The sequence below is a fragment of the Carcharodon carcharias genome, chromosome 1 (genome assembly GCF_017639515.1).
Source record: "Carcharodon carcharias isolate sCarCar2 chromosome 1, sCarCar2.pri, whole genome shotgun sequence".
Classification (NCBI taxonomy): domain Eukaryota; kingdom Metazoa; phylum Chordata; class Chondrichthyes; order Lamniformes; family Lamnidae; genus Carcharodon; species Carcharodon carcharias.
Window position 1 is genome coordinate 42,460,748 of NC_054467.1, and position 144,179 is coordinate 42,604,926.

The window sequence follows — 144,179 nt, forward strand, 5'->3', positions numbered from 1 at the left end:
AATAAATGCTGAACCAGCCAGCGAAGCCCACGTCCCGTGAATGAATTAAAAAGACCCTTATACTATACTGCACCCCCCCCACCAAAGATTTTATCCAATGTATTTACAAGGCATTGCTGTTGACCCAACATATTTATATTACTTCTATTACCCCCCTCCCCGCCAAGTCTCTGAGTTTACAGGTGGTCTTCAGGCTTTACAATTCTTCCAGATCTTGTCTTTAACAGTTGGAGGAGTGGTAGACTCTATTGTACTGGGTAAACATAATGAATAGGAGGTTGTTTTGGATGTGGTCATTCTGGTAAAATAAAAGCAAAATACTGTGGATTCTGGAAATCTGAACCAAAAACAGAAAATGCTGGTAATGAGTTTTACCAGCATTTTCTGTTTTTGTTGTCATTCTAGTGTTTGGTTGTCATCTTCAAATTTTTCTCCAATGTATAGTGGGAGGATCACCTTGAGGGATGAGGAGGAGGCTCTCCTGTTTCCCCCAACCATACCTTCTGGAGTATTGACATGACCTTGGCTGTCCATCAGACAATAATACCCTGTCAAGGTCCTTAATCCAGAGTCTGTCATCCTTGTGTAAATGTGGCACGTGTCTGGTGCAATACCTTTTTTTGTAAGCAGAAGCCTTTTTCTGCCTGTCGGACTGCTCTCTGTCAGTAATCTTTGGCTGCCGACCCTTGTATTAGTTGCTTTGGCAGGATTGCGACTTGTGTGCAGAGCTTTGTGCCTATCAGGAGTTCAGATGCGGCTATGCTGCATTGTAGTGGGACAGACATGTAGTAACAGTGCCATTGGGAAGTCATCGTTGGTCCTCAGGAGGGCTTTTATGATGCAGACCCTTCTTTCAGGCTCCCCATTTGACTCTTGGGGAGCTGGTATGGTGCTGGAAGCCTTAAGTGATGTCAAATTGGGTGAAGTATTTGTTTGCAAATTGTGGACTGTTATCCAACACTATCTGGTCCTGGATGCCATGGCTCATGAACATCTCTTTCAAAGCTCTCACCAACGCCTCTGTGGTTTGAATACAATTACTGCACCTCAATCCATTGGGAGAAGTAGTCCACCACCATGAGGAAGGATCTGCCATTGAAGCTGAATAAATCGATGCCCAACCTCTCCCACAGCCTGGTTGGGAATTGTGTGGGGATAAGGGGCTCCCTTTGGTCCTGCTTGTGTGGTACACACACCTGGCATTTCGTTATCGTGTTCTCAATTCCTCTTGAAATGCTTGGCTGTCACAATGCAGATTGGGCCCGTACAAGGGCCCTGCATTTGGTAATGCCTAAGCGTCCCTAGTGCATGTTTTGTAGTGTCTTCGGCCAAAGGGAGGCTGAAATGACCAGCTGCTCATTGTATTCCAGCAGATCGTCGCTAACAGTAAAGTGCTTCTGTTGTTCAAATCAAGTCTTCATGATACTACCGCTCGGTCTCTGCTGTAGCTTCTGTTATTGACAGTAACAGCAGATGCGGCACACTCATCTCACATTTGGCCCTGGCTGATTTGGAGTTTTCCTGTGGTAGCCGACAGCATCTCCTCACCAATTGAATGTATAATTGGAGTTCCTCGACCAGGTTAGCATCATGTTTTGTTGGAAGGTCCAACAAGGAGAGCGTGTTCACTGTTATATTTTTTTCTCTGAATGTATGACGTCTCGTATGCAAACCTCATGAGGCATAGAAGGAATCTGTGGATTTTGGGGGGCATCTTTGCCAGCTCCTCCTTATCTAGCAGTGGCTTATGGTCCAGTTCAATAGTGACCTTTAGGCCAATAATGTATTCCACAAACTTCTCATATGCCTACATGACCGTGAGAGCTTCTTTATCGATGATGGCATATCTTGTCTCTGTATCTGACAATCACCTGGATGATTAATACACTGGCCAACATCCATTCAGTTGTTACCGAAACAACACTACACTGAGGCCTGTGGAAAAAGCATCCGCTGTTATGGTGATGGGCAGGGATGGGTCATAGTGGGCCAGGATGTCGGTTGAGAGTAGCATGGCTTTGATGCAACCAAATGCTTACTCTTGCTACGTGTCCTAGCACCATGCATGGTCTTTCTTGAGAAGGTGCCACAGGTTTCTGTGACCTGTCCCAGATTGGGTAAAAATTTCGCCAACTGGTTCACCATACCCAGGAATCTCTGGAGGTCCGGAATAGAGGATGGGGTTGTGAACACACTGATAGTTTTTGTTTTCTGTGGGTCCGTTGTAATGCCTTTGTTGCTGACAATGTGTCCTAAGAACCGAATAGAGGTCTTGGAGAACTCGCATTTCTCATCGTCAGCTCTGCTTCCTGCAAGCATTCTGGACCACCTTGTGTTATATTCTTCCATGTCGTGCCAAGGACCAAAATGTTGTCCATATGGCAGATGACACCTTCTAGGGCTTGCAAAACGGCCAACATCGTGCATTGAAAGATTTCCGGTCTGGAGGTGATTCCGAACAGTAAAAGTTGAGGCAGAATCTGCCAAAGTCCGTGATCAATGTAGTCAGCAATCGGGACTTTATGTCAAGTGGAAGTTGCCAAAAGCCCCTGGTAGCGTTGAGCTTTGAAAACACTGTACTTTTAGTGTGTTTGATCAGACTGTCCTCCACGGAGGGCATTGGGTGTACTTCTCTTGCTGTGTCATTATTGAGCTGTGTCAAGTGGACTCAAATACAGGTGGACCCGTTAGGTTTTTGAACTGCCATGTATTCCTTTACATCACCCTGTGGGAGGTATTGTACCCAGTCCCACACTGACCCTTTCTATGCCAGACCCTTGTGCTACACGCTACAATGCAGACCACCAACGAAAAGCTTAAAAAACTGACAAATGCTGAAACGAAGCAAGATCCGTGGGGTCACTTTTAAGGAAAAGGTCTGTTGATTAAACATGGATTCTAGTTCTCTCATGAAGTAAGGCTTATCAGAAGCTAGGGGTATCAGATACTGCTTTCCTTGATGCCTTCCTTGTACAGTTAACCATTTTGAAATAAAATCTTCAACACTTTCGAATATGGGGCAATATAGACTTTATATACCACTCAATCCTCATAATCATTCTATGCATCCTGCAGGAAATAACATTTATTCATAGAAATTTATTGTACATAAGGCTATCTTGTCTCTCTGCACCTCCTGGTGGTCAGTTTTAAGAATATCTTGTATCAGTATAACACACCGACCACAAGAGTCCGAAGTTTACAGATTGAAGTGATGCACATGGGTTGATTTACAATGTGGACTAATTCGTAACATGTTAAGAAAAAAAATCATGTTGTAAAGAATGGAATGTTGCAAACTGTTTATGTTTGAAACTATTTTATTTAGCCTTAACAAAGCAAACATTAACAAGTTACTAGAAGAAACAAACTCCTCCAATTACTATACCATCCCCCCTCCCTCTGAGGTAGGACAATAAGAGGGCATAATTATTTTGGACAGTCATTACAAATCTGATAAACTTAAACAAGTACTATTTGCACATCTTAAAGGCTCACAAAAATGGTATTTTTGAATCTAACTTTTGCTTACACAGGCTGCTTATGTTAGACTTTAAGCACTTTTGAGTAAATTCACTGTGACTAAAACAGAGTCTTACAATAATAAAGCTGCTCAAATGTGAGAAATATCTTTGCTTAACAGAAGTTCTACATAAATATTAAAGATTTACATTTTTAATTTCTGCTCACATCACCCCATCCTAATGTTGTTTCTTCATTCCATTTCTCTTTAATATTTATTATTTTAACCCTGACTTGGTGTGACCATTCATTCATCTAAACACAATAGGATTCTGCAGCTCACTGCTGAGTTTAGTAACCCAGTTGCAACTCTGCTTTATTATATGTCAAGGATTGACCTGGCTGTTATCGATGTGACCACATGGTTACACATTTGACTTTCAACTGATTTTAAAAAACCCTTTATGTTCAGTCAATGATACTACTTTCTGGAAGCTGCTCCCATTTATGAACTGGATAGATTCCCAAGAAGAAGAAAACACCTAAAGAAAGGGATTTGGGGTGGGTGGGAGAAGCAAAATGGGAATAGACTTAATTTGAAATAAAAATCGAGCAATAATAGGAAACAGAAAATAGGCAATAAAGGAAAACAGGGCAAGTGCATGTAGTATATATTTTAATATTCTACTTTTAGTCTTAGCTTTAAAGTGTGAGCTGCAAAAAAAGCAACTCGTCCATAATCAGATTTCTTGGAGGAAATGGGAATGTGTGTGAAGAAAAGTAAAATTGGCTTCCAGCTATCGTGTAAAATATGAGGACAGACACAGTCACACAGCACACAATAATCAGGTCCAACTCTGACAAGATATTTCAACTTTAAAACATTCAAGCACGAGCTCTGATAAGCTACTCTGTCAGCAGCAGTATTTGGCACCAAAATACTTTAGCCATGGAGCACTTCAAGTCACAATACAGTATTTTTCTTGTGCACTTTTGCAATGCTGCTGTGCTTATTTTCAGAACTCTATGATGCTTAAATGGGTGCAATGTGAGTGCTGGATTTTGAGTTACTCTCCTTCACAATTCAAGTGTCTTGCTTCCTCTTCCTAGGACTCAGTTCTCTACCAAACAAAAACATGCATTTATTGTTAACCCACCCTCCTTACAAATCCCTAGGACTTTCCAGCCCTGCCCACTGGTGGAATCGTCCAGCCCCACTGAAGTCAACAGGCTTTTGGCTGGCTCGCCACCAAAAATCCTGGCCCCTGTGTGGGCATTTGAGGGTCCATAACAGATGGTTTTAGTCTGAAGCCGATGCCAATATTGCTCTGGACTGCCAAGAAGAGAAGTTCTTTTTGATTTTTCTGATCTTCAACTGATGTTAAACATCAGAGTAAGAGGCTGGAGTGGAATTTCAATTGTTTCTGTTTCTCACCTGGAAACTAGGTAACTGACAATTGAAAATCAGGGCAACTCCTTAACCCGCCTACTGCTGCCCAAGGCCTGCCTGTTGCAATTTGTATGTAGGCTTGTAAATTGGCAAACAGTCCACCTACCTGAAACAGATGGAAGGTTGCTTAAAACCTGGAATACATTTCTTGGATACAAATGAGTGGCCTGCCTCTCTCTCTCTCTTGCCTGTCAGTTGACTCAGTGTGGTACTAACTGATTTCCCACCCTCCCAGATCTAGCAAAGTCCAAAAGTGTGATCATCCGCCTCAGTTTTCACACTTTGCTTCAGCATGGACCATAGTTGAGATCAGGGGCTCAATGCAGAATTCAGACTCTGTACCTATCTTTTGTGCAAGAAACATTTTAATAATACTCAACTTGCAGGTGTTTCTTTTAAAGGAGAAAATCAGGAGCAGTATTACAAGGCTGACTTGTATTTTCTGGCAGCCCAGAGCAATAATAGGAATGGTTTAGATTCAAAGCTGCCTGTCCTCTCAGCTGTAGAGAAATGTGGCTTGTAGAGGGATTTTAGAGGGATGAAACGATAGGTAAGATGGCTGTGATCAAGTGAGGGAACAAAAACTGCACTTTCCAGCCTACCCATAACATAAGTACATGCAACTACTATATTAAGGTCACAAATATGATTTCTGTGAGCCTTGCTTTCAGTACATCATTACTAACCTTGGAAACTAACCAAAGAACAAAAGTGGGGCCTGAATATTCTTTGGATACATCTCATTATATTCTAAACATTACACTTTAATTGTTCACAACATAGTGGGTCAAATCTGACCCACCACATTGGTGTAAGGAAGTCCACATCAACCAGCTCAATTGTCCTTCTTTATTCCTGAAGATATCTCAATAACATATGTTGGTTACAGTAGTTTCAACAACCTAATAAATCATGAATTAACATTCTCATATAATCATTTCTGGAACCATTATCTCCCATAGGGGCTGGGGATGCAGATAAGATACATTGGCAAAAGGAAAAAATAAAATGAAAGTGAAAGGCCATTCTAAATTGAATCTATCAGTAGGACTTGTATTAGTATTTGCTGTTCTCTACAATGAGTATCGCATCTTGAATGTACCACTATGAGAGGTACCTGGTGGAAGCTAGGCACAGGAGAAGCATGGCCAATTGCCTATTCAGTTTCTGGTGTACTCAGTCACCGGTTAAATAAATTTAATCATGTGTTTACCTTTGAAGGATACCATATTCGTGTTTCTGAGGTCAAAATAGTTGTGCACATCACCTCTACTTGCTACATCATGGAAAAATAAGCTTCATGTCAAACTCTATGACTTAACAATCAAATATTCTATTTCAAAGCACATATACATTTTCAGCCACATTCATAAGTGCAGAACTGTGTCTTCAGTGCAAACAATGCAATTGCTTTAATGGAGGCAAGGCAAGCAAATATTCAGAAGTTTCAGTTGTCAGTTAATGAAAGTATACTGTATAGTACCCTACTACTCCAATACTGCACCAATGAACTAAATGATTTTATGTAAGAACAGTCTATTTCACAATTAACTAATAGCTAGAATATTGGCCAACATCATCTAGCATAGTTATTTTTCTGCCATATTACCTTTACAGCAAACATCAATAACGTGCTATTCATCATCACATAGCCAGTGAGCAATAACTCCTAAAAGGGGCCTGTTTCTTAAGAATGCCTTTGGATCTAAAGAAATTTATTTAGTTACAAATATTTCTATGTTGGAACAGATACTCTGGAGTGAATTAAAACAAAAGTGATATTCTAAATTTTAATCTGCTCTTTGCCTAATATTCCAGCAAACAATCCGTGACAGTATACAGCAGCCTTCTGATGTGAAGAGAGGAACAGTGCATTAATGAGTTTACAATCAAGATTTTCCCTCAGCATTTCTCCTCATTGCATGTGGAACACTTCTGCATTTGGATTCTTGACCAACCAGGTACCAAAACCATGATGTACCAGAGATGATTTCAGCAATGCTTTGGCTTCTTGATATGATTTTGCCATCATCTGGAAGGAATGAAAAATTGAAGGAGATAAAAAGAATCTGAATGCTGGAAATCTGAAGTAAAAACAGAAAGTGCTAAAAAGGCACAGCAAGTCAATCAACATCTGATAGGGGAAAAAACACATCATCAGAATTAAACATCAGATGAAAGGTCATATCAAAATATTAACTTGGCTTTTCCTTTTACACACTGATTGTCCTGCTGTGTGTTCCCAACATTTTTAATGAAAAATTCGCAAATGCCTTGCAGCAGCAGTGCTTTTTCAAACAAATAAACATTTAAAAACAGTTAATTAAAATCACTAATCTGTTTCTTTGAAGTATGTTGAATATCCAACATAATGACAATCAGTAAAGGCGCGCGAGGAGACAAGTGACTACGCTGAGTGAGACGGAGGCTGAGTGAGTAGCGAACTAGGTTCACGTGGGAATTCAGTGCATGGGGGAGAGGGGTATGGGATACATACTAATTAACATAGAATAATTCCTGAGTAATAAAATTAACTAAATAACATAAGTAACAACACAGGGCAGGTGTTACGTTGCAGCTGTGGAATGTGGGGTTTTGGATGCCGAGGCAATCCAGAACAAACATCTACAGAAAGTGTAAGCAGCTAGAGGAATTCTGGATCAGGATTACTGGCCTGGAAGCCGAAATATAGACACTGCGCAACATAAGGGGGGGGGGGAGAAATATCTAGGCACACTGTTCCTGAAGATGGTCATGCCTTTTAGAATAGGACTGTCTGTTTTGGTCAGCAGTGAGGGACAGGAGGATGTGACCATGAGTGAAGCAGGTAACGGGACCGAGCAGACAGTAGCGGAGGAGCCTCAGACTTTGCAAGTGTCAAACAGATTTGAGGTGCTCACAACCTGTCTGGACGAAAGTGAGGTCTGCAAGGTAGGTGAGCAGGCTAGGCATGGCACCATGGTATAGAAAGCCATTCAAGTGGGGAAGCAAACAGGAATGTAGTGGTAGTAGGGGGCAGTATAGTGAGGGGTATTGATACTCATCTCTGCAGCAAAGAACAAAATTACAGAAGGCTGTGTTGCCTGCCTGGTGCTAGGGTTCGGGGCATCTGCTCAGGGCTGGAGGGGAACTTGCAGTGGGAGGGGGAGGATCCAATCATCGCAGTCCATGTAGCTACCAATGACATGGGCAAGACAAGGAAGGAGGTTCTACATAGTCAGTATGAGGAACTAGGCACCAAATTAAGAAGCAGAACCTCAAAAGTACTATTACCTGAGCACATGCAAATTGGCATAGGGCAAATAAGATTCGAGAAATGAATACATGGCTCAAAGGCTGGTGTGGGAGAAGTGGGTTTTGGCTTGTGGGGTACTGGCACCGGTACTGGGGAAAGTGGGGGCTGGACTGCTGGGATGGTCTACACCTGAACCATGCTGGGGCGAGTGTTCATGTGAATTGCATAACTAGGGAAGTAGAGAGGGCTTTAAACTAAACAAGTGGATGAGGGATCAAGTTTGGGTAGATGTGACAAACCAAGGGGTAGATTTCACACAGGAGACCATAATTGTAAAATGGGAAATGAGAAGGGACAGAGATAAAATGTAAGAATACACCAATAGTCAAGATTAGATGTTACAAAAATAGACAAAACTAAAGGCTCTGTATCTGAGTGCACGTAGCATTCATAACAAAGTAAATAAATTGATGGCACACATTGAAGTAATTAAATATGATCTGATAGCCATTACGGATACATAGCTGCAAAATGACAAGGATTGGGTCCTGAATATTGAAGGGAATATTACATTCAAGAATAGGTAAAAGTGGAGGAGTAGCACTGTTGATCAAGCATGGCAATGCTGCAATAGTTGGAGATGATCTTGGTTTAGGAGATCAGGATATAAAATTGGTTTGGATGGAGATGAGGAATAGAAGTAGTCACTAGTGGGACTGGTCTACAGGCCCTCTAACAGTAACCACAATTTAGGACAAAGTATACAAGAAGAAATACTGGGTGCTTGTGAAAAAGGGACAGCAATAATCAAGGGTGATTCTAATCTACATATAAACTGGAAAAATCAGATTTACAGTAGTAGCCTGGATGAGGAGTTCATATAATATTTTCAAAGTTGTTTTTTTTTTAGAGCAGCACATTCTGGAAGCAACCACAGAGTAGGCTATTTTGGACTTGCTATTGTGCAATGTGACAGGATTAATGGCCTCAGAATGAAGGCACCCTCCTAGTTAGCAGCGACCACAATAACGATTGAATTTTACATCCAGTTTGAAAGGGAGAAGAATAGGCCTAAGGCTACTATTCTAAACTTAAATAAGGGCAACTATGTGGGCATGAAAGCTAGCTGAAATGAACAGGATGCCTAGCTGGAGGATAGATCCATAGAGAAGCAGTGGCAGACATTTAAGGGGATATTTCAAAATATCCCTATCAAGAAAAATTCTAGAGTGGATCCACCATCTGTGGTTAACTAAAGTAGTCAAGGAAAGCATATAAGGAAACTTAAGGAAAAAGCATATAAATGCCCAAAGATGAGTGGCAGGTCACATGATTGGTCAGACTATACAGGACAGCAGAGAATTACTAAAAGGTTAATCAGGAGCAAGGAAGAGTATGAGAGGAAGCTAAATTAGAAATGTAAAAGCGGATAATAGGGGTTTTTACAGGCATTCAAAAAGGAAAAATGTAAAGCAAGGGTTGGCCCTCTAGAGAGTGGCAATGGGGAGTTAATCGTAGGCGATAAGGAAATGGCGGATGAAATGAACAAATATTTTGCTTCTGTCTTCACTATAGAGGATACAAAAAACATTCCAGGAATAGCTGTAAATCAGGAGATGGAAGGGTGAAATTATAATCACTAGCGATGTGGTATCGAGCAAACTGATGGAGCTGTGGGCTGACAAGTCTCCGGGTCCCGATGGACTTCATCCTAAGGTCTTAAAAGAGGTGACTAATGAGGTAGCAGATGTGTTGGTGTTAATTTTCCAAAATTCGCTAGGTTCTGGACAGGTTCCACCAGACTGGAAGGTAGCAGCTATAGCCTTTCTATTCAAGAAGGGGGCAGTAAACAGGAAACTACAGGCTGTCATTGGGAAGGTGTTAGAATTGATCATTGAGGTTATAGCTGGGCAGTTAGAGAAACTCAGGGTAATTGGGAAAAGTCAGCATGGTTTTGTGAAATGAAATTATATTTACCCAATTTATTGGAGTTCTTTGAAGGAGTAACATGCATTGTGGTTAAAGGGGAGCCTTCAGACGTGCTGTACTTGGATTTCCGCACAGCATTTGATAAGGTGCCACATCAAAGGTTATTGTGGAAAAGCTCGTGGTGCAGGGGGTAACATATTAGCATGGATAAAAGATTGGCTGGCTGGCAAAAACAGAGGCCAGAATCTTTGGGTCAGCGTGCAAGGACGGGTCCACTTGCTGACGCATAAAATGACGTGCGATGACATCGGGCATGTGTCCCGGTGTCACAGCGCGTCATTCCAATTTTCAGTCTGGCGGGCATGCATCAGAGTCCGCTGCGCTCCCATTGAACTGTGAAAGGCCTATTAAGGCCATTCAAATATCAGTTAAAATACTTAACCTTAAGGTTGGCAGGCTGGCGAAGAGCCCAGGCGGCCTTCGCATTTATCCTTTATGGTCGCTGCTAACTAGGGGGGGGGGGTGCCTTCATTCTGAGGTCATTAATCCTGTCACATTGCACAATAGCAAGTCCAATATAGCCTGCTCTGTGGTTGGTTCTAGAATGTGCTGCTCTAGAAAAAAACTATCTTGAAAGCATTATATGAGAGTATACAAAAATGGGTCTTTTTCTTATTGGCAGGATGTGATGAGTGGAGTCCTGTAAGGGCCTGTGCTGGGGCCTCAACTTCTTACAATTTATATCAATGACTTAGAAGTGTTTATAAATTGAATAAAACTTATTATTAAAGTTCATTGGCATGTCCCAGCTCATGTGACACTGTTGCACAAGGGGACTTCTTAAAATTTTTTTTCTTTATTAAAATTTTTGACAATCAAACTAATCTTCCTGAGGCAGCTCTGTGCCTCAGGAAGATTTCTGCGCGCATGCGCGAAAGAACACAGGCCCCGACTCAGCCTACTCCCCCCACCTGCACAGGGAGCGCACAGCGCTTCCAGGTGTGCGCCATGCTGGGTGGGCCTTAATTGGCTCGCCCACCCAAAATGGCGGCGCGCAGCCCATCTCTGCCCGCTCCCGCTCAGCCCTCCTAACGGGGAGAAAATTCTCCCCAGAGAGAATGCAAAAATGGGTCATTTTCTTATTGGCAGGATGTGACGAGTGGAGTCCCGTAAGGGTCTGTGCTGAGGCCTCAACTTCTTACAATTTATATCAATGACTTAGATGAGACAAGTGAAGGCATGGTAGCTAAATTTGCAGATGACACAAAGATAGATAGGAAAGTATGCTGTGAAGAGGACATAAGGAGTTGCAGACAAATATAGTTAGGCTGAGTGAGTGGGCAAAAATCCAGCAGATGGAGTATAATATCAGAAAATGTGAAGTTGTTCACTTTGGCAGGAGGAATAATAAAGCAGAATATTACTTAAACGGAGAATGGCTGCAGAATTCAGAGGTGTAGAGGGATCTAGATGTTCTAGTACGAGTCACAAAACGTTAGTATGCAGGTGCAGCAAGTAATTAAGGCGGCTAATGAAATCCTAAGCTTGAACATAGTAAGGATGTTACGCTTCAGTTACACGGGGCACTGGTAAGACCACATCTCAAGTATTATGCGCAGTTTTGGTCTCCTTATTTAAGGAAGAATATAAATACATTGAAGGCTGTTCAGAGGAGGTTTACTAGATCGATACATGGAATGAGCAGGTTGTCTTATGAGGTAAGGTTAGATAGACTGGGCTCGTTTCCACTGGAGTTTAGAAGAGTGAGGGGTGACTTAATTGAAGTATATAAGATTCTGAACAGTATTGACAAGGTGGATGTGGAAAGGATGTTTCCTCTTGTGGGCGAGTCCAGAACCAGGGGGCATGGTTTTAAAATTAGGGGTTGCCCTTTTAGAACACAGATGAGGAGAAATTTTTTCTCTCAGAGAGTTGTGTGGCTTTGAAACTCTCAGCCTCAGAAGGCAGTGGAGAAAGCGTCACTGAAAGTTTTTAAGGTGGAGGTAGATAGATTCTTGTTAGGCAAGGGAATCAAAGATTATTGGGGGTAGATGGGAATGTGGAATTCGAAGCACAAACAGATCAGCTGTGATCTTAATGAATGGCTGTGCAGGCTTGAGGGGCCGAATGGCCTACTTCTGCTCCTGTTTCGTATCTTTGTAAGATGCACAGCAAACTAATCTACAATGACATCCAAATGAATAAACACTCACAAAAATTGGGACCTGCAAAAAACACTTTTGATCATCACAAATGACTTGCTCTGCAATAGATACAAACTGCATCTTGAAACCAGAGACATGGAAACCAAGCAAAAACCTTTGATGCACCAAGTGTGCCATTAAGTACAAGATAGTAGCGGATGAAAAAACAATTTTTTTGCAATGGAGATCTCGTTAGCCAACCTGAAAAGCAGCAGAGAAACTGCTCCATCTCCGGAACTGAACACACAAAAACTGGGGACTGTTGGTCATGGGCCTTGAAATTGCACCAAGGCAAGGTGACGTGGAAATAGGTGGTCTTAGTCATGGCACGAATAGGAGGTCGGAAGCTCATCTTGGGATCAAATGTGACACCAAGGTTGCAAACAGACTGTTACAGAGAGAGGGATAGAATCTAGTGGTAACCTGAAACAATCTAACAGAATGACATTTTTCTGAACAAACATAGCTAGTGTAAATTTGACTGTGAGATGTGTCCGTAACCAGAAGGTAACTTTACCTTTGCTGCATGATATGTTGGAACTGTAGACAAATCTTCTCTATTTGCTTCTTTTGCAACAAGATAGAAGCGACTCAGCATGGCAGCCTTGCATAAGCGACTGGTCATGGAGTTGCCACTTTTAAATGGTGAGCTTAAAAACAACAACAAATGCCACTTTCAAAAGGACAATAAAATAGTAAAACCAGCAACTAAACACTGCTTCTAAGTTTAATATTCAAAATGAGTTTTTTCAGTGGATAAAACTGAATTAATCATATTCATATAAGTTCATCTCAGTGGAAATCTTCATATTAGGGCCCAAACTCGTGCGGAGAGGGCTGAACTGGATTTTTAACTTCATTCTTCAGAATGCACTGCCAGTGGCTGGAAATGATGGTGTGCATCTGGAACCTCCTAAACATTGTACCCAATGGTCTATTTCCTTAATCAGAAACAAAAGGATAGTGAAAGAAACAAAGCAAATGACGAAGAGGAAAATAGGGTAAATTAGAGTCAAATTGGAGACAGAAAGAGAAATAGAGGGAAAGATTGAAGGCAAAAAAAAAGACAGAAGGAAAAATAAGAAAAAAAAGAAAAAGAACAAGCAGAAGGTGACACAACGACATTGCAACCCAGACTTTTAAAGGGATTTTTTTGTAATGGTCTTGCATAATGAGTCAATGGCGGAGAAGGTCTATGAAAATGATTACCTTCTGACATTAACAGGAATGTGGATTGTAAGACTGACATAAGAATACAGGCAAGGCAGATAAATTTCACTACCTACTGGAGCGAGACTCCACAGCTTAACTTGTTCCCTTTCTGGCCTCGAAAGTGGGAAATCTAAAGAGAAAAATTCGGACAATAGAGCCATATAGCAATTTGGGTAAAGACAAGCAGAGTGGGATAGCAAGGAACAAATTAATGATAACTGTGCACCAGCAAATAAGGTCCATGAAAAGAAGAGGTTAAAAGACAAGATTATAGGTTCTTTATTTGAATGCACAAAGCATTCATAACAAGATAGATGAACTAGAGATAAATAGAGACAAATAGAGATAAATGGATTTGATACAATTGCCATTACAGAGACATGGTTGGGCAATAAATATTCCAAGGCATATATTTCAAAAAAGAAATGCAGAATGAAAAAGGAACAGCAGACCTGATAATAAAGGTTGATATAGGGACAGCAGTATGCAAGAATTCTGGTTCAAAAGATCAGGAAGTAGAATCAAAATGGGTGCAGATTAGGAATAATAAGGGTCAGAAAATGCTGGTGGACATTGGTCATAAGCACCCCCCCAACAGTAGCTTTTTCTTTCTTAGTGATCTGTCGAACAGTATAATAGGAGTTTGTAACAAAGTCAATGCAATAATCAAGGGGGACTTTAAGTTTCATATAGATTGGACGAGTCAAATTGACAAAGCTAGTCTGGAACGCCTTCTACAAATTCATCTTTGCAACAGCTTCCTAGGATAATACATTGTGGAACAAACTAGGAACAAGAGCTATTTTAGATCTAGTATTTATTAGGATATGAAATAGTTAATAGTCAACAAGTCATTAAGTTAGTAATCAGAGGTTAATTGGTTAAGACATCACTGGGTGCACATAAAGGGGAAAACAGGTGATGATCTGGGGATGAAGTCTTATGCGAGCTGGAACAAAGCTCTGTCTGGAAGTAGTAAAGACTTGGTTTCTTTTTTCTTAGCAACTAGCCATTGGATTTTCACAATATTGTGTAATGAGGCAGGCTTAAGTACTAATCTCATTGTAAATGATCCTCCAGAGAAAAACTGATGATAACACAATTGAATTCCATCCTGTTTGTGAGAGCAACATACTCAAATCTTAATCTTAAAATAAAATACATACATTTGAGGGAAGAGCTGATTGAGATTGATTGGGTAGGCTGAAAGGTATGGCAGTAACTAATCAGAGAAAACAAAAGTGTTTCAATATTTTTAACAAAAATGTTTATTTAAAAAATAAAAACTCAGCAAGCAAGGTCTATCTGTGGATTACTATGGAAGTTAAGGATAGTATTAAATTGAAAGAAAGGGCTTGAAATATTGTGAAGAATAATAGTAAGCCTGAAAATTGAGAGAATTTCAGAAAATAGCTAAGGGAGATCAAAAAGTTGATGAAAAGGGGAAAAATAAAACAAGAGTAAGCTAGCCAGAAATATAAAAATGGATTGGACGAGCTTTTACAAGTACACAAAGAGAATAGCTAAAATAAAAGTTGGTCCTTTAAAGGTAGGGACAAGAGAAATTACCACAGAGAATGAAGAAATAGCAGAACATTGAACAAATATTTTGTCTGTCTTCATAGGTAGAGGACCCAAAGTAAGTTGCCAAGACGATAGCCAAGGAGCTAATAAGAGTGAGTAAATTAAATTGTCAACAGAGCAACTGAAACTAAAAGCCAACAAACTGCCAGCACTGGATGGGCTACATCCTAGGGTCCTAAAAGAGGCAGCTGCAGAGATAGTGGATATCCTGGTTTTGATTTTCCAAAATTCCATAGATTTTACAACAGTCCTAGCAAATTGGAAGCTAATAAATGCAATATTGCTATTCAAGAAAGAAGGGAAAGAGAAACCTAGGACATCAGTCGTCAGAAAAATGTTGAAATCTATTATTAAGGAAATCTTAATTAACAATGCACTTAGAAAATTACAGTATGATCAGACAGTCAATATGATTTTATAAAAGGGAAACCATGTTTGACAAATGTATTAGTGTTTTGGAGGATGTAACTAGTCAGTTAGATAAAGGAGAGCCAATAGATGTAGCATACTTGGATTTCTAAAAGACATGTGGATAAGGTGTCAAATAACAGGTTATGCACAAGATTAGGTTCATGAAGTTGAGGGTCATATATGAGGTTAAAGGACAGGAAGCAGACTGTAGGGATAAACAGGACATTTTCAAGTTGGAAGGCTGGAATGCTGCAAGGATCAGTGCTAGGGTCTCCATTTACAATCTATATTAATGATTTAGACGAAGAGACTGAGAATAACTTGTCTAAATTTGTTGATACAAAAGCTAGGTGGAAATGTAAATTGTGAGGGAAATGTAAATTGTGAGGGGGACACAAAGAGGCAAAGAGATAATAGGCAGGTTAAGTGAGCGGTCAACAAGGTGGCAGATGGAGTATGATGTGCAGAAGTGCAAGGTTATTCACTTTGGTAGTCATAGCAAAGCAGAATATTTTTTAAAAGGCATGAAACTTCTAAAGGTTAGTATTCAGGGAGTCTTGGGTGTACTTGTACAAGGAACACAGAGTTTGCATGAAGATATGGCAAGCAATTAGGAAGGAAAATGGCATGATGGTGTTTATTGCAAGAAGGCAGGAACACAAGAGCAAGGAAGTCTTGTTACAATTCTTTAGGGCTTTGGTGAGACTAAACCTGGAGGACAGTACAGAGTTTCAGTTTCCAAAAGGATATACTTGCTGGAGAGGTGGATTGCACAGGTTCGTTATATTGGTTCCTGGGATGACAATGGTTCCTGGAGTGACAAGGTTGTCCTATGATGAGAGACTGAGTAAGTTTGGCCTAAATCTTTTAGTGGAGAAGAATGAGAGGTGATCTCATTGAAACATACAAGATTCTGAAAGGTTTTGACATAGTAGGCAATGAGAGTTTATTTCCCTGGCTGGGGAATTGAGAACATGGTGACACAGTTTCAAGATAAAAGGGCGATCATTTAGGATTCAAAAAAAGAATTTCTTCACTTAAGTGGTTTGTAAATTTAGGAAATTCTCTATCCCAGACCATTGTGAATACTTCATTGTTGAGTATATTCAAGGCTGGGATAGACAGATTTTTCTCCTTCTTATGTTTCAATTGTCACTAAGATTGAGCTAACCTCATCTATAAAACCCACCTCCTGCTCTCTTGACCCTATTCCCACTAAAGTGGCCGCCCAGCTTCCCCGCCTGGTCCCAATACTAGCTGATGTTGTTAAGTTCTCTCTTTAGATACTGTCCCTCTCCTTTAAATCTGCCCACCGTCGTACCTCTCCTCAAAAAAAAATCCTTGATCCCACCATCCTTGCAAATTATTACTCCATCGCCAACATCCCTTTTCTCTTCGAAGTCCTTGAATGTGTTGTCACCTCCCAAATCAGTGCTCATCTTTCCTGGAACTTCAAATTTGAATCCCTCTAATTAGGTTCAAGCTGAAGCCATGGTACTGAATAAGTTCTTATTAAAGTCACAAATGGCTTCCTATGTGACTGTGATAAACATAAACTATTCCTTCTAGTCTGAGCTGTAGTCTTTGATGTAGCTGACCATATCATCCCCCGCCAAAACCTCTCCACTGTCGTCCAGCTGGATGGGACTGCTCTCACCTGGTTTCATTCTTATCTAAGTGTACCAGGGGAATCACTTCCAATGGCTTCTACTCATGTTCTTGTTACCTCTGACGTCCTCCAAGGATCAATCCTTGGTCCCTTCCTATTTTACATCTAAATGCTGCACCTGTATGCCTCATCTGAAAGCACATTATTTTTTGAAATGTATATTTTGACAAGTCCTAGCTTTACCTCACCACAACCTGCCTCGATTCCTCCACTGTTGTTTAAATTATCAGACTGCTTTTTCTGGCATAAGTAGTGGATGAACAGATAATTTCTGCCAATTAATTATTGGGAAGACAAAGGCCATCATCTTCCACCCCCATTCCAAACTCTTTTCCCTAGCTACTGATTCCATCCATCTCTCTGGCAACAGTCTAAGATTAAAGCCGACTGTTTGCAACATTGGTGCCATACTTGACCCTGAAATGAACTTCTGATCATCTATTTGTGTCATCACTAAGACTGCTTATTTCCACCTCGGTAACATCACCCAACCTCTGCTCATCTGCTGCTGAAACAATCATCCATGCTGTTGTCACCTTTAGGCTTGACTATTCAAAAATAACCTTGGCTGGCCTCTCACATTCTTCTCTCTGTAAAACTTGCCATCATCTAAAACTGTTTCCTGCATTCTTATGTGCACCAAGGCCCATTTACCCATCATCCTTGTGCTCGCTGATCACCAGTCAATCCTCACCATGATTTTGAAATTCACGTCCTCATTTTCAACTGTATCCATGGTCTCACTTCTCCCCATCTCTGTAGTTTCCTCCAGCCCCACAACCCTCTGAAGTAGCTGCTCTCATCTAATTCTTGCCTCTTGAGTATCCCCAATTTTAATTGCTCTACAATTGGTGGTTGTACCTTCAGTTGCTTAGGCCCTAAGATCTGGAATTCCCTCCTTAAACCTCTCCATCTCTAACCCTCTTTACTACTTTAAGAGGCTTCTTAAAACCTACTTCTTTGACCAAGCTTTTGGCCATCTGCCATAATATCAACAGAAAACATTGGAAAAACTCAGCAGGTCTGACAGTATCTGTGGAGAGAGAAACAGAGTAAATGGTACGAGAAATGTGATTAAATTTATACTGTTTAAGGCGGATGGAACAGGAAAAGCTGGATCACCTGACTCAGGTCCAGCTTCACTTGCTCCACCCCCCCTTAAACAGTATAAATTTCATCACGTTTCTACTTCTCTTTAACTCTAAAGAAGGGTCATATGGACTCAAAACGTTAACTCTGTTTCTTGCTCCACAGATGCTGTCAGACCTGCTGAGTTGTTCCAGCATTTTCTGGTTTTATTTCAGATTTCCAGTAGCTGCAGTATTTTACTTTTATATTATTTTGCCCTAATATTACCTATAAGGCTTGGTGTGATGCGTCTTAGGACACTGTATTTATTGTCCTAACAATCGATTCCTGACTTACCATGAGCAGTAACTGTAGGCATTTGGTAGTAAAAAGAAATATATATTCCTTCGGTTATCAAAATTTATTAAACAAATCTTTGTGCCAAACTTTTCAGGTAACAGAACATGCCTTCTAATTATCCAAAAACACATTTCACAGCAATTAGTTGCCAATTGACTTCAATGATTAGGCCTTATGGTCAACATATCCACTTAGTTTTTTTTTGGAATACACAGTCCCTTTAAATTTTTTGTGCCGCCCTGCACGGCAGTAACCCAAAGGGGCCAACTTGTGTGCAGCTTGCACAGTAAGTTTCGGGTTGTTGCGCGGCCGAGAGAGAACACTGCTCATGACTTCCAGGAACATTCTAGGATTAGACAGATTCACCACAGAATAAACCATTGTATACTGTATATTATAACATTCTTATTCTTATAAAACATTCTTCAATCAACTGTGAGCAACAGGGAAGGCCAGCCTAGCAAGTAAGCACTGATAAGAGCTCAGAAAGCTGTGCTTTGAAAAGCAAACCAAGATTTTTTAAGCACAGCACAGTCTTTTACACATAACGAAGTAGAGCTCCTTGTTCAACTGAAAGCCTACCAAGTTGATTTGTGGTATCACTAATGTTGAGTAGCTCAAGGCTCCACTAAAAGCAGTCACAGGACAGAGCCTGTGGAGAATCTGGTCAGTTTTGGCCATTGTTCTTTATTTTTTGCCTTGGGGGTTTGGGGATGGGAAAAGTCACCACTGCTCACCACTCAGCCTTTAGGTTAAAACAGATAACATCAAAGCCCAATATGCATCTGTAAAGGGGACAGTGATTACAGGCGAGTTTTCTTGCGACCGGCAATTTAAAATTACAGTGCATGGCTCACAGTGGGAATTGGTTGGCTAAATCCTCCACTCCAATTTAACTCCCAGGATTTCCATCAAGTTGGAGGGGTGGAAGGGATTAAAATGCCCTATTTCTCACTGGAACCTGTAAACTCAAAGATGTCTGGTTCTGTAATATTTGTCCTCAAACTCGGATAAAACGACAGAGAAATATCAGGATAACTCCTGCAGGCAATTTCTTCTGTATATTCAGACAGACATATATCCTCTGCATACGTAAAAGAACTGAAGTCCATTCAGAACTACACAAGCTGGATTTTCCCCTTTGAAGTGGGAGTCATGATTCGGGAGACTTCATGATCTCATCTCCTGCCAAGCAGTGCACGCCCACACTATTTTCATGATGGGGTTGGGGCTGCTGCCTCTGAAGCAGGCCCAAGGCAGGAACAGAGGCGGGCAGATGGCAAGGCAGGCAGGTTAGAAGGGCTGCCTCAGTTCCCTGGGACATTGGCCCAGTTCTGCATGAGTGTTAGGCACACTAGCTCTCACCCCCATGCTCCCTCCATTATGCCCCCATGCCCCTCATATTCCCATGCCCCCTCCATACTCCCCATATCCACTTGCACAGTATCCACTAGTGACAGAGCTCATGAGCCCTATAATAATATTAGGAAGTCTTTGAGATGCTCATGATACTGTCAAAATAAACAAATACCCATTCAACTATCTTTCCAAAAAAACCGTAATCCTTTTAAGAGCTCATAAAATTGTCAAACATACAGCTAATCAGATTCCACTTAAAAAAATCTTAATCCTCTTAAGTGGTCATAAAGCTGTCAAGGTAAATAAAACCATTCAAAAACATAATCCTTAGGAAAAGCAAAACAAAGCTCACAAGCTCCTTGGCAACACCTGCTGTGCTGTGCTGTTTGGGATTTGGAGATCAGCCAAACATCCATAATCATATTCTATTGCAGAACTATGTCAGAGCTTAACCTCCAGAGCTGAATACATTAAAAACTTTGAAGTAGTGGAGCAGATGTCGTCTCTTCCACTGCTTCAAAGATTGGACAGATGGTTTAGCTGTCAAAGAAGTCAACCATCTGTTCCAGTGCTTCAAGGGCTCAACAGATGGCTGGGCTATCAATCAATGTAAAGATTAAAGGCCAAGTGCAACTGATACATTAAAATCTGAATCTCAATACTGTTGAATGCAGAAGAGCACTTCATCCATGGAGAAAGTACTCTAATGCGTATGAACATTTTCACACTTAATAGTCATTTACTTTTTAAGAACAAAGCCCCATCAACTGCTGCTTGAAAACATAGTTAAATTACCATACAGCATCTAATTATGGCAGGCAATGCTGGCAACACCTTTTAAACTTACCTGTCAAGAGGTTCCCAGCTCCACACCAGACTTTCTCCATGTTTCATGACCCCTCTGACCTGATTCACACATGCTTCAGGAACCCACCTGCCTCACTGAAAATCTCAAACTCAATGAAATACAAAGTTTGTTAAAGCATCATGTTGCAACCTGCCATATTTCCCCCACTGGTAAAAATGACAAATGCAGAAATGAGGTCACAATTTCAGATTTCTGGCCTCTTTTCCTGCTTTAATTTGCATCTGACTGAAGCAGGTTGGTCCTGTGGCAGGATGGGAAAATCCAGCCCCATGTGTCTCTATTTCTGTGTCTCTGTTTTGGTGCCATTTCATGCTCTTGTCTGGACCTGGGAAAATTGATCAATTTTGCTTCCAATTTCCACCCCTCTATCACCTTCACATGGTCTATCTCCGACACTTCCCTTCCCTTCCTTGACCTCTCTCTCTCCATTTCTGGTGATAGACTGTATGCCAATATTCATTACAAGCCCAAGGACTCCCACAACTACCTCAACTACCAGCTTCTCACACCCTGCTTCCTGTAAGGATACCATCCCATTCTCTCAATTCTTTTGCCTCTGACACATCTATTCCGATGATGCCACTTTCTAAAATGGCACTTCTGACAGGTCTTCCTTATCTGAGGTTTCCCACCCACTGTGGTTGACAGGGCCCTCAATTGTATCTGACCCATCTCCCATGCCTCTGCCCTCACACCTTTCCCTCCCTTCCAGAACCATGATAGGATCCTCACGTAGGCTCCTTGTCCTCACTTTTCACGCCACCAGCCTCCACATTCAAAGGATCATCCTCCGCCATTTCCACCAACTCCTGCATGATGCCACCACCGGCCAGCATTTCAATGGGACCTATTCCCTCTGGGACACCCTGGTCCACTCTTCCATCACCCCCGACACTTTATACCCTTCCCACAGCACCTTCCCATGCAATCACAAAAGGTGTAACATCTGCCCCTTTACCTCCTCCCTCCTCAACGTCATAGGGCCCAAATGTTCCTTTCAGGTGAAGCAGCGCTTCAATTCCACCTCCTTCGATTTGGTTTACTGCATTCACTGCTCCCAATGCGGTCTCCTCTACACTGGAGACACCAAACTGGGTGACTGCTTTGCGGAATACCTTCGGCCTGTCCGCAAGCATGATCCAGACCTTCCTAAAGCTTAGCATTTCAACACACCATCCTGCTCTCATGCCCACATGTCTGTCCTTGGCCTGCTGCAATGTTCCACTGAAGCCCAACGCAAACTGGAGGAACAGCATTTCATCTTCCGATTAGGCACTTTACAACCTTCTGGACTTAACATTGAGTTCAACAACTTCAGGCCATGAACTCTCTCCTCTTTCTTCACCCCTTTTTAAAATTTATTTTTATTTTTTATCCACCTATTTTCATTTTCATTCATTGTTTTATCCCTTTTTTCCATAACCACCTCCCCATCCCACCCCCAATAGGGCCATCTGTTATTTGTTCTATGTTGTTCTTTCACAGAGTGCTTACTCTTGTTCTGCTATTAGCACATTCTATTTTCTCACCTTTATTTGTCTATTAACACCTCCTTCAGCCCTTATCACTACCATTAATACTCCCTTTGTCTTTTTGTCCATGACACCTATCGCTGGCCTTCTTTCCAGTTTCACCTACTCCACCCCCTTTAAACAGTACAAATGTCATCACATTTCTACCTCTCTTTAGTTCTGAAGAGGGTCATACAGGCTCGAAATGTTAACTCTGTTTCTCGCTCCACAGATGCTGTCAGACCTGCTGAGTTTTTCCAGCTTCTGGTTTTAGTTCAGATTTCCAGCATCTGCAGTATTTTGCTTTAGTCTCTATTTCTATTTTGGTCAGGTGGCCCTTCCCAGTACTGTGTATGCAGAGTAGTCTTCTAAATTGCATCTTTGGTTATAAGATCTTGAACGCTCAGACAATAGTGACATAACATCTAAATAAAAAACTTCAAGCAACATATGTCAGAAAGAGAAATTGAGAAGTAGGCAATGCAGGAGCTCTGTGGGGATGGGACCTTAAATGCTAAGACAATAGTGACATAACATCTAAATAAAAAACCTCAAGCAACATATGTCAGATAGAGAAACTGAGAAATAGACAATGCAGGAGCGCTGTGGGAATGGGGCAAGAGGGAAACGGATGAAAACTTTCAGAGTAAAGACAGCCATATTTACAGCAGGCACATAATACTTTTGCTTTGTGACGCCACATCACACTACACACAAATACTAGTATAATAAAACGAGGTAGAAACAGACAAAGATTCAAAATATGTATATTCTCAGGTCACTTTCCAGCGCTACCATCTTGAGCTATTAGATGAAAACAATAGTGCCTGGCAGAAGCATATAAATTATATGCCTCGCATGCTACTTAGACAGCAATCAGTCAAATACCTAGAACAAAAAATGCCAGGACAAGTGCTTGATATGTAAAATGAAAACAAAGCGAAACATCATAAATTGAGTGTAAAAAACTCAACTTGATACAAGAACAGAAAAGTGAGAAATGAAACAAAACAAAAACAGAAACAGAAATACCTGGAAAAACTCAGCAGGTCTGGCAGCATCGGCAGAGGAGAGCACAGTTGACGTTTCGAGTCCTCATGACCCTTCAACCGAACTAAGTAAAAATAGAAAAGGGTGAAATATAAGCTGGTTTAAGTGGTGGGGGGGTGGTTTGTTGGGATAAGCAGCCAGTAATAGGTGGAGATAACCAAAAGATGTCACAGACAAAATAACAAACAAGTGTTGAAGGTGGTGATATTATCTAAAGGAATGTGCTAATTGAGAGTAGAAAGCAGGAATGACAAGGTACAGATAGCTCTAGTGGGGGTGGGGGAATACTAAAAGGGCTAAAAGGTAGAGATAAACAATGGGTAGAAATACATTTAAAAATAATGGAAATAGGTGGGAAAAGAAAAATCTATATAAATTATTGGAAAAAACAAAAAGGAGGGGGAAGAAACGGAAAGGGGGCGGGGATGGAGGAAAGTGTTCAAGATCTAAAATTGTTGAACTCAATATTCAGTCCGGAAGGCTGTAAAGTGCCTATTCGGAAGATGAGGTGTTGTTCCTCCAGTTTGCATTGAGCTTCACTGGAAAAATGCAGCAAGCCAAGGTAATGCTTGCGGACACACCGAAGGTGTTCTGCAAAGCGGTCACCAGTCTGTGTTTGGTCTCTCCAATGCAGAGGAAACTGCATTGGGAGCAATGAATGCAGCAGACTAAGTTGAGGGAAGTGCAAGTGAAAAGCTGCTTCACTTGAAAGGAGTGTTTGAGCCCTTGGACGGTGAGGAGAGAAAAAGTGAAGGGACAGGTGTTGCATCTTCTGCGGTTGCATGGGAAGGTGCCATGGGAGGGGGTTGAGGTGTAGGGGGTGATGGAGGAGTGGATCAGGCTGTCACGGAGGGAACAATCCCTATGGAATGCTGCCGGGGGGATGTGAAGGGAAGATGTGTTTGGTGATGGAGTTGGCAGAAATGGCGGAGGATGACCCTTTGAATGCGGAGGCTGGTGGGGTGGTAAGTGAGGACAAGGGGGACCCTATCATGTTTCTGGGAGGGAGGAGAAGGAGTGAGGGCGGATGCGCGTGAGATGGGCCAGACACGGTTGAGGGCCCTGTCAACTACCATGGGTGGAAAACCTTGGTTATGGAAGGAGGAGAGGACAGGTCAGAGGAACTGTTTTTGAAAGTGGCATCATCAGAACAGATGCGATGGAGACGAAGGATCTGAGAGAATGGGATGGAGTCCTTACAGGAAGCTGGGTGTGAGGAGCTGTAGTCGAGGTAGTTGTCGGAGTCAGTAGGCTTGTAATGGATATTGGTGGACAGTCTATCACCAGAAATTGAGACAGAGAGGTCAAGGAAAGGAGGGGAAGTGTCAGAGATGGACCATGTGAAAATGATGGAGGGGTGGAGATTGGAAGCAAAGTTAATAAATTTTTCCAGATAACCCATAAAGAGATAGGCATAGCTGGGGCCCATGCGGGTACCCATAGCCACACCTTTTATTTGGAGGAAGTGAGAGGAGTTGAAGGAGAAATTGTTCAGTGTGAGAACAAGTTCAGCCAGACGGAGGAGAGCAGTGGTGGATGGGGATTGTTTGGGCCGCTGTTCGAGGAAGAAGCGGAGAGCCGCCAGACCATCCCGGTGGGGGAATTGGATGTCCGTGGTGAAGAGGAGGCAGTTGGGGCCAGGGAACTGGAAATTGTTGATGTGATGTAAGGTGTCAGAGGATATGAATTCTCTTCGAAATTGGGAGGCAATACAAAAAGATGATGCCGACAACAGCTGAAAAAAACCAAGGGTAGCCCATATTGAAGTAGTTCAATAGTGTGGTAATCATTTGAGCTTGGCATAAAGATCTTAAAGGGGCTTGTAGGTGATCTTTCCCCCAGTGTGGATGGCAATTTGTTACCTGCAGCTTAAATGTACTTGGAACAGTTCACACTTATGGAAGCCGACTTGCCTTTTAACATGAAACCATGATAATACATTGATAGCAAACTTGTAACTATAATAATCCTCCAAGACCTTCTGCTCCGACAGGAAATATAATTAACACAGAATTTGGTACTTGAGTAGTGTGACTAGAAGTCTGGGAGAACCTTTAGTGCTAATTGGTGCTGAAAAAGGAGCAGCATCGATTAAAAACAAGAGCGTATAAGTGTAAACACTTGGAGCCGAATGACAGAAATTTGTGGGAGATTGGGGTTCTGCTATCAGTATGAGTTAATGAGAAATAGGATTTTAAGAAGTAGAGAGGCACTGACATGGTATTCATCAGAAGTTACAGTTTATCAGCATTGTTAATTAATAACCTCCCTGTCGCTTGCCATTTTAACACTCCACCCTGCTCTCTTGCCCACATGTCTGTCCTTGGCTTGCTGCATTGTTCCAGTGAAGCCCAACGCAAACTGGAGGAACAACATCTCATCTTCCGACTAGGCACTTTACAGCCTTCTGGACTGAATATTGAATTCAACAACTTTAGGTCTTGAGCTCCCTCCTCCATCCCCACCCACTTTCTGTTTCCCCTCCTTTTGTTTTTTCCAATAAATTACATAGATTTTTCTTTTCCCACCTATTTCCATTATTTTTAAATATTTTATGCTCCCCCCACCCCCACTAGAGCTATACCTTGAGTGCCCTACCATCCATTCTTAGTTAGCACATTCGTTTAGATAATATCACCAACTTTAACACCTATTTGTTCTTTTGTTCTGTTGTTTGTGACATCTTTTGATGATCTGCTTCTATCACTGCTTGTTTGTCCCTACAACCACACCAACCCCCTCCACTTCTCTCTCTCTCTCCCCCCAACCCAAACCACCACCACCCCCCCCCCACCCCACCCCCACCCCACACACACACCTTAAACCAGCTTACATTTCACCCCTTTCTTGGACTCACTCAAGTTCTGTCGAAGGGTCATGAGGACTCGAAACATCAACTCTTCTTCTCCACCGATGCTGCCAGACCTGCTGAGTTTTTCCAGGTAATTCTGTTTTTGTTTTGTTAATTAATAATGCCAACTAATGAAAAAGAGCAAATTATGCGAGCTATATATCCAATATGAGAGAACAGCATATATGACTTAATGAGAGCAGCTTAGGCTAGTCAAAGTAGCAAGTACTCAGATTCTGACAGCAGCACTTCTTTGAAGCAAAAACCATTGCACCAGAAGATAATCTAAACTGAGATATAAGCAATTTACTCAAATAATGCAGCAATAGCAGTATTTTACCTTACAGCAATCCTTCCAGTTGCACCATTCACCACTTCTACCAAACAATCTGACTGAGACCAGTTCAGACTGAAGGCTTTATGAACAGAATTTGGTTGGCAGGGATATGCAGTTTCTGTAAGGCATATTTGCGGTTTGTTGACAATGTAGAAATTTGGGAGCTTTGAAGTCAATGAGTCATCTACACGTTGTTTAATTGCAACTTCCACCCCTCGTGTGTCTATGCAGTTTGCATCACCTGGAAGGTCAAAATAAATACGATTTTACAAGCATTTGAACTGATAGATTTCATCCTTAATTCAGTTTTTAAAAGTAAATTATAGGCATACACAGTACAGATAAGAGTTAACACAAACTGAAAGGGAAATCCTAGGAAGACTTTGAACAGTCTCTTAGGCACAACAGCATAGGAAAATAGCAGCAGGAGTAGGCCATTCCGCCCCTTGAGCCTACTCTGCCATCTAACTAGATCATGGCTGATCTTCTACCTCAATTTCATCTTACTGCACTTATCCCCGTATCCCTTGATGTCATTGGTATCCAGAAATCTACTGACTTCTGCTTTGAACATGCTCAATGACTGAGTCTCTACAACCTCTGGGGTAGAGAATTCCAAAGATTCACCACCCTCAGTGAAGAAATTCCTCCTCATTTTGGTCCTAAATTTCTTACCTCTTATTCTGAGACTGTGTACTCTGGCTGTAGAACCCACCCCCAAAACCTGGGAAAACATCCTTCCTGCATCTACCCTGTCAAGCCCTGTAAGCATCTTGTACACTTTAATGAGGTCAACTCTCATTCTTCTAAACCCCAGAGAATACAGGCACAGTCTCCTCAATCTCTCCTCGTGGGATAATCCCGCCATCTCAGGGATTAGTCTGGTGGACCTCCATTGCACACTCTCTATGGCCATTGTATCCTTCTTTAAGCAAGGAGAGCAAAACTGCACACAATACTCCAGGTGTGGTTGCCCCAAGGCTCTATACAATTGCAGCAAGGCTTCCTTACTCCTGTACTCAAATTCCCTTGCAATAATGATCAACCTACCATTTACCCTCCTAATTGCTTGTTGCACCTGTATGTTAGATTTCAGCCACTTATGAACAAGAACACCCAGGTCCCTTTGGACATCAACACTTCCCAATCTCTCCCCGTTTAAGAAATATTCTGCATTTGTATTTTCTACCAATGGATAACATCACATTTTTCACATTATATTCCATCTGCCATATTCCTGCTCACTCACTTGGCCTAAGTCCCCTTGAAGCCTTTATGCATCCTCCTCACAACTTACATTCTCACCAAGTTTTGGGTCACCAGCAAATGTGGAAATATTACATTTGGTCTCCACATCCAAAACATTGATATAGATTGTTAATGGCTAGGGCCCAAACAATGAACAACATGGCTTTCCCATTTAACTGTCCAGCAGCTAGAATGGATTTAGGACAGCACAGCAGGCGGGGGCGGGAGTCTGGAACTTTCTTCTGCTTTGGAGACATCAGAGATCCAACAGCATCATCAATAGGAGTCACAAAAATGTTGTAAACAAGCAATAGACAACTTCCTTTTAAAAAGATCAAGCAGATACGTTTCTAGAATTTAATACGCAGCAGGGAATCTGCTAATCATTTTACTTCACAAGCATTTTAATCACTGTAGCCAGCTTGCACCTTGCCAATTGTAGACTGCAAATCTAGTCAAATCTGAATCTATTGATTAAAAATATTCTATAGTTTCATTATTAATTTTTAGGCAAAGTTGTTTTCCAAGGCAATTTAACAACTCTTCCACAAAACCAATTCAGAAGTAAACATTATGGTATGATGTAAGTATACTGAACAGCTGGCACCAGGTGGGAAAACTTATGTAAGAGGAGGAGGAGGATTATTTGTGTTTCTCTTGATTGGCCCCACAAAAGTCAGTCCCTCAGGTTTTCTTTCCAACATTTAGGAGTGACTGAAGGAATGCCAGTCAGGTTCTGCATCCAGTACCAAAGAGCTGAGTGAGCACTAACATGCTTTACCCACTGGTATGGGAAAATTGCATTGATGTCCTATAACTGGAATAGAGCCATGATTTATAAACTTACTAAGGGTGCAACCTGTTTAGAGCAAGACCACTGGCCACCCATTTTGAGGGCAGTTTGAAAACCAAGTTATACAGGCTTTGGACAGCAAGTAGGTAGTAACTTTTTAAATGTTAGTCTGCCTACCATCTCACTGTTCAGGTCTCAGTCCATTCAAGATGCAAAGAATAATTACTTAATTCAGTTTTGGGAAATAAAATGGGGCAAATAATTAATGCACATACGGGAAGTACTGATCACAACAACATTGTCAGATTCAGTGTTAAAAATGGGTGCTGTATTGGGAAAATATAAAATTCAGTGACCTGAATCTTCTGAGGAGTGGCAGTCACCATTGGATTGCCACGCCACACCTACTTTTCTCCGCCATGCCAGAGCTCTGCATTTCTGGGCAGAACTTCCAATCTTGGCTTCTCCAGAATGCAGAGTGTACCTGAAATGGACCTGCTTCTTTGTAGTGCTGGATCATCAGGAGAAGACAAGCCAAGCCACCTTTTTACAGCACTTGCTAGCCTATTCTGGTAAGCAAAGAGTTTAACTGTCCCAAAGTTTGTTGGAAAAGCTACGAAGAGAAGGTAAGTGGGCATGGTGAGGGGGGGTTGGCTGGATAAGGTAAATGTAGAACTCCAGTGTGGCAGAGAAAAGTAGAAGTGGAGTGGCAATCCAATGCCAATTGTTGCACCTCAGAATATTCAGTAAGTGGGTTGGGTGTGTGGGTTGGGGTGTCAAGGACAGGGGGGAGTTGAGGGGCCAGGGGATCAGGGTGGAGAGTCCGGCGGAGGGGGCGTCAGTTGTAACGTTACCCAGGAGTTAGACTTGGATGTTTCTGTCTTACATTTCCTGGATAATTATCTAGATAACTAAGTTGGAACTGCCTGGAGACTTCAACTCTGCTTCTGAGAGGTCCCGTAGCACATCTGGGAGGATACGTCTATCCAGAGACCAGGGGCAGAATTTTATGAGTCAGCGAGTGGGAGCGGGGCACGTTTGCCGACGCGTAAAATGATGCACGGTGACATTGGGGGGAACTCCCGACGTCACTGCACCCGATTTAAATTTTCAGGAAGGCGGGAGCGCAGCAAAATCAGCTGCACGCCCGCCAACCTGTCAATTCCCATTTGAGGCCATTGACAGTGTCAATTAAGTAATTAAAGGACCTGCCTGTCCAACCTTAAGGTTGGTGGGCAGGCCAGGAGCCCCAGCGGGAACTAGAAAAAACATGAAATCTCATCCACGGGCGGGATTTAAACAGGCTTTAAAAAATTTTAATAAAGATTTTGTAAAAATTATGGACATGTCTCAACTCATTGTCACATGAGGGGACATGTAAGGGAAATTTTATTTTTCTATTTTTATCTTTTTTACATACGATCTCCCTGAGGCTGCACTTAGCCTCAGGGAAATGAGTGCTTTCTTTCGTGTGCACGCGCGAAAGAGCGCACTCTCGATTTTGAGAATCCCCCACCCCCCCCCACAGGAAATACATAGCACTTCTGTGCAGACGTCATGCTGGGCGGCCACGTAAAATGGCGCCATCCCTCCAATCGGGGGCGCCGATTGGAAGTGCGCCCGTACACGCCCGCCCATCAACATCCCCCCCAACGGCAGGAAAATTCAGCCTCAGAAGATCTGAGCCAGTGAAATATAAGGGGCGATATCATAGAATAAATTTAGGATTAACAATATTAAAAATCATGGGAAGTATAGGGGTGAGGAATATGAGGAGGTGATGAGGGAAATTATGAAACAAAGAGATTATATAAAAAGAAATAGGAAGGTTTCTGTAAGCAATTTACAATTAAAAGAATGGTCAGAGGGAGAGAGGCCACTCAGGGACTGAGTGGAGGTTGGGTCAGACAGATTTTTGATCTACAAGGAAGTAAGGGTTATGGATGGGTGGGGAAAGGCTGGAAAGTGGAGGTAAGTCAACAATCAGATCAGCCATGATATTATTGAATGGCGGAGAAGGCTTGAGAGGCCAAATGGAGTACTCTGCTTCTATTTCTAATGTTCTTATGACTACAACTATGAAGGATGGAGGTTGAAAGGGATATTAATTAAAACTTTGTCCATATTTTACAAATGATAATAGAAGTGAGAACAGAAGAAGATCAATAAAATAAATAATCAAGATCAATAAAAGTAACTGGAGAAATGAAATTGGATTTGAAAACATTTGCAAAATTCAAGGTGAATGAGGCCCTGATGGCCCAGAGTCTGAGGAGACAACAGAAGATCTGACCATAATTTTCTGTAATCTTCCTTAAACTGTACCACTGGAGAGGAGAACAAGCAATGCATGCAAGGGAGAAAAGGTCAAATCATGTAACTATAAACCAATTAATCGAACATCGATTATAGGCAAATTTGTAGAAAGCTTATGCAAGGTAAAATGTGAGCTTTTTGTAAAGCAAGAGTTTATCAAGGACAGCTAGAATGGATTTGTTAAAGGAATGTCATGGTTGAACATGCCAACACAATCAGAAAATTTACTGGAAGCACTAAAGTAAGAAAGAGCTTTAACAAAAAAATGAAGAGGACCATACAAGTCTTCAGGATGACACAGATTGCTTGGCACAATGGGCAAATAAGTTTCAGGTGCAATTTATTAAGTGTGAAATCAGTTATTTTTCAGGATTAAACGAAGTATGGAAGTAGACACTTAATGGAAAGACATTGAAGGTTATGAATGAACAGAAATACCTGGAGTTTCAAATACATAAGCCACGATATTAATGTAAAAATGGGTTCTGGGCAGGGGAATGCATATGTGAAACCCAGAAGTAGATAGAGCGGTTGGATTCTGTGATTTCAGCTTGTTGAAGGCAATAAATCTTGACTTCAGGGTTTCGTATTGTCAAGCTGTGCAGCAAGCATGATGTGATAAAAAGTTCATTATTTAAAGGGCTAATGCAGAAACGCCAAGCTGGAGAAGCCAGGTGGTGCTTAAGAGGAAGAACGAAGAACAAGGGCAGCACCAAACTTTAATGATTCTTCCCCAGAGTTAATGTTGGATGTAGTCAGAAGGAAGAGGAACGTACTTTTTCCCAGCAATGGAAGAAAGAAACACAAAAGCATGGTTGGAGATGAGCAGTAGTGCAAGAAACGATTTAATCACCTAACCAGGTCAGGGAAAGTGAATACAGTTGCTGTTTCACTAATATCAGGTAGTGCAAACCAACCCTCTAACGTTTCTTTGTAACGCAGGCCCTTTAGATGTTTTTATGCAGTTGCACCCTTGTGCATGGTTTGCGGGGAAAATTTCACGTTGCTGTGCATCTGCTCAGCTTAGAGGGAACAAGAATGTAAACTCCACCCCCACCACTCTGCCTTGTTAAGCACTCTCCATCACATCATTCCTCACACCCCATTTAAGTTTCAGCAGCATCATCATCACTTTTTCTATGTACTTCCTCACCTCCCCATGTATCCATCCACTTTTGCCAATTATCCCAACCCTTATGCAATGTAACGCTTGTGGATAAACCACTCTCTCAGAATGCACTGCATCCAATAGTTGGCTTTCTTTCTCTCGCATGTCTGATTTTGCACCCCTTATTAAAGGAAGTGCAAAACACAGGAGACGGAATAGGCTGGAAGTGGCCCTCCACAAATAGTGCAATTCAGAAGCAGAGGGTTTGAGCCCATAACACAGAAACAGACTATTTGGCTTAACTGGTCTGTACCAGCATTTATATTCCCCATGACTCTCCCCACCTCTCTTAATCTGATCCTATCAACTTAGCCTTCTATTCTTTTCTCCCTATGATTATTTAGCTTGGATTTATTAGAAACTGTCTTATATATATGACCCCTAGTTTTGGTCTCCACTACATTCTCTTCAGGGTGGCCTATCAAAGCTGTGTATTATCTTAAAGATCTCTATGTGGAGAGATTGGGAACATCAAATGGCTATTGACAGAATTAAGAAATACAGCTGTACAAACTGAGCCTTCATTGAGGATGAGCAATCTGAAGTTTAAAGACATCATGAACTACATCTGAAATTTGCCTCCTTTTCACTTGAGAATTTAGAGTCTGGGAAACCCATGCTGGAAGTGTTGAATCTGAAGGATAGTTAATTTCAAAAGCCTTTCTTTTGCCTTTAACAATGAGGTTAAATGGTATGTTGACTGTTGACCAGCCTGTGCTAATGTTTGTGCCAACTCCAGCAAGCTGGTCATTTGCACACAGCTAAATGTACCAGCCTTAAGCCCAAAGTGTGCAGATTGGAGCCTGGTTGCAACTTTTCTCTGCTATTTTTAATACGCACCTGATCCTACCCCACCCGTTTCTAAGTGTTAAATTCCCACTAATTTCTAAAATACGAGTGCAGTTAGTTGACATTAAAAATAAAAAGTTCAGGGGTGTTTGATAAATTGGGGTGCGGAGGAGTAAAGAATGAATGATGAATTCATACAAAACTCTAGTTAGGCTACATTTAGTGTACTGTGTGTTGTTTTGGACATAATAGAAATGGTACTAAAGATACAAACCGCAAACAGGGCAGGTTCACTAGGATAATGTCAGGGATGGGAAACTGTAGTTATGAGGACAGACCAGATACTGAGACTATTCACTGGACACTCAGGAGATTCAAGATAGTTTTTTTTTTAAATCATGAAGAGTTTTGATATAGTGAATCACTAGATATTATTTCCTTTAGTTGGGGAGTCCTAAGTTGACAAAGGCTACAAATTATGTGCTTCTGTTTGCAATAATGCTTCCACTGTAAATTCTATTGGTTCAAGTTCTGTTCCAGTTAGGGAAGCTCCAATTCTGCACACAAACATAAGCTTTCGTTAGCAGATACTATTACTCAGGACGTACCTACTGGGCCAGGTGGATGTGCCAAAGAGCAGCAGTATAGTTAGACATGCTCTGAGATACAATGATAACAAAAGGTGATAAAACAGATAATAAGAGCTACAAAAAAGGAATATGAAAGGAAGCTTTCAAAATATATCAAAATCATCACAGCGGCCTGCACACACATGCAAGGCCTGGAAAACATACAGACTTGAGCTGTTAAGTGGCAAGTGACACTCGCCCACATAAGTTGTAGGCAATCTCCATCTCCAACAAGAGAGAATCTAACCATCTCCCTGGCGTTCAATGGCATTACTATTACTGAATTCCTCACTGTAAATATCCTGTGGGTCACCACTGTGCAGAAACAGAACCAGCCACATAAATACTGTGACTACAAGAATAAGTCAGGGGCTGGGAATTCGGTGGTGAGTAACTCACTCCGACTCCCCAAAGCCTGTCTACCATCTACAAGGCACAAGTAATGAGTGTAACGGAATACTCTCCACTTGCCGAGATGACTGCAGCTTCAAAAACACTCGAGAAACTTGACACCATTTAAGATGAAGCAACCACTTCATTAGCACCCAATGCACCACCTTAAACATTCACTCCCTCCACCACTGGTACACAGTGGTACGTCCTTCTCTAACAGCACTGTGGGTGTAATTACAGCAAATGGACTTCTGCAGTTCAAGGCAGTGGCTCACCATCATCTCTTCAGGGGCAATTAGGGATGGACAACAAATGCTTGCCAGTGACGCTCACATCCCAAGAATGAACTTTAAAAAACATTATTCTACATGCATATACACATACATTAGGAAGAGGTAGCCAGTAGCAATACGGGCCCCCTGAAAAGTGCTAAATTTGATATCGTAAATGAAAACAAGGAAATAACAAACTGAATAATTATTTTGCACCAGTATTTACAGTAGAGGAAGAGGACAGCATGCTGGACATCCCAAGGAAACTAATACTGAATTGGACAAGGTGAATGACCATAATTAATGCAAGCATGAGCAATAATGAGAATATAATGACAATAAAGAATGACCAGGACTGATGGTTTTCATCCCAGGGTTTAAGAGGAGAACATTGCAGATGTCCTATGGTCTTCCGAAATTCTCAATTTAGGATCCATTTCTTTAGATTGGAATTTGCATGTCACTGCAATTTAAGGTTAGAGAAAAAGCCCTGGCATTGCACACCAGTTGGCTGAAGATCTGTTGTTTGGAGATTGCTTGTCTATAATTAAGGACAGAGTGACTGACAATATTGAAAATTTTCAAGTGATCAGAGAGAGCCTGCATAGATTTGAAATTGGCCATGTCTGACAAACCTCTAAAAGAATTTTTTGAATTCAAGTAGTGGACTGGAAAACGTCTATGGAAGTTATTTATATGGACTTTCAGAAGGTACTGGATAAAGTTCATCATAAGAGGCTATTAGCTAAAGTTGAAGCCTATGAAATTGAAGGTAAACTACTGATCTGGCTAGGAAATTGGCAGAGCTGCAGGAGACAAGATGTGACTTGTAGCATCCCACAGGGCTTGGTGCTGGATCATCATATTCAATAACAACGTAAATGATGGGACAGAGGACAGAGTTTCCTGATGCAACTCAGATGAGTGGCACAGTAGACAGAAGCATAAAATTACAAAGAGATATTAATGGATTAAGTGAATGGGCAAAACTAGCAAATGGATTTCAATGTAGGCAATCAATATGAGGTCATCCACTTTGGACCTAAAAAAATAGATCAGAGTACTTTCTAAATGGTGAAAAGCTAGAAACATTTGAAGCCCAAAGGAGGTGGAGGTCTGCATGTGAGAAACACCTGACCTACCTACCTAATCCCATTTACCAGCACTTGGCCCATAGCCTTGAATGTTATGACATGCCAAGTGCTCATCCAGGTACTTTTTAAAAGGATGAGGCAACCCGCCTCCACCACGCTCCCAAGGAAGCGCATTCCAGACTGTCACCACCCTCTGGGTAAAAACAGTTTTCCTCACATCCCCCCTAAACCTCCTGCTCCTCACCTTGAACTGATCTCCCTTTGTGACTGAGCCTTCAAATAAGGGGAACAGCTGCTCCCTATCCACCCTGTCCATGCCCCTCATAATCTTGTACACCTCGATCAGGTCATCCCTCACTCTTCTCTGCTCCAACAAAAACAACCCAAATCTATCCAACCTCTCTTCATAACTTAAATGTTTCATCCCAGGAAACATTCTGGTGAATCTCCTCTGCACCCTCTCCAGTGCAATCACATCCTTCCTATAATGTGGCAACCATAACTGCACACAGTGCTCCAGCTGTGGCCTCACCAAGGTTCTATACAACTCCAACAGGACCTTCCTACTTTTGTAATCTACGCCTTGATTGATAAAGGCAAGTGTCCCATATGCCTTTTTCACCACCCCACTAACATGGCCCTCCGCCTTCAGAGATCTATGGACACACATGCCAGGGTCCCTTTGTTCCTCAGAACTTCCTAGTGTCATACTTCCTTGTCAAATTACTCCTTCCGAAGTGTATCACCTTACACTTTTCAGGGTTAAATTCCATCTGCCACTTATCTGCCCATTTGACCATCCCGTCTATGTCTTCCTGTAGCCCAAGACACTTAACCTCACTGTTAACCACCCGGTCAATCTTTGTGTCATTCGCAAACTTACTAATACTACCCCCCACATAGTCATCTATGTCATTAATATAGATTACAAATAATAGGAGACCCAGCACAGATCCCTGTGATACACCACTGGACACTGGCTTCCAGTCACTAAAGCATCCTTCTGTCATCATCCTCTGTCTCCTCCAACTAAACCAATTTTGAATCCACCTTATCAAATTACCCTGTATCCCATGTGCCTTTATAAGTCTCCCATGTGGGACCTTGTCAAAGGCTTTGCTGAAATCCACATAAACTACATCAACTGCATTACCCTCATCTATACACCTGGTCACCTCCTCAAAAAATTCAATCAAATTTGTTAGGCATGAACTCCCTCTGACAAAGCCATGCTGACTATTCCTGATCAAATCTTGCCTCTTCAAGTGGAGATAGGTTCTCTCCTTCAGAACTTTCTCCAATAGTTTCCCTACCACTGACGAGAGACTCACTGGTCTGTAGTTCCCTGGCTTATCTCTACAACACATCTTAACTAGCGGAACCACATTAGCTGTTCTCCAGTCCTCTGGCACCTCCCACGCGGCCATAGAGGAATTAAATATTTGGGTCAGAGCCCGTGATCTCCTCCCTTGCCTCCCTCAGCACCCTGGGACATAAATCATCCAGACCTGGAGATTTGTCCACTTTTAAGCCTGCCAACACCTCCAATACCTTGTCACTCCCTATATCAATTTGCTCAAGAGCCTCACAGTCTCTCTCCCTGAGTTCGATACCTTCATCCTCATTCTCTTGGGTGAAGACGGGTGAGAAGTATTTGTTCAACACTCTACCGATGTCCTCTAGCCCCACCCAGACTTGTAAACTACTTTTTGGAAAATAGGTGGGATGCCCACTGTTTCAAAAGACAAAATATAGCATCCTGACAGATTGATAAGCACAAGCTTATTTAGAATGTTTAGAGTTATTTACAGTCAAAAACATATGAGGTAAAACATAAGATGTTGAAATACCAACAGTCCTGACCATTGTCACGAAACTATCATATTTTTCATAATATTATTGTAGGCTTATGAGTGTGAATGTAGATGGTTCTGTCTGTATGACTGATTTAATTAGACTAGAGGTACTTAGACCAAAGGATTGATATTATCAAATGAGTTAGGTGTAAAGCAGAATTTTGAAATGGAGCTGAATAAACTAGGATGAGGATTCTACAGATAGGGTGAGAAGGAAATTTGCATTTTTAAATAACTGAAGGGGTTGTATGATTTTCAAAGGAATGTTGTAATGTTTACAACTGGCAAGGTAATTGAGACAAAGCCATGCGTTTATTTTTTCCCCTGAAAGTGACTGTAATTATGACATGAAAGGTTTTTATATTATGGGAAAACTAGATTTCCAAAGACATGTCGAACATAGGATTTTGCACATTAAAGAGAGAGAAAAACATATAAAAAGGAGGATGGAAGGTTATGTAGGGGTGTGGTGGTGTAAAATCTTGAAAGTTACACTGGGTGAAACAACCTTGGAAAAAAGCCTCTAGACATCCTGAAGCAGGAGTGCTACTCCAGTAACTAAAGTGGTGTTAAAAAGCCTTTGGAATTCCACTGTCAAGTGGGTGTTGTGGTAACCTTGCTGAATTGCCTATTTGAATTTAAAGTTTATTTTGGATTGTTACCTTAAAAGGGAAGTGTAGTTGGGAGTCAGGTTAAGTAAGAATTTTGGGGCTGGTATCAAGTAACGGTAATCTTATGTATGTGTTTGAATTCTTTTCTTAATAAATGTTTTAATCTAATTTTTAAAATCATTAAAGGTGTTAGTGGACTCATTACTTCTGAATTTAGTGCACATATCTTCTCATAATAAATACAAATTGCAAAACCGTTGTAATAACGTGGCCAAGTTTCCCTTATGGATTTGGTCTGCCTGGCACATACCACCTGCTACATCATAACACCATTCAAAATCTTGGTTGCTTTTCTTCAACAAACCCTTGGTAATATGATCTCTGATGGTTCATTTATGCGGCTTTGTTTCTCAAATTTTGAATTTCAGGCTCCTTGTCAACTATTTCATCCAACCTTTACAAAACACCAACATGATTTCTACGTTAGAAGGTTGTCCTCTCTTTGATGCAAATAAAAACCCTTAGGATTGGTTCTCATCATGGCAAGTAATACATTAAGAGTTCAGCAAACAAAGTTGTTCCAGGTGTTGTTTCAAGGTATACCTGAAGCAACTTCTGCCCGATTCCAGCAAGATGTGGAAATGACATGAGCTGGAGTGGAACAAGCTTGACAGGAGTCGCCTTTGGTGACCCATGGGAATGAAAAATAAATTACTTATGTTTAAGAAATTTAAAAAGGATCACAAAATACTAAGCACCTTTTGACAAGCTGCAAAATTTCTAATAAGTTCAAAATATTAAAACATATTAATAAATGCTTTAATAATGAAGGTTAAATGCAGTGCACTTTAGCAGAATACCAATTTTCTAGGCATTGAAATATCACACTTACCGATAAGAATGCTGTTGATGTAGATGGGTTCAATGAAGTGACTAAGCAGAGCTCCCTGAACTCCAAGCACTTCCCAACGAGTAAGCTTATCACTGCCGGACATGCTACACACTCTAGTACCAGTTACTTCAGGACTGCAATGACTAATTGCGTACACCTTTCCATCCAAAATAACATGAAGTTCCATCTCTTTGTTAGTATGAAAGGTAGATATTGAGTGAGGAGCCAGATGCCTGTGTAAGGAAAGTTGCATATTTCTCTTACAAATTTAAAAAATGCAAATAGTTGAAAAACACAGCAGGCCAGTTAGCAACTGTAAAGAAAATGGACAAGTTAACGTTTTGAGTTTAATCTTTCACCAAAACAAAAATAAAGCAGATCCCTTATTGGGATTGAAGGAGAACAAACAACAATTACTCAAATCATAGAGGAACTTAATGATTTCAATACCTGCAATTGGCTAAATGGAAAAGCAGGAAACTATTAGATGATATAAGTTTGCCTTAATTTACATCACGACTTAACATGTTCCTGAGTCTCCAAGGTACATTAGTGGGCAAGTCTCCCCATCAGCCATGAGAAGTTAGGAAGTCAACCCTGACATATTAATCTGTTTTCTCTTTGCACATGCTGACAATTTTGCTATGTATTTACATCAATGTTAGGTTTCACTTGCAACAATTTATTTTGGGCGGAAAAATAAAGATAATTTTTAATCTGTATTTCTTGGAGCTTTATTTTTAAGAAAGTTTACTGAAATGTCATTTTGAAATAAGAAGTCATATGATGCATATATCCAAAATGACTGCCAAGACTCAGTGAGCTATTAGCTCTAGCGATACTTGTGTTACATATTCTACTTGGGTACAGTATCAGTGGCCACACTTGAAAAATGACCTTGTACTCTAATGCGCCAATGTGCCAGAGCAATAATCATCTATTAATCAAAGGAACTGTGCAGTTGGGGTTCAAGCAGCAAGCCTAATAAGTGAGCTTAGAAAGGTTAGGTGCCCACATCTCTTCCCCAGGACAGTGGAATTGGAGTTTTCTGGCTCTTTCATCATTGGCAGCCAAAAGAACACAATCTTCAACAAGTCTCTTTCTTACAAGTCCCTTCTTTAGATGATGTAGCCAGGGTTGTGGTACTGCATTATTGAGTGGTGGGAAAAGCCTTGCTTACCCTGATGTATAATTTAATTCATTAAGACCACAGTTATTTAATTCATTCTTAACTGGCCTGCTCCAACTCACAAAGTGCAACTCCATTTGGCAAAAACCTGAAAAGGTACCATTACACTTCAATTCCAATTTCTAGAACATTAGAAAATTACAAAATATCTTACTGACAAGACAAATAATGCTGTACACAGTTGTAATATAAAGTTAAAACAAAACAGCTAGTTGAGCTCAGTCACTTAAGGTAGGGCAACATCTAGCGTTGTGAGGATTAAATATGTAACTATAAGCAGCTTTTAGTGTTATTCCTTAACAACAGGAACTGTGCACACTTTCAAGGAAAGTTGGTAAATGATTATTAAGCTGCCCATAATCAACTGATTAATGCAAGTTTCAGTCAATGGAAAACAGAGTAGTGAACTTTATAAGTTTTTTTTAAAGCTAGATCTAGGAATAGAAGCATACAGCCATAGGCACAGCGAGTGGCTTGTGACACCAATAGCTGCTCACTTAATAATGGAAATCAAGTTTTGGTGCGAGCCGGATGCACGACAGAACAGTAATCAGGAACATATCAAGTGTATTTAGCAAGTTTAACTTGTACATAGATGATTTGTGTATTGAATGGAGTTTGTAATTTGCTGAACAACAATAAAAATACCTGGAAAAACTCAGCAGGTCTGGCAGCATCTGCGGAGAGGAACACAGTTAAAGTTTCGAGTCCGTATGACTCTTCAATAGAACTAAGGAAAAATAGAAAAGAGGTGAAACATAAGCTGGTTTAAGGGGGGTGGGACAAGTAGAGCTGGATAGAGGGCCACTGATAGGTGGAGATAGCCAAAAGATGTCATAGACAAAAGGACAAAGAGGTGTTGAAGGTGGTGATATTGTCTAAGGAATGTGCTAATTAAGGGTAGAAAGCAGAACAAGCAAGGTACAGATAGCCGTGGTGGGGGTGGGGTGAAGGGAAGGGATCGAAATAGGCTAAAAGGTAGAGATAAAACAATGGATGGAACTACATTTAAAAATAATGGAAATAGGTGGGAAAAGAAAAATCTATATAAATTATTGGAAAAAAGGGGGGGGCTCGGAAAGAGGCGGGAATGGAGGAGAGAGCTCATGATCTAAAATTGTTGAACTTAATATTCAGTCCAGAAGGCTGTAAAGTGCCTAGTCGGAAGATGAGGTGCTGTTCCTCCAGTTTGCATTGAGCTTCACTGCAACAATGCAGTAGGCCAAGGACAGACATGTGGGCATGAGAGCAGGGTGGAGTGTTGAAATGGCAAATGACAGGGAGGTCTGGGTCATGCTTACAGACAGACCGAAGATGTTCTGCAAAGCGGTCAGCAGTCTGCGTTTGGTCTCTCCAATGTAGAGGAAACTGCATTGGGAGCAACGAATGCAGCAGACTAAACTGAGGGAAGTGCAAGTGAAATGCTGCTTCACTTGAAAGGTGTGTTTGGGCCCTTGGACGGTGAGGAGACAGGGAATAAAGGGGCAGGTGTTGCACCTTCTGTGGATGCATGGGAAGGTGCCGTGGGAGGGGGTTGAATTGTAGGGGATGATGAAGGAGTGGACCAGGGTGTCCCGGAGGGAACGATCCCTGCGGACTGCCGCCGGGGGGCGGGGGGTGTGTGGTGAAGGGAAGATGTGTTTGGTGGTGGCATCATGCTGGAGTTGGCAGAAATGGCGGAGGATGATCCTTTGAATGTGGAGGCTGGTGGGGTGATAAGTGAGGACAAGGGGGACTCTATCATGGTTCTGGGAAGGAGAGGAAGGCGTGAGGGCGGATGCGCGGGAGATGGGCCAGACACGGTTGAGGGGGTGATGGGCCGGACACAGTTGAGGGCCTTGTCAACCACCGTGGGCGGAAAACCTCGGTTAAGGAAGAAGGAAGACATGTCAGAGGAACTGTTTTTGTAAGAGTCATCATCAGAACAGATGCGATGGAGGCGAAGGAACTGAGAGATTGGGGTGGAGTCCTTACAGGAAGCGGGGTGTGAGGAGCTGTAGTCGAGGTAGCTGTGGGAGTTGGTAGGCTTGTAATGCATATTGGTGGACAGTCTATCACCAGAAATTGAGACAGAGAGGTCAAGAAAGGGAAGGGAAGTGGCAGAGATGGACCATGTGAAAATGATGGAGGGGTGGAAATTGGAAGCAAAATTAATAAATTTTTCCAGGTCCAGACGAGAGCATGAAGCAGCATCGAAGCAATCATTGATGTACCGGAGAAAGAGTTGTGGGAGGGGGCTAGAGTAGGACTGGAACAAGGAATGTTCCACGTACCCCATAAAGAGACAGGCATGGGGCCCATGCGGGTACCCATAGCCACACCTTTTATTTGGAGGAAGTGAGAGGTGTTTAAGGAGAAGTTGTTCAGTGTGAGAACAAGTTCAGCCAGACGGAGGAGAGTAGTGCTGGATGGGTATTGTTTGGGCCTCTGCTCGAGGAAGAAGCGGAGAGCCATCAGACCATCCCGGTGGGGGATGGAGGTGTAGAGAGATTGGACGTCCATTTGCTGTTCAGGTTTGCAATCTTTACATCATGAAATTATCAGCAACCTCAGTGTTAGAAAATTAAGTACAGAGAATGTAAGATATTCAGCATATTATACAGAATTTTCTTTTTAACATATATTCATTGCTTATTTTTAACTGTAACATATCCAAACAGAACTGACTTCTGGTGGTTTTTTTTTAGTGATAACAGCCCTCAAGCAAGTCACTGTTTGGGACTGTATTCTTCAACAAAATATATGAGTGCTATTCCTGTAAAATATGAACTATTTTACAGACATAAATCTACACCATTTCAGGATTAGATTAATTTAAAACATCATTCTGCTTTTTGACTTACAACTGTTTAATCTGTGCAGCTCCTTTTGGCAGTTGATTCAGATAAAGGTGAAAGTTAGTCCGATCCTTAACAGTAAGAACTTTTCTTCCGGATTCAGTGCAAAAAATAGACTGGCTCACCACATCAGGATTTTTGTTGTAGAACATAAGAAGATGCCTGTAAATATACCTAGAAAGTACAGGGGTGCACATGAAATACCTGCTCTCTAATTCACATTATCTTTCACTGATGTAACATTAACTCCAATGTAATAAAATATCTGTGCTTTGCTCTAAATAAGAAAACATGTTAAAATGAATGGATTATCAGGACATACATTAGATGATGTCTTAATAACAAAGTCTTGGAGAGAAATCCAGTGTGTCATGAAGAAAAGTGCAGAATAATAAAGTATTTTGTTATAATAATTTATATCATGTGAATGTGAATATGATTTACTTTCCTAGGTTCTCTTCCTGAGAGGCATATTTCATATTCGTGGAATGAACTAATACTGGGTCACTGGTGTAGGGAGGAAGCAACATAAAGGAAGTTTGTGTCTGACAGAGGTATTCTCCCATGTGACAACCATACTCCTGCACAGTACATAAGGAAGAGCCCTACTTTGGGGTCGAAAAGCAGAACACTCCAGATGCTGGAAATCTGAAATAAGAGCAGAAAATGCAGATATACTTAGCAAGTCAGCCAGCAGCTGTGGAGAGAGGAACAGAGTTAACATTTCAGGTTGATGACCTTTCATCAGAACTGGGAAAAGTTACAGTAAGGGGTGGGTGGGAAGAGGACAAAAGGAAGGTCTATGTCAGTGTGGAAGACAGAAGAGATTGAATAGCAGAAGATTTAGTCCTACGAAACAAAAGGAAATGGTGATGGGACAGGAAGATAAACAAAAACAAGTGCCTAGAGCAGGTGTGCTGCTGTAAACAAAAACAAGAGAAAAACTGAACCATGAAGAAATAAAGAGAAGAAAAACCTGGTTGAGAGGGTGGAGGTAGACAGACAGTTTACAGTCTGAAATTGTTGAACTCAATGTTGAGTCCAGAAGGCTGTAAAGTGCCTAACTGAAAGATGATGTGCTATTCTTCAAGCTTATGTTGAGCTTTTCTGGAACAGTGCAGCAGGCCAAGGTGATGAAATGTTCTTGGACAGCAAGGTGGAGAATTAAAATGACAGGCCAGTGGAATTGCAAGGTCATGCTTGTGCACTGAACAGAGGTGTTCTATAAAGCAGTCACCCAATCTTTGTTTGGTCTCCTCAGAGTAGGGGAATTTCGTCGTGTGTAGGGGTTTAGACTGTTTTAAAAAGGGGATTCTCTAGTCTCCTAAATGTAGGCTGCTCAAGTCCATAGTCTCTCTAACCATGACTGTTTATTTACGGAAAGTGTTTACAGATTTGGGCTTCCACACGATGGAGCTTCTCCTTCTTCCAGATCTCTCTTACCTCTCAATCATATGATCTGACATTTTTACATCAACATCATGTATGCTTTTGATGTGAACCCTTTACTCTACAACACCGCCCCCCCCCCCCCAAAGTCTTTATCCCCCATCGCATTTATATCTTCCTACATCTCCCCCTCAAAGTCTCAGACTTCACAGGGTTAGCCTATGAGGTGTCTTGACCAATTTCCCTGGTCTTCTTTTGAGGTCAAGGATATTCAGTATTCTCCCTTCTGTCAGTGTGAGTGATCTTCTCCTAGGTGGCTGTAGAGATTGTGGTGAAGTCTTTCCCCCTTTCCAGAGTCTGAGTAGTAAACTCAAGTATTGGCTTTCTTTCTAAAGATACTAAGGCACTGGGGTTTCTCCTTATGATACCCTAGTCTGTCTCAACCCTGTACGATTTTGTTTGTAGAGTATTTTCAATGATCGTACCTTATCTCTGTTGATCTTGGAATCGTACTCTCTACCCCGGTTTCAGCACTGTTAACTCACATGCTCTACGTTTGTGATTAAAGTTTAGAACCTGGCTGTTCCTCTGGTCTTCCATGTCCTGTTTCATCCTTTCATGGTTGTTCGTAGTGACGCTGAGTTTAGGTTTTTGCTCTGTTCTCAATTTCTTACCTATTAGTAATTTTGATGATGAGAAACCATTCTGTGGTAGTGAGGACCAATGACTCAGAAGAGCTCAATTAAGGTCTTCTTCTTCTTTCATAAACCCTTAATAGTTTGTTCCCATCTCTCAGCCTCCCAATTTGCTTGGATAGTCAGGTGAACTGGTTACATGAATTAAGCCATATTCGTTTAAGAAATTTCGGAATAGCTCATTTGCAAATTGCAGCTCATGGTCAGACAGTATAATGTCCAGAAGGCCAAACGTTGAATAAATTCTCAAAGGGTTGAATGACTGTTTCTGCTTTGATACTACGCAATTGGTTTACTTCAATCCACCATGAGTATTTATCGACAACAATAAGGTTTTCCCCTTAAATTCAAATAAGTCCATTACCAGGCACTCCCACGGCGCCTTGGTGGAAAGGTAGAAATTAGTAGTGGTTCTTTTTGTTCCTGGTTTGTTATAGCACAAGTATGAAAGTTAAAAATCATTTCTTCTGTAGAGCAAGTAATGCCTGGCCACCAGAATGATAGTTGCGCCCTTGCACGACAACTTACAATTATAGATGACTTTGGTGAAGTTTTTGAAGAATATTAAGCCAAAGTGCTTTCAGTATGACTACTATTTCATTGAAGACTCATAAATCATGAATGACTGAGAGGTGCTTGCACCGTTCAAAGTGGTGTAGTATCGGATTACTGAGGATAGTGTCTGGCCATCCTTCCAGACAATGCTCTCGGATTTGAAGGCACTCTTCACCTTGTTGCTGCGCTTGCTTTATTTCCTGCAATCTTCTTGTAGTAGTTGGTAAGTGCTGAGTGATTAAGGGCATATATGCGTCAACCTCCTCGACAAAGTGTAAACCCTCTTGTTTGGGTCCTTCTGATAATGTTCGTGACAGTATGTCCACTGTTATTTGACATCGTCCTTGCACATATACTGTGATGGAGTCATATTTCAGCAAGCTTAATCTGAACTATTGGATTCTGGGCAGCATTTTCACTATTTCTTTCGTGTTCAGAAGGGCAACTAGTGGTTTATGGCCTGTTTCGACTTTGAAACATAGTTTAAAAATTTTTCACATGCCCAAGTTGCTGCCAAAGCTTCTTTTGTGATCGTGGTATATCTTTGTTCGTTTATGTTAGTGACCTAGAGGCATAGTTGTCTGGTCTATGTTTGCCGTCTCTCTGTGCTGCACTCAGCTACAACACAGGCATCTACCAGCAATGTGAAAAACTGCCCATCTATATCCTGTCCACAAAAAGCAGGGCGAATCTAACCAGTCTAATTACCACCCCATTAGTCAACTCTCCATCATCAGTAAAGTGATGTAAGGGGTTGTATACAGTGCCAGCAAGCGGCACTTAGTCAGCAATAACTGCTCAATGACACTCAGTTTGGGTTCTGCCAGGGCTACTCAGCTCCTGACCTCATGATAATCTTAATCCAAACATGGACCAAAGAACTGAATTCCAGAGGTGAGGTGAGAGTGACTGCCCTTGACATCATTTGACCAAGTGTGGCATTAAGGAGCCCTAACAAAATTGGAGTCAAGAGGAATCGGGGCGGGGAAACTCTCCACTGGTTGGAGTCAAACTTAGCACAAAGGAAGATGGTTTTGGTTAATGGAGATCAATCATCTCAACCCCAGGAGTTCCTCAGGGTAGTGCCCTAGGCCCAACCATCTTCAGCTGCTTCATCAATGACCTTCCCTCCATAAGGTCAAAATTGGGGATGCTGCTGATGATTGCACAATGTTCAGCACCATTCCTCAGATACTGAAAAGCTGTCTAAGTCCATTTGCAGCAAGGCCCAGACAACATTCAGGATTGGGCTGATGTGTGGCATGAATGTTACTTGCCACTTAAGTGTCAGGCAACGATTATCTCCAATGAGAGAAAATCCAACCATCGTCCCCTTGACATTCAATGGCATTACCATCACTAAATCCCCCACTATCAACATCCTGGGGGCTACCATTGACCAGAAACTGAACTGGGACAACCATATAAATACTGTGGTTACAACAGCAGGTCAGGTGCTGGGAATTCTGGAGAGGGTAACTCACCTTCTGACTTTCCAAAGCCTGTCCACCATCTACAAAGCACAAATCAGAAGCATGATGGAATACTCTCCACTTGCCTGGATGATTGCAACTTCAACAACACTCAACAAGCACAACACTATCCAGGACAAAGCAGCCTGCTTGACTGGCACCCCATCCACTCTCTCCACCACTGAGGCACATTAACAGCAGTGTTTACCATCTACAAGATGCACTGCAGCAACTCACCAAGGCTCCTTTGACAGCACCTTATAAACCCACAACCTCTACCACCTAGAATGACAAGGGCATGGGAACACCACCACTTGGAAGTTCCCCTCCAAGCCACACACCATTCTGACTTGGAACTATATTGTCATTCCTTCACTGTTAGAGTCAAAATCCTGGAAACTCCCTGCCTAACAGCACTGTGGGTGTACCTACACCACATGGACTCCAGCGGTTCAAGAAGGCAGCTTCTCAAGGGCAATTAGAGATGGGCAATAAAAATGCTAGCCAGCAATGCCCACATCCTATGAAAGAAAAAAAAGTACTGCCCTCCCACCCTAACATGTAGACAATGCTATGATCAGTAATTCTGGGTCATAACGTACCAAGATTTCGGAAGAGATTAAAAGTTGTTTAATCCTTTCAAAAGCATTTTGATGGTCCACATTCCAGCACCACCATTGACCGTATCTCAAAAGTTTTAACAGGGGCTCGTTAACCTCTGCTAAATTCTGCAGAAACCTGCCTATTTGGTTCGCCATCCCAAGGAATTATTGAAGTTCAGTTATGTTCCTGGGTTGTGGAAATTCTCTGATAACTTATTTTTTTGTGGATCAACTGTGATTCCAGTACTATGTGACCTAGAAACCTGATCATAGGTTTGGTGAACTCAAAATTTTCATTCAGACCTGCATCCTGTAAGGCTCTCAGGACTGCTCTGACCCTGTGGTCATGCTCTTCTCTCATGAATCCATGTATAAGTATGTCGTCCATATGGCATATTACTCCTTCCATGCCTTCTAACTGTAAAGAGGGAAATTTGCTGAGCATCAGCTCACAGGGTGATGTGGTATTCGGTCTTCAATTTCCCAATCCTGTAAACAATTTTGAGGATTCATTTCAGAATCTAGCAGTGTAATCATGAGCAACTTTGTCCACTTTACAAATTAATTTCAGTTTTAGGCAAGTCTTTTTGCTTACTAGAGAGCATTCTTGATTTTGAATGGCAGGTTCGAGGGTTTCTCGATCTTTATATATCAACTGCGCCATGAGTTGGCCTTTCACTTTTAATGTCGTCCCCCCATGATCTTGAAATTTAATAGGTGAAGGTTGCAATGTAATCTATTTTGACCAATTTGACTTAATCTAATCAAATAGAAACCCCTGCTCCCATGTCTAATTTAAACTCTGTGGGTGTCCATCACTTCAAGTTTAGCACCAATAGTTGGTTTCAGCGTCATTTCTCTCTCCTAGGAAGGTTCATTCCTGTTCTTGTGGTTCTTTTCTTGTACATGGATCGGTTTTAAAATTTTCTCTCTCTTTTTACAGATTATCAATGTTTTCCAGCAACAAGCAGTTTTGAAGTGACCTATTTTTCTCGTTTATCCGGTCTGTTCCCGCCACACTGGTGGCATTTCAAAATGGTAATTGGCACATTTTCCCCCATTTTGGTGGGCTTAGGCACGCTTCCCCTTTTATGGCCTACAAATCCTGAACAGTCCCACTCCATCTTCTCCACGAGTCCTCTGCCTCCCCATTTGCCTCGCGATCTGCACTGCCTTCACTGGCGTTAAATCCTCTCGTCTGTAAGAGGTCTGATAATACTTCATCTAGGACCTCTACTACAATTTTGTCATAAGTTAGCTTGTCTTTAAAAATTCCAAAAGCGCAGTTCGCTACCAGCCTATAAAGATCGTTGATGAACAAATCCATGCTTTTGCCTGACCTTTGCTTTCTTCTATTAATTTTAGCCCTCTTGATTATTAAATTCTGACAGACAGGGAAATGAGAGTCGAAAGCTTGCAGGACTTCTTCATAAGAAACTGAAGTCTCATCAACCCCCTGCCTTGCTATCATGTCGTCAGCAATAGATCCTACAGCCGGGAGGCGGCAGGTTAAAAAGCCTGGCTCTGCTCGCAGAGATACCTGGCTAGTTCTGCAGGTCAGTGTGGAGCCCCCCTATATCGTCATCCCATTCCCCCTCCAAACCTCCTGTCACCCTCTTAACCACTATCCCGCCACTTAAGTTCCTCAATTGGCAGTGTGGTAGGAAGGCTATTTGCAAACTTAAATGAAATGGAGACAGGAAGGTGGCAAAGTCCCCAGCTGCCACCTTCCTGCCCGAATAAATGCCCTCCCCACTTCCAAACCTGCCATGGTGCAGGCTATAAAATACCGACCTTCAAGTCTTCACAGTGGACGACACATGTTGCATACCAGAAATAGAGGATAATCGAGGGGCTATAAAGAGTGAGGAAATTAAGGTAATTAATATCAGAGAAAAAATATTGGGGAAACTTAAGGAACTAAAATCCAACAAAACCCCAGGGCCTGATGACCTACATCTTAGGATTCTAGAAGAGATAGTTGCCGAGATAGCATGCTGGCTAGGATTTACCAGAATGCCTTAGATTCAGAAACCGTCCCATTACATTGGAAGTTGGCAGACATAACACTGCTATTCAAGAAAGGAGGGAGAGAGAAAACAAGGAACTACAGGCCAGTTAGCCTGACATCAGTCATTGGGAAAATGCTGGAATCCATCATTAAGGAAGTCTTAACAATGCACTTAGAAACGCATAGCATGACTAGAACAAGACAACATGGTTTTATGAACGAAAAATAGTGTTGACAAATTTTAGTTTTTTTGGTGATGTAAAAAGGGTACATAAAGGAGAACCAGTAGATGTAGTAGGCCTGAATTTCCAAAAAGCATTTGGTAAAATGCCACACTAAAGGTTATAGAGAAGATATGGGCTCATTGAGTTAGGAGTATGGATAGAGCTTTGGCTAACAGGCAGGTAACCAAGGGTAGGCATAAACATGACATTTGCAAGTTGCCAGGCTGTGACAAGGAGCAGTGCTGGAGCTTCAGCTATTTACAATCTGTATTAATGTCTAAGATGAAGAAACAGAGAGGAATGTATCTAAGTCTGCTGACAATACAAAGGTAGGTGGAAATGTAAGCTGTGAAGAAGACAGAGAGGCTCCAAAGAGATATAGACAGATTAAGCAAGTGGGCAATAAGATGGCAGATGGAGTATAAGGTGGACAAGTGAGAGATTATTCACTTTGGTTGTAAAAATAGAAAAGCAAAATAATTTTTGAAAGGAATTAAACTTGTAAATGTTGATATTCAGAGAGACATTGGTGTGCTCGTACAAGGAACTCAAAGTTTGCTTGCAGGTACAGCAAACAATTAGGAAGGCAAATGGCATGTTGGCCTTTATTGCAAAGGTAATGGAATATAAGAATAAAATTGTCTTGCTACAATTGTACAGGGCTTTGGTAAGACCACATCTGTAATAGTGTGTGCCATTTTGGTCGCCATATTTAAAGAAGAATATACTTGCAATGAAGGTGCTACAGTGATGATTCACTAGATTGATCCCTGGGATGATGGGATTGCCCTGTGACGAGAGAATAAACTGGGCCTATATTCTCTGGAGTTTAGAAGAATGAGAGGCGATCTCATTCAAACATACAAGATTTTGAAGGGATTTGATAGGGTAGGTGCTGAGAGATTGTTTCCACTGGTCGGGGAATCTAAAACACGAGGGCACAGTCTCAGGATAAGGGACCACTCATTTAGGACTGAGATAGGAGAAATTGTTTCACTCAAGGGATTATGAATCTTTGGAAATCTCTACCCCAGAGAATTGTGGATGTTCTATTGCTGAATACATTTAAGGCTGGGATGGGCAGACTTTTGGTCTGTCAGGGAATTAAGGGTAAGGGGGGAGCAGATGGAAAAGTGGAGTTGAAGCCTGAGATCAGCCATGATCACATTAGATGGCGGAGCAGATCGACGGGGTGTATGGTCTGCTCTTGCTCATATTTTTTGTATTCTTGGGATTGGATAGGATGGTGGAGTTAATGTAGCAATGGCAGAGCAGGGTCAATGGCCCATATGGTCCACTCCTGCTCCTACTTCTTATGTTATGTTCAATTGTTGACAGTGTATCAAGATGCCATTAGCAGAACAGAAATAAAATATCTTCTTTGTGGGGCTTTCTTTATTTTAAAGGAGTATGTGTTACATATTTAGGTGCTTTCATTGAGCCTTGAAGGGAGTGTGATTAACAGATTTCTTTCACAAATACTTAGTGGCAAAATAAACCAATATCACAAAATGGGGAATACTTAGGAGGTTGGCAGCATCTGTAGAGAAGGAAACACAATTAATATCTCAGGTCAATGACCTTTCATCAGAACTGGGAAAAGTCAGACAGGTAATAGGTTTTCAGCAAGGGGGCGGGGGGGTAGAGGGATTGTTGTGGGGCAAGGACAAAAGGGATCAGCTGGAAGACAGGAGAAATTGAATGACAGAAGAATTAGTCTTACAAGGCCAAAGGGAATGGTGGTGGGATAGGAAAAGAAACAAAAAATATACCTAAAGTAGGTGTGCTGCTGTTAGAAAGCAAAAGAAAACAGGGTGGAGGGGAGGGGTTGGGTGGGTGCTGAAATTGGTGAGTTTAATGTTGAGTCTGGAAGCTTATGTTGAGCTTCACTGGAACAATGCAGCACCCCAAGACAGATGTCAGCATAAGAGTAAGGTGGCAAATTAAAATGATTGGCCACCAGACCCTCAGGGTCATCCTTGCAGAAGGACGGAGGTGTTCTGCAAAGCAGTCAACCAATCTGCGTCTGGTCTCCCCAATGTAAAGGAGATCACATTGTAAGCAACAATAAGTATTTGCACTGAATACAAAATGCCAGAGATCTGAAATTGTCTATTGAAATCTATGCACGTTTAGTCATTTTAATGTGTCAATAAGACAGTATAATGCAAACAGGTCCTTATAACAAGACCACAAAAGAGCCAACAAGACCACAAAATATTACCAAGCCAAATCTAATAAGAAAGAACTGTGAGTTGCCAATACTTCAATCACATAGTTCCTTTTATGCAAATTATTTTTAAATCAAGGAAGTTGTATGTATTTATGTCTTGATGCTTCTTTGCACTTTTTGAGTGTCTAGATTTTCTGCTATGGGTTCAGTGTAAATAATGGATAATGGTGGGTCTTAAACAGGCTCAAATAGATGTTTTTGATGTAAGCTTATTGACTTGAAACCGTAACTCTCTTCGCTGCCTGACCTAGGTGTTTCCAGCATTGTTTTTATTTCAGATAGTTACCCAATTTTCTGATATTAGATTATTTTTTATAGTTGTAGGCATAGATTTGGACAGGGTGCACATTGCCAGAGCAGGTGTTTGAGGCTTGGTGGTGGTGGGGGGAGAGAGGAGAGACACGAGGATAGATCTTGACTTTCTTGCAGTAATGGAAAAAGGGGGAGAACAATACGGGAGAGGTGCAAAATGGGTCGCTAACTCGGCATCACCCGTTTTACAATATCAGACAAGGTCAAGATCTACCCAAAATGGTTGGGGTGAAAAATTGCCCGGGTGGACCAGAGGGAAGCATACCATAATCAAGAGAGGTAATGGAAAACAAGTGAACAGATCAGAAACAGATGAATCTGTTATAATATGTCCATCCCCAAGTCCCTTCGACACTAATCAGAGCCATGGGTGGCTCTGAAAAGAGCCTTTGGATTATCAGATTTACATTTTGATTATCCTGAGATGGAGTAGTGTCGCTTGCAGTGAGAGAGAAGGTTTTACTTCTTTCGGGACCTGGGCCAGAACCCATGCTCTTCAACTCCCAATCTATTCCCTCTCCCTCTGGGAGTAACACAGGGTGGGATTTCCTGAGCTCTGCAGCTGTTTAAACTCACCTCTCAGTCCTGACTCCTGAGCGAGGGGATTGCAAGTTGGAGTGATTGCAATGGCTTTGCAAAGAGACCCGAGCACCACAAGCCCAGTAGCATCATGTGTCCACAGCAACTTTACACCCCAGCAGAACTCTCACTTCCAATGGTGTAGCTAGCATCAGTCTTAATAATGGTTGGAGCCAAAGTGAGCCACTTTTCAAAGAAATCCCCATTCTTTTTCTGGTGCATTTCCAATGGGAAAAATGCACAGGAACAAAACATTACACCACACAGGAAGCTGGTTATTTTATATTTTATTCAAATATTGCAACAGGCCACTGTCATTTTGATACCTCAGACCAAGCTTTGTAAAATTATTCAAAATGCTTTCTACTTTTTCGCAATAACAAATTAATAAAACAATACAAATTTCAAACTAACAGAAAGTAAGAATTGCATTTATATAGCTTTTCTTGACCCCAAAACCCCAAAAATATTTTGCAGCCAATAAGCACTTTTTTTTGAAGTGTAGTCACTTATAATATGGGACACATAGCAACAAACTTGCGTAAACCAAGACCTTAGAAATATTAACAATGTAATGGTCAGTGTGTCTCTTCAGTGATGTTGGTTGAGGGATAAATATTAATCAGGGCATCAGGAGAGAATTCTCTGCTCTATTTCCAAAAACAAAAAGTGCCATTGGATCTTTTAAGTCAAGATAAGCATGTTGATCAGACATGGGGGTTCAAAATCTACTTTGACAGACAGCATTGCCAACAGTGTAGCAATCCCTCAGTACTGCAATCCTTCAGTACTGCACGCAAACATCAGCCTAGAATTTGCTCTCAAGGTTCTAGAGCAGGACTGCAGGTTGAGAGATCTTATATAAATGCAAGCTTTGTTTTCTTTTGTTTCAGGCTTATGTAGATGTCATATGAGGCAGCAGGCTGACTTTGTTTTACAACTTACATTGCAGCCATCAGGCACTAAAAAAGTTTTATCTTTACCTATCGTGCTATTTCCAACAATGAAATTGTGTACCGACTTTCTGAATTTAGAATATTATATACTTTACCTCAATAATGAGCGTCTTGCAGTAACTACAGCATGGGAATCATGCACGATTCGGCCTTCAGAAAATAAAGGATCATTGCAGTTCATTTCTCCTGTTCCAACTGCAACAACTTCATAAGGCTGTCCATCTAAATTTAAAAACTTAATATAATTCTCAATGGAAAATTAGTTACATAGAATATATATATGTTGTTCAGAATATACAACACACAAATAGGCCATTGGGCCCAACAGGTTGGTGACAATGTTTACGCTCCATGCAGGTCTCCTCCTACCACTCCACATCTAATCCTATTAGCATAACCTATTCCTTTCTCTCTCACTTCTTTATCAAGCTTCCTCTTAAATGCATCCATGTTATTCACCTCAACTATTCCTTATGGTATTGAGTTCGACATTCTAAACATTACCCAGATAAAGAGGTTTCTCTTGAATTCCCTATTGGATTTATTAGTGACTATATTGTATTAGAGCCCCTGGTTTTGGTCTCCCCCACAAGTGGAAACATCTTCTCTACATTTGCCCGATCAAAGCCTTTCATAATCTTAAAGACTACCAGGTCAATCCTCCGCCTTCTCTTTTCTAGAGAAAAGGATCTCAATTTGCGCAATCTTTCTTGGTAAGTATAACCTCTTAGTTCTAGCATCATACTAGAAAATCATTTTTGCACCTTCTTCAATATCTCGATATCCTTTTATTAATATGGAGACCAGGATAGTTCATAGTACTCAAATGTGGTCTAACCAAGGTTCTATAATTTAACATATCGTCTCTGCTTTTCAATTCTATCACCGGAAATGAATCCCAGTGCTTTTTATTTAATAACTTTATTAACATGCATCACTACGTTGAATGATTTGTAAATCCTGTGATGACCTGTGACCTGGAAGCAGTAGTGAGGAAAATTTGTAATTTCTTTAAAAAGTCTGCAGCATCTGAGATTGTTTTTCAGAATGTTTGAAAAGTACTAAGAGTTTACATAAATTGTAATGGGATCAATTTTAATTTTCTTGGATAAGAAGAAATACTGACTCATGTGATCTGGCAACCCTTGACCTGGAAGCAGACCGACAGGAAGGAAGTTAAGAAAGAAGGTGTGTGGCTGGCAGACATAAAGAAGAACCACAAGCAGAGGAGCTGCAGGGTGAAGACAAAGATGCAGACAGAGACAGAGAGAGGAACATACCAAATTCCTGTAGGGAGAATAAGCAAATCTCTCTCAGGCAGAAGTTAGCTTTCCTGTTTTGGCAGAAAAAGAGGCAAGAGCTCTTGGAGGCACTGTGCGAGCTGGTTAAAAAGGTCTAAAACCTGGAAAGCTATGAATAGCTCAGGGACCCTAAAACACTGGGTGTTTTTCCAGAAGTGGCCAAACTATGAACCAAGGTGTTACTGGGTGGTCAGCTGAAAAAGAACTCTGGAGAGCTATATCATCGGAACTGTCATGGTCCAAGGGAAAGAGGACTGGCAGAAGTGTGCTTTGCTGATGATAATCATACCCCTTTGTGAAACTAGGTGGTGAAAGCTCTTCATAAATAAGACATATCTTTATTGTATTGATCAATGAGAAATTTACCTCTATATTTGAAGTATCATTTGCATATTTACTTTGCACTGGTTCTGATTCACGTTGAAGTAAAAATTATAAAAAGTGAAACCTTGTTGGTAATTTCTTCATTTGAGGGTTATTTGATAAATTTGGTTTTCGGTTTCCCCTGGGGATCGTAACCCTAGATTGCCTTTACTCCTCTGACAAGTTATGCCTTAATTTTTCAAACAGTGTGTAGCCTCCTTAATCATTCTACCAAAATGCACCATTGCACATTTATCTGTATAAAAATTAATTTGTCAATCGCATAGTCATTCTGCAAGCTTGTTGATGTCTTCCAGGATTTTGTCTCAGTCCTCCTCAGTATTAACTATAACCCCCAATTTGGTGTTCACAACTGTTGATGTTATACTTCTGATTCAAGTCCAAATCATTCATGTATATAATGAACCAACAGTCATCCCCAGCATTACCGTAACTGTTTTATAACCATTTCATTAATCATTGTTAGTTGTTCTGACCCCACATGATCTGACTTTGGACAAATCTACTATGCAGCAAGTTGTCAAAATTATTTTGAAAATCCAAATACATTACCTCAACTACATTACTCTTGTCAACTCTGTTATTCTTCAAAGAATACAAGAGGTTGTTCAAGCATGAACTTCCTTTCTACAATCCATGCTGACATCTTTGTGGTATTTTCTAAATGCCTTTCTAGTACATTTTTCATTACTTTTCCTACCACAAACTTTTGAACTAACTGGGCTAGTTTCTTATATTTGTTCCATCTTTTTAAAAAAATACAAGCTTTAGCTGTCTAATAGTCCTCTGACACCATATGAAAATCATGAGAAAAGGCTATGTAATAGTGCCTCTGTTTTTTCTTATATTTTCAGCTTATATTTCACCTCTTTTCTATTTTTATTTATATCTGGTGAAGAATCATATGAACTCGAAACGTTAATTGTATTCCTCTCCACAGATGCTGTCAGACCTGCTGAGTTTTTCCAGGTATTTTTGTTTCAGGTTTCCAGCATCCGCAGTTTTTTGCTTTGATCTCTTTTTTCTTCCCCAATTACTTTTAATATGTGAGGATACAATCCATTCAGACCAAGGATTTTATCCTCTCTCTATTTGATTTGGTATACATTTTGATCTCCTGTTCGAATGTCACTTCCACCTTGCTTGCCTCAGTATTTACCAGCGAACCTAAATAATTATTTATTTCTGGTAATTCGATGTCACATTTAGATTTATCTTATGCATCTCATCATGTCCCTATCCTTATGATTTTTCTTTGGTTATTTATGTGTGTCTGTAGAATACTTTATTTATTGTTATAAACTTAGATAGTTTAAGTTTGTAGCTCTATGCTTTCTCTTTTTAAAATTTCTTTGCTGACTCTGAATTTCCTTTTGTCACTCTCTCCTTTGTCCATATACATGGTGTATGCCTTTTACTTCATTTCAACTTTACCTTTATCTCTTTATTCATCTGTGCTGTTTTGTTATTGGCTAATTTATTCTTGCTTTTTAGTGGAAGATATTGTTGCGAATACCAAGTTTATATGATTATGTTTTGGGATTGTGTTTTTAATTTAAGATAGAATGGAGGACTGAAGGGGGCCATGTGATCCGCTCTGAATTCTGCTGACAACAAGCCTAAGTGGTTTGGTTGTTAAAGGGGGAATCTTTAACTTTCACTGGGAAGGTGGTGCAAAATATTCACATTTACAAACAAAGACCAGGGCACCTATGCTAATGGTGGATAAACACTGTCTCCTGCCAATGAAAGATGGTTGCTGATACCCGACTGCACATGCACATTGAATTTCTGCATGTGCGCAGACCAATGATGTCACACCTGTCAGGCAATGGGACAATGTAGCAGGGATCCAAGGCCGACATCAATTTCAAGAATTTCATGGACAAAAAACCTCCTTACCTTGCCTGGGAAAACTCCCCCCAGAAGTCTGGGCTGTATGTCAGGTGGGGAAAGCTCCAGTAAAGGCTGCTGCTGAGTAGCAGTGAGATTAATGTTGTGGCTGGAGGGAACAGATCAAAGTTAAGTCAGTGATGGGGAGTTCACAGGGGAGGGAATTCTTAGGGTCTGCTTTCTTGTCATCAGTGCCAATTTCTTACACAATTCTTTGGGGTGCTTTGTGAAACATGATTCTAAAAATCTAGAACATTGGACTGTGTTAGGGACCCATGCAATTACATTATTATAGATTAACATTCCTATAACAGTTAATTTTACATTAAATGCCCAATTTATTATTTCCCTTTCCTAATTTTATACAAGAAGTTTCACACTGGCAGGGGTTAAAACTCAAAGATGGTCAAAGAAATCCATACTTACCAGCTTCCAGACCACAACCCTGCCCCATGCTTCTTAACCTTGTCCAGAGTAAAACACTAGAACTGCATATGCATGGCTTTGGCAACAAACGCAGCATGGATAAATTGTTAGTCCCCAAGTCCCAGGGAGGTGTTAGGAATGTCAGGTTTTTGCAAAGGTTATACTTTAAACTATTAAATTCTAAGACAGAACAAATTGGGGGGGGGTGTCTAGAGGATAGCTAATTAACATTTCTACCTGGATATAAGGCCCATGTGATTTACATTGCCTTGGGGATGGGCTTTGGGAGGGGAAGGTCTATAGGAAGTCACTGTAGGATTCAGTTGCAGGTCTTTCTGAAAATCACTGAGCCTCACAGACATGTGCAGTGTGCAAAAATCTGAGAGAGATAGAGGCAACAAGTCTCTGCTGTTCACCATGCAAGATGTGGATGAGCGCTCACACTCGGACTTTAGAGGCCAAGTTTGAGGATTTAAACAAAGTTCGAAGATTCATCTAATTTTGGCTAGAGGGAGGGATCTTCAATTCGTCCTTCACAGTGAAAATCAGTTCAGGGGGTAGAAGTTATCTGGCTGGAAAAGGAAAAATGAGCTGAGAATAGCTTTGGACTGGTTCCTGGAGAATGAACTGTCTACTTAAGGCACAGAACGGAGGGAGAATTTCAGTCATTGCAAAAATTAAATTGGGGATCTTTTCAGTAGTTTAGCATACAAGTTGCCTACTGAAACAATGTTTAGCTGATGTGTTTTTAGTTTGTTACAGTAAAAATCTTAAAACATGGAATCATGTCATGTGATCATTTCAGTCATTCACTGGAAGTTTGAATTTCTTTTTAAAAGTTATCAAGGATGGTAACAATATTAGTCCCAAACTCTACTGATAGAACTGGTGTAAAATATTTTTTAACAACTCAATTTTGTTTCCAGTTTACCTTCTCTAGCTCTGTCCTGGTCCTGTCAAAATTAGAAGTTTTCTCATTTATTACTTTAGGCTTTATCTTATGTCTCTCTCAATCATTATCTTAGCATAATTCTTATGATGTTGTGGTCACTATTAACAGATGTTCCCCAATGCTTCTCTCACTTATCTGTTCTGGTTCACTTCCCATTATGAGATCCAATGACAATTTCTCTCGTTTGGCTTCTTACATACCAGGTTTAAAAAAAAAGTGTTGAACATACAGTAAAATTTCCACTCACTTTTTCCTAACTCTTGCCAGTTTATCAAGTGGTAGTTGACACCTCCCATAATTAGTGATGCGACAATTTTTTGGCAGTTGCTGATGATCTTCTGAGGTGGCCAAGAAGGGGGTCTTGCTCAAGTTATCATCTTGGTAAAGGAAATGAAGCCTGAGCTCGGAACAGCTGCCTGAAGGCTTGTTAAGGAGTTGGCTGCCATTGAAAATGCCCATTAGTGCTCATTAAGGAGGCTGTACAGCATTTTGGTGGCTAACACTAATGCACTCTGCTAACAGCAATCAGTAGTTTGGGAGTAAACAAGATGTTGATTTGGATTTTGCATGCTACTGAAAAGGATACTCACTATTTCATGTTCATTGCTGCCAAAGCTGTGAAGAAGATCTGGGAACACGTCTGGAGACTGTGACACTTTGTCAAGACTTCAACATCCGAGCAAATTTGCAAATTTTGAGGATTTCACCTAAAAGGAATAAGTGCTTTTCTACTCCAACTTGCTGAACATCTTACAGGAATCACTAGCAGTACTGGGCATTTTGCTAGAGATCCCTCCCCCTTAGTCTAGGCAAGTAATGGGAGGGCATGAGGCCAGACAAAGCTACATCAGCTGCTGCACGGGGGGGAAACAGGAAGATGAGGTGGCATCCTTTCTCCCTACAGGCACAGGAAAATTCTCTTCTGCCAGAAGTTCCAGTGCCGAAACTGTGTTCCGTCTCCCTTGATCCCTGGACTATCATAAAATGCCAGCTAGAACATTCCACATCATTTATGCAAGGGGTTGCTAGATACCACATATATTACTCCATGAAAATTTCCCACTACATCTGGCTCCTTGCTATGAATTATTGCCTGGAGGTCCCTGGAGAGGAAAAAGCTGGAATCAGATATAATGGTATTACAGTTGAATAAAGGCAACTACAGAGGCACGAGGGAGGAACTGGCCAGAAGTGACTGGGAGATGAGCCTAGCAGGAAAGACAGTGGAACAACAATGGCAGGAGTTTCTGGGAGTAATTTGGGAGGCACAGCAAAAATTCATCCCTAGGAAGAAGAAGCATACTAAAGGGAGGACGAGGCAACCATGGCTCACAAGGGAAGGTAGGGACAGCATAAAAGCTAAAGAGAAAGCAGACAATGCGGCAAAGAGCAATGGGAAACCAGGGGATTGGGAAGCCTACAAAGACCAACAGAGGACAACTAAAAAAGAAATAAGGAGGGAGAAGATTAAATATGAGGGTAAACTAGCCAGTAATATAAAAGAAGATTGCAAGTTATTTTTTTAAGATTTATAAAGGGTAAGACAGGCTCAAAAGTGGACATTGGACCGCCAGAAAATGCGCTGGAGAAGTAGTAGTGGGGAACAAAGAAATGGCAGAGGAACTGAATAGGTAGTCCGCGTCAGTCTTCACAATGGAAGACACGAGTGACATCCCCAAAGTTCAAGAGAGTCGGGGGGCAGAGGTGAGTATGGTGGCCATTACCAAGGAGAAGGTGCTAGGAAAACTGAAAGGTCTGAAGGTGGATAAATCACCTGGACCCAATGGATTACACCCCAGAGTTCTGAAGGAGATAGCTGAAGAGATAGTGGAGGCATTAGTGGTGATCTTTCAGGAATCACTGGAGTCAGGGAGGGTCCCAGAGGACTGGAAAATTGCTAATGTAACCCCCCCGTTTAAGAAGGGAATAAGGCAAAAGACAGGAAATTATAGGCCAATTAGCCTGACCTCGGTCGTTGGTAAGATTTTAGAGACCATTATTAAGGCTAAGATTTCAGAATACTTGGAAATGCATGGTAAAATAGGGTAAAGTTAGCATGGTTTCATCAAGGGGAGGTCATGCCTGACAAATCTGTTAGAATTCTTTGAGGAGGTAATGAGTAGGTTAGACAAAGGAGAGCCAATGGATGTTATCTACTTGGACTTCCAGGCCTTTGAAAAGGTGCTGCACAGGAGGCTGCTCAGTAAGCTAAGAGCCCATAGTGTTAGAGGCAAGATACTAGCATGGATAGAAGAGTGGCTGTCTGGCATGAGGCAGAGAGGGGGTCTTCTCAGGATGGCGGCCGGTGACTAGTGGAGTTCCAAAGGGGTCAGTGTTGGGACCACAACTTTTTACTTTATACATTAATGATCTAGATGAAGGAACTGAAGGCATCCTGGCTAAGTTTTCAGATGATACAAAGATAGGTGGAGGGACAGGTAGGATTGAGGAGGCGGCAAGGCTGCAGAAGGATTTGGACAGGTTAGGAGAATGGGCAAAGAAGTGGCAGATGGAATACAACGTGGGGAAGTGTGAGGTCATGCACTTTGGTAGGAAGAATAGAGGCATAGACTACTTTCTAAATGGGGAGAGAATTCAGAAATCTGGAGTGCAAAGGGACTTGGTAGTCCTAGTCCAGGGTTCTCTTAAGGTTAACTTGCAGGTTGAGTCAGTAGTTAGGAAGGCAAATGCAATGTTGGCACTTATTTTGAGAGGACTAGAATATAAAAGCAGGGATGTGCTGCTGAGGCTTTATAAGGCTCTGGTCAGACCACATTTAGAATATTGTGAGCAATTCTGGGCCCCGTATCTCAGGAAGGATGTATTGGCCCTGGAGAGGGTCCAGAGGAGGTTCACAAGAATGATCCCAGGAATGAAAGGCTTAACATATGAGGAACGTTTGAGGACCCTGGGTCTATACTCGATGGAGTTTAGAAGGATGAGGGGGGATCTGATTGAAACTTACAGAATACTGAAAGGCCTGGATCGAGTGGACGTGGGGAAGATGTTTCCATTAGTAGGAGAGACTAGGACCCGAGGGCACAGCCTCATTATAAAGAGAAGACCTTTTAGAACAGAGATGAGGAGAAACCTCTTTAGCCAGAGAGTGGTGAATCTATGGAATTCATTGCCACAGAAGACTGTGGAGGCAAGGTCATTGAGTGTATTTAAGATCGAGATCGATAGGTTCTTGATTGGTAAGGGGATCAAAGGTCATGGGGAGAAGGCAGGAGAATGGGGTTGAGAAACTTATCAGCCATGATTGAATGGCAGAGCAGACTCAATGGGCCAAATGGCTTAATTTCTGCTCTTATGTCTTATGTATTGTTTCAGATGCAATGCAGTTTTTTGATCTAACATCTCTAAGCAAGTTCAAATTATGATAATCAGCAATTAAGACCAAAGTTGTGCACTAAATTCAGACTTTCAAACAGATGTGTCTTATTAGCATAGCACTCATTCATCACCCGTTCTCATTTTATAGATTTGCTTACATATTTCTCCTCTTTCCCTTTACAACTAGGTGGTCAATCCCTTCTTAGCCTTAATGTCTATTCATACGAATCCGTTTCAATCTTAACGTACATTCTTTTTACAACTTTCATATTATCTGTAATAAAACATCTATCTTCTTCCCTTTTCTATCCATACTAAGTACATTGTATCTTGCAATATTTAACTGACAGTCCTATTATTTATGTAACCATGTTTCAGTTACCCCCTACTATATCTAGTTTCTTGTCATGAATTACTGCCCACAGGTCCCGTTTTATTTCCTAAGTTGTGCACATTACTGTATGGGATTCAATGTTCCGCTCATTTTATTTTTAATGATCATTTTATAATTAGGATCTGTAACTGTACCTGTTTTTTGACCATTTGTGTTACTCTTATTCCTTACTTTGATCTGACCATTATTGTCATCTTCTATTTCTTTTGTCTTTAGGCATATTTTATTTTCACCAGATCCCTCCCCAAGTCTTACTCGTTTAAAGTCTTATCCACTGCTCTATTTATCCTGCCTGCTAGGACTCTGGAACCTTGCTGGTTTAGGTGGAACCAATCTCAGTGGCACAGATCCTTCGCATCCCAGTATTGGTGCGCCATTAAATTTTTCAGCCACACATTCACCTTCCTGATCTGTCTATCCCTATATTGTTATGACTGCTAGATTTTATAATATGGCTATGTTTTAAACAATCTCTTTTAAGGCAAAATGGAATGCTTCGGAATGGTGAATGGTGTGAAGTTGTACTAATTCTGCTTGTAAACAAACCCAATGGGACCAGCTTATCATGGAGACAGAAATCCGAATTGAAACTTATTCAAAGCCAAAGGCGAGCATTAACACCTGGACACAAAAAAAAAGGCAACTGGCCTTATTGCTGCAGACTCTGAGGCGGATTTTTGTGGAATTGGAAAGATTTTGCGGACCTTTAAAAATGGTGTATGGGACCTGGAAGCAGAAGTCTTGGCCCCATTCCTGGACAAAATCATTTGCCGGGGGGAGAAAGGGGGAAGGTTTGCACAAGTTTGAATCATCATATCTGGTGGCTCAGTTAAAATTAGTGGACAGCTAATGCAATTTTCGCTCTGCAAGTGCCTTAACCTGCGGCGCAGAAGTCACAAATTTATGGTGGTGTCATGAAAGCTTATGAAAGCCTCCTAAAAATGTGCTTTTCCCTTGTCCAGAGTTCTGCAATGTTAAATTTTGAACACAAAAGCCTTGTTCAGAGATAAAAACTGCTGCCAGATTACAAGGGTGGGGGTGTGTGTTGTGAAAGTCAAGGGCCTCTCAGGAGTATTCCTCGCCTCAGGCAGATAAGAGGGAGATGGTAGACTACCAGGCTCGCTAAGTGCTGAGTGGGTACCAAACCCCATGCCCTGTCTGTTGCACTCAGGGTTACCATGGCCCTCAATTTCTAGCTCCTTCCAGGAATTGGCCACTAACCTCTAAGGCATCTCTCAATCAGCTCACCAGTGCATCACCGACTTATTCTTTGCTCAGGTGGGGAAACACTTCAACTTTCCCACAGATGTGGCATCGCAGGCAGAGAGGGCAACGGCCTTTGCCTCCATAGTCAGCTTCCCACAAATTGAAGGAGTGGTAGACGGTACCATTCGCTGTATGGGCACAAATGCAGCAGCCGGAGATATTTTTGAACAGAAAATTATTCCACTCCATCAACATGCAGGTTGCATGTAAACATAGAAAAGTTATGACAAGAAGAGGCCATTCAGTCCATCACGTCTGTGCTGGCTGAAAAATAATAAAAACCTAGTTGCCCGTTCTAATCCCATCTTCCAGCACCCGGTCCATAGCCTTGCAGGTTACAGCATTTTAGGTGCAGATCCAGGTAACTTTTAAGTGAGCTGAGGGTTTCGGCCTCCACCACCAAACCAAGTAGCAAATTCCAAAAACCCACCACCCTCTGGGTGAAGATGTTTTTCCTCATGTCCCCTCTAATCCTTCCATCAATCACCTTAAATCTGTGCCCCCTGGTAACTGATCTCTTCACTAAGGGAAACAAAGCATCCCTGTCTACAATATCTAGGTCCCTCATTATCTTGTACACCTCAATCAGGTCACTCCTCAGTTCCAAGGAAAACAACCCCAGCCTATCCAATCTTTCCTCATAGCTGCAATAAATAATAAATAAGAACCATAATAAAGCCTTCCTGCATGTAAGTGCACGTTTCCCAAGACTCTTATTCTGAAGCAGTCATGCTTATAGCAACTTTTCCAGCCACGACCCCAGGTCTGTGATTGGCTTCTGGTGTCAAAGGGTACCTATTAAGGAGGCGAGGTGCTATCGAGGCCACCAGAAATGGGGCCCAATGTTGCTACAACAGCTACTTGCAGATGAGGATCGTCATCAAGCAGGCTATTGGCCTGTTGAAGATATGGTTCAGGTGCCTTGACCTCTTTGGAGGAGCACTCCTGTGCTTGCCAACAAGGACGTTGAGAATAATTTGCTGCATGCGCCATAATATGGAGGAGCATTTATGGAGGGGCCAGAGGGCCGCGAAAGAGCTACACTGTCAGAGGAGGCCAGCCTTATTATGCAACCATTGGAGACCTACCTGAGACCACAGGCTCTGCATTTCTGCAGCTGTCACTGAAGGACGTACCGTAGACAAGGGGTCTGGCGGAGGGGCTGGGGAAGCAGTGGAAGATGAAAATGCCTAAATGTTCTGGGAACCCTCATCTTGTTCTCCAACCTCCATTGCCCTGTGTTAGCTTTCAGGTGAGTTAGATGGGGCTGGCTGCTGGGGAAAGCTGGCATGCCTACCAGCCACTATTGTGCCACCAGCACAAATGTCCTGTTGTGGGCATGCAGCTCCTTGCGTACTCTATGGAGATCAGTGCTTATGCTCTGAACAGCCTGCTACAGGCAACTGAGTGAGCCTTGAACCCATTTCAGGATGTCACACCGCTCTTGCATGCGCTTGATGTGATGATGCATGTGGCTGAGACACTGGCCATTTTCTCCTGGATTAAGCTCAGGGGCAGAAATTTTAGGTTGGCGGGCGCGATTGGCGGGGGAACAGACCGCTGACCACGATTTTACGTTGAAATGTGAACTGCACACCAAAAAGCTCAATGCTGCTGAGGTGGGGGCAGAAAGAGGGCAGGTGCTGACAACAACGCAGACAAGGGCCAGCGCTGAGAGAAAGCTCCCTGAAGGCAGACAGCTGCCTCAGAGAGCTGCAGACCCAAAATTCCTCAAATAAAGTTTTGAAAAGCAGAAAAAAAAATGTCCAAGCATCCCAATCAGGTACCTGAAAATATACATGATAAAAATGCTGCCCAATGATTTTTATTTTTGTTTTATTTCATCATGGACACCTCATCCCACCCTTGGATAAGGCTTCATGAAAAATGTAAAGGCCACTCAGCTGATTCACCCTTTTGCCAACTGTAAGGTTGGATAGGCAACATAAAATTATAGTCAATTATGCCATTAATGACCTCAACTGGCCTCTTAATTGTCAGCAGACATGCTTCCAACTTTTGCATGCACCCACTGAACAAAATATTACACGAGTGCAGGATAACATTGGGATGCTTGCTTGACGTCATCTCATGCGATTTCACACCAGATCAGGTCAGGCGTGTGCCTGCCCGGTCAGCGTAAAATTCTGCCCATGCTATTGAGCCTCAGATTCCTCCATTCGAAGTGCATGAACTCTCACTGTCTTGGGGAACTCCACCAGATGTCTGCACATCAGCTGCTTCAGCTCCAAGTACTGTGCCCCGTAAGGTGACTCCTGAGACCCTACCTCAATGCCTACTGAATCATCTTCATAACTGCCCTTCCTCCTCAGGGGGCGACTGTGGCCTTCATGTGCCATTGACTAAACACATGCTACTTCCCTTCAATGTGCTGGCATCCTGAAGTGCAGGCTGGTGAGATACAATGCTGTTTTCCTTGGGTGTCTCTTCCTTCCCCTGATGCCCAAAGGATAAGCCAGCCTGGTACGATGGGAAGAGTGAGAAAAAAAAGAGGGTGTTGGACATGAGCTGAAGGGATCGTTCTACACAAAAGGAGATAATTAGAATAAGGCCTGGGCATTTTGAAAGCACCCGCAGATCGAGGCCAGTACCTTCAACCATTTTAGCGGAACCCTTATACAACCCACCCTTCACACTGCCCCTCAAACCAGCTTCCCAATTGTCTCAGTGCACTAACAACATCACCTCCACCACTGACACCATGATCACAAGACACCACCTTTGGCACCTGCATGGACCATTCACCATCTCTGAAAACGATTTAGAACAGAACATTTGCAATCTCCATTGCTGTCTCAACACAGCAAGTCACCCTTAGCTGTACCAACCCACTCCAGTCCAGGCCATCTCTCTGGTGTTGTGAACCCTCTTTGCTTGCAAGTGCGAAACAAAGGGCGATGTAAGCCCATTCTATCCTGCATCCAGGGCCGAAGCTCATCAATGTGGTGGTGGATCTCAATGGGCGTTCACATATCACCCCATTACTCCTTGGGCTTAGTTGAGCACCTTCGCCACACTACCCTTATAACATGGAAAAATGCATGTGCTAAGTGTGCCCTAGTTGGTGCAGCATTCAACTGTCACCCATCACAGGGACATGTGTGTGCTTGTACCAAATAACTCATCTTGCCGGAGTCCAAAAGGTCATGGAACCAGTTGCGGCAGTGGATCCATGAATAATAGTATTCCCCTGTTCTGTCCAGCATGGATGCAATCACCTGCCAAGCTCACTTTGTTACACTGTCCATTCTATTATGCTCAAAGTGAAGGTTGATTGGAGAGGACTTGGTTTTAAAGGACACTGGAAGATTTACTTGGCAAAGCAGGGAGGAGATGGACTTTAAACTTCACTCCTCCTTTCTCTGGGATAGAGAATGTCCCTTCCTATACCTGAATCTCCAGGTCCTGGTCATAGAACCAGGGTGTCATCTCTCCCACACCTGTCTTCTGCTATGATATGCTGGTATGACAATGAAGAAAGTACACGAGCAAGTAAGGTTTCTTGCTTCATTCAACGCAACACAACCTGCATCCATTCAAATGCAGGAACCTGATTATCAAGTTATGCATAGACTGATGTTGCGGCGGGGGTGGGGGCAGTGTGACTTCTGCATGGCTCAGCATTTGTTCTTGTCACATCAACATGGCACGGCTTGTTCCCGAGTGCACATGCCTCTGCTGGCCTGCTCCCTCAGTCACACTCGTCTGTGATGACAGTGTGCCGCTGTAAGGTTAAATGACAATGCAATTTCGTTGCCCACACCATGATAATTGGTTGGTGAAAGGTAAGGGGAAGTGCGTGCAGCGTAAAAATCAGCTCCTGAGGCATTATGATAATCTCAGAGCGCAGTGTCAGGACCTGCTGAAGTTGCCACCATGCAGCCATTTCCATGGCTGGGTATTTGTGAAGTTTTGCCAGCATTAAATAAATGCTGCATGGTCCTTGATTAGACAAGCTCATAGTCAGCATTAAAGTCTATAGTTTCCTATGCAAGGCCCAAGATGGGCCAGCTCTTCCAGTGTAATTAACCAGTCGGCCAACAATTATTGTTCTTACTCACTTGTTTGCTGAAAGCCATCACCTCCCATGAATCAGCAACACTACAACAGTTTCGTCCTTCCCTACAACAGTTTCTTCCCTCCCAACGGGAACTGCGCCCAGGAAGGTCCTTTACATCGAGACCGAGATGTGATCTGTCCTCGTCATCAGGGCCCGCCTCCACTTCTGATCCACTTCCGGGGTAAGCAGGCCTGACTCCATCCTGTCCCTGCTAGAGTCAAAACCGTGCATTTCAAGGCACATTTTACTGAGGCGGGTCCAGCGAGTCTGAAAATTTCACAACTGCCTCAGTAGCCGATATCCAGTCCTCAGAGTCCACAGACCAAATGAGTTGGAGAGAGAGAACCCACAAAAGGTGCTACTTTGCCAAGTAGAAGAAAAGGACTGTTTTTAGGTTAATCACCAACCAAAGGGCTGATGTGGATGGAACCCAGGCTCGAAGAAGCAAAGATTGTGGAAAATTAGAGACCACGGACCAGACAGAACCTTACAATGGGGAGTCCATCCTATTATGCTCAGTCCATCCTATTATGCTCAAAGTGAATCTTGAGTTAAGAGAAGACTTGGTTTAAAAGGATGCTGGAAGGTTCACCTTGGCAAAGCAGAAAGAACTCTCTTTTAACACTGGGAGTAGATGGACTTCAAACTCCATGTCCAAGACGACCACGATATAAATGGCATTAAAATTTCCATTGTGTTAAGGAGTTCAAAGGCAGGGATACCATTTCTGTAGTTTAGTGTAATAGTTGCCTACTAGATAATGTCTAGTCGATGTTGGTCTTAGCTTGTTACAGTAAAAATCTTAAAACTTGAAATCGTGTTTTGTGAACCTTTTCGTAGGTCACTGCGAAATTCAAAACTCTTTTAAAAAGTTATTGGTCTTTACGGGGACTCTAACAATGTCAATTATATGATGGCCCACGAGCTTTCCTGGAGAGAAAAAAATACATATTGTATGTTGGGGTGATGGTCTCTTTAAAGACTAGGTTTCTTTGGAAAATGATTTCTTGTAAAAAGCAGGGAGAGGGCACATCTTCAGTTCCAATGCTGGAATATTGTCAGGCCCCATAGAGTTTGCAGTATCCAGTGCCTCCAGCCATTTCTTGATATCAAGTGAAGTGAATCAAATTGGCTGAAGACTGGCGTCTGTGATGCTCAGGACCTCTGCAGGAGGAAGAGAGTGATCATGGCTGAAGGTTGTAGCAAATGCTTCAGCCTTATCTTTTGCACAGATGTGCTGGGCTCTCCAATCATTGAGGATGGGGATATCTGTGGAGCCTCCTCCTCTAGTGAGTTGTTTAATTGTCCATCACCATTCATGCCTGATGTGGCAGGACTGCAGAGTTTAGATCTGATCTGTTGGTTGTGGAATCTCTTAGGTCTGTCTACTGCTTGCTGTTTGTCACACAAGGTTCACTATTAAAACCAGCTTGCTATTTCATTCTTTTAGTAAATACCTAGATTATTGGATTTCAAAAAAAATAAAAATGCTACTGGTCTCTACCAAGATCATAATAATTAGCATGTAGCATAGGTAGCAATCTCAATTTTAAATTTAGTTCCTAACTGATGTTTCCTTAACAGGAAGTCCATCCTTTTCTCCCCTATATCTTTGGCCCCAACATGGATCATCACAGCAGAATCTCTCCACTCCCTTTCCAAGATCCTCTCCAGCTGCTCAAAGACATCCTTTACCATTGAACCAGTTGGGACTGCAGAGAATGCTATCAATCCCTCGAATTATCAAATCCCCGAAAACAACCTTGTTGCTGCATAACTTATAACTTGTTTTTACATGCAAAACTGCTCTAATAGTATAGAAGACACTTCATGCAACTGCTTACTATATTGATTTTAAAAAATGTTACTCTTCCTATCCATGTAACATTCGACACATGTGGCCTGTCACATTAGTCCTTTCCTCAGAGAAAGTAAAATACAAAAACAGTTGTTATTGCTTACTTCATTCTTTAATTGAAGGTATTCTCACATACCAGATGACTGAGGTAATGCTGTTAATAGGTGTAACCAAAAAAACATATTTGGCTTGAAGTAGAGAATATTCCTGCTACAAATAGAATCATATTCGAGCATCACCTTAGTATTCTTTACTTCGTCTACATCTAGTCTTGGATGAAGTTCAATTTCCTCCAGATCTATTAAGGTGATCAAATCCATCTCCAACACATCCCAGTACAAACTCTGCACCCTTGCCATCAACTCTATCTCTCTCCCCAGCTACTGCCTCAGGCTAAACTAGAACTTCTGTTTGTGATTTTGGAATCCTCTTCAACCTTGACCTCACTGTCCCTCCATCATAAAGACTGCCCATGTCCAACCCTATTTTCAGTTTATCTGCTGCTAAAACTCTCCTTTAATCCTTTATCATTTCTAGATTTAACTATTCCGGTGTTTACCTGGCCAGCCTTCCATCCCACATCCTATGTACACTTCAGCTGATCTGCTGCCTGCATCAGGTACTGTTTCCTCATCACCCCAATCCCACAAATTTAAATTTCTCATCCATGCATTTGAATTCCTGAACGGTCACACATCTCTCTATTCTCGTCCAGTGCCCCCACTATCACTACCTCCAAACTCCCCATTCCTTTGACTCATTTGGGCATTTCTCTGCCATTTTGACTTACTATCAGCAACCATGCCTTTAATGATCTCATTCCCACACTTTGGAATGCACTCCCTAAGCCCTACCACCTTCCTTTTCCCCTTAAAGCCTGCTTACCTGATCACAATGGGTCCCTCCTGTTGACCTTTTGGTTTTTTTTGGCCCAGCATCCACTTTTGTTTTCCTAAACCTTCTGTCATATGCCTTGGGCCACTTTCTGAATTAAAGGCACAGTAAAAATGGAATCTGTTACGGTATAAACTCCCTCATTAGCTAGCCATTTATTTATTCCTATAATTTGACTTCCAATTCTCTTCAACTGGAGACTAATTTACACCTTTTACCTTGTTGCTAACTTCACTTTTCAACACTTCCAAACATACTGCATCCATTTCCAAAAGGCTCCTCTGTTGCTCCCTATACTTGTCTACCAATGTCTCTACATTGAAACCACAGCTCTCAAAAGACTAGTCACCATTCAATTACTGTACCTTCATCATTAAATAAACCTACCCAGAAATCTCACCATTTAATATCTCGCAATATAACCTCCCTTTAGCTCTAAATTATTCTTAAACTTGTACCACTCTTGCTCAGACTTTGTCACATTCTCTCTCTTGTACAACACACCCAATGCCTGAAATTTAGTTGTTACTTTTGTTTTTCATGTTAATCCTCTGCTCCTTCTTGCTGTCTTACCATCTTTCATAACTGTAATCCACAATTATAATACGTGTAGCTTGTGGTTAGGCTATCAAAGCAAAACACATATTAACCCCATAAACAAGGTGCAATGCAAGGTTTGTCATTATTTAGCACTAGGTTTGGCACAATAGGATTGTTGTATGCTCAAAGCTAATACAGTAAGAAAATAATTATCACATCACATTTTAGCCTAGAAATTTGATCATGCAGCACGAAACAGCCTCCTAAGTCTTGAATACGGCAGGTAGTACATGCTCAATATGAGCTGGGAGTGCACTACTTGCCAGATTAGTGTAAGCAACTCTACTGGCTTCAGAAGTGCTCAAAATTATCCTAAAAGCTGAAAATGTTATTTAACTTGCGGTCCTGTGCCTCTTGCAGGACCTATTTGCAAGTTTGGCATATCCAACACATGACTCATCACATGCAGAACTTGACTGGCAACAAGTGGTACTAAGCGGATGAAGGACCACACATCAGCGCCATTTAAAGGCACCATGCATCTGTGCTTTTCCAATTCTGGCCTCTTGAACATCCCAAATTTTAACTGCTTCCCCATCGGCACCCTATCTTTAGCTGCCAAACTCTGGAATTCCCTCCATCAATTTCTCTGCCTTTTCTTTCCTCCTTCAAGGTACTCCTTAAAAACCTGATCTAGCAGCAATTCCTTTGTTCAGCATTGTTTCTTTGCTTCCTAGTGGGGCCAAATCCCATCTTTCTTTTAAAACAAGCAGCATTTCATCTTCAAGTGGGAGCACAGACATCCAATACGTACCTGAAAGTTTTGACATAATTTGTTCAGTAGTGTTCATTTGCACTCATTTGACATCAACTACGCTCAAAAGCAATCGTTTAGCCATCATTTGATATTAATTACGCTCAAGAGCAATCATTTAGCTTTCATTTAAAATTGCAAGTAGTGTAAATGACATCAAGTGCCTCAAACTGCAGCACTCGAATATTTGCAATTAGCAAATCACTTATCTTAAGCATTCTGACACCAAAAATGATCAGAGTTTGTTCTCCATGTTTCTGAATTTCTTTAGCTTCAAACATCCTAAAGCTGAGTTAACTTTAGAAAAAGTAATCTCTGCTCTAATATGTTTTAATAAACAACTTTTGTATTTTTCATCATAACCTAAAACTAGTGTAGCAGACACCTGCTCCCCCTCATGCAGCAGTTTTCTTCTCCCCTACCACCTCCCCCCATCTTTACCCCGTAGCAATTTTCTTCTGCCTTCCATCCTATCCCCTTCTCCCCGGATTTCAGCAGTTTTCTCCCCGCGACCCCAACCCTACCTGCTTGCAGCAGTTTTCTTCTTCCCCCCCCCAATTCCCCCCTCCTCTCCTCCCGCCCTCTCCTCCCCTGCCCTCTGGAGAGCTCAGATTGCAGGGCTGGCTGGGACCAGAAGTGATGGTGAGGCTGGCTCCGCTACAATTTTCCAGCTGGTGTGGCCTCAGGAGCGGGTTGGGGAAGTTGAGTCGGGAGGGTGGTGGTGGGGGGAAAACGTGAAGAGAGTAGAGGCTTGGAGTTCAGTGGTGAGGCAAGAGGCCCGAAGTTCGGCGATGGGAGCCTGGGGACCCAACACTAGGAACAGACAGGAGGAAGGGGTGGGGAGGGACAGTGTAAGCCTCGGAGGCTGCATGGAGTACGGGTGTGGGGGTGGAGGGGGAGATGGTGTGGAGTGGGGCCTGCAGCCCCACTCCACAAGACTGGGGGTGGGACTGATGTAAGCCTGAGACTGGGGGACTGGGAATCACTGGGGTGGGGAGGCACCAGGAACTCCGAGATTCCCACGTCACAAGTTTTCTTCCCATGACAACAATTAACAAATAAATAAAATCAATTAAGAGCTGATGGGGAACAGGTGGTGCTCTCAAGCATATATCATGGAAAGAATTTTTGGACTAAATGCAAAAAGTGAATAAATTCAGATATTATTTCTGTAATTGATTTCCTTGCATTTTTCAATGCAGGTTGATCAGCACACTTGATGTCTTCGAACACACTCAATGCCATTGATCGCATTTGACGTCTAAGATGGCAAAATGTTGCTGACTGCACAAAGTACTCTTTCCAAATGGGAACATTTGATACCAAATGATCGCTGATCGTTTGAGCGCATTTGAATGCAAGAATGTCAGAATTTTCAGGTAAGGACATCCACTGAGTGCCATGAGTATCACAGGTAGCAATGGTTGCACACTTGAGTGATTCTAATCAGGAGCCAGTACAAATATTGTGCCACCCTGCCCATCTGTTTTTGGTATGATCGAATTTCTGGGCCTTTGAGCTACAGACTTAAACTATGTTCTACTTACGTCTTTCAACTACAAAAGCAGCCAAAGAACTGCTACAATTTTGGTGCTCAGGCAGGTTAGCAGTCAACTTGTTGAAAACATCTCTGCAGGCTATAGAAACAGCTTTGTAATATGAATTCCTTCCTTCTGTAAGAAGATATTTAAAAATATTTTATGGATATGCAAATCAAAACATAAGTAAGCCACATTTGTATGTTGTAGAAATGGAAAACTTTAAAATATGATCGTACAATAAGGTTACCTTGATAAATAAGTACAGCAGGAAAAATTACTCTAACATTAAAACATAACACCATATTGCATAGCAATTATCAAAGCAAAATGAATTAAGTTTAAGGAAAATATATTCCATAAATCATTGAAAACCACAGTTGTAGTTTGTACCCAGCTTAGTTTTTCATAGTGACCATCAAACAGGGGATCAAACCTGGTTTACCAAGAGCAGCACTGGGAGTACCTAAATAATTTAAGGTGCCATCCTGGAGAAGCTACACACAGGACAACATGTATGATAAACAGCAGAAGCAGCACATTATAGACAGAGACAAGTGATCTCTCAATCAATGGATCAAATCAAAGCTCTGCAGTCCTTACCATAGCCAATAATGAATAGTAGTGGGCAATTAAAAATCTAACAGGAGGAGAGGCGGCTCCATGAACATCCCCATCCTCATTAACGGCAAAGACCAGCAAGGGAGTGCAAAAGACAAGGCTGAAGGATTTTCAATCATCTTCAGCCAGAAATGCTAAGCGGATGATCCATCTCAACCTCCCCTTGAGGATCCCACTACAACAGATGCCGGGGGCTTGGCCTAAATAGCCAAGTGGTTATGGTACTGGGCTTGTAACCCCAAGATCAAGAATTCAAATCTCAAATTGGCAAACTATGAAACAATGTAACTTCATCTGAATAGGAACAGATGGAAACGTGTTTGTACTCGAAAGAGTTACAACAGATGCCAGCCTTCAATCAATTCAATTAACTCCACATAATATCAAGAAATGGAGGAATGCACAAATATAGCAAAGACTATTGGCCCTGACAACATCCCTGTTGTAGTATTGAAGACCAATGTTGGGGAACTTGCCAGGCCCCTAGCCAACCTGCTTCAGTACAGGTACAACACTGGCATCTACCTGACAAAGTGAAAAATTGCCCAGCCATATCCTGTCCACAAAAGCAGAACAAATCCAAAGTGGCGAATTACAGCCCTATTCAACTACTCGCAATCATCAGAAAGATATAATGGGTTGGCGACATTGCTATCAGATGGCACTTAGTCATGAATAACCTGCTCACCGATGCTCAATTTGAGTTCTACCATGACCACTCACCTGCAGACATTATTACAGGACAAACTTAAGCATAAACAGAAGAACTGAATTTCAGAGGTGAAGTGAGAGTGACTGCCCCTGAAGCCAAGGCAGCATTTAACGAAGTGTGGCATCAATCAGCCTTAGTAAAGTTGAAGTCAATGGGAATCAGGGGGAGACTCTCCACTGGCTCCAGTCACACCTAATATAATCAAAGATAGTTGTGTTGATGGACCCAATCATCTCAGTTCCAAGACTGCATTAGCTCTTCAGAGCAAGTCCTAGACCCAATCTTCTTAAGCTGCTTTATCCATAGCCTTCTCTCCACCAGATCAGAAATGGGGATGCTTGTTGATGAACACAGTAGTCAATTACATTCACAACTCCTCAGATAACTAAGCAGTCTGTGCCCTCAAGCAGTAAGACCAAGGTAACATTCAAACTTTTGTGGGTTAGTGCCAGTAGTATCACACACAAAAGCCAGGTAATTACCATCTTCACCAAGAGAGTCAAACCACCTCCCTTTGACATTCAACAGCATTACCATTGTTGAATACCCCATCACCATTTACCAAAAACATTATTGGATCAGCCACAAAGACTGTGGCTAAAATAGCAAGTCAGAGGCTTGGTATTTTGCAGCAAATGACAACTCCTGATTACCAAAGCCTGGCCAACATCTACAAGCTTGAAGTCAGGAGTGTGATGGAATAGTCTCCATTTGCCTGGACGAGTGCAGCTCCAATAACACTTAATCCAGGACATTTGATTAGTATCCCTTCCACCACCTTAAAAAATCACTCCCTTTGCCACCAGCACAACATGGCTGCAGTGCATACCATTTACGAGATGTACTGCAACAGGTCACCAAAGTTTCTTCAGCAAAGCCTTCCAGATCCGTGGCTTCTATCAATTGAAAGGGTAACCTTAGCCAGCGAGGGAGGGGCTGGGCGAGGGAGACGGAGGGAGAAGAGGGAGATGGGGGGGCCGAGAGGGAGGGGGAGAGGGAGATGGGGGAGGCCATGAGGGAGGGGGAGAGGGAGCTGGGGGAAGCCGCGAGGGAGAGGAGTGGACCGGGTGAGGGAGGGGGAAATTGAGAGGGGGGGGCGGCGGCGCTAGGGAGAGGGAAGGGGGAGAGGAGGAGGCTGGGAGAGGAGGGACCAGGTGAGGGAGGGGAACACTGGGGGGTGGGGTGGGGGTGCGAGGGAGGAGAGGGCTGGGTGAGAGAGGAGGGAGACAGCAGGGCCACGTCTCCCCCCTGCCATTACTCGTCAATAAGATCCCAAGGTACTTCAACTCCTCCAGTAAGGAAAGCTGTTCCCCCTTCACCTGGAAAGAATGACCCACTCTTTTCCGGCAGAGAATCATGGAGGTGCTGATCCGCATCACACTCGGCAGTGAAATGTTCAACTCCACGCAGAAGATCACAGTTGGATGAGGCAAGAAGCACAACATCTGCAAACAGTGGAGACATCACCCTCAAGCCCCCAAAAGGGATACTCTCCATACCTTGGCTGTGCCTTGATAGCTTGTCTATGAAAATCACGAACAGGAGTGGAGACAAGACATACCCTTGGCGCCCACCTTGAATGAATTCAACTTAATGTCGAGAATCTAGACACAACACTCGCTCTGCGAAGAGAGGAACCTGACAGCATGCAGAAGCAGCACCGGCACCTTATATTCCTACAGCACCACCCACAAAATATTCTGAGGAACGCAGTCGTATGCCTTCTCTAGTTCCACAAAATGACTGGATTAGCAAACTCCCACGAGCACTCAAATATCTGTGAGAGGGCAAAGAGCTGGTCCACTGTTCCACAACCAGGGCAGAATCCACACTGTTCCTCCTGAATCTGAAGTTCAATTAACAGAAAAAGTTTCCTCTCCAGCACTCTGGCATAAGCTTTCCCAGGGAGGCTGACGAGTGTGATTTCCTCTATAAATGGAACACGACCTCTGGTCCCCTTTCTCAAAAATGGAGACCACCACCTGTTTGCCACAATCCACCGGTACTGTCCCCGCAACAATGAAGGGGCATGTTAACCACAACACCCCAACATTGTCCAGCACCTTCAACATCTCTGGACAAATCTCATCCACCTCTGCTGCGTAACCCCAACAGAGGCCTTAACCACCACAGTGTTCTCAGCAACAGCAATATATACGATCTCACTGGAAGGTTCTGGCGCTGCCTCCTGTAAGGAGGTCACGTCCACTGGGTTGAGGAGTTCCTCAGGTGTTCTTTCCACCTCTCTGCGATCTCCCCAGTTGTGGTCATCATTTCCCCACCCTTGTTCAGAACAGCTTGGGCAACAACCGGCCAACCCCTCCTAAGGCCCCGAATGGTTTGTCCGAACAACTTTGATGCCGTCCAACAGTTAGTTTCCATGGCCTCTCCAAACTCCTCCCAAGCCCAAGCTTTCGCTTCAGAGATTGCTGCTGCTATAGCCCCCTGGCCTGCTGGTACCCTTCAATCGAATCTGGAGACCTATCCGCGAGATTGCCCAGAAGGCTTCCTTCATCGACCTGGCAGCCTCCCTTCACCACTGGTGTCCACCAGCGGGTCCTAGGGTTGCCGCCAAGACAGACACTGACCGCCTTCACACCATAGCTTTTTGCAGCCGCCTTAACGATTCAGGTCTTGAACATGGTCCATTCAGATTCACAGTCCTTAACCTCGCCGGGGATACAAGAGAAATTCTTCTGGAGATAGGAGCTGAAATAATTTCACACAGAAACGTCCACCAGACATTCCCTGGCGACCCTCACAGCATTTCTGGGCCTCCTGTGACTGTCCCACGTACTGCGTGCTGAATCCAGCTCACCACCAAGTGGTGATTAGTTGACAGCTCCGCTCCTCTCTTCACTCGAGTGTCCAGAACATACGGCATTAGGTCTGATAACACAACTATAAAGTCAATCATTGGCCTTTGACCCAAGATGCTCTGGTACCAGTTACACTTATGAGAATCCTTGTGTTTGAACATGGTGTCCGTTAAGGACAATTCATGACTAGCACAGACATCCAATAACAACTCACCACTCGGGTTCAGATCAGGGAAGCCATTCCTCCCAATCACCCCTCTCCGGGTATCCCCATCATTCCCCAGGTGAGCGTTGAAGTCTCCCAGTAAGACTACAGAGCCGGTAGTTGGCACCCTATCAAGCACCAATCCCACTGTCTCCAAGAAGACAGAGTATTCCGAGCTGCTGCTTGGTGCATAAACACAAACAGTCAAAGTTTTCCTCTCAGACCTGAAGCCTCATTGAGGTAAATATTCTTGTCCACTGGGATAAACTCCAACTGTGTGGTACCCAGCCAGGAGCTTGAGAATATCCTCACATCCACCTGGTGCCTCTCACGGGGGTACACTCCAGAATAGGAGGGGGACTACCCTCAATTGAGAGGTTTAGCTCCAGAGCCAATGCTGTGTGTGGAGATGAGACCAACTATATCTAGTCCGTACCTCTCCATCTCCTCCACGAGCTCTGGCTCCTTCCCCACCAGTGGTGGCAATGTCCCAAGAGCCAGTTTCCATTGCCAAGGTCTAGTCTGTCTTGATCTGTCCCACCCTCGCTCTGCCATACTGGCATTGCACCCTTTGCTTTGCAGGTGATGGGTCCATAAAGTGGTTCCATGAAGGCATTTTGGGCTAAGCCTGGCTGGGTTACATGGCAGCACAGCCACCTTGTGCTCGCCAGCGAATACCATCCTCAGGCCTGGCTCCAGGGATGGGTCCTGGTATCCCTGTTCCAGGTGAGGTTCTCTGTGTTATGTCTAGAACACTCATGGGCGTCTTTGGTGGATGTCAAATGATAGCTAAATGATTGCTTTCGAGTGCAATTGATTTTAAACGAATGCTGTTTAACACAAAAGATGTCAAAATTTGCGTATATGGAAGTGCAACATGTGCATGGGTACACCATCACCTGAAAGTTTCCCTCCAAGCCACACACAATCCTGACTTGGAAACATACTGTCATTCCTTCATTGTCACTGGGTCAAAATCGTGGAACTCCCTACTTAGCAACAGTTTGAGATTACTTTTACCACACACACTACAGTGCTTGAAGGTGACGGCTCACCATCAACTTCACGAGAGCAGCTAAGATGGGAGTAAATGTTGGCCTCGCCAGTGATGCTTACATTCCATGAACAAATAAAAACATTTTTAAAATTCTTTATCCCACCCCCATTCAAAGAAAAATTAGTGAGTTACTTTTAGACTGTGGGTACACAAACAATAGGTGTGACCACAGCTTACAGCAAAAGATAAAAGGATGTCTGCCAATAAAGTAGCTTGGGACAATTTGGCAAGCAATTTTCTTAATGCTTTTTCTCAAATAAGCTTAAACCTGATGTTCCAGCAGCTCTCCTAATAATTCTCTTGCGATTCTCTTTATATGCCGCCATTTCTGGCTCACAAACCTTCTGAAGTACTTCTCCAATTTAATCTCAACTATTTGCCGGACAGTGGGCTGGTTGGGGAGGTGGCAACAGCAGACCTAGCTCAGAGGACAAACTAGCAACTGGCCCAAAGTTTCTGCCAAATCTATTCTATAGCAGTGGCTAAAAGGAGTATAGCAGAAAAATGGACAATTTCTTTTGTGCATAAAAACTACTCAGCCTTGCTCCCACAGACTAGACAGTAGTCCACATTTTCTAATCTCTAGTACTATATATCAATATATTAACAGTTATTCCAATGGATCATCAGTATGAAAAAAATGACACCGCCATTTTTCTCAGAGGAACACTTATTCCAGCTTTCCTTTTGGGAGGTAGAAAAATGTTTTTCAAGGTGAATCTAATGTCAACAAGAGATCCTCTAGAAGCGATATTTCATTTTTAATGCTGTTCAGCTTTTCTTGACACAAAATGCTCCTCATTAGTAATTGATGTATGAATCCTAGGTTTCACTAGGCTGAAATTTACCAGCTTTCATTTCAAAACCCTCTTTATTTCAATAGTGCAACACACAATAATTAATACAGGGCCTACATTTTTTTTTGAAAAAAACATATTTAGTCTTATATCATGTTTTAATAGAACAACAAGATCTGCTCAAGTGATATTCAATCTGAACAATGAATGTTAATACTTGCTCACCATAACCTAACTTTGAAGGCTGGTTTCTTGAAGGCAGACTTGGCGTAGGCATTATCCTTCGCTCAGCAGGTATTGGAGGAGGACCTGAAGCTGAAAATAAACATTCAAATATCGGTGTGAACAATTATGCTCATCTTTGAAAATCAGTACTGCCATAACTATAAAGCAACATTTCCATGGTCTTTCAAATACAAGTTGTCTTTCTTACACCAGTGACAATCAACCGAGTGACTCACTGTGGGGAAGTAAATTTAAAGGACACATTTCCTTTAAGACACTACAAGAGGTAGATATTGTTGTGGCTTCTTTTCCCAGGTTCTACTTTCAATTTGTCTGTAAAGTTTTTATTCCGGTCTGATCTGCCAAAATGCATAAATGAAAAGCAAACTTTTATGAGAGAGAAAATATTTATGTTTTGCACAGGTAACTACAACAAAACCACCATCCTAACTGAGGAAAGTAATTATACTGTGCAGTGGAGGACTCATACTATCACAATACTCATGGTGCTGTAATGCACGAACGCTTTTTCCATTATTTCTATTAGCACAAGTTTCATTAAATAGTCAAAGCCTAAGTGCAAAAGTATACTCCAATGAGGATAAGAAAAAATACATTAGGACAAAAGTCACAGTTGCTGAAACAGATCAAATGTAGCAAAGGCTAAACAAGGCAACTTTTCCTCCTCTTCACCCCAGCTTCCAATTCACCCATGGTGTTATCCATGGGTGACAGCAGCCCTCTGTCAAAGTGCCCAATCATTGTTATGGGCAGAGAAAGTGAATGCTAGCAGGCAATTCAATCATAGATCAAAGCCAAACTTAATTCCCTTTCCTCAGCCTACCAATGCCTCCACTCAAGAATTTAATATAGATGACTTAGTAAACCTTATTAAACAATACAGATGACTTATTAAACACATCATCCTAGTCTGCATGGCTCGAAACATAATGGCTAGTGCATTTACTCGCTGAGCCATGAAGCTTGAAATATGCAAGCAATGACCACCAATGGGGACTGGGATTATACAGAAGTCAGGTGAGGATAACTAAAATATGCATTTAGTAATGGCAAGGAAGATTATAGCCAGTGATACTGTTACGACCCAGCAGTTGGTAAAGCTGAGTTACTTAAACATCCCAGAGGGAAACTTTAAACAACTGTCACAATCTATATTTGTATTTTTGTATGATTGAGGTGCAGCTATAAATTCAGGAATCAGACCATTAGTTCGAGAGGTTTTATATCAAAATACATGACATGTATTAACTTACACAATGTGTAAATACATACATATGGCTACAAATCATAACTTTTTACAAATTCCCAAACTAATCTCCATTAAGGCAATAGCAACCCATAGACTTTCAGCAGACACCAGGCAAAGCATTTTCACCTTACAAACTCACACACAAAAATGATACCTGTTATACCTAGCACAGCTCACTGAATGTAAATTCTCATTTGAACTCCACTTCTCCTAACAATAAAATCTCTTTCATAGTACCAACTTTATTAGTAATATAAATATATTACTTGGTCTCTGCTAGCCAGGTGCCAGATTTCACCTCACTTCTCGAATGCTCTATTCAAAAAAAATGCAAATGCACTCAACCTCTCTTACATCTCAAAACTAGTACATATCAAAGCACCTAGACTAGCTGGCTTTAATCCAATTAAGACACACCCACAGACTAAATCTCTATTTTAAAAGAAAAATAATTACCAATAATATTAATAGCTGCATGACATCCCTCTCCCTATTGAAAAATGAACCGTCAAGATTCTAAAAGACAGCTTCATTTTAATAACCCATCTTATGCTATCTCCTATACTTATTTCACCATTACATTACCAGATGCATGCATTAACATAACAATATATACACACAAAGCCTTGGTATCAACAGTAATCACTCCAGTTCAGTGCCCAAGGTTTTAAAAATGTCCGATTTTTCTTTAAGCCTCAAGCTCTTGATAACGCATCTGCGAACAGATATTTCTCTTCCAGCAATATGTATAACCTGTAGATTAAATGGTTGTAATAATAGACTCCATCTGAAAAGCCTCGTACTTTTGTCTTGAAATCTGTCCAAAAACTTCAAAGGTCTGTATAACCAATTATTTCTGATGAATGGTTTGCAATGTAAATTTCAAAATGCTGCAATGCAAACCCTCTTTCTCAATAACTGAATCTCTTTTCTGTTGTGCACTCAGTTTCTGTGAAAAATACCCTATCGGTTTTTCAATTCCAGTGTCGTCATCTTCTAACAGTACAGCCCCAATGCCTTTATTGCTTTCAAACTATTGACAGAGTTCTTTCACTACAGTATCCATTGAAACTTTTGTTTTAATAGTTCAGTCAGTGGGGCAACCACATGGTTAAAATTTGGTACAAATTTTCCAGTAAAATCCACTCATGCCCAGAAATCTCAAAACTTCTCATTTTGTTGTAGGCACTGGGAAATCCACAATAGCCTTGACTTTTGCATCTCTTGGAGCCACCTTACCATGTCCAATGGTATGTCCTAGATACACAACTTGCGCTTTTGCAAATTCACTTTTAGCCAAGTTCACCACCAAATTAGCTTCTTGTAGTCCAGTAAATAATTCTTCCAGATGCTGTAAATGCTCCTCCCATGTCTGACTGAAAATATTAAATCATCAATATAAACAGCACAATTGCTTAAACCTGCAATTACTTCGTTTGTCAGTCTTTGAAATGTCGCGGGTGTATTCTTCATACCAAATGGCATGGCTTTACACTGATGTAGTCCACTTGGTGTTACAAATGCTGATATCTCCTTTGCTCTCTCCAACAATGGTACCTCCCAATATCCTTTTAGCAAGTCAATCTTTGTGATAAATTTAGATTGTCCCACTTTCTCAATACAATCTTCCAACTGTGGTATGGGATATGAATCCGCTTCTGTCACCGCATTCACCTCTCGATAGTCCACACACAGTCTGTGTTCTCCATCTGGTTTCGGTACCAGTAAAATAGGCGAACTCCAGTTACTGCAACTAAACTCAACGATTACATTTTGAAGCATGAAATCAATTTCTTTTTGTACTTGTGATAACTTTGCCAGATTTAATCTATAAGGATGTTGCCTTATTGAAGATGATATTCCTATACATACGTCATGTATAGCTAAATGTGTCTTTCCCAACTTATTTCCACAAATAGGTTTGTGTGACTGCAATAGCTTTTCCAAATCATTTTAACACTTGCTTGGAAGGTAACTCAATATTTCATTTAAATTTTCAAGCACCCCCTCATTATCCAATTCGATCAGAGGAAAATCAATTTCAGAGTCCTGCATTTATACCTCTTTCTCATCATCCACAATCACTAATAACTCTTTTTGTTCCTCTTCCCTGTCAAAGTACTTTTAAAGCATATTTTCATGACACACCCTCCGCTTCTTTCTTCTATCTGGAGTATTTATTAAATTATTTACTTCAATCAATTTCTTTTCAATCCTGTAAGGCCCACTAAATCTTGCATGTAATGAATCACCTGGTACTGGCAACAAAACTAGTACTTTCTCTTCAGAAACAAAACTATGAGTTTTAGCTTTCTTATCTGCCTTCACTTTCATCACTTGCTAGGATATCTTTAAATGTTTCCTAACCAACTCATATGCTCTGTTCAAACTATCCCTGAAATTTGATACGTAATCCAGGAGAATAGTTTCTGAATTTTGACCCACCAATTTATCATGAATCAATTTGTGGTCCCCTTATCTCATGACCATAAACTAGTTCAAAAAGGGCTAAAACCAGTCGATGCATTAGCTGCGTCTCTAATAGCAAATAACAAAAAACGGAATTTCTGTATCCAATCCTGCTCATAATCCTGACAGTATGCTTTCATCATAGTTTTTAAAGTTTGATGCCATCTTTCCAAAGATCCTTGTGACTCCAGGTGATAAGCTGTTGACTTAAACTACTTTAACCCCAAAACGTTCATTACTTCCTTAAACAGCTGTGACATGAAATTTGACCCCTGATCTGATTGTATTTCCTTAGGTAAGCCATATCTTGTAAAAAGTTTAATTAACTCTTCCACAATCTTCTTAGTTGTAACATTTCTTAAAAAGTATCGCTTCAGGAAACCTGGTAGGCATATCCATTATCAATAAGTACTGATTTCCATTTTTAGTCTTAGGGAGGGGTCCTACACAATCAATCATGACGCTGGTAAAAGGTTCTTCAAATGGTGTTATTGGGATTAAAGGCGCCAGCTTAATCACTGCTTGTGATCTTGTGACTTTCCTGTTATTTGACATGTATAACAGGTTCTTCAGAATTTGACTACATCCCTATGCAATCCTGGCCAAAAAAATACCTCTATCTTTTCGTAATTCCTAAATGCTCCCCCCGTCCCATTGCAATTTCATGAGCAATCCTCAGAATCTCATTTCAATATCCTAAAGGGATAACAATTCTGATGCATCCCCCTCCAGCTTTCATTTGCTGAGACATAACCCGGCCGCCATTTTCTCATCAAAATATCTCCTCAAAAATAACATGCTGGAATACATTTTGCTTCTGTTTCTGCATAAGCTCTCTGATATAACTGTTTTAATTGCAAAACATCTTTTCTGTAACTCCACTAACCTCTTTTGAGTTAAACACTTCAGCTTAACTGTCTGTATTCATTCCTCTTGAGCAATGTTCTCAAATACAGTGCCAACTAATTGGATTTCAACACCTTCTTGCCTTTGAACTACCTGTTTATCGCATTTGTCTTGTTTTTCCCCATGAGCCTTTGATCTCATTACAACATAATCAGGAAACAATCTAGGATGTTCCTTCTATAACACCTCTGTTGAATACACTTCTACAGGCTGCTCAACTACCATAGGCATCTCCCACATTTGCAATCCAGCTATATCATTACCCAGAATAAACTGAACCCCTGCAATGGGCAATTTTTCCACCACTCCAACTATAACTTCACCTATCTTGCATTTGCCCTTTAAATTTATCTTCCACAATGGAATAGATTTAGCATCTCCATGGACCCCACTTATTAGTACCTGCTCCTGCAATACTCCCTTTGAACAACAAATATCACTATCCCACAACATTATGAGTTGACTAACCCCTTTACCTACTCCACCAGGTATACTTGGAGAGACTTTCCCTTCACACACGAAGTCTTTAAACATTTCTGCAACCTGTTCCTCAGAATTCTCGAGTAAACTATGAACACATTCCCATTTCTTCACCTATCATTGATTCTCCCTTTTTCACCTGTACACAAACCACTAGGTTCTCTTGTGCTTGAACCTTAGAACCCACAGTACTTTTACTCCCAGAGCTTTTCTGTACCCCAACAATTCCTACAGATTTTTTTTCATGCAATCTCCAAAACACTGACTTTGTGTGCCCCACTTTATTACAATGAAAACACCTCAACTTTCGAATGACACTTCTACCTTTGGCACCTTCCTTTTTATTCTGAGAAAAAAACTTCCTGGGGACTTCCAGCTACACTCCTCCTCTTCCCTGACTACCTGCCTTCCTTTCACCTTCCCACGTTTTATCCTTTTCCAATTTGAAAGGGTGACCAAAAAAAGGTTTAGCTCTATGAACTAACTCAATCATCAGCTATCTCTGCTGCTTGTCTTACAGAATCAACCCTCTGTTCCTCCACGAGTTCTCACTACCGAAGAGATTGAATCTTTAAATTCTTCCAAACTAATTAACTTCCCTAAGAGCTGCACAGATTATCTCTATTTTTAACATCTGTAGCCAGCGGTCAAAATTACTTTGTTTCACTCTTTCAAACTCAATATAAGTTTGCCCAGGCCGTTTTCTCATATTCCTAAATTTCTACCTGTATGCTTCAGGAACCAAGTCATGTGCACTCAAAATAGCATTTTTCACCACATCATCAGTCACCAACATTTCTTCTGATAGCGAAGCATATACCTAACAGCTTAGACTATAATAATAATGTCCAGTTTTCCTGTGACCATTTCATCTGTTTCGCTAGCTTCTCAAATAAATAAAGAATGCTTCAATATCTTTTTCCTCAAACTTTGGAAGAGCTTGTACAAATTTAAACATCTCCCCCCTGGGTTCTACTCTGGAGGTAAACTTTTCCTCATCTACTAGCATCTCATTTTTAGCTGCCAACATTTTCAGTTGGGATTCTCTCTTTCTTTTTCTCTTTCCTCCTCCATCTTCACAATTTCCAATTCCCTTTTAAAAGCACCTAGACTAGCTGGCTTTAATCCAATTAAGACACACCCACAGACTAAATCTCTATTTTAAAAGAAAAATAATTTCCAATAATATTAATAGCTTCATGGCAGTACATAAATTGACAGAATGGTGGAAAACCAGATCAATCCATTAAGTTTTAAGTTGGTTGGAAGCAATACAAAAGTTTCAGGAAATTAGACAGGTGTCGAATTAAGTCTTCACTACAGTTGCTGCAATTGAAGACTGTAGAGCAGATATTTTAAATTGTTATTTTAGCTCAAACTTATGATATTACAATATCAGCAAGATATTATGTAGTAAAAGCAAATCAAGAAATTACGCCTACAAACAAAACTGGCACCAGGTGGCATAAGTTCTTCAGGAGTACAATACTAAAAGTAAGAAGCAAGCACTGAAAATTATCGCATGATAAGGCAGTAGTTTATTAGTGGACCATAACCAGTAAACCAGTGGTCACAAGTTCAAATCCAATCACAAATTCACTAAATCTGGTAACTTGTCAGCTAGTATCAATAATTTCCATGGTCATCTTTTATGAACTAACTGAGAAATCTAAGCATTCATTACTATTGAAGTGGGACTTTTGAGCCATACAGCAATTATGGGGTTAAAATGATTCTTGAACGCTAAGCTTATTAGGTGCAAAAGCAACAAAGTAACTTTATTGCAGATGTGCAAGTCACATGGCTTGTTTCAGTAAACAATATCACAAACACATCCCTGAAGACATCCTGCTGGATGATTGGTGCTTAGCACACACTTTGATCCTGCAAGTCTGTCCTGGACAGACACTAGTACTGATGTTATTTCGACAACTGAAAACAATGGAGCCTACCAAGGTCAGCTGGCTCTGGCTCCAAGGCTGATCTGTGTGTGGAGGATTTCTCTCCTTCCGCAACAGGGGTGAATAGATGTTGTCTGGGGCTATTTGGTTGTGACAACTGCCTCCTCCCATTTCTTAATTACATGATGGTGGCTATCCTGTGTCATTGTTATGATGTCCTAAATTGCAGTCCTTCTTAATGGTATCAGTTCTGTTGTAGGTGGCACTGTGATTGTAACGCAATTAGAATAGTACATAAACGGCTTGAAACTCTATTCTTGGCGAAATCTCCTGATTTGCCAGTAGAGATTGTCTCCCCATCGGTGTAAAAAGAATAACATCTGCTTGATGTTTGAACGAAAAACCCTGTCCCCCTCACCGGTGTAAAAAGAATAATGGCTGCTTGACTTTTGAATGAAAGACCCTGGCCAGAATTTTTCTGTTGGCGAGCTGGGGGGGGGCGGGGGCCCGCTCGCTGACGTGAAATGACGTCGGGAGGAACCCCGGTCATCCCACCCCATTTAAATATTCAGGAAGACTGGCGGACAGCAAAATCAGATGTCCGCCTGCCAACCTGTCAATGGCCAATTGAGGCCATTGACAGGATAATTAACCCAATTAAAGGCCCTGCCCGTCCAACCTTAAGGCTGGCGGGCAGGCCAAGAGCCCTGGCGGGCAATAGAAAAAACCTGAAACCTCATCCACTGGCAGGATGAGGTTTCATGTCTGTTTTAAAAATCTTTAATAAACTTTATGTCATGTTTATTAACAATTCCCATCTTGTGTGACATTGTCGCATGAGGGGGACATGTTAATAATTGTTTTATTTTTCTATTTTTGAGGTTTTTTAAACTGTCGGCAATCTCCCTGAGACAGTGCTTAGTCTCAGGGAGCAGTGCACTCTTTCGCACGCATGCACGAAAGAGCGCACTTTGACAGTTGGGGAATCCCTTCTCCCCCCACACAGGAAGCGCATAGTGCTTCCCGTTGGGCAGCCCGCTGGGCGGGCCTTAATTGGCCCGCCCACTCAAAATAGCAGCGGGGCCCGTTTCTGCGGCGGAGTTCAGCTGCCCGCCCACCGTCAAGCCAGTGGGGCCTGCCCGCCCATTGAGGGCTAAATTCTGCCCCGTGTTTAGTACTGGTTTAAAATACTCCATAACACTGTCCAAAATTGTACCACAAACTGCAACACAAAAAGGAATAGTAAATAAATGGTGCCTTTAAGTACTACCCACATCTTCAGAACAAAAGCACATTTTCTTTTTAGGGATATTTAAAATACAAGTGATGTACCAAAGGATTGCAGAATAGCAAATGTTACTCTGAAAATCATTAGTGAGTGAACATGAATCTAGGAATTCTAGACCTATCAATCATTATGGGGAAAATGGTCAATACCCTAAGGGGACGAGTTAATATGAACTTAGAAGCATAGGTTACATCTCATAAGCATACTGGTTCTTTGAGGATATAACTGAACATGTTGCAGAGGGCACCCAAATCCTTGGAAGTGCTGTCCTCACCCTACTCTGAGGCTGCATGTCTAATTACATGAGGCAGCAGAGTTTTGTGAGCACCTTCTTTGTAAAGTGTGGATGGCGCAATCACTGCCTCTGGCTTAGGCGTAAGTTACAGGAATACTCCTAGAAGACCCTAGGTGGATAAGAATGCTACTGAACAGGTTGCAGAGTGCACTTCAATAGACAGAAGCCACGAGACTGGGCTCTGTGGTGCCCCTAGTTTCTGCACCATGGGTGCTACTCTGGTACCAAAATGGCATAGATGTGGCACACAATTCTGGAGCGGCCCATCTGAGAACACTTCTCTTCCTCCTCCTCTCTGAGCAGCCTGTCCTCTTCTTTGCTGCCTTTTCTCCATCTTCTTCTCATGCTGCTCCTAAGGGGAATTGTAACAACCATCCCTGGGAGCAAGTGGCGTGCACAGACCCTTGCAGTCAGAATCAAGACCTTTCCACATGCAGTACCGCTCCCTGAAAACTTTATCAGTTTCAACCAACTCCTCAAACACCAAGCACTTCCAAAAACTCAAACAGCCAACAGAGAAGAATCCACAGCTAACCAGAGTTGTTGATCCCTTTAAATAATGCTTGTGGGAAGGCTGTCCTGCTTTGTGATCCTTGCAGAATTCACAAAATTCAGAAATCATTTTTTAACGTTTGCAGTTTACAAAATACATCAATGTATTTCAATAACTGAAGGATTCCAAAATGTTAATCCAAAAAGTTTTCAGTAATGACACTATTATTAAGAATTACACTACAATCACCGACATAATACGAAAAACTAACTCTGCAAGGTTGATTCAGGTGTAAGTTGAAAAAGGAAGGTTAACTGAACAAAATATTAATCTTTAAATGCATCTATGATTTTGTCCCTACAAGGTATCATTTTTCAGTTGAGGGTATGCCTAATGTGTTTGCTGAACTCTACCTATATGGCTTTGTTAAGTAGCTGCTTAGAATCACATAATGGCTTAAACCACAAGCCAAACAGCTGCAAATCACTGTGCAATTTTCTTTCCTGGCAGAAAAATGCCTCATCTCCATCTCATCTTGTTTTGACAGAGAGAAAACATGTCCAAAGCATCAGAAACACTTTTTGAAAAAAAACTTACTTGAAGTTTTGCTCAGTTCTGTATCCAAAAGTTCATCGAGAGCTAATTGTGCAGCATTGGCTTTTGCTTCTTTCTTATTTTGACCCATTCCAGTTTTGTATTCAACACCATCAACCACAGCACAGAATGCAAAGTATTGTCCAAACACATTACCTAGAAAGCAAAATGTAATAATCTCAGCTAAATAAATACATAAAATAATTTTCTAGTAGGGTATCAGCTGTAGAAAAATAAATTCTACCTACCTGTAGCTACAGTTTCTTTTAAAATTAGTTGCATTCGCAACATTTGTGCATACTGATGTAAGGCTGAAACCGGGTTGATTTCACCACGTCTGTATTTATCAATAAATTCTCTGGAAACTTTCTTAGGCGGCAGTGCAATGTTTGGGAGTGGTTTAGTATAGTCAGCAAATTGTGACTTTGGATATTGACCTGAAGAAAACATCAATATAAAATTATAACATGCAACTACTTATAAAAACAGCCTATTGTGAAAAAAGAATACGTCTGGTCAGTCTATTATAGATGAACGAGAATATAATACATGAATAACTTGCATTTATATGACACCTACCTTTAACATAGCAAAACACCTCAAGGTGTTTAAAGAAGAAAGTTTTTGGGAGAGAGTTTCCAAGCTTAGGTCCTCAGCATCTTCCCAGCTGTCAGTGGTGGAGCTTTTAGGATTGGGAATGCACAATATGCCAGAATTGGAGCAGCACAGATAGCTTGTAGGGCTGGAGAGGTTACAGAGAAGGGAGGGACAAAGCCATTGTTTGAAAGAAAACAAGGATTTTGATTTCAAAATTGAGGCAGTTAGAATGGGAGCTATGACAGGTCAACAAGCGCAACGGTGATGTACAAGTGGCTTTGTACAAATTATGATACGGGCAGCAGTGTTTTGGATGAGCACAAATTAATGCAGGGTGGAAGACAGGAAGCAGTCAGGAATGGTAAAGTCTGGGGATAACAAAGGCATGGATGAGGGTTTCAGCAGCAAGTGTCGGGATATATGCAGAATATTGTACCCTCCAGGGTGGCAGGTGTAGTAAAGGGGAGAATTTTAATTGGGCTGGAGCGTGGCACCCTGCCACCTTTCTACCTCCACCCGAATTACATCTGTTGATGGAAAGCCCCTGGGTATTTTTCCCACCTTGCTGTCAACTGAGGTCCTTAAGTGGCAATTCGTTCAAAGACACTCAGTGCCTGATCAAGGGCCCTGGCATCAGGAAGGGGGGCCTGTTAAGAGTCAACCCTCTGCCCTTGCTGACAACACCCTCCCCACTTAACTCCCACCCACCATCACTCACCTGTGCCTGCATTTGGTTCAATGCTACGGAGTTGGAAGTAGGCAGTTTTGGTGATGGAGCAGATGAGTAGTTGAAACTCACCTCAAGGTCAAACACAACAGCAATATTGCAAACCAAGAACAGAATTACCTGGAAAAACTCAGCAGGTCTGGCAGCATCGGCGGAGAAGAAGAGTTGACGTTTCGAGTCCTCATGACCCTTCGACAGAACTTGCGTTCGAGTCCAAGAAATAGTTGAAATATTTCAACTCTTTCTTGGACTCGAACGCAAGTTCTGTCGAAGGGTCATGAGGACTCGAAACGTCAACTCTTTTCTTCTCCGCCGATGCTGCCAGACCTGCTGAGTTTTTCCAGGTAATTCTGTTTTTGTTTTGGATTTCCAGCATCCGCAGTTTTTTTGTTTTTAGCAATATTGCAAACGTCTGGTTTAGCTTCAGGCGGGTGTCAGGGATAGAAATGGTGGTCTTGAAATGGCATTAGTGATGAGGGAACACTCAATTTGATTTCTCATCTATTATCCATCAACCTACACAATGCCAATCAACCTACAGTTTCCAATCCAGTGCACATGGTTCAATGCTAAAGGTGATGGATGATCTTTGGCCTAACTTCATATGATCAAAAACTCAATCGTCATTACAAACCTCTCTGCTGGAAAGCATTACGTGATCATTGAGTGTAATTCTATTGACCAAATTTATCTAAGACTTGTGTGTAGTTAATCTGGTCATGCCCACTGGGTTTGCGGTCTTCATTTGCTGCGGACCTTCTTTGGGCCATACAGCTTCAGATTGAACTCTGGACCACAGAGCCTCTGAATGGGTAGCTCTCCCGAGACACACACCAATCTAGGGTTGGCAATCAGGTTCAGTCACTTTCATTTGGCTCAGTCTCTCCCCTAACAAGCCAACTGGCTAACACAGAATTTTCCCAAAATCTCCCCCTTTTACCACCTCTGACTGATGAATCCAGACCACTCATCTTCTGAAGTTCAGTCTCCATTGGGGCTGAGCCCTTGTCAACTCACCTCTAGTCCTTCTTGATGCACTCCTCACTTCCACCTTAATTCCCCATCTCATGCTCCAGCTTACTAGCTCCTCAAAACACTAGTTCCCCTCTCCTGTTTTCTCTCAAGCCACTTGCTTCTTGCGGTTAGAGTTTGATGCTGAGTCTTGCCCCCTGCTCAGGCTCACTGTTGTAAGCAGCCTCTTCAATGCATGGTATCATCTAGATTGCTGTATGGCCATGCACGCACCTTAAACATAACATATAAACCCCCAAGATCACTACAGTCCCCTAATTCTTGTACATCCCCAATTTTCAATGCTCCACAACTGCTTAGGCCTTAAACTCTGGAATTCCCTCCCTTTGGGTGACCTGCCTTATTATCTCCTGGTGTGGCTCGGAGTTCAATTGTGTTTCATAATCCTGCTGTGAGACACCAGCTCTGTGACATTAAAGGCACTATATAAATGCAAGTTAGCACTGAATCCTACTTTTAGAGGCTAAATAATTCCAATACAGGGAGACTCAATGGAGGAAGAGAAAGAAAATAAAAATGGAAAATAGCAAGGAGTAATAAGATGTTTAAAATGGCTCAAAAGTTAATGTTTTATTTTAGCTGTTACTCTAACACGTAAGTAGATTTATTACCGTAATATTGTGGCTTATTTCAGATTTGCAAAATGAGAGAGTGACTCCTTGCCCCCAGAAGTTTTCATTGTACGTTGGGCAAGATTTCAGTGGTTAATTTTATGAAACTCATCCAAAGCATTACCCTTCATAAAAGAAGAGGGCAGAAAGGCTGGTCACATGCTTAGTAGCAGACAGTGCACTCGGCAATTAAGGTTGGGGATGTTGAGGTTGCTAATCTTAATGGCAAGTCTCATTTAAGTAAGATCTTTCCAGAATCTTGACACAATTGGCTAGGTCAGCTACCTGGACAATCGGCTTAAGGAAGCATGCAGAAGTACTCTGGCCCTTCCTATCCGTAAGGAAGCCTAAAATAACTGTCACTGTTGCCCTGTACATTCCTTCAAATAAAATTGCAGATCAGGTCTTGATAACATCATTAGGCTGATCTGCATATTTAAAACAGGACCATGGCTCCTTTCCACCAAATCAAAACAGGTTAGTATTGGGACATGGTGGGAAAAAGTGTGGGATCAGAGTGGGTAAGTGACAGGCCTTATTTTAATTGCCCCTCCCCATCCCTGCATCTGCCAGGTAAGGACAGTTCAAATCAGGGCCCATGTATTGTCAGACAGCTTATGGATTGAGGAACACAGTTGAGCTTTTCCTGTTATTCATACCTGTGCACTTTCCGGCAGAGGTTACAGGCATGAGAAACATAAATGATTTTTTCGCCCCTTCCCTACCCCAAAAATTTCAGGTAATCAATTCTAGTGCCACTACATCTAAGCTACACCTAAGGGAGCTCAAATTATTCAGCCCAGAGCAGGGATCAAAGCTATCACACACCTGGTCTATATGCCTTACTTCCAAAGTTGGCAATTTATTTACCCCTTCTGAAATATCTAGAGTTCTTTCAAGAATTTATCTTTTTTTAAACTAAAGGATGCAATGATCTTCATCAAAGACCTATCATAAGGTCAGAACTAGGGATGTTTGCTGATGATTGCAATGTTCAGCACCATTTGCAACCCCTCAAATACTGAAACAGTCCATGTCCAAATGCAGCAAGACCTGAACAATATCCAGACTTGGGCTGACAAGTGGCAAGTAATATTCGCGTCACACAAGTGCCGGGCAATGACCATCTCCAACAAGAGAGAATCTAACCACTACCTCTTGACATTCAATGGCATTACATTGCTGAATCCCCCACTATCAATATCCTGGGGGGGTTACCATTGACCAGAAACTGAACTGGACTAGTCATATAAATACTGGGGCTACAAGGGCAGGGCAGAGGCTAGAAATCCTGTGGCAAGCAACTCACTTCCTGACTTCTCAAAAGCTGTTGACAATCTACAAAGGCACATGTCAGCAATGTGGTGGAACACCTTCCACTTGCCTAGATGAGTGCAGCTCCAAAATACTGAAGAAGCTTGACACCATCCAGGTCAAAGCAGCCTGCTTGATTGGCAGCCCCCTTCTACAAAAATTCATTCCCTCCACCACCGGCAAACAGTGGCAGCAGTGTGTACCATCTACAAGATGCACTGCAGAAACTCACCAAGGCTCTTAGGCAGCACCTTACAAACCCATGACCACTTCCATCTAGAAGGGCAAGGGCAGCAGATACATAGGAACACCACAATCTACAAGTTCCCCTCCAAGCCACTCACCATCCTGACTTGGAAATATATTGCTGTTCCTTCACTGTCGCTGGGTCAAATTGCTGGAACTCCCTCTCTAACAGCACTGTGGGTGTACCTACACCACAGGAACTGCAGCTAACCACCTCCTTCTGAAGGACAATTAGGGATGGGCAATAAATGCTGGCCTGGTCAGAGATACCCACAACCTGTAAATGAATTTAAAAAAAACTATAATGGGGAGCTATTTTTAAAGTAAAGCACCCCCTCCAACATGGGTATAAGGCGCAAAAATGTATTTTTCTAACTAAACTCAATCAACTATTTCTGCTCAATTGGAAGCTCAGCTAATGTCAAATAAGGAACTACATACCTAATGCCACATGCTAAAATATAGGTGTAATTGGAAAGTGATACACTGTCATGGGAACGTACCACCAAGCTGTTTTGATCTGCGTTCATGACACCGAGAATTCCTACATTCTCTCAAAAGAGGAAAATGTAAGGGATAGTGCAACCTTGGCGTACACTGGCTTATCCAGAATTGTGAATATGAAGTGAGCGCAAAGAGCTCAGTCAAATATTTCAAAAAAGTAGAAAGTATATTTTTATCTCGTTTGAAGTCATTCTGCCTTAACCTCACAACCCCCACTGGAATCATTACTTTGGGGCTACCAATGCACATACCTATTAATTTGCTATCTCTGCATGTTAGCAATGCCTCAGCTCATAGAATTACAACACAGAAGCAGGCCATTTGGTCGAATTGCACGTGCTGTTAATCGCCATATAAACAGTAATCTTAATCCCATGATTTTATTCCATCCCCATATCACTTCATTCTCCTTTTCTTCAACCACTTTTACTTTACCTATTCTTTACTTATTCTGAAATGGCCCCTGCTTCAATTACTAACTCCCGCAGTGCATTTTGTGGTATCAAGGTATCCGGCATAGCAAGGTTTAATTCGGGACTGGGAAACAGTACAGCCAGAGCATGATGTAAAGAGATACGTGACCTGAAACTAGGGTCAGTAGTGGACTGGAGAGAGACCTGTGTAGAAGCAAGCAGAGAGTTGGCTCAGCTTTAGTATTTATTGACAACACATAACTATGTAAAGTTCAACCATACAAGACTCAGAACCTCTGAGAGACCTACTGAACATACAACATGTTCCACAAACTTATAACCTCCGTGTAAAATGGATTTCTCCTCCAATCACATGTTCTAATGCCCTCATTGGCTTGCTGTCAATTTTTACCTGAAAATAATCCAGTGAAGAGCCTCAAGATGTTTTATATCTGTTGTGTTGTAGTTGATGGCTCAACCTATGACTCTTCCATATTAACTTAGAAAATAGAGCCTTGGGAAATCCCTTTCTTCAGTTATCATCCAATCCAATGCATCCATGTGTTGATAATTCTGAGGCGTGTCAACAAGATGGATGTGGAGAGGACATTCTCTTGTGGGAGAATCTAGAACTAGGGCTCACTGTTTAAAAAATAAGGGGCTGCTCATTTAAGACAGATGAGGAGAAATTTTCTCTTTGAGGGTAGTGAGTCTTTGGAACTCTTCTTCAAAAGGCAGTGGAAGCAGAGTCTGAATATTTTTAAGGTGGAGCTGGATAGGTTCTTGATTAACAAGGGGGTTAAAGGTTACCGGGGGTAGGCAGGAATGTGGGGTTGAGGATACATTCAGATCAGCCAAGATCTTATTGAATGGCAGAGCTGGCCTGAGGGGCCAAATGGCCTACTCCTGCTCCTAATTTGTATGTTGTATTTATGCTTTTCAATATTAAATCAACATCCATGAGATCAAATACATGCCCTCAGTGTTTACAATCGCCAGTCCTCTCAAAGGGAAGCAGTTGAATAATTACATCTTGAATTTCCACGCCTTTCAACTTGACAATGGAAAACTTATTTCTTTGTCTCTTGCACTGTAACCCTTCTTCATATGTTGCCATTCTTGTTCTCTCCATATCCTCCAACTCCCAAATGGAACATCTACATCCGAACCATTGAAAAATTGCTACCAAGAAGCTCAATTACCCCTTTTGTATCAAATATTTCTTTCACTTTATGTCTTAACTTCCTATGGATCCCCAAGTCCATGTAAGATTTGATTATTGATCTTATACTTAGACAGGTTGCAAGAGAAAGGTGGACTCAATCCCAATTTTAGTCTCCAAGCATTCATTCATTTGGTGAGTTTTTTTTTTGGTCTCTAATTTATTAACTCTACAATTGCCAATGCTTCATTATGCTCTCTTATTCCTTTTAAAGTGTAAATACATCATGAACATTATAGGGTATAACATATTCAGGAAAGATAGAGAGGGAAAACAAGGAGGTGGAATAGCCTGTACTTATTAGACATAACATAACAGCAACAGGAAAAAGTGACGCAGCTATCAGCAAGACAAAAATAGAATCCATAAAGAGATAAAAGACAAAGGATCAATCAAATCAATAGGTGTAATCTAATGACCACCTAATAGTGTAAGGGAGGTGGAGGAAAAAACATTTAGACAAATTAGGGAATTGAGTAAAAAAGCATTTTAAAAAATGACCTCAGTACAGCCTTGGTCCAAAGATGAACAAAATAGCTGAACTGAACAGGAGGGGTAAGAGCTCATGGCAGCACTTGATCAACTGTGCCATTATGCAGCCCTGGCAAAATGGAATCAATAGGAACCAGAGGAAAACTCTCCACTGGCTGGAGTCATACCTAGCACAAAGGAAGACGGTTGTGATTGTTGAAGGTCAATCATCTCAATCCAGGACATCGCTGCAGGACTTCCTCAGGATAGTCTCCTAGGCCCAAAAAACTTCAGCTGCTTCATCAGTAGTAACGTTCCCTCCATCATAAGTTGAGAAGTGGGGATGTTCACCGCCATTTGCGACTCCTTAGATATTGAAGCAGTCTGTGTCCATATGCAGCAAGGCTTGGGCTGATGTATGGCACAAATGTGATTTGCCAGTTAAGTGCCAGGCAATGACCATCTCCCCATGACATTCAATGGCATTACCATCACTGAATCCCCCATTATCATCTTGGGCTTACCATTGACCAAAAACTGAACTGGACCAGCCATAAATGCTGTGGCTGCAAGAGCAGGCCAGAGGATGGGTGTTCTATGGTGAGTAACTCACCTTCTGCTTCCCCAAAGTCTTTCTGCCACGTACATGGCACAAGTCAGGAGTGTGATGGAATACTCTCCACTTGCCTGGTTGAATGCAGCTCCAACAACACTCAAGAAGCTTGACACCATCAGGACAAAGCAGCCTGCTTGACTGGCACCCCATCTACCAACTTCAACTTTCACTCTCTTTACCATCAACACACAGTGACAGCAGTGTGTACTATCACTGCAGCAACTCACCAGGGCTCCTCCAAGAGTACCTTCCAAGCCCGCGATCTATACCACCTAAGAGGGACAAGGGCAGCAGATGCAGGGAACATCAACTTCTGCAAGTTCCCTTCCAAGCCATACACCATCCTGATTTGGAACTATATTGCCATTCCTTTACTGTCACTGGGTCAAAATCCTGGAACTCCCACCCTAACAGCACCTTGGGTGTACCTACATCACAGGGACAGCAGCAGCTCAAGACAATGACTTACCACCACCTTCTCTAGGGCAATTAGGGATGGTAACAAATGTTGGCTTAGCCGTCCTGTGAAAGAAGTTTTTAAAAAATGAACGCAATGAGCATGGGTTCAAGAAGCTCAATGCAGTCTGGCAAGAGGTTCACTGGTCTTTTAAAAGTTGTCATGGTATGACCATTCTTCAAATGATGGGCAAAACCTTGCTGAAAAACTAACAGCATGTTAATGTTCCACACTAGTAACAAGGCACAGATTGCCATGCAAGTTCACGAAATTAAAAAGAAATGCCATGAATTGTAAATCTTCAAAACACATTGGCTGATTTACACCACTCCAGTTTGTCTCACATGAATGACACGTTGCTCGGGCCTTGCCATTCATTTAAGGTTTTGCTGGATTTGCACATTATTTGCCCATTAAGTGTGTTGCAAAAAATTAGGGTTGGCAGCTAATAGCACAAATATCTTTTTTACAACTTGATAATTCAAATCCAACTACCCACTCTGGCCCAGAAAGGAACAACTAAAAGTATTCAGTTTGTTCTTGCAAGTAGTAAAATTCTTACTTAGGATTGCAAAAATATCAAATTTTACATTTTTTCTTACTGTTTCTTTGTCTCTTTCTTTCTCTCTCTCAATCCAATCTTTCTTTCCTTCATTTTATTTATTTCTGTACCTGACTGACTCAAATTCAACCTCCTTCTATGTTCCTGTTTCTTTCTCAATCCCTGAATCTCACTGATTCAGGAGACAGACTGTTGGTTCTGCAATTCACTAAGGTTCCAGATGCCCCATTGCTCTCGCTATGCTGTAATCAGCTCGCACTTTTTGGCAAATTGTGGCATAAAATATTTTGAAACTTGAGGGTACAGGAAAAGGTCTAACAGTGCACACTCCAGCAAGATTTGATTTGGCATTTCAGCTCACATACTTTAGAGGCTAGCATTGAGGAAAGATCTAGAAGAGATGATCTGGAAGTGAAAAGGGCATAAGTGCGCAGAAGTCAGGGCAGGGTGAAAAGGATGCCACAGGAACCAGCTTGCTGGAGAGAGGGGCCGCACCCAATTATGCTGTTGAGGACTCAAATGATGATTTTGTTGGACCAGGCTACAGAAGGTTGATGGGTATATATCACAAAATGCTTGGTGCTCAGGGGCCCCCAGAAAGCTTACATATCAACGTAAAGAAGCGTGGAAAAGTCCACCTTTGAATGGTAAGGTGCCTTTGTTGTCTGTGAAAGCACCTCAATGAGCTGGCCTTCGGAAGCCCTGGCATGAAGGGTCTCCAAGGTGCTGTCTCTCTTCCGACTGCATGCACTGCCTGTGGCCAAAAGCCAGCTGTAAACTGAGGGAGTGGAATCTCATTCTATTGATAAAGATCATAGAATTGAGATGGGGAACATGGAAAGCAATGAGAGCAGTCAATTACACACTATTCCTCAGAGAGGGAGGTGTAGGTATTTCTCTTGGCATAGAGAGCCTTGGTGACCTCCCTGCAACAACAATGCATTGCGAATTGGGAGATGTTACCACCTATCTCTTGCTGAAGCCTGAAATTAGCCTGTCATGTAGAATGATGAGAGGGTTGTCTTATGATGAGAAATTGAGTACAGCTGACCTATACCTTCTGGAGTTTAGAAGAATGAGAGGTGATGCCTTTGAAATATAAGATTCTGAGAGGCTGGTTCCCCTGGCTGGAGAGTCTCGAACTAGACAGTATACTTTCAGGGTGAGGAATCAGTCATTTTTTTTCAGAAGTTAAAACTGTTTCACTCAGAGATGTGAAGCTTTGGAATTCTTTCTCTCAGAGACTGTGGACGGTCACTTGTTGAGCATATTCAAGGCAGAAATCAATAGATTCTTGGAATCTAAGCAAATCAAGGGAAGGTGGAATTGAGGTAGATGGCCAGCTGTAACCTTATTGAATAGTGAAGCAGGCTTGCAGTTCGTAATGGTCCACTCCTGCTCCTATTTCTTATGTTGTGTTTAAAAGTAACGATCACCATGACAACCTAAAAAATTATAGTCACTGCCCTACTCTGGAGGCTGCAACAACTAACATATCTCAGTTTGAATCTCATTGTTAATACAAAGGCAACGCCATGCACTACTTTTCACTTAAGTTGAGATAGGAGAAGTGGCCCCTGAAGGCACTTTATGGTTATGGCCATATGTTAAACTCTGATAGCTTGTCTTTCTCTCCAGTGTCTCCCTTAATGCTCCAGATCATGTTCCATCCCGAATGGAAACCTTACCAGGCCACCCTGCAAGTTTTCTTCCCCACCCCCCCACCCCCACCCCCCTAAAAATCATAAAGGCACAGCAGGACATTCAGCCCAAAGTGCATGATGGTTTCAAAATTGGCTGAGAGACAGGAAGCAAAGAATAATAGCAAATGGGTGTTTTTGTTACCGTAAGGTCACTTCAGTGGGGTTCTGCTCAGTATTAAGTCCCTTGCTTTTTGTGACATTAATTTGGGCTTGAATATAGGATGTTGTGATTAAGAAGTTTGCAGATAAAATTTGGCCTTGTAACTGAAGAATAAGAAAGCTGTAGACAGCAGGAGGATATCAGTGGACAGAAGTGGCAAATGTGTTCAATTCAGAGAACTGAGTGTAATGCAAATGGGGAAGGCCAACAAGGCAGTGGAATACACAATAAAACGGTAGGATGCTGAGAAGGAGAGGAAGAGAGGGTCCTTGTAGTGCATGCTAACAAATCCCTGAAGGTGCATGGACCCATAGAAAAGGTGGTTACGAAGGCAAATGGGGCATTTGCCTTTATTAGCTAAGGCACAGAATATAAGACGTGGTAGGTTATGCTGGAACTGTATAAAACGCTCGTTAGTCCCCAGCTGGAGTACTGCATATAGTTTTGTTCACTGCATTATAAGAAAGACGTGGTTGCACTAGAGGGTATAGAAGAGATTTACAAAGAAGTACCCTGGACTGGAGAATTTCAGTTATGAGGAAAGATTGGGTTGTTTCTTTGGAACAGAGGAGGCTGAGGGGAAATCTAACTGAAGCGTCTAAAATTATGAGGGATCTAGATAGAATAGATAGGAAGGCCTTATTCCCCTTGGTCGTAGACAGAAGGTAAGAGGGAGGATGTTTAGAGGGGATTGGCAGGGAAATCTTTTCACCCACAGGGTTGTGGGGATCTGGAATTCACTGCCTGAAAAGATGGTAGAGGTATAAAATCCCTCAACATTTAAAAGTACTTGGATATGCACTTGAAATGCCTACAAGGCTACGGACCAAGAATTGGAAAGTGTGATAAGGCTGGATGGCAATTTATTGGCTGGTGCGGACATGATGGCTCCTTCCATGCTGTAAATTTCTAAGATTCTGTGAGGATAATGTTCATAATTGTCCATAGAGTAATAGGATAATAGAATTTACGGCTTTGGATTCAAACTTCCTTGAATGACAGCAGCTCCTAATCATTATTTTTGCCTATTTCTGAATCAGATTATACAGTTTCTAAAAACTAGATGTGTAGGAGGGTCTAGTATATACAGGGTTAAATGTGGGACTGAGTACAGTAGCGCCCACAGTGTGATGTAATTAGGCACATGAGCTAGACCTGGGGTCAATGTAGTGCTGGCCAGGATGTGTTAAGGCTGAGGGTGGAGATCGCTCCATGCCGGTACCCTTTACTGTATACTTGTCTATTGTTATTCACTACTTGTAAAGAGTTGATGTAAACATGTAGAAGACTACAAAGACTTCTTTAACAGACATTATGACAACCAGCACATCCTAACATGGTGGCAGCAGTGCTATCAAAAACCCTCATCCTCTCAGATATGCTTAAAGACTAAGAAAAAGGACATCTTCAACAGATTCTGGAACTGAAAGAAGCTCCCAACTGAAGCTACAGATGTTGAGAAATGTGCCAGATAAAGCTCCAGAGATGATGATCCTGGAAGCTAAGGGCAGAAGTTTTACTGCAGCAGAAGACTCCACGCAATCTCCCCTGGAAGTCCAATTTCAGCACACAGAGTTCATAGCATGCAAAGGTGAGCTAAAGCCTTTTCAATTCCAGGCTGCATCCAGTACTAAGAAGCCCCTTATAAGAATTCAGTCTGAAGCACTGTTTGAACGAAACCAATCGCTAATCCTGATTCCCGGACTCAAAGGCTCAACATGTGGCCTCTGCGTTGAGCAGAAAGAAAAACAAATTAATCATTAACTTATTCAACTCTCAGGAACCTCGTGACTGAATGAATCCTTAAACGGCAAGCCTGTGGTTCATTCAAATCAAGTCGGCAGAGAGCTGACCCATGCAGGTTTTGGATGAAAATTCTTCTTCCTGAAGCATGCCGCTGCCATTTTGAAAGCTGCCAAAACCAGCGAGCATGGGAAATCCATTGTTCTGCAGCGAATGGCAACACCTTCTTGGAAACCTGAAAGTTCTTAAAGCTGTACCCACACTTTTAAAATCATCAACATGGATCATAATTTCACACTTCCAACTCCACTGGGACTCACCCAAGGCCCAGAGCAGTCACAAAATTGGAGTATTTGAAGGAAAAGAATTTTAAGATACAACATTGCTTCAGGTTTAAATTTTAAAAATCAGAAGCAAAAAGTAAACACACTTCCTTATTTAATAGGGCCAATTGCAGATCACATCATGGTACAACAGATATTGATCAGTCAATCTGCCAAATCTGAGGTGGTTTTAAACTCCTTTGACATTTATTTCAACTTGAATCCAACAAAATATTGGAATTAACTAAATTCAATAAGAGAGAGAGTCCAACTGCCTGGGGAACCTTCATAAATCTCTACAAGATGGCAGAAGGGTGTGAATATGGAGAATTAAAGTCTCAGCTCATCTAAGACAGAATCGTGGTGGATGTTGCAGACAATTCACTCTCTGACCTCCTATAAGCTAAAGATAAACTCACTTTAGACAAAGCTATAGAGCTAATTAGACTGTCTGAGCTACGTGCACAACACAGGATAATCCTAAGGGGAGAGAATAAAATATGGGGCAGAAGGCAACCCTTAGTCCACTTTATCAGGTCACAAAGACGCGGGGTAATCCAAGTCAGGGAAAGCAATTCCTGAACTGCCCAGCAGAGTAACCTTGACAGTGTTGTGTGTGTAGCGCCCTGTTACAAATGGTCCCTGGGTGAGGTTCCCCAATCTGTTAATTTCATGAACGGGACCGCAATTTTGTTATGCTCCTGGGTGAGGAGAAATGAGCTGGCTCCCCTTCCTTATTCAATCCCTCGGTTGATCGTAGCAAGGTTAATTTAAAAGGGTTCCCTTCCCCCGTGGATATCATTTCCCAGTCCAAATGTACTTATTTTGAGAAGGAGTCAATTTAACCAGGCTTTCTTGAGACAAAGAAAAAGTTGGTTAGTTATTAAAGCCCAAGAAGATTAATAAAAATGCAACACACACTCAGGTCAGGTCAGAAATGAGAAGTTAAGAGTCCAAATAAAATTTAAAAAATACGAATCAGTCTTTCCCTTGTCCGTGAGGTGTGGAAGGCGGTACATTGCAGCTGTTAAGTTGGTGATTCCAGTAGCGCTGACTTTGGCAGTTTCGCAGTTGGTGTGGAGACACTCGGATCTGCAGGGTAGCCAAAGAGGCTGTCCTATGTACTTTTTGATTGTAGTTTCTGCTGAGCCTTGCCTCAGGCGACAGAGAGAGGGGGAGAGCGTGGGCAGCTGCAGGGGTGACTTGTTGGTCTTATGCTGTGAGAATGACAGCATATCAGCACACACTGCACTGCTCTGCAGCTAGCTTTTTCATCCGTTTTTTCCTGTGTATTCCAGGAGAGTATATAGTAGTCTTGCACTCATATCAGAACTATTTACACATTCTGCAATATAAAATCAACAGGGGATGGTTTTTTGCCTGACTGTGGAGATGTGCAAATCAATCTTCTGTCTCCGCAACCATAGGAGATTAATGTTCAGGTCTTTTGCATCTTTCCTATCTCCCTTTCAAATGTCTCTGCTTGAAGGAGGCCATGACACCCTCTCAAGTGCAACATTCCATGTTCTCTTAGGACAGGTCTGTTAGCGTAATCCAAGTAGGAATTTTCCAGAAAGTGGTCACTTTATGCTATCAGCTATCTTTTGCTCAGTGTCCTTGCTTGTATTTCTTTAAATAACACACGTCTCCCTTAAGAAGTTCAATTTGTATTTCATGGCTGTGATCAACTTTTCAAGACAGTCCTCACAGGAAAGATCAGTGTTCTGCGGGTGCTGCCCATTGCTTCCACGGCAACTGACAAAGACACTTTTATATTCAGGGGCCTGTCACATGAAAAACCATGGCTTAAAGGTCTCTGGCTTCGAACAACGGACACTTTACGGAACGGGGATGGGGTGCCAACTTACTGGCCTTGGGCACAATCCAGAGGCATAATGTCAATTAAATCTTTAGAGCTGATGTACGTCATCCGTAACCACCCTTTCTTTCTTCTGGGCAGAGACACCTGCTAGCTCCGGATCACCTCCAGACGGTGGTAGATATAAAGACTACCACTATCGTTAGCCAGCCAGAACAGCGTGGTCCCAAGTGCTCAAACACTAAAGAATATTTAGGCTCAGATTTCATCTTCAATCTCTGTTCTCTCTGAAGAACAAGTTTATCCATTATCATTCCAGGTCCCAGAATGTCCCCAATTATAAGACCAACCTACTGCCCATGAGATTACCATGGCACCTGCGGTGGAAGTGGTACCAGATAATGATCAGCAGTCTGAGAAATCTCTATCTCCAACTATGATGATGGTACAGCTGGTGGACACATCAATCACAGTGCACACACTGCAACTTCAAGCCAGCTTGCCACAAACACAAGGGATGCTGCAATCGGGTAGCAGTCTATCACCATCGATAACAAAAAGCAGAGGTGAGCACACCGTGTAACCTTCTTATTGCCACAGGAACGCTCTTCATCAGCCTGAGAGAGCTTCCAGACAGCACACATGGAAAAGAAAAAAAAAGCTGCGCCAAGGAGATGAATACCATCTTTGCCCACCTTACAAGAAACAATCAAGAGTAACAACAGCCATGCATCGACACAACAGCTAAACCGACCAGACATATGCATTTCAACATATATTAACGGAAGAAAAAAATTGAAAACATGCCCAAATGCCAGTCCAATCTCCAAGCCAACAAGAACCAGAATCAACAAGAGCTTACTACTCTGCTGACAGAACGGCGAACAAGATGTGGAAGGGTTATAAGGCCTCCAGGCTGTCAGAACCTCTAACTTCAAGGACTTGAAAGGGGGAGATAGGGTACTTAGAATATTGTTAATGCTAATACTATAACAGCAATAATGTTGGAATAGCATTAAGGTTGCAACAATAGGTAAATGCATTAGACTTACATAACAATGTAAGACGAAGTAAACTAAAGTAACAAATCCATGGGATAAAGACTGGGTGGGTGGAGGGGGATTGTGGGGAGAGAGAATGTAGTAGTAGGGTCTGGTATATACAGGGTTAATGTGGCACTGAGTACAGTACTACCTACAGAATGATGCAAGAAGGCACATGACCTAGATCTAAGGTCAGTGTGGTGTTGGCCAGAGTTGTGTTAAGATCTAGGATGGAGATCACTCCATGCTGGTACCCTTGTTGTATATTTGCACATAGTTACAATTAGGTTATAACATATAGGAGACTACAAAGACTTAGAACCATAGAAACATTACGGTGCAGAAAGAGGCTATTCAGCACATCATGTCTGTGCCAGCCAAAAAGAGAAAAAAAAGGAACTAGCCGCTCAATTTAATCGCATTTTCTAGCACTTCACAGCCATGTTCTGTAACCAACACCATCCCAAAAGGATGAACTGAGAACCTTTTCCCATTTGCCATTCTTGAATATAATTGTCAGCCGAATAAACTAATAGCCATTGACCAGAAACTCAACTGGACATAAGTGTCATGGATAGATGAGTTGAGTCCAGAGACTGGGCATTCGACAGCAAGTGGCGTACCTCCTGAATCCCAAAAGCCCTTTCTGCCATCAGGAATACAAAAGTCAGGAGCAGACTGCAATAGTCTCCATTTGCCTCAGTGGGTGCAGCTACAACAGTCAAGAAACTTTACCCAGCCAGGACAGGCAGTTTTGCTCGATTGTAGTAAGCCTATCTACCACCAGCACATGCTATCTATAGGATACACTGCAACAACTCACCAAGTCCTCTTAGGCAACACCTCTCAAGCCCACCATCTTCACCGCACAGGAGTACAATTGCAGCGAGCATTTCAGAACACCATAAGCGTGAAGTTCTCTTACAAGTCACAATAACTTGAACATATAATCATCGTCACTGGGTCAAAATCCTGGAACTCTCTAGCCAATAGCATAATGGGTGTATCTTCACCACATTGACTACAGCGGTTCAAGGAAGGTTCACTGCCAACTCTTCAAGGACAACGAGGAATGAGAAATAAATCTTGGCCATGCTAGCAATACATATAACTGAGAATTATTTTTTCAAAAGAATTGCAATAGCTCAAATTACATTTGGGTATAAGGACAGGAACCCAGGTTCAGACTTATTGTGTATTACAACTACCCATGTTGTGACTTGTCAAAAATAAGCAAATTAAAACCAACATATTGGAAATAAACATAAGAATGTCTTCAGCAGAGTCGAAATGTGACAGCCCTTTCTATCCTTTTGCATGGGCCACCTGAGAACCTTTGCTTTAGTTTCTAAAAAAATTGCTATTTAACCTCTTATATTTCCTTAATACAGGAGCAGTAAGCTTTTCAGGTAGGATGTTGGTACATGAAAGAAACACTGACCAAAAAACAGATGTCTCTATAAAATGAAGGCAAAGCTATTTGAAATGTATCTTATGCCCAGAAAATGAGAAATAATTCTTTTATCGCACCTGAAATCGGAATTACTCTGGATATGCCAGAGTCTAAATCTTCTGCAGTTCCACCTTGCGGTGTGAAAGTAACATTTAAAGTTTGCTGTGGTGGTTTTGGAGGTATGTTCTTCTTTAAAATTTGAGCAAAACTAGGTTCTCCTGATCCCTTACGCCAGGCACTGTCACTGGACATTCTGAAACAAAAAAATACAGAACATAGGTAGCATAAATAGGAATGTATATCAACAGTACTTGCTGCAAAGTTACTAAATAGGAAATTAAAGTGTGCAATCCTTCTCTTTTTGTGCAAATTTGCACCATCATCCATTGATGCATGCTAAATATATTCAGCCCTAGGAGGCATATTGACAAGTGGGAAGAATGAAAATTTAAAAGGGGCTTCCCCAATGACTCAGCAAGTTTATCCAGTGAGTCAGGAAGGTCATTATTCCAAATAACTAGCCAGGAGGCTCTTAGATGACCAAATAAGTAGCGATTTAGTTTCACATTGGAATTTGGTACATAGGGGAAAAGAAGTGCTTTAAGTAAGGTTTATTGCAACTAGTGAAGTGTGTTAAACGTTAGTCGAATTTATCAGTACTAGTAACATTTATCAATTGTTGCAAGCTTTCAGCAGTTAAATAAAGTTAATATAAGTAAACCAAAGTAAAATAAAGTTAATGTAAATGAAGTTAAGGCATGGCAGGGCAGCTCAGTCGCGTGGAACGCATGTCCTGCAGTATGTGAGAAGTTGCGGAAGTTACCGGTGACCTAGACAACCACGGTGACCCAGACAACTACTTGCAGTGTCACCAGTTGCAGAAACTTAAGCTCCAGGTTTCAGGGCTTGAGTGGCAGTTGAAGACACAGTGGCGCATTGCGAGGCTGAGAGTTATGTGGATAGCACATTCGGAGAGGCGGTCACATGACAAGCTAGGAGCATGGAGGCAGAAAGGCCAGGCAGTCCAAGAGAACTTGGCAGGTCGTGCAGGAGACCCCTGAGGTCCCGCTTGCTAATCGGTTTTCTGTTTTGGATACTGGCGAGGGTGCTGGTTCCTCAGAGGAGTGCTGTCAGAGCCAGGTTCATGGCACCATGGACGACTCAGCTGTACGAGGGGAGGAAGAAGAGGAGAACAGTATTAGTGATAGGGGATTCATTAGTTAGAGGACCAGATAGGCATTTCTGTGGCCATAGATGTGACTCCAGGATGATATGTTACATCCCTGGTGCCAGGGTCAAGAATGTCATGGAACGGCTGCAGGACATTCTTCTAGGGGAGCGTGAACAACCAGAGGTTGTGGTTAATGTCTGTACCAATGACTTAGGGTGGAAAGGAGATGAGGTCCTGAAAGCAGAGCTAGGAAGGAGATTGAAAAGCAGGACCTCTAAAGCAGTAATCTCAGGATTACTTCCAGTCCCACATGCCAGTGAGCATAGATATAGGAGAATCGAGTGATTGAACAATGGCTGGAGAACCTGTGGAGGAGGAAGGGCATCAGATTTCTGAGGCATTGAGACTGTTTCTGAGGCAGGTGCAACCTGTATAAGGTGGACAGGCTGCACCTTAGCACGATCGGGACTACAATCCTTGCAGGGAGATTCAATAGTGTGGCTGGGAAGGGTTTAAACTAGATTGGCGGGGTGATGGGAACCTGAGAGGGAGCTCAGGTTCGCGGGAAGCAAAACTAGTAAAAGTTGAAAACAAAAACAGAAGACGGACAAAGCACAGGCAAGCATCAAATAGGATCAGAATAGAGAATAATTTTTAAAAAGCAGAATTAAAGGCACTCTAAATACATGTAGCATTCGCAAAAAGGTTGATAATTTGAATGCACAAATTGAGTTCAATGATTTAATGGCCATTATGGAGACTTGGCTACAGGGTGACCAAGACTGGGAACTGAATATCCAAGGATATTTGGCATGAATGAGGACAAGTAAAAAGGAAAAAAAGGTGGGATAGCACTCTTAAGAAGGGCAAGATCAGTGCATGAGTAAGAGAGGATCTTAGATTGAAGGATAAAGGTATAGAATCAGTTTGGGTGGAGCTGAGAAACAGCAAGGGGCAGCAAACATTGGCGGGAGTTGTTTATAGGCCAACAAGCTGTAGTGGTACTGTTGGGGACGGTATAAATCAGGAAATCAGAAATGTAATACAGTAATATTAAGGAACTTGAATTACACAGGCTGGGTTAACCAAATCGACACCATAGCAGTAGTGCAGGACGAATTCCTCAAGTTTGTACAAGATGGGTTTCTGGTGCAGTACGTTGAAGAGCCACCTAGGTCGGGCTATTTTGGATTTAATGTTGTGCAATGAGAAAGGGCTAATTAATAACCTTGCTGCAAAGGAGTCTTTGGGAAATAGTGACCAAAATATGATAGAATTTTGCATTAAGTTTGAATGCAATATAGCTCATTCTGGAACCAGGGCCTTAAATCTGAACAAAGGAAATTATGAAGTTATGAGGGGCAAGTTGGCCATGGTGGATTGGGAAAATACACCAAAAGATTTGATGGTAGACAGGCAATGGCTAGTATTAAAGAAATACTACATGATCTACAACAGATATACATTCCACCAAGGCACAAACCCCCAAAGGGGAAGGTAAATCAAGAAGTTAAAGATTGCATTGGATCAAAGGAAGTGCCTTATAAGGTTGCCTGAAAAAGTGGTAAGCCTGAGGATTGGGAGCAATTTAGAACCCAGAAAAGGAGGACCAAGAAACTGATTAAGGGAAAACAGAATATGAATGCAAACTAGCAACATAAAGCTGGATTATAAAAACTTCTTTAGGTATGTGAAAAAAGGAAAGATTAGCTTGGGAAAATGTGAGCCCGTTACAGGTGGGGACAGGAGAATTTATAGTGGAGAACAGTGAAATGGCAGAAAAATTAAACAGTTACTTTGTGTCTGTCTTCACAGAAGATGATACAGAAAAATCTCCCAGAAATACTAGGCGGCCAAGGGACTTGTGAAACTGAGGAACAAAAGAAATTAGTATTAGGAAAAAGGGGTAGTACTTGAAAAGTTAACTGGAATGAAGGTTGATTAATCCCCTGCACCAAATGAGCTTCATCCCAGTGTGTTGAAGGAGGTGGCTAGCGAGATAGTGGGAGTATTGGTGGTTATCTCTCAAAATTCTATAGATTCTGAAAAGGTTCCATGGACTGGAAAGTAGCAAATGTACCCCACTATTTAAGAAGGGAGGAAGAGGGATAATGGAGAACTACATACCTGTTAGTTTGACGTCAATAGAAGGGAATATGTTAGAATCTATCATAAAGGATGTGATAACTGGACACTTAGGAAAAGAATGGTAAAATTGAGCAGAGTCAACATGGATTTATGAAAGGGAAATCATGTTTGACAAACTTGGGTTTTTTTTTAGATTATTACTTATAGCATTGATAAAGGAGCACCAATGGATGTGGTGTATTTGGATTTTCAGAAGGCTTTTGATAAGGTCCTACACAGGAGTTTAGCAAATAAAATTAGAGTGCATGGGATTAGGGGAAAACATACTAGCACAGATTGACAACTAGTTCACAGCCAGAAAGCCGGGAGTAGGAATAAACAGATCATTCTAGGATGGCAGGCTGCTACTAGTGGGGTACTGCAAGGATCAGTGCTACGTCCACAGCTATTCACAATCTGTATTAATGATTTGGGATGGGGACAAATCATAATATTTCCAAATTTGCTGATGACGCAAAGCTAAGTAGGAATGTAAGTTGTGAGGAAGATACAAGGAGACTTCAAGAGTACTTGAACTGGTAAGTCAATGGTCAAGAACATGGCAGATGGAATATAATGTGAATTAGTGTGAAGTTATTCACTTTGGTAGAAAAAACAAAGTCAGAATATTTCTTAATGGTGAGAGGTTGGGAAGTGTGGGTATCCAAAGGGACCTGGGTGTCCTTGTTCATGATCACTAAAAGTTAGCATGCAGGTGCAGCCAGCATTTAAGAAGGCAAATGGTACATTGGCCTTCATCGCAAGGAGATTTGAGTACAGGAGTATAGATGTCTTGCTGCAGTTGTATAGAGCCTTAATGAGACCTCACCTGGAATACGTGTGCAAAGTTTTGGTCCCCTTATCTAAGGGGTGATACACTTGCCATAGAGGGAGTGCAACGGAAGTTCACCAAATTAATCCCTGGGATGGCAGAACTGTGTTGAGTGAGATTGAGACAACTAGGTTTGTAATCCTAGAATTTTGAAGAGGGGTGACCTCATTGAAACTTACAAAATTCTTACAGGGTGTGATGGGGTGGAGGTAGGCAGGATGTTTCCCCTGGCTGATGAGTCTAAAACCAGGAGACATAATCTCAGGATAAGGGGTGGGCCATTTAAGACTGAAACGAGGAGGAATTTCTTCACTCAGAGAATGATGAATCTTTGGAATTCTCTACCCGAAAGTACTGTGGAAGCTCAAGTATTGAGCATACTCAAGACAGAAATTGATAGATTTCAGGAGACTAATGACATCAATGGATACTGAAATAGTGTGGGAAAGTAGCACTGAGGTAATGGTCAGCCATGGCCTAACTGAATGACAGAGCAGGCTCGATAGGCTGAATGGTCTACTCCTACGTTCCTAAAGCCCCAATTGTATAGCCCTAGAGATGTTTAAGATGATTTAGGATGCTAAAATCACAAAAACTGTTGAAGTGTATTTCAACTACAAGAAACTCCACAGCCTGCCAATAATCTTTTGCTTTATAACACCTTTGCTTCAACTATAAAGCATCAACTGCATCAAAGAAACTATAAGCCGACCAAAAAAGAGACTTAGAGAATTATAAGTTGTAACCATATTGTTTCACCTTCATCTGTATCTAACTTTTGTGTGAGAGATGAGTGAGTGACAAGTCCAATTTTACAAATCCAGGGAGGAAGCGAGATAATAAACTTTCTTCCTTATTTTAAAACTCACTGAAAGCTTGCTGCTGGAATTATTTGATTGGGGGCAGTCACTCAAAGAGTAAGGAAACACATTCTATTGTCTACCAACACACTGATCAGCAGCAGTGAAAGGAAACACAAATTCTGTCCATAACAGAATTGGGTGTTGCATCAGGGGTTTGAAACAACTGAACTAAAACAAGCCAAATTGGTCTTTAAAGAAATTATAAGTAGAAGGAAAGTAACATAAACAGAATTGTGAAACAAAAACAAAGGAATTACAGCAGTAAGCTTTGTGAATATTAACTATAGGAAGTATGATGGCTGCTTTTGATGTAAAAGTATTTTGTAAGAGGGCTTAACTTGGCCAAAATTAGTGCCCCTAAACATAGAACAGTTAAAAGCCATAACTAAGCATGTACAATTTATTAGATGTAATAAAGCATGGAATCCGGAGGTACTAAAGATGCTGGCTGAGCATCTTGGCCTCACTCTAGATTTGGACCAGGTAGAAGACAGGACTTGAAACAGACCAGGTTACCCTAGCCAAGAGTTTCAGGTAAGGGAAAGGGGCAACTCAAGGAAAAAGAGAAAGAGAGAGAAGCCCAGAAGGAAGGGAGGCAAGGGAATTTCAGGAGAGGGAGGAGGAGCATTTTTTCCAGCTAGAAAAGCTTGACAAAGAGTTACAAGCACAGAAAGATAGGGAACTGAGAAAGATTTCAGCACCTAGGGGGAAAAATGGTACCTAGTAGTAATTTAAACATCCTTAGCCCTGAGACAAAATTCAATTTCCTAAATTATTCCCAATTCATCCTCAAGTTTGAAAAGGAGGATGTGGGAACCTTCTTCACAGTCTTTGAGAAACTGGCAGCTCAATTACAATGGCCAGCAGAATTCTGGACACTCCTAATGCAAGGTCAGTTAGTAGGAAAGGCTCAAGAGGTTTATTCCATGCTGCCTGCTGAGAGCCCTGCCTGTTATGATCAGACAAAGGCAGCATTCCTTACTGTCTATGAATTCATACCAGAGCCACACAGCCAACAGTTCTAGAACTCTGATACTTTCCTGGAATTTGAGAGATTTAAACAGTTAGTTTTTTAACCAGTGGGCCCGAACCCTAAATGAAAACCCTAGCTATGAAGGGTTGGCAGAACTAGTACTGCTAGAGGAGTTTAAAAACTACGTCCCATACAGCCTTAAAACTCACGTTGAGGAACAAAGGGTTTCAAAAGCCAGAGATGCAGCTGCCATGGCTGATGACTACTTTAAACCATAAACCAAAACAAATTTGGATCTAATAACTCTTAGCAAGAGAGAGATAGGACAGAGGTAGATGGGGCAGAAACAGATCGCAGAGGGAAGGATAGTAGGGAAGACAGGACAGATCAATCCCCATCTTTAAGAACAAACGAACCTGGAAAGTAAACCAGTCTGAACACACCCAGCTTTCTTCCATGTGGCAAGTCTGGACACAAAGAAATCAGTTGGTTTTCAAGAAACCAACAGCGGCAGCTGCGGTCAGTACCATGTTATGAGCCATCATATGAGATGGGGGTAGGACAAAATACTTGTCAAGGCTTCATGCATAAAGACAAAATGACTTCTCTTGTAGCACAAGCTTCAAGTCAAGAAATAACCATTTTTAAGGACACGGCGTTTTCAAACACTGCTGGTAGCGAGTATTGCTGAGATGCTGCCTGAAAGCAGGACAAACACCACAATGTTAGTAAAAGGGCTTACTAGCACATGTTTAAAAGGTTCCCCTGGTAAAAATTAAACTGCAGTGTAAGTGGGTCATTGATGTAGGGACGGTTGCAATTGTGTCGATCCTACCCATTTAAGGAAGTGAACCGACTACTGGAAAACGACTTGGTGGGTCATAGAGGTCTACAGCACAGAAAAAGGCCCTTTGGCCCATCAAGTCTGCGCCAGTCAAAAAAATACCTAATTATTCTAATCCCATTTTCCAGCACTAGGCCTATAGCCTTGTATGCCTTGGCAACGCAAGTGCACATCCGAATACTTCTTAAATGTTATGAGGGTATCTGTCTCTACCACCCTTTCAGGCAATGAGTTCCAGATTCCCACCACCCTCTGGGTGAAAAAATTCTTCCACACATCCCCTATAAATCTCCTGCCCCTTACCTTAAATCTATGCCCCCGGTTATTGATCCCTCCACCAAGGGGAAAAGTTTCTTCCTGTCTACCCTATCTATGCCCCTCATAATTTTATACACCTCAATCACGTCCCCCCTCAATCTCCTCTGCTCCAGGGAAAATAACACCAGTCTATCCAATCTCTCCTCAGCTAAAACTCTCTAGCCCTGGCAATATCCTGGTAAATCTCCTCTGCCAATCTCTCTAGTGCAATCCTTCCTATAATGCGGATTCCAGAACTGCACACAATACTCTAGCTGTGGCATAACCAGCGTTTTATACAGTTCCAGCATAACCTCCCTGCTCTTATATTCTATCCCTCGGCTAATAAAGGCAGGTATCCCATGTGCCTTCTTAATCGCCTTATCTACCTGTCCCGCTACCTTAAGGGACCGGTGGACATGCACACCAAGGCCTCTCTGATCCTTGGTACTTCCCAGGGTCCTACCATTGGGTATCAGCTACTGTGCCCAGAGGATCAAAAACAGGAGACTGGGTAAACAGAAGGGAACCAGGAGAAATTTGCTCAGCTACAGAAAACTGAGGAAGACCCATACATTCTACAGGGGGTGACAGGGCCAATAAGGATCAAGGAAAGAGAAAGAAAGAAGAGGACTTTCCAGAGGCCAGCAGAAAGCCAATCGAGGTTAAAAAAGGGTCAGAATCTACCCCATAAAGATTAATGGTGCCAAATCCATGACAGTAAAGTTTAAAAGGGCAAGGCAAAGCCCGTAGACAGAAGAGGCTGAACCAGAGGTCTGCTTAGCAGGCACCTATCAGGATTTAAATAGGGGGAGAGAAAGTTCCCAAATCAGCAGATAAGACAGTGAGGGAGAAGCCTCACCCACTGAAGTGCCACAGGGCAGTGCAGCAGAAGCTGGCCAGTCACCTGTGGGCTGTAGTATCCCAAAGTAGCAGAACAAGGGAAATCAATACCCCTTAAAATGAACATTACTTGTGAAAACTTAAGCACAAGTGCAGCTAATATAGGAGTATCCACTAAATCAATGAGGATCAGGTCCAAAACTCAACTTCACCTGAACCCAGCAGTTTAATTTCCAAGGCCAATGATAATCTTTTAAATGAAAACCAAATCAACAAAATTGGGATAAATCAGGCACAGCCCCTAATTCAGGTCAGCTGTAAAACCAAGAACAAAGTTTAAAGGAAACTTACAAACTTTAAATCAAAATGTGATTAAAGGGGTCAACAAGGCCAATGATAAGGTGCAGGGTGCTATGACATGGCAGATGATGTGTGTCAGGTGGACCAAATCCACAAAATAAATTTGGCCATTCTACCACAACATTCTATTTATTATGAAATGTGTGCACTGACTTCAGAGGTAATGAGTCCACTAAGACCTTTAGAGATTTTAAAAATCATTTAACAAAATAAAAGATTTCAAGCACATTCATAAGACTGCAATTACTTAATACTATAGCAACTCCTAAAATTCCAGATTAATCTGAATCCTGGTTATATAGCCCCTGTAAGGCAACAGTCCAAAATAGATATTAGAGTTTTTTTTTAAAAAACCAACACGTTAACATGATATGTAATTGACAATGGAATTCCAAATGACTTTCTCCAACTTTAGTTACTTGATACAGCAGACTTCTGCACAAGTGGCTAGAGGCTTCTTCAAGGCTGTTTCACACACTCATGTTAGATCTTACATGGCCCCCAACATAGCTTTTCCTTCTTCTTTATATATGTTTCTCTCTCTTTAATCTGTAAATTCCATTGTTCCATATATCTTTGGAACTGTCCCATAATATAAAAACTTTCATGTTGCCAATATTGCCAGTTACCTTTGGGAAAAATAAATACACTGCTTAACCTTACTTCTCTGGCTAGTTGTAAATAAACTAACATCTCTTTGAAATCCAAATAATCCCTTCACTTATCTAAAAATTCAAATTCCCGCCACACCTTACATGCTAAGACAGCATCCATGTTTACTCATTAACATTTCAAGTACATTTCTATACCTAGCTTCTTTTGATAATTTCAAGCTTGCAGTCTACCTGACTCCAAATGTAATTAAAACACAGGCAGAATCAACCAACTTTACAACAAACCAGAAAAATATGAAAATTATTATACTTTCATAACACGGGGGGGGGGGGGGGAAAAGAGAAGAGCCCAGATACCTCATGTGTTTAAAAGCAATATTCCTCACACCATCATCCTAGAAATAAGAATCAGTGGACCAGAACCAAAATTGTCAGACTCGTGTGTTAATGTTGCAATCCTGTCACAATGAAATGTTTGCTCTAGTTACAAGCGAAAGCAGCTGTTACTAACCGGGGAAAGGTTAGGGCATTATTCTTAAATATATATAAGAACTGGATTCCACCTGTGTGGGGGAAGGAAAAGGGAGTCTCTGCCTATATTCTCTGGGTTTTCTGAATAAATCTATAGGAAAGGCTGGCTCCAGATTCCACCTTTTATTCAGTGAATGAGCAACAAATATCATCAGAGGTTATGGAAGCATCCATGAATGGATTAAAAGTTTTGCAGGCACCAAAACAAAAGTCATGGGCATTTTCATATGACTGACTGGGATAGAACATAGGCCTGTAAAATCTGATTTCCCCTCAGAAATCAGCATGGAGTTTGAACTTTCCACAACTGATAAATGCGTTGAGAATCATATGCCTGTTAGGGTTACAATTCCTGAAACCTTGCATACCAATATTAGTGAACATTCACCAGAAAACAAGTAACTGGGGAGTTTAAGAGAATGCGATGTAGCAGTACCAGGTTAGTGTGCAAGTGTGTGAATGTCTGCATATATGAAGAAGTGAATGTATAAATTTTTTCATTCTGTTGAAGGGTCATTCGGACTCGAAACGTTAACTGTGCTCCTATCCGCAGATGCTGCCAGACCTGCTGAGTTTTTCCAGGTATTTTTGTTTTTGTATAAATTTTTATTTTGTTTCGCAAGGGAGCAAATGTAAACATGTCATCATGGATTCAATTGTTTTCCCCTTTGTGGTGGAGGCATGTCATTCCCCAGTATATTCTGAACTTCAAATTAATTTTTATATTTTAAAACTGACTAAAGGTACAAAACATGGCTGCCCAACAATCACCTGACTTTTGTGGATTCAAACTCTGTCTCAAGGAGGAACAAAAGGAACATTTCAGACTGATGTTGTATCAATGCCTTTTCCTGAAACTAATTCAAAATGGTAATTTCAAATTGAATGGGCCTTTCAAATACAAAGAAACTGGCTGTCTCAAACACTAAAGGTGTCAAAAGACAACACAGGATGTGTACTCAACGTAACCACCCTCCTTATTTGGAAAATGACTTTGAACTTTTAAAAGGTCACATGATGAGAAAGCCATGTTTTCTGTCTGGTTTTAAATCAGAAAAAGCTGACTGCAGAGAGAGAATTCCACCGATAGCCATTCAATTAGCTGCAAGTCATCCAAGCAGCCAAGATAATAAACAGCAATAACTTGAAAGTGAGACAAGGGCTCCCCAAACCTGTTCCAGTCAAGGTTCACCTGAGAAGCAATCACCTAGAAGTTTGATTACAAGAAACTTCACAGCCTGCTGATAAACCTTCACTTTACAAGACTCTCACTTCAACTATAAAGCATCAATTGCATCTAAGAAACTCCAGCCTTGTCACGAAAGAAACTTGAGATAATTGTAAGTCGCAATTATATTTTTTACCTTCTGTAGCTAGTTTGTGTGTGCGAGATGAGTGAATGAGATGACACCTTTTACAAATCCGGGCCAAGTGTGTGATAATAAATAACATTATTTTGAAACTCACCAATATGCTGCTGGAATTATTTAATTGGGGGCTCTCACTCAGTAAGAATACACATACCTCTCACATACCAACATACTGATCGTGGGAGCTAAAAGGAAACATAAATCCTGTCTGTGACACGAAGAATAAATGCTCCAGAGGAAAATCAAGCAAGTGGTCTGAGCTGCAGGTCAGAGTGATTCTGAAGGATTTTAACATAAAATGTGCGGAGATATTACCGGTATTACTATGCTCGTGGTGTACTGGCTGAATTTAACGACCTAATTAATTTGTTATATACCATCTGTGGAGAGGAAGACAGAGTTAATGCTTCGAGTCCATATGACTCTTCATCAGAATTAAAGAGAAAAAGAAATGTGGTGAAATACAAGCTGTTTAAGGGGGTGGGACAGGTTGAGCTGGATAGAGGGCCAGTGATAGGTGGAGGCAAAGGAGAGATTGCCAAAAATATCATAAACAAAAGGTCAAAGGGATGTTAACGGTGGAGATATTAGTTAAAGGATGTGCTAATGGTGACATTAAGGGTAGAAAGCAGGATGAGCAAGTGACAGGTGGCCCTAGTGGAGGTGGGGTGGGTGAAGGGATCAAAATAGGCTAAAAGGTGGAGATAAAACAATGGATGGAAATAAATTTTAAAAATAATAATAGAAATAGGTAGGAAAAGAATATATAAAAGAAACATAATCATTATTAGGAAAAAGGGGGATCGAAAAGTGGGTGAGGATGCAGGAGAGAGTTCATGATCTGAAGTTGTTGAACTCGATGTTAAGTCTGGAAGGATGTAAAGTGCCTAATTGGAAGATGAGGTGCTGTTCCTCCAGTTTCCGTTGAGCTTCACTGGAACATTGCAGCAGGCCAAGGGCGGACATGTGGGCACGTCCTTGCATTAGGACTTCCGAGCAGTTCCACAGCACATCTTCTGGGGTATATCCAATCTCTGAATATCTGGAGACTGGAAAGTCAGGGCCAAAATGTTATATATTTTCATGCTATCACTAATCTACAGTGCATTTTACATAGTTTTCATGGTGAGCATTGTTAGATAAATTGTGCTATATTGCTATGTTAGTTTCTATCAAGGCTATTGTCTTTGTAAATAAAGCTTAGATAATATCAATTTTTAGTGCTGTTTTTCCAAGGGCGGGAATCCTTGTGGCGACAGCCCAGGTGTGACTCAGACACCGATGGAGAGAGAAAAAAAATGAACAATTTATTTTTTAAAATATTTTCTCCTTTCTGGCAATTCTGAATATTGTTTTTTTTTTATTTGAAGCTGAAAGTACGATCAATTACAATTGATTCACAAACATGGGTCACACAGACTGCACAACTCAATCTGAAATCTGGAAGTCAGAAGAGTGAGAGTGGATATTGCTTGTCAATTTTAGGAACTGTTTGTGTTTTCCTCATTTCTACTGAAATTTGTTGGTTTTTACTTTATTGATTATTTAAAAGATGAAAACCGATGGTGGAATCTGATCATACAACGGACAAGAAAAATAATGGCTGCCAATAGTTGAAAATAAGCCTACAACTTTGTACTTTTAAGATGACGGGCAACGCTCCTTTTTTAAAAAATGTCATTCAAGATTTTGTTTTGTTCGTTGCTTCATGCTATGTGGACCCAAATTGAGTACACATGTCAACCCCTCAAAAATATTATTCATGTAAAAGTCAAAAATTGCTAAAAATTGGTCTCAAAATTGGAACTTTTATACAGGTATATACATCTTCATATCAAGAGTCTTCTCATAGGCATTGGGCATCTATTTTTCTCAAACACTGAATGAATCTCATTTCTATTTATGATTATTTGCTGTATTTACACATGCCTACTAATTTCTTTGCCTTCTTATTAAGATATTGGAAAAGTAGTGATATATATATTGAATACAAAATATATATAGATGATTTAGATGAGGGAGCTAAATGTAATATCTCCAAACTTTCAGATGATACAAAGCTGGGTGCAAGGGTGAGTTGTGAGGAGGATGCAGAAATATTTCAGGGTGATTTGGACAAGGTGAGTGAATGGGCAAATGCATGGCAGTTGCAATATAATGTGGATAAATGTGAGGTTATCCACTTTGGTAGCAAAAACAGGAAGGCAGATTATCTGAATGGCTATAAATTGAGAGAGGGAAATGTGCAACGAGACCTGGGTGTCCTTGTACACCAGTCGCTGAAGGTAAGCATGCAGGTGCAGCAGGCGGTAAAGAAGGCAAGTGGTATGTTGGCCTTCATAGCCAGAGGATTCAAGTACAGGAGCAGGGATGTCTTGCTGCAATTATACAGTGCCTTGGTGAGACCACACTTGGAATATTGTGTGCAGTTTTGATCTCCTTATCTGAGGAAGGATGTTCTTGCTTTAGAGGGGGTGCAGCGAAGGTTTACCAGACTGATTCCTGGGATGGCAGGACTGACAAATGAGGAGCGGTTGAGTCTGTTAGGACTAGATTCACTGGAGTTCATAAGAATGAGGGGGGGGGGGGGGGAGATCTCTCAGAAACCTATAAAATTCTAACAGGACTAGACAGAGTAGATGCAGGAAGGATGTTCCCGATGGTGGGGGAGTCCAGAACCGGGGGTCACAGTCTGAGCATAAGGGGTAGACCATTTAGGACTGAGATAAGAAGAAATTTCTTCCCCCAGAGAGTGGTGAGCCTGTGGAATTCACTACCACAGAAAGTAATTAAGGCCAAAACATTGTACGTTTTCAAGAAAGGGTTAGATATAGCTCTTGGGGGCAATCAAAGGATATGGAGAGAAAGCGGGAGCAGGTTATTGAGTTGGATGATCAGCCATGATCATAATGAATGGCGGAGCAGGCTCGAAGGGCCAAATGGCCTACTCCTGCTCCAAGTTTCTATGTTACGATATTAACGAAGCCAAAACAGACCATTCTTAACATAATATTTCCCCAAGTGATTACTATAAATAACATGTCAAACCTAAATAGAGATAATTTGATTAAAACTAAAAAAAATCTTAACTTATTGAGGTGCAAGTCCTAGATTAGCAAAAGCAAAAAACAAAAATCTTCAGGGAAGAATAAACTTCCCCCAATTAATAAGAAAAATTGATATGCTTTGGAAACACTGATAGTCATTATTATGGATTCAATACAACCTATTATTTTCACATCAATACCTGGTAAAATATGAAATTATCAGGTGCAAACTGTACAATAAGCTAGTGAATTGCTGCAACATAGATTTAGAAAGGGTAGCTCCTCCTTGATAAACCAATTTGTTTTTTTAAAAAGGCACAAGCCATCCTAAGGGTTCTACAGAAACCTCTACAGCATGATGTACCTAGATGTTCAAACGTTTGACTACAGCCTGTTGAGAAGAGTTGGCACTGAAGTAAAACCTGTGGAATGTATAATTAACTGACTGCAAGGAGACCTGTTAAATGTATGCTCAAGAGGGAGTGCTGATAATAGTGTCCATGAGGTTGTGTTGGAACCGCTATGCTTCTAATTTACATTAACTATTTTGAGTCAGAGCTTAATGTAAATTGGTCAAGAAAAAAAATGAATGACACAAGAACTCCATGAGTGGCACTAAAAAAAACAAATTTGAGGGGTTTAGAGTTTTGTAGTCAATTATTGCTGAAGAACAATAAATAAAACAAAATGACAGCAGAATGTATAGCCAAAACAATAAAACACAAATTGGTCAAAGTTATGCTTAAACTCTGTAGTGCTTTGGTCAGACCAGTAGTCACCAAGATACAAAGCTCTGCAAAGACAGGAGTCTTAAGACAGTTCCTTCCTGTCAGTGATCTGAGTTACAAAGAAAGACTGGAGTAATCTGTGCTTTTCAAATTTAAAAAGGTGATTTAAGATAGAAAAGTAAATACAGAATGTTAAAATCAAAATAGTGTGGATGCTGGAAATCTGAAATAAAAACAGAAAATGCTGGAAAAACTCAGGTCTGGCAACATTTTTAGAGAAAGAAACAGTTAACGTTTCAAGTCCGTATGATTATTCTTCAGGCTCAAAATGTTAATTCTGTTTCTCTCTCCACAGCTGCTGCCAGACCTGCTAAGCTTTTCCAGCATTTTCAGTATTTAAATACAGAATGTTACTTGAGGGCAAACTGTGACATGTGGCAATAACTCAAATTAACAAATGGCAAATCTAGGACTAATTTCAACTTGTTCACAGAAAGCATAATCAATAAATGCAGGACAGTGCAAACTCTTGATAATTAATGGAACCATTGGATGTTAGGCTGGAAATGTAGGTTCTTGCTGGATGGATCAATTAACATTCACAAAATGGTCACCCTAATCTCTACTGAGCTTGTGATGGCAAGTCTGCAGCTATGTATCCTACTATCCACAACGGTAAATACACAATTCAATTGTTAATTCTGTAGATTCTGCTAGATCCTACCTTCCACTAAAACACCTGAATAATGAAACACTCTCATCCTCCAAACTGAGACATGTGTAAACACCAAGCACAATATTTGTTTCTAATCAATCCAACTAAATAGTGGGCTTGGAGATGTCCGAACAAATATGGAAGAACTCAAGTTATTTTTGTGAACGTTTTACTCTTGCATACACGTGACAAATAAAATGTATACATTAAGTGGCTACAATACCGATTACACAGGTGACAGCTATGTTAGAGGATACAGTTACTCAACATTGACTTGCATTAACTGGATGATACACAGCAGCTGGATAAAGTTCTGTTGAAGAGTCACACGGACTCGAAACGTTAACTGTGTTCCTCTCCGCAGATGCTGTCAGACCTGCTGAGTTTTTCCAGCTATTTTTATTTTTGTTTTGAGCTGGATAAAGCCGTGCACAGGAAATTATAAACCAGTTATTCGCAACTCGTCTGTAAAATCCAAAACATGGAATGAAATTAGTGAGGCTTGGGCCAAATCGAGATAGATTTATAAAAGGTCAGGTCATTCTTGACTTTTTAAAAGGGTGAAATTCATGAATAAAATCTTAAGTGCTGAGAGTACGGGTATGCTTTCAAGGTACACATGAATTTTCAGAAAACTAAGGTACCACATTGAAAATTTGTTGTAAAAGTTAAGACACGGGATATTAAAACAGGTAGCAGCACAGAGAAATCTGTGGGAACAGAAAGTAGGGAATACGGTCCGTGGATATTTTTATAATTGGCTAGAGCGTATATTACGTGCTTTAATTGTGTGGTGCGATTTTTTTTATACACTAAGTACTATACACATTATAAAATATCTTTGTATACTTAAGACTGTGTACCCCCAGAAAATTTACTGTAGGCCACAAATCATTTTTTTTCCACGGAGAGCATACTTTCCTAAAATAAAATCTGGTGTGCGATATACATTATAGCAGCTTCTAAATATACTATATGATCACTTCTTTCTAACAATTATATTTGAGCCTCTGATACTAACATACAACATGCCAGCCTCCCAGTGTAAAATGCAGACCAAGAAAGTGGTACAATGCATATATCAATACAAAACCATAATTACTGATCGAAGGACCTTAGGCTACACCATGACAGTACGTCCATAAAACATTGTAAAGCTTCCAAGACAAAAGTTTTGCACTAAAGGTGCGGTGTACCTCACATGCGACCAAAACTACTCTGCTCAGAGTGCACATGTCGCAGTCACACAGCCAGCTGCGTTTACTATCATTATTTCTAAAAAGCTGTTAATAGTCACTCACTCGGCCGTTATTCTCGCGCGCTCGCCGTTACAAACGACCGTTATCCCGAGAAAAAATAAACTGAACAGCTCGAGGACACAAAACGTCTGCGCCGCCACAACCTAAAGCGGGAAGCGGCCGCTTCTGCCGGCACGTGATATTTGAGGCGGAGCCCCTGCTACAGCTGCGCAGTCCGCACATGGAGCCCGACCCGTATACTGAGCCAGACTCTGGCACTGTAGCAGCGGAGCGTAAGCTCAACTCTGCTGCTGCAAAAATTCAACAAATATACTGTGCCTGTCTTCACGGTGGAAACGACAAGTTACATGCTGGAAACATAAGGTAATCTAGGTGCTGATGAGAGGAAATTTATGCTAATTCTCAGTGGAAAACTACTGAACCGGAACAGGACCAACATCCTTGCAGGGAGAGCAGCATCGGCGGAGAAGGACAAAGTTGACGTTGCGAGTGCTCATGACCCTTCAACAGAACTAAGTAAAAATAGAAGAGTGGTGAAATATAAGCTGGTTTAAGGGAGGTGGGTGGGGTGGTTGTAGGGACAAGCAAGCAGTGCAAGGAGCAGATAATCAAAAGATGTCACAGACAAAGGAACAAAGAGGTGTTGAAGGTGGTGATATTATCTAAAAGAATGTGCTAATTAAGAATGGATGGCAGGACATGCAAGGTAGATAGCTCTAGTGGGGGGTGGGGTGAAATAAGACTAAAAGGGGCATAAATGGTATAGATTTAAAATAATGGAAATAGTTGGGAAAAGAAAAATCTATATAAATTACTGGAAAAAACAAAAGGGAGGGGGAAGAAACAGAAAGGGGTGGGAATGGAGGAGGGAGTTCAAGATCTAAAGTTGTTGAACTCAGTATTCAGTACGGAAGGCTGTGAAGTGCCTAGTCGGAAGATGAGGTGCTATTCCTCCAGCTTGCGTTGAGCTTCACTGGAACAATGCAGCAAGCCAAGGATGGACATGTGGGCAAGAGAGCAGGGTGGAGTGTTAAAATGGCAAGCGACAGGGAGTTCTGGGTCATTCTTGCGGACAGACCGAAGGTGTTCTGTAAAGCGGTTGCCCAGTCTGTGTTTCGTCTCTCCAATATAGAGGAGACCGCATTGGGAGCAACGAACGCAGTAGACTAAGTTGGGGGAAATGCAAGTGAAATTCTGCTTCACTTGAAAGAAGTGTTTGGGCCCTTGGACGGTGAGGAGAGAGGAAGTGAAGGGGCAGGTGTTGCATATTTTGCATATGCATGGGGAGGTGCCGTAGGTGGGGGTTGAGGAGTAGGGGATGATGGAGGAGTGGACCAGGGTGTCACGAAGGGAATGATCCCTACGGAATACCGCCAGGTGGGATGATGGGAAGATGTGTTTGGTGGTGGCATCATGCTGGAGTTGGCGGAAATGGCGGAGGATGATCCTTTGAATGCGGAGGCTGGTGGGGTGATAAATGAGGAATAGGGGGACCCTATCATGTTTCTGGGAGGGAGGAGAAGGCGTGAGGGCGGATGTGCGGGAGATGGGCCGGACACGGTTGAGGGCCCTGTCAACGACCGTGGGTGGAAAACCTCGGTTAAGGAAGAAGGAGGACATGTCAGAGGAACTGTTTTTGAAGGTAGCATCATCAGAACCGATGCAACGGAGGCGAAGGAACTGAGAGAATGGGATGGAGTCCTTACAGGAAGCGGAGTGTGAGGAGCTGTAGTTGAGGTAGCTGTGGGAGTCGGTAGGCTTGTAATGGATATTGGTGGACAGTCTATCACCAGAAATTGAGACAGAGATGTCAAGGAAGGGAAGGGAAGTGTCAGAGATGGACCATGTGAAAATGATGGAAGGGTGGAGATTGGAAGCAAAATTAATACATTTTTTAGGTCTCGACGAGAGCATGAAGCAACACCGAAGTAATCATCGATGTACCGGAGAAAGAGTTGTGGGAGGGGGCCGGAGTAGGACTGGAACAAGGAATGTTCCACATACCCCATATAGAGACAGGCATAGCTGGGGCCCATGTGGGTACCCATAGCCACTCCTTTTATTTGGAGGAAGTGAGAGGAGTTAAAGGAGAAATTGTTCGGTGTGAGAACGTTCAGCCAGACGGAGGAGAGTAGTGGTGGATGGGGATTGTTCGGGCCTCTGTTTGAGGAAGAAGCTGAGAGCCCTCAGACCATCCTGGTGGGGAATGGAGGTGTAGAGGGATTGGACGTCCATGATGTAGAGGAGGCGGTTGGGGCCAGGGAACTGGAAATTGTTGATGTGACGTAAGGTGTCAGAGGAATCACGGATGTAGGTGGGAAGGGAGAGAGAAGGGAGGCAAGATAACGAGAAATGAGTTCCATGGGGCAGGAACAGGCTGACACAATCGGTCTGCCGGGACAGTCCCGTTTGTGGATTTTGGGTAGGAGGTAGAAGCGGGCCATCCAAGGTTGAGCGACTATCAGGTTGGAAGCTTGGGAGGAAGATCTCCAGAGGAGATGAGGTCAGCGACAGTCCTGGAAACAATGGTTTGATGTTTAGTGGTGGGGTCATGGTCCGGGGAGAGGTAGGAGGAAGTGTCTGCGCGTTGACGCTCAGCCTCCGCAAGGTAGAGGTCAGTGCGCCAGACAACAACAGCACCACCCTTGTCAGCGGGTTTGATGACAATGTTAGGGTTGGACCTGAGAGAACGGAGTACAGTAAGTTCAGAGAGAGACAGGTTAGAATGGATGAGAGGAGCAGAGAAATTGAGACAACTAATGTCACGCCGACAGTTCTCAATGAAAAGATCAAGAGACCGTAAGAATCCAGAAGGAGAGGTCCAGGTGGAGGGAGAATTTTGGAGGTGGGTAAAAGGATCCGTTGAACGGGGAGAGGACTCCTGCCCAAAGAAGTGAGCATGGTGACGAAGAGTTCAGCATGTACCGAGCCCGAAATTCATTGAGCGTAAGGGTATGAAACTAAATCCTTTGATGAGCACTAATGTTCAGTGTCGGAGAGGGGAAGGTCATGGGGTATAGTGAATACACGGCCGGGGCTGGGATTGGAAGATGGGGTGGGGACGGAGGGACAGGCAGGGGTGGAGGGTCCTAGATGGCTTTTGGTGTCGATGAGTTGTTGGTGCTTGCGTTCCTTCGCACTTGAGAGAAAGCGAAAAAGTTTCTTGCTGAGGCATCGGATGAGACGAAGAATAAAATGAAACTGGGGGCATGCACAGCTTTGAAAAAGGGTGCGGCGGTGCTGCTAGAGGGAGAGGTCGAGTGTGTTCATATGGTGGTGCATGGCACTGAATGTGGACCTCAGAATGCGATGGGAATAGCAGTCCGAGAAACTTTTTATGTCCGGGAGATACCTGTAATCCTGGGAGGGTTCAAAGCAAGAGGGATGGAATTTCAGTTGAAATCCACGTGGGGTAAGTCGGAGACAGAGACAGTCACTGAGAAAGGAAATATGGCTGTGAAAGCGGGTTTTAGTGAACACCTAGTCAAACATCAGGAGAGAAATGGAAAGCAATGAAGATGACCAAGGCAAAAGAGAGATACGGAAATCCTGTCGGAGAGAAGAGCAATACTTCTTCAAGGTAGGCATTTCTTGAAGAGAAGTGGCAGTCAATTAAACACAGAGACAAAAACAAAAAACTGCGGATGCTGGAAATCCAAAAGAAAAACAGAAATACCTGGAAACTCAGCAGGTCTGGCAGCATTGGCGGAGAAAAATAAAGTTGACGTTTCGAGTCCTCATGACGCTTCAACAGAACTAAGTAAAAATAGGAGAGGGATGAAATATAAGCTGGTTTAAGGTTGGTGGGTGGATCGGGGGAGAGAAGTTGTGGGGGGGGGTGTGGTTGTAGGGACGAGCAAGCAGCGATAGGAGCAGATAATCAAAAGATGTCACACAAAAGAACAAAGAGGTGTTGAAGGTGGTGATATTATCTAAAACAATGTGCTAATTAAGAATGGATGGATGGCAGGACACGCAAGATAGATAGCTCTAGTGGGGGTGGGGTGAAATAAGACTAAAAGGGGCATAAAAGGTATAGATTTAAAAATAATGGAAATAGGTGGGAAAAGAAAAATCTATATAACTTATTGGAAAAAACAAAAGGGGGGGAAGAAACAGAAAGGAGGTGGGGATGGAGGAGGGAGTTCAAGATCTAAAGTTGTTGAACTCAGTATTCAGTCCAGAAGGCTGTAAAGTGCCTAGTAGGAAGATGAGGTGCTGTTCCTCCAGTTTGCATTGAGCTTCACTAGAACAATGCAGCAAGCCAAGGACGGACATGTGGGCAAGAGAGCAGGGTGGAGTGTTAAAATGGCAAGTGACAGGGAGGTCTGGGTCATTCTTGCGGACAGACCGAAGGTGTTCTGCAAAGCGGTCACCCAGTCTGCGTTTCATGTCTCCAAAGTTCCCTGGCCCCAAACGCCTCCTCTTCACCATGGACGTCCAATCCCTCTACCTCCATCCCCCACCAGGCTCTCAGCTTCTTCCTCGAACAGAGGCCCGAAAAATCCCCATCCACCACTACTCTCCTCCGTCTGGCTGAACTTGTTCTCACACTGAACAATTTCTCCTTTAACTCCTCTCACTTCCTCCAAATAAAAGGTGTGGCTGTGGGTACCTGCATGGGCCTCATCTATATCTGTCTCTTTACGGGGTATGTGGAACATTCCATGTTCCAGTACCACTCTGGCCCCCTCCCACAACTCTTTCTCCGGTACATCGATCATTACTTTGGTGCTGCTTCATGCTCTCGTCAGGACCTAGAAAAATTTATTAATTTTGCTTCCAATCTCCACCCCTTCATCATTTTCACATGGTCCATCTCTGACACTTCCCTTCCCTTCCTTGACCTCTCTGACTCAATTTCTGGTGATAGACTGTCCACCAATATCTATTACAAGCCTACCGACTCCCACACCTACCTCGACTACAGCTCCTCACACCCCGCTTCCTGTAAAGACACCATCCCATTCTCTCAGTTCCTTCGCCTCCGTCGCATCTGTTCTGATGATGCTACCTTCAAAAACAGTTCCTCTGACATGTCCTCCTTCTTCCTTAACCGAGGTTTTCCACCCATGGTCGTTGACAGGGCCCTCAACCGTGTCTGGCCCATCTCCCGCACATCCGCCCTCACGCCTTCTCCTCCCTCCCAGAAACATGATAGGGTCCCCCTTGTCCTCATTTATCACCCCACCAGCCTTCCATTCAAAAAATCATCCTCCGCCATTTCCGCCAACTCCAGCATGATGCCACCACCAAACACATCTTCCCATCATCCCACCTGGCGGTATTCCGTAGGGATCGCTCCCTCCGTGACACCCTGGTCCACTCCTCCATCATCCCCTACTCCTCAACCCCCACCTACGGCACCTCCCCATGCATACGCAAAATACGCAACACCTGCCCCTTCACTTCCTCTCTCCTCACCTTGCATTTCCCCCAACTTAGTCTACTGCGTTCGTTGCTCCCAATGCGGTCTCCTCTACATTGGAGAGACGAAACGCAGACTGGGTGATCGCTTTGCAGAACACCTTCGGTCTGTCCGCAAAAATGACCCAGACCTCCCTGTCGCTTGCAATTTTAACTCTCCACCCTGCTCTCTTGCCCACATGTCCATCCTTGGCTTGCTGCATTGTTCCAGTGAAGCTCAACGCAAGCTGGAGGAACAGCACCTCATCTTCCGACTAGGCACTTCACAGCCTTCCGTACTGAATATTGAGTTCTACAACTTTAGATCTTGAACTCCCTCCTCCATCCCCACCCCCCTTCTGTTTCTTCCCCCTCCCTTTTGTTTTTTCCAATAATTTATATAGATTTTTCTTTTCCCACCTATTTCCATTATTTTTAAATCTATACCTTTTATGCCCCTTTTAGTCTTATTTCACCCCACCCCCCACTAGAGCTATTTACCTTGCGTGTCCTGCCATCCATTCTTAATTAGCACATTCTTTTAGATGATATCACCACCTTCAACACCTCTTTGTTCTTTTGTCTGTGACATCTTTTGATTATCTGCTCCTTGCACTGCTTGCTTGTCCCTACAACCACCCCCCCACACTTCTCTGCCCCCACCGCCGCCCCCTCCCCCAACCTCAAACCAGCTTATATTTCACCCCTCTCCTATTTTACTTAGTTGTGTTGAAAGCTCATGAGGACTCGAAACGTCAACTTTGTACTTCTCTGCCAATGCTGCCAGACCTGCTGAGTTTTTCCAGGTATTTCTGTTTTGGTTTGGATTTCCAGCATCCGCAGTTTTTTGTTTTTATCCTTGCAGGGAGGTTTGCTTGCGGGGTGGGGTTGTGGGGGTAAACTGATTTGGCAGGAGGATGGGTTACAGAGTGGAGGTACAGTAGGGGTGATGCACAGCCAAATATAGAAGAAAAGCTAAGTCAGTCTGTAGGGCAGAGCAAATATAGACCTGTTAAGGCATAAGGGAATAATGCAATTCTGTATTGCATCTGTTTTAACACAAGGAGTCTTATAATAAGGCAGATGAATTGAGGGCGTTGATTAACACACGGAAATGTGATATTGTTGCTATCACAGAGACATGGTCGAGAGAAGGGTAGGACTGGCAGCTCAATATTCCAGTGTATAGAATCTTCAGGCGGCGGCGGGGGGTGAGGTCAAAAGAGGAGGCGGCATTGCACTATTGATCAAGGCGTCAATTACTGCAGTAAGGAGGGATGGCATCTTCGAATGTTCTTCAAATGAGGCCATATGGGTAGAATTTAAAAACAAAAAGGGGGCAATCACTTAGTTGGGAGTGCAGTATAGGCCTCCAAACATCCATGGGGAGATAGAGGAGCAGATATGTAGGAAAATTTCAGAGAAACGTAAAACTAATAGGGTAATAATAGTAGGGGATTTCAACTTCCCCAATATTAACCAGGATAGTCTTAGTGTGAAAGGCTTAGAGGGGTAGAATTCTTAAAATGCATCCAGGAGAGCTTTTTAAGCCAGCATGTAGAAAGACCTACAAGAGAAAGGGTGGCACTGGACCTAATCTTAGGGAATGAAGCTGGGCAAGTGGAAGAAATGTCAATGGGGGATAGTGACCATAACTCTGTAAGATTTAGGTAGTAATGGAAAAAGACAAAGATGGACCAGAAATAAAGATCCTGAATTGGGGGAAGGCCGACTTCAATATTATAAGACAGGATCTGGCCAAAGTGGACTGGGAGCAGCTACTTGTGGGAAAGTCCACATCAGACCAGTGGGAGTCATTCAAAAGGAAATAGAGTTCAGGGCCAACATGCTCCTGTAAAAGTGAAGGGTAGTACCAACAAATCCAGGGAACTCTGGATGTCAAGGGATATAGAAGATTGGATAAGGGAAAAAAAGGAGACCTATGGCAGATAACAGAGGGCTGAAAACAGCGTATGCCCTAGAGGAGTATAGAAAATGTTGGGGGGGGTACTTAAAAAAGTAATTAGGAGAATGAAGAGGAGGCATGAAGAAACACTAGCGGGTAAGATTTTAAAAAATCCAAGGCATTTTATAAATATATTAAGGGCAAGAGGATAACCAGGGAAGGAGGCTTTCCTCCTCACTATTTACAACACTACCAATTTTCGTGTCATCTGCGAACTTACTGATCATACCTCCTATATTAACGTCTAAATTAGTAATGTACATTACAAACAAAAAGGGCCCCAGCACTAATCCCTGTGATACACCACTCGTCACAGGCTAGGGACCCAAGTGGCAATCTGTGCGTGCAGCCAGATTGTGATTTTAAATGATTACTTTTCATCCGTGTTCACTATGGAGAGGGACGATGTAGGTATAGAAATCAGGGAGGGGGACTGTGATATACTTGAACAAATTAACATTGAAAGGGAGGAGGTATTAGTGGTTTTATCAGGCTTAAAAGTGGATAAATACCCAGGCCCAGATGAGATGAATGCCAGGCTACTATGTAAAACAAGGGAGGAGTTTACAAGGGCTCTGACACTAACTTTTAAATTGTCTCTGGCCACAGGAGAGGTGCCAGAGGACTAGAGGACAGTGAATGTGCTACCATTATTCAAGAAGGGTAGTAGGGATAAAACAGTTAATTACAGGCCAGTGATTCTAACATCAGTGGTAGGAAAATTATTGAAAAAAATTTTGAGGGACAGAGTTAATCTCCACTTTGAGAGGCAGGGTTTGTCAGCATGGCTTTGTCAGGGGGAGATCATGTCTTTCGAGGAATTAAAGCCTTAGATTACAGGATGATATAGATGAGCTGGTAGGATGGGCAGAGCAGTAGCAAATGAAACTTAATCCTGAGAAGTGTGAGGTGATGCATTTTGGGAGGACTAACATGGCAAGGGAATACACAATGAATGGTAGGACCCTTGGAAGTAAAGAGGACCAGAGGGACCTTGGTGTACATGTCCATAGATCCCTGATGGTAGCAGCACAGGTCGATAAGGTAGCTAAGAAGGCATATGGGATACTTCCCTCCAATAGCCAATGCATAGGATATAAGAGCAGGTAGGTTATGTTGCCATTCAGTAAGATCACAGCTGATCTGTTGGTTTTTCGAATTCCACATTTCCATCTACCGGCGATAACCTTTGATTCCCTTGCCTAACAAGAATCCATCTACCTCTGTCTTAAAAATATTCAATGACCCTGCGTCCATCACTTTTTGAAGCGGAGAGTTCCAGGGAACAACAGGCCAGCTGGCCTGACACAAGTCAAATAGAAAGTGCTGGAATTTATTAACTAATCTTAACTGATAGTAATAATCATATCAATAGATTCCCCTCAAAACCAACAACAATATGACTCAGTGACAGTAATAGGTGTAATACCCTGATATTCTACTGATAGGTAATTTACAATTAGCTATTAATATTCATCCTGAATCCATTTCCCCTGCAATGCTCAAAGTTTGGTTGAGCTCCCCAGTTGATGTCATGTTTAATAGGGTCCATCTCTCTCCCTTTGTCCTTTGACATGTTTTATGGAGAGGTGACAACTCTAAACTGGGAGCCTTAGAGTCAGTGTTTTGGACTTCATATCAAAACCAGCCTGAACTAAGAAGAGGGTGAGATTGCCCAAAGGGCGACAGGCTCATTGTTTAGGTCACTTTTCACAGGGGTCAGCGTCCTAAATTCACTTCCTAAACCAAGCTTAACATCAACATGTTAGCAGGCGATGGCTTAGTGGTATTGTCGCTGATCTAGTAATCCAGAGATCCAGGGTAATCCCGCCACGGCAGATGGTGGAATTTGAATTCAATAAAAATCTGGAATTAAAAGTCCAATGATGACCATGAAACCATTGTCAATTGTTGTAAAAACCCATCTGGTTCACTAATGTCCTTTAGGGAAGGAAATTTGTCGTCCTTACCTGGTCTGACCTACAAGTGACTCCAGACCCACAGCACTGTGATTGACTCTTAAATGCCATCTGAAATGGCCTAGCAAGCCAATCAGTTGTAACAAACTACTACAAAGACACAGAAAAGGAATGAAACTGGATGGACCACCTGGCATCGACCCAGGCACCGGAAACAACAACAGCAATCGCAGCCCTGTCAACCCTGCAAAGTCCTCCTTACTAAGGGGGCTAGTGCCAAAATTGGGAGAGCTGTCTCACAGGCTAGTCAAGCAACAGCCTTACATAGTCATCCTCAAGGAATCATACCTTACAGATAATGTCCCAGATTCCACCCTCACCATCCCTGGGTATGTCCTGTCCCACCGGCAGGACAGACCCAGCAGAGGTGGCGGCACAGTGGTATACAGTCGGGAGGGAGTTGCCCTGGGAGTCCTCAACGTAGACTCCAGATCCCTTGAAGTTTCATGGCATCAGGTCAAACATGGGCAAAGAAACCTCCTGCTGATTACCATGTACTGCCCTCACTCAACTGATGAATCAGTGCTCCTCCATGTTGAACATCACATGGAGGAAGCACTGAGGGTGGCAAGAACGCAGCATGTTCTCTGGTTTGGGGACTTCAATGTCTATCGCCAAGAGTGGCTCGGTGGCACCACTATTGACCGAGCTGGCTGAGTCCTAAATGACATAGCTGCTAGACTGGGTCTGCAGCAGGTAGTGAGGGAACCAACAAGAGGGGAAAACATACCTGACCTCATCCACACCAGTCCTCAACAGTCATCTGCCTGCCATAATGCATCTGTCCATGACAGTATCGGTAGGAGTGACCACTGCACAGTCATTGTAGAGATGAAGTCCCGCCTTCACATTGAGGATATCCTCCATTGTGTTGTGTGGCACTACCACCGTGCTAAATGGGATAGATTTCGAACAGATCTAACAACTCAAGACTGGGCATCCATGAGGGGCTGTGGGCAGCAGAATTGTACTTGAACACAATCTATAACCTCATGGCCTGGAATATCCCCCACTCCACCATTACTATCAAGCCAGGGGATCAATCCTAGTTCAATGAAAAGAGCAGGAGGGTGTGCCAGAAGCAGCACCAAGCATACCTAAAAATAAGGTGTCAGCCTGGTGAAGCTATAAAACAGGACTACTTGCGTGCCAAAAAGCAAAGCAGCAAATGATAGACAGTGCTAAGCAATCCCACAACCAACGGATCAGATCTAAGCTCTGCAGTCCTGCCACATCCAGTCGTGAATGATGGTGGACAATTAAACAACTCACTGGAGGAGGTGGCTCCACAAATATCCCCATCCTCATTGATGGAGGAGCCCAGCACAGCAGTGCAAAAGATAAGACTGAAGCATTTGCAACAATCTTCAGCCAGAAGTTCTGAGTGGATGATTCATCTTGGCCTCCTCTGGAATTCCCCAGCATCACAGATGCCAGTCTTCGGCCAATTCAATTCACTCCACATGATATCAAGAAACAGCTAAAGGCACTGGATACTGCAAAGGCTATGGGCCATGACAAAATTCTGGCAATAGTGCTGAAGACTTGTGCTCCAAAATTTGCCATGCCCCTAGCCAAGTTGTTCCAGTACAGCTACAACACTGGCATCTACCCGGCAATGTGGAAAATTGCTCAGGTATGTCCTGTACGCAAAAAGCAGGACAGATCCAACCTGGCCAATTACTGATCCATCAGTCTACTCTTCATCAATAAAGTAATGGAAGGAGTCATCAACAATGCTATCAAGCAGCATATGCTTAACAATAACCTGCCCACTGATGCCCAGTTTGGGTTCCACCAGGGACACTCAGTTCCTGACCTTGTTTTGGCCTTGGTTCAAACATGGAAAAAAGAGCTGAACTCCTGAGGTGAGGTGAGAGTGACTGCCCTTGACATCAAGGCAGCCCTTGACCCAGTGTGGCATCAAGGAGCCCTAGTATAATTGGAGTCAATGGGAATGAAAGGGAAAACTCTCTGCTGGTTGGAGTCGTACCTAGCACAAAGAAAGATGGTTGTGGTTGTTGGAGGTCAGTCATCTCGCTCCAGGACATCACTGCAGGAATTCCTCTGGGTAGTGTCCTAGGCCCAACCATCTTCAGCTGCTTCATCAATGACCTTCCTTCCATCATAAGGTCAGAAGTGGGGATGTTCGCTGATGATTGCACAATGTTCAGCACTGTTCACGACTCCTAAGGTACTGAAGCAGTACATGTCCAAATGCAGCAAGACCTTGACAATATCCAGGCTTGGGCTGACAAATGGCAAGTAACATTCGCGCCACATAAGTGTCAGGCAATGACCATCTCCGACAAGAGAGAATCCAGCCATCGCCCCTTGATGTTCAACGACATTATCATCACTGAATCCCCCACTTTCAACATCCTGGGGGTTACCATTGAGCAGAAACTGAACTAGACTAGCCATATAAATACTATGGCTACAAGAGCAGGTCAGAGGCTAGGAATCGTGCGACGAATAACTTGCCTCCTGACTCCCCAAAGCCTGTCCACCATCTACAAGGCACAGTTCAGGAGTGTGATGGAATACTCCCCACTTGCCTGGATGAGTGCAGCTCCTACAATACTGAAGAAGCTAGACACCATCTTGGACAAAGTAGTCCGCTTGATTGGCACCACATCCACAAACATTCACTCCCTCCACCACTGACGCACAGTACCAGCAGTGTGTACCATCTACAAGATGCACTGTAGGAATTTACCAAGGCTCCTTCGACAGCACCTTCCAAACCCATGACCACTACCACCTAGAAGGACAAGGGCAGCAGATAGATGGGAACACCATCACCTGGAAGTTCCCCTCCAAGTCACTCACCATCCTGACTTGGAAATATGTTGCCGTTCCTTCATTGTCACTGGGTCAAAATCCTGGAACTCCCTTCCTAACAGCACTGTGGGTGTGCCTACACCACAGACTGCAGCAGTGCAAGAAGGCAGCTCACCACCACCTTCTCAAGGGCAACTAGGAATACGCAGTAAAGGCTGGCCCAGCCAGCGAAGCCCACATCCCATGAATGAATAAAAAAATAAATTTCACTGGGCTCAGTGCCAAAGAAGGACTTTTAATTGAATTAGAAATATTACAGCACAGGAGGGTGGCTATTTGGCCCCAAACCTGATGCTTTCTCCTGTAACTCCACTCAAATCCTTTTGTATTCCTTTTAAAATATTTTACCCCTTTCCCTTTCAGATTAAGTTTTAGTCTCTACCTCAATAGCCACATATGGTAAAGAGATCTAGGGTCTGATAGCTCTAGGTTCAAGAACGTTTCTCTTCCTCTTGATTCTTCCAGTGAGAATCCTTGGTTTCTGCTCCCTAGTTTTCCACGTGTTCACCATTGGGAACAATCCCTTTTTAATCACAGTAAGTTTCCCAGGTTTCACTCACCCATTCATTAGCTGCTCCTCATTCATTCCACTTCTACTTAGCATCTGCTGTTCCTAACTCAGCAAGAAATGCTGGACCACTACTCTGAGCCACAATCCTCTGAACAATAGTCCCCTTCTCTCACTAACCTCCCATTCCCCTGCATACCTCCTTTCTAGTCTCCATTTCCCCATACTCCATTTTATAATCCACCCATTTTCCTAATCCTGTTCTCACTGACCTCCCAGCCATTGATCCTCATTAGCTACCATCCTTCTTTCTCAAAGTCTCATTCCCCCAGTCTCCATCTCTCCCCAGTCCCCCGTTCTGGAACCAGGGGGAGGGACTGTTGTGGGTAGTGTAAAAAGTGTTGATCTGTTGGGTTGCTAGCTGCAGCTCTTGGGAGATGAATTGCTGGCTTCTGGAGGCAAAAGCCTGGAGGCCTGGCAAACCTACATGCCAGTTGTTAGCACAAACCTGGGTGTTATCAAATTCCTGCTGTAGGGTGGAGGTATTCTACTACGTCCAATGTTAACTTTAGCATTCTGGATGAATTTTTAGTTAAGATGGCTTAATTTTATGTAATCACAATGCAGCATAAAAGTGCATAATTATTGGCAGTTTAACTCATGCTGTTGTCTTAGCAATTTTCATTATATTTTATTATAAGCAGCTTCTCCTTTGGTTCTCTTTACTCTCCACGGTACTTGTGATTCCAAAGAATTGATTGGTAGGGTGTGTTTTGTGTAGTTCCCCCATACTTTGAACTCCTGATCAACTAAATCATCACAGCTGGGGGCGGGCTTGGGGTTGGTGGGAGAGGGGAGAGGAGAAGAAAAAAAAAGTCATGTTATATATGTACCAAGTATGGATTGCTGCAAACATTCAAAGAAAACAATGCATTCCTAACTATAGCTTTCATAACTGCATGTAGAAATATGGAGCAGGGGTGGATGTATCTGCCAGACAGAGTCTTCTGGAACTTGTTTGATCAATTTTGTGAATTGGAGAGAAATTTTCCAGCGCTTTTTTTCCCTAATTTGGTTGATGTCGCCTTTCCCAAGAAATTATATGGCTGGTGGATTGATTGGGGAGGGGAAGTTATTGGGGCCATGGTGTATTGGACTAAATGGTCTTTACCTTTTCTTTTTGTAAGTTTAGGGAGAAATTGTATACAATATGTTACAAATGTACGGTTTATAAGATTATGCTTTGGGACTGTGTCTTTAATTTAGGATAAAATGAAGGGGTCATATAACCTGTTCTGAAGTCTGCCTAACAACAGGTCTGCATGATGTGGCTGTTAAAGATTAATAGCAGGCCCAGGTTGTTTTGTTGGAAATAAGGTGTAAGGTGTTCACACTTACAGACAATGGCAGCAGCTTCAGTGTTTACAGTTAAACTGATAAATCTGCAAAGTACCAGGAAGGTGTTGAGAATATCAAGTTGTAAACAGTTATGCCTTAGACAATCCTTTTACTTCCAAGATAAGAGAGTTGGGGTTTTAAGGATTGCTAATCAGCATTTCTACCTGGATACAAGGCACTTGATTCACTCTAAGAAGGGAAGGGTTTCTAAGTGTTCCGGCCAGAAGATATGAAGGAAAATATATATATATATTTTTAAAAGGGACCAAGTCTCTCGCTACAGAAACTTGTCCATTGGAGGGCATGGCACCATGCGTGTCATAGCCAGACAAACTCCCAGAGGGCTTCCGGAGTTTTGTCCTTTCAAGAATCCTGTCTCCCTACCCAGCCTAAAATGTGAGCAAATCTGTGGTACTGCTCCAGGACACAGGGGCCACTCAATCCTTAATGCTGGAGGGAAACTTAAACCTGAGTACTCCCTGAAGGCCAAAACACTGATCAGTAGAGTGGGAGGAGGACCTGTGTTGGTATCCCTCCATAAGGTTTACCCACAATGTGACCTTGTTTCAGGCTCTGTTACTGGAGGAATTGTCCCTAAACTACCAGTAGTAGAATTGATTTCCTCCTTGGGAACGCTTTGACTGGCACCAAGGTGCTAGCCAATGAAAGAATAGAGGCCAAGACCAAGCAGCAGAAATTTGCAGAAGGGCAGAAAGCTGGAGAAGGTCCAGGAGCCCAAAAGGTGGGATAGCACCCATAGACCTCAAGCGTGAACTGCTCAAAGGTAGCAAGGCCGAAGCCTGGTCAGTATAAATTAAATGGGTCCAGAGAAGGCCCCTAGAATCTGAAATAGATTCCCGAAATATCTCCAAATTAAATAGGGACCATAAAAGTCCGAAAGCATGGAAAAAAATCGTGAGGGAGATGCCCCATGTAGCCAAAGAGCTTGAAAGAAGACAGGTTATTAAGCCCAGAAAGGAAAAGGTTAAGGACTTGCCTGAAGTATGGCTAGCAGAAACCTTTGTCCCTGTATAATGCTGGAAAGAAGGGAGTTCCCAAACCAACAGGCAGATAGGGAGATGCCTCCCCTGTCAAAAAGCCACCAGGAAGGGTAGCTGGATCTGCACTTCCACTCAAGGGCATGTCTCAAGCCAAAGACCCCAGCCAGAAAGCCATTGATTAGTTTGGCCAGTACCTTTGTGGCGAATTTAAATGTGGACCAGAAAAGTTCCCAAATTGGCCCAGAAAGAATGAGGGTGATGTGATGCCTCACATAGTTGATAAGTCTCCAGGAGGTACAGCAAGAGCTGACCATCCACATGAGGGCAGTAGTGTCTCAAAAGTCACAGAACCTATCACGCAACTCACCAGCAGAGGGACCCCAACCAGATTAGACCCCATGATCTTTTACCATTATGCAGAATTACAAGAGGACCGGACAATTAACTATCCCATTTAAAGAGATCCATAAGACCTCACCAGGCTACAGCACTGTAGCCATATCCGGTATGGATGCAGGAGAGGCCCCTGCCAGAAGGTCATCTTCCTGTCATCCCAGTCCCGAAAGGCTGGGCCAACTATCCACCTGTTGCTGTGTCAACCAAAAGCACTAAGGACCGGAATTTGGAACTCTCCAGTTGTGCTAGCACCCAAGCCAGAATTCCCTAAAGAGGCCAAGGTCCCTTTAAAATACCCACTCTCCTGATCCTCAGCCAAATCCCAGTCTTTGGGTCCTAACATCTGAGCCCACAGGTTGCCAAATTGGACAGGCAGGAGCTAGGCTGAAGAGGCAGGAACTAGGCTGGCCAAGAGCAGCTCAGCCCTATGATCCCAGGGCCTGGCACCCATAGAGTGAGATGTGCAGCACTCCTAGAGCAGCATGACGATCACAAGCCCCCTAAGTGTTAACCACCCTGTAAAACCCTCAGACCCTTCTTTTGAGGATACTTAATCAGGAAGTTGGAGTGCCTGTCCCCCGACAGAAGGACATCAGAACTCTAGCACTGAATAGACTTCTTCGTGCAGCAGGGAATTACCATTTCCCATGGTAACTGTGTGTCTGATGTGCCAGTATGAATGAGAGAATGCCTGTACTTCCTATCCTTCCTTCCCTAAGACCACATCCAAATAATAAATGAAAAGAAATGGAATTCATTTCATTTTTTTCCAACAGAGGAGGTGTGTCCTGTTATATATCTCTATGTCAACCTGGCTACTTTATAAGATTATTTTATTTTTTAAAAAATGAACCAAAGCTTTACCCTGAATAGCCATGACTCACACCAGAGGAATTTCTAACCTGTAGAGTCCTCATTATCTTTAAAGAGGTGCAAATGCCCTCTGTGATGGTCAACAATCAAATTTCAAAGAATTGCACCCACTCCATTTACATTTTAAGGCAGAGCTTTAGCCAATGGAGACAATATATCTGCAAAGAACAAAGGAGTCCCTAACTCCTCTATTAAACGCGTCAAGATTCCAAACCTGGGAAAATACATCCTGTGTCAACACCCAGAAGAAGCGGGAGGTATGTCACATGACATGCCAGGAAAACTGAAAGGTCTGAAGGTGGATAAATCACGTGGACCAGATGGATTACACCCCAGAGTTCTGAAGGAGATAGCTGAAGAGATAGTGGAGGCATTAGTGGTGATCTTTCAGGAATCACTGGTGTCAGGGCAGGTCCCAGAGGACTGGAAAATTGCTGATGTTACCCCCCTGTTTAAGAAGGGAGTGAGGCAAAAGATGGGAAATTACAGGCTGATTAGCCTGACCTTGGTCGTTGGTAAGATTTTAGAGTCCATTATTAAGGATGAGATTTCAGAATACTTGTAAGTGCATGGTAAAATCGGGCATGGTTTCATCAAGGAGAGGTCATGCCTGACAAATCTGTTAGAATTCTTTGAGGAGGTAACGAGTAGGTTAGACAAAGGAGAGCCAACGGATGTTACCTACTTGGACTTCCAGAAGGCCTTTGACAAGGTGCCGCACAGGAAGCTGCTCAGTAAGATAAGAGCCCATGGTGTTAGAGGCAAGGTACTAGCATGGATAGAAGATTGGCTGTCTGGCAGGAGGCAGAGAGGGAGTCCTTCTCAGGATGGCGGCTGGTGACTAGTGGAGTTCCACAGGGGTCAGTGTTGGGACCACAACTTTTTACTTTATACATTAATGATCTAGATGAAGGAACTGAAGGCATCCTGGCTAAGTTTTCAGATGATACAAAGATAGGTGGAGTGACAGGTAGGGTTGAGGAGGCGTGAAGGCTGCAGAAGGATTTGGACAGGTTAGGAGAATGGGCAAAGAAGTGGCAGATGGAATACAACGTGGGAAGTGTGAAGTCATGCACTTTGGTAGGAAGAATAGAGGCATGGACTATTTTCTAAGTGGGGAGAGAATTCAGAAATCTAGAGTGCAAAGGGACTTGGGAGACCTAGTCCAGGATTCTCTTAAGGTTAACTTGCAGGTTGAGTCGGTAGTTAGGAAGGCAAATGCAATGTTGGCATTTATTTTGAGAGGACTAGAATATAAAAGCAGGGATGTGCTGCTGAGGCTTTATAAGGCTCTGGTCAGACCACGTTTAGAATATTATGAGCAATTTTGAAAAAGAGCAAAGAAAAGAACAAAGAAAAGTACAGCACCATAACAGGCCCTTCGGCCCTCCAAGCCTGCGCCGATCATATTGCCCGTCAACTAAAACATTTTGCACTTCTGGGGTCCGTATCCCTCTATTCCCATCCTATTCATGTATTTGTCAAGCTGCCTCTTAAACACCACTATCGTACCCGCTTCCACCACCTCCTCTGGCAGCGAATTCCACTCACTACCCTCTGCGTAAAAAACTTGCCCCGCACATCTCCTTTATAGTTTTCTCCTCTCACCTTAAATCTATGTCCCCTAGTAATTGACTCTTCCACCCTGGGAAAAAAGCTTCTGATTATCTACTCTGTCCATGCCACTCATAATTTTGTAAATTTCTATCAAGTTGCCCCTCAATCTCTGTCGCTCTAGTGAGAACAATCCGAGTTTCTCCAACATCTCCTCATAGCTAATAACCTCCAGACCAGGCAGCATCCTGGTAAACCTTCTCTGCACCCTCTCCAATGCCTCCATACCCTTTTGGTAATGTGGTGACCAGAATTGCACACAATATTCCAAGTATGGCCTAAGCAAGGTTTTCTACAGCTGCAGCATGACTTCCCAGCTTTTATACTCAATACCCCTGCCAATGAAGGCAAGCATGCCAGATGCCTTCCTGACCACCTGATCCACCTGTGTTGCCACTTTCAGTGACCTGTGGACCTGTACACCCAGATCCCTCTGCCTTTCGATGAACTTAAGGGTTCTGCCATTTACTGTATAATTCCTGCCTGTATTCGAATTTCCAAAATGCATTACCTCACATTTGTCTGGATTAAACTCCATCTGCCATTTCTCAGCCCAAGTCTCCAACCGATCTATCTCCCGTTGTATCCTTTGACAATCCTCTTCACTATCTGCAACTCTTCCAACCTTGGTGTCATCTGCAAACTTACTAATTAGCCCAGTTATTTTCCTCCAAATCATTTATGTATACCACAAACAGCAAAAGTCCCAGCACTGATCCCTGCGGAACTCCAGTAGTTACAGCTCTCCATTCAGAAAAGCACCCTTCCACTGCTACCCTCTGTCTTCTATGACCAAGCCAATTCTGTATCCATCCTGCCAGCTCACCTCTGATCCTGTGTGACTTTACCTTCTGTACCAGTCTGCCATGAGGGACCTTGTCAAAGGCCTTACTGAAATCCATGTATATAACATCTACTGCCCTTCCATCGTCAAGCATCTTTGTCACTTCCTCGAGAAACTCGATCAAGTTAGTGAGACACAACCTCCCCTTCACAAAACCATGCTGCCCCTCACTAATATGTCTATTTGCTTCCAAATGGTAGTAAATCCTACCACGAAGAATCTTTTCCAATAATTTCCCTACCACTGACGTAAGGCTCACCAGCCTGTAATTTCCTGAATTATCCCTGCTACCCTTCTTAAACAATGGAACAACATTGGCCATTCTCCAGTCCTCTGGGACCTCACCTGTAGACAGTGAGGATACAAAGATTTCTGTCAAGGCCCCAGCAATCTTCTCCCTTGCCTCCCTCAGTACTCTGGGGTAAATGCCATCTGGCCCTGGGGACTTATCCACCTGAATATTCTTCAATATGCTTAACACCTCTTTTTTGATCTCAACATGATCCAGGCTATCTACACACTCTTCCCTAGACAAATCAACCGCTAAGTCCTTCTCTTTGGTGAATACTGATGAGAAGTATTCATTCAGTATCTCTCTCATTTCTTCTGGCTCAACACACAGATTCCCACCTCTGTCCCTGAGTGGGCCCACCCTTTCCCTGGCTACCCTCTTGCCCTTTACATATGTATAAAAGGCCTTGGGATTTTCCTTAATCCTGGTTGCTAGTGACTTTTCATGACCCCTTTTAGCCCTCCTGACTCCTTGCTTAAGTTTCTTCCTACTTTCTTTTTATTCTCCACGGGCTTCATCTGTTCCCAGCCTTCTAGCCCTTTCAAATGCTTCCCTTTTCTTTTTGACTAATTTCACAATATCCTTCGTTATCCAAGGTTCCTGAAACTTGCCATGCTTATCCTTCATTCTAGCAGGAACATACTGGTCCTGAATTCTTATCAACTCACGTTTGAAAGCCCCCCCACGTCAGTTGTTGATTTGCCCTCAAACATTCGCCTCCAGTTTAGATTCCTCAGTTCCTGCCTAATATTGTTATAATTAGCCTTCCCCCAATTAAGCACCTTAACCTGAGGACTCCTGTTTTCCTTATCCACCAGTACCTTGAAACTTACTGAATTATGGTCACATTTCCCGAAATGCTCTCCTACTGAACTTGGACCACCTGGCCAGGTTCATTCCCTAATACCAGGTCCAGTATTGCCCCTTCCCTATTGGACTATCTACATATTGTCTCAGGAAGCCCTCCTGGATGCACCTTACAAATTCTGCACCATCCAAACTCCTAGCACTAAGTGATTCCCAGTTAATATAGGGACAGTTAAAATCACCCACCACAACAACCCTATTGCTCTTACATCTTTCCAAAATCTGCCTACATAACTGTTCCTCAATCTCCCGCTGGCAATTGGGAGGCCTATAGTAAACCCCCAACATTGTGACTACACCCTTCCTATTCCGGAGCTCCACCCATATTGCCTCGCTGCATGAGCCCAACGAGGTGTCCTCCTGTCGTACAGCTGTGATATTCCCCTTAACCAGCAGTGCAACTCCCCCACCTCTTTTACATCCCTCTATCCTGCCTGAAACGTTTATCTGCCAATCCTGTCCATCCTTCAACCAAGTCTCTGTAATAGCAATAACAATAACATCATAGTCCCAAGTACTAATCCAAGCTCTAAGCTCATCTGCCTTGCCTATTTTACCTCTAACAGGGCCCCATACCTCAGGAAGGATGTGCTGGCCCTGGAGAGGGTCCAGAGGAGGTTCACGAGAATGATCCCAGGAATGAAAGGCTTAACATATGAGGAACGTTTGAGGACCCTGGGTCTATACTCGATGGAGTTTAGAAGGATGAGGGGGGGATCCGATTGAAACTTACAGAATACTGAAAAACCGGGATAGAGTGGACATGGGGAAGATGTTTCCATTAGGAGGAGAGACTAGGACCCGAGGGCACAGCCTCAGTAAAGGGAAGACCTTTTAGAACAGAGATGAGGAGAGACTTCTTTAGCCAGAGAGTGGTGAATCTATGGAATTCATTGCCACAGAAGGCTGTGGAGGCCAGGTCACTGAGTATATTTAAGACTGAGATAGATAGGTTCTTGATTGGTAAGGGGTCAAAGGTTACGGGGAGAAGGCAGGAGAATGGGATTGAGAAACTTGTCAGCCATGATTGAATGGCGGAGCAGACTCGATGGGCCGATTGGCCTAATTTCTGCTCCTATGTCTTATGGTCCTGCCCCCCCTCCCCCACCCCCGAAGT

General features: G+C 42.3%; 1 protein-coding gene across 1 annotated transcript; it reads right to left on the reverse strand.

The window, feature by feature from the left end:
- Positions 1-6,827: 6,827 nt before the first annotated feature.
- On the reverse strand, positions 6,828-96,045 carry adad1 (adenosine deaminase domain containing 1 (testis-specific)). Its single transcript, XM_041175890.1, has 13 exons — positions 95,919-96,045; positions 89,733-89,921; positions 89,488-89,640; positions 79,849-79,878; positions 76,817-76,866; positions 76,571-76,595; positions 73,362-73,484; positions 53,771-53,897; positions 42,654-42,821; positions 38,622-38,854; positions 26,564-26,801; positions 12,798-12,930; positions 6,828-6,944 (listed from the first exon to the last, which is right to left on the reverse strand). The coding sequence occupies exons 1-13, from the start codon at positions 96,043-96,045 to the stop codon at positions 6,828-6,830; spliced, it is 1,713 nt and encodes a 570-aa protein (XP_041031824.1).
- Positions 96,046-144,179: the final 48,134 nt, after the last annotated feature.

Bases quoted from the DNA above. Each gene is read 5' to 3' on its own strand.
- adad1 (XM_041175890.1), bottom strand. From the start codon at position 96,045: ATGGCAACATATGAAGAAGGGTTACAGTGCAAGAGACAAAGAAATAAG. The intron at 73,485-76,570 runs GTGCTGGAGAGG...TTCTTACAGAAG, and splicing joins CTGGGAAAGCTTATGCCAGA to GAAGGAATTCATATTACAAA. The intron at 12,931-26,563 runs GTAAAATACTGC...GTTGTTTTTAAG, and splicing joins ACTGGAAGGATTGCTGTAAG to CTCACCATTTAAAAGTGGCA.